The sequence below is a fragment of the Salvelinus alpinus genome, chromosome 2 (genome assembly GCF_045679555.1).
Source record: "Salvelinus alpinus chromosome 2, SLU_Salpinus.1, whole genome shotgun sequence".
Classification (NCBI taxonomy): Eukaryota; Metazoa; Chordata; class Actinopteri; order Salmoniformes; family Salmonidae; genus Salvelinus; species Salvelinus alpinus.
Window position 1 is genome coordinate 84,940,969 of NC_092087.1, and position 144,179 is coordinate 85,085,147.

Below are 144,179 nucleotides of genomic sequence, written 5' to 3' on the forward strand. Positions count from 1 at the left end.
TCGCCACAGAGCTAAAGCTAGTCTGGGTGTTGTTCTCAACAGCTGTAGCGCTGTTGATGTTAACACCTTCAGTGGGTGAACAACACCCAGATAACAACACACCTACTCAACTAATCTCTACTCCCCCTGATCCCAGACCCTCCGAAAAGCCTCCTCAAGCACACCCACCCTCTCTTGGAAAGAGCAATGCCCCTTTAAAACAACTCAAATGACTCTCCATCTCTACCCCAGTTCCCCATCACACAAACCCTGCCCCAGAAAAACACCTCAAACCCCCCTCTTATGAGGAGCATAAACAAACCAACTAACCCCTCTGGCCTCACTGAGCAGCTCCCCTTTATAACAATCAAGTTTCCCCTCTACCAAACCATCTAACCCTTCACTGTTTAGGGCTGGAGCTGGGGCTGGCCCGGGGTGGCTGGTTGCAGGGGTCCACAGCCTCCTTGGTAGCCCCTCCATAGACCTCCACGTCCTGGTCTGTCCAGGGGGCCACGTTGCCCAGTGTGCCCAAGGAACAGGCAGCCAGAGCGGATACCTCAGCAGGTTTCAGGACCCTGTCCCACAGGTTGAACTGGGAGAGCTCCCCAACCAGGGCCTGGGAGGCGTCGAAACGACCGCCCAACGTGTCCTAGAGAGGAAATATAATATGATCGAGATGATAGAGAGTGAAAGAGAAAGAGAGAGATCAGGGATTACAATACAACTCATTGGCTGGAGTTTTACTGTTCTCTATTGCCAGGGGAGGAGAGTTGTGACAGGTCGAGTGGGACTCTGGCAAATAGTATATATACCCCCCCACCCCCCCACCCCCCCCCCACCCAGCCAGCCAGCCAGCCAGCCAGCCAGCCAGAAAAATCTGGTTCCTCTCAAGGTTTCTTATTACCCTTCTATCCCTCTATCACTCCACCTCATCCATCTCTCCATTCCTCCACCCTCCACCTCACCCTTCTCACCTGCTTTTGCCACAGGATAAGCCACCCCCCCCCAATCTCTCATCTCTCCACCCCTCCATCCTTCCACCACCCATCACTCCATCCCTCTAACGCTCCACCCCTACAGACCTCCATCCCTCTAACGCTCCACCCCTACAGACCTCCATCCCTCTAACTCTCCACCCCTACAGACATCCATCCCTCTAACTCTCCACCCCTCCAGACCTCCATCCCTCTAACTCTCCACCCCTACAGACCTCCATCCCTCTAACTCTCCACCCCTACAGACATCCATCCCTCTAACTCTCCACCCCTACAGACCTCCATCCCTCTAACTCTCCACCCCTACAGACCTCCATCCCTCTAACTCTCCACCCCTACAGACCTCCGTCCCTCTAACTCTCCACCCCTACAGAGCTCCATCCCTCTAACTCTCCACCCCTACAGACCTCCATCCCTCTAACTCTCCACCCCTCCAGACCTCCATCCCTCTAACTCTCCACCCCTCCAGACCTCCATCCCTCTAACTCTCCACCCCTACAGACCTCCATCCCTCTAACTCGCCACCCCTCCAGACCTCCATCCCTCTCACCCACCTGCTCCTGCCCCAGAATGAGCACTCCTCCTGGCTTGATGGGGTGCCATGCGGCCAGCCCCTCTCCGCGCCCCTTCAGCTTCCCCCCCTGGTAGGCCTTCCATACCCCGTCTCTGAGGGTCCAGCTCAAACATATGTGCTCCCACACACCCTGGGCAAGGGACAGGGGCAGCTGAGCCACCTAGAAGTGAGGGAAGGGACATTTAGCTCAATCACCAATCAGTCGATCAATCAATCATTAGACCAATCAATGTTATTCATAAAACTATACAAGTATGAACAATAGGAGGAGATAACTGACATGTTTCAGTAATGAATATGATAATGACACACACACACTACTACCTTGTCGTTGATAAGAAGCTCTACAGGGTTGTGTATCCCCTGCAGCAGCACCAGCTCGTTGGGTTGTCCCGGGACGGAGTAGGAGAAGGGGGTGCCGATACCCCCCTCTTTCACCTTGAGCCAGACACAGGCGGTGAAGGCATACATCTCAGGCATTTCTCTCCGCACCAGGCCGTACATGTACCTGGTCCTCACGGGGAAGGACAGGACATAGCCGTCAGGGTAGTTGTACTCTGTCAGACCTGAAGGAGAGAGGGAGGGAGAGACGGAGAAGGAGGGGAGAGAGATGGTTGTTACATGTACTTGGTCCTCATGGGGAAGGAGAGGGCATAGCCGTCAGGGTAGTTGTACTCTGTCAGACTGAAGGAGAGGACATAGCCGTCAGGTTAGTTGTACTCTGTCAGACTGAAGGAGAGGACGTAGCCGTCAGGTTAGTTGTACTCTGTCAGACTGAAGGAGAGGACATAGCCGTCAGGGTAGTTGTACTCTGTCAGACTGAAGGAGAGATGGTTTACATTTGGCGCTGGGAAACAGATAGTAGTTGTAGTAAAAGAAGAAGTTACTGTTTTGTCCTTCTTATCTACTTTGCTTTCTAGCAAATCTGGGCTCAACTTATTTGACCTTCTTTTAGTTCCCTATTGTACCCCTCCTCCCTCTTCCCTCCTCCCTCTTCCCTCCTCCCTCCTCCTTCCTCCCTCTTCCCTCCTCCCTCCTCCCTCCTCCCCCTTTCTGTTCCACTCACTCTGTTCCAGCTCTGCAATGCGGTGGTGTAGAGTATCAATCCCTTGGTCTATCTGTTTGTGATGTGTCTGTGTCTCTTTCCTCAGCGCCTTCCGCTCTTTCTCCAGCATCTCAATCTTTCTCTCCAGCTCTCCTTCCAGGTTCTTCCAGGGGCCTCCACCTCCTCTGCCAGGGCCCCCAGGGGCCTTTCGGCCCCCCGAGGAGACACGACCGCCTCCTGTCGTTGATGCTGATGACGATGACCCTTGAACTTTAGTACCGATGCCACTGCTGACGCCCACGCCGGCGCTGGGGGATGGAGTCTCAACGGAGAGGTTGAGGGCAGCAGGGCCGATCTCCAACTGTGAGAGGAGAGAAAAAGAGAAGAGGAAGGGGTTAGTATGGAGGGAGAGAAAGAAAATAGGAGGTTGTGGAGGAGTGAGTGATAGTGCAAGGAGGGAGAGACAGAGAGAGAGAGAGAGAGAGAGAGAGAGACACAGAGAGAGACAGAGAGACAGAGAGAGAGAGAGAGAGAGAGAGAGAGGTGCATCAACAAAGTACTGAGTAAAGAGTCTGAATACTTAATGTATGTAAATGTAATATTTCAGTTTTTGTATTGTGTTTAGATTGATGAAGGGGAAAAACTATTTAACACATTTTAGAATAAAGCTGTAACATAACAACATGTGGAAAAAGTGAAGGGGTCTGAATATTTCCCGAATGCGCTGTATCTAGTTATTTTGTGAGATACAGATTTACAAATCATGGGAATTTGTCATGCAATGCAGGCTTTGACTCTCTCAGAGGTTTGTGTTGCTAGGCAACCTCCTTGCAATTAGCGGGGCAGGATGGCTCCCTCCATAGTTAAAGCCAGGTTGAGAAATGTGCTAACAAACGTTTGTGCTCTGAAACTAAATAAATATCGCACTCTGACCCACTAAAGTTAATTTCTAGATTGTAGATATTGTTGTTAGACAACTGCGTGGTGTGGTTTTATTGGAATGTTCAGCTGTTGTTCGTAAGTAATGAATCTGCTGGCTTCTGACATGACTTACTGCATCTTTAAGAAAACAACGAAAAGAGAGACAAGCAGGCAGATAGAGATAGGGTAAAAGTGGAGAGAGAGAGAGAGAGGAGGTGAATAGAGAGGAAGGGAGAGAGAAATGAGTAGGTGTAGGTGAAAGAGGAAGGAAGGAGAAAGCGAGAGAGAGAAAGAGAGAGAGAGAGAAAGAGTATGAGAGAGAGAGCGAGAGAGAGCAACTAAGTACGAGTAAAGTGAGAGGGTTGCGACAAGAGAGAGCAACAGGAGACAGACAAACACACAGAGATATGCACACAGACATACACACAGACAGACAGACTGAAAGAGAAGATGGGAGGCAGAGAGAGCAAGAGGGAAAGAGAGACAGAGACAGAGAGAGAGAGAGAGAGAGAGAGAGAGAGAGAGAGAGAGAGAGAGAGAGAGAGAGAGAGAGAGAGAGAGAGAGAGAGAGAGAGAGAGAGAGAGAGAGAGAGAGAGAGAGAGAGAGAGAGAGAGAAAGAGAAAGAGAAAGAGAAAGAGAAAGAGAAAGAGAAAGAGAAAGAGAAAGAAAGAGAAAGAGTTGGCGTGAGGAGAGATTGAATGCTTGGACAGCTATAGACTACATTCACACTCACTGTTCGTGGACTGTGCAGTATGTTAGAATGCACTGGGAAATGTTAGGTGTCTCAAGCAATAACCTTCTCATGCCTTTTGCACACAATGTATATAGACTCATTTTTTCACCCTACTGTGTTATTGACTTGTTTATTGTTTACTCCATGTGTAACTCTGTGTTGTTGTCTGTTCACACTGCTATGCTTTATCTTGGCCAGGTCGCAGTTGTAAATGAGAACTTGTTCTCAACTAGCCTACCTGGTTAACTAAAGGTGAAATAAAAAATTTAAATAAATAAAATAGCCTCTCTTACATCAGACTGACTCTCCCTCTTTCCATCTCTCTTCCCCTCTCTCTCTCTCTCTCTCTCTCTCTCTCTTCCCCTCTCTCTCTGACACATACACAGTCAATACCTTAAAGACAGCAAGCTACAGTAAAAATACAGGTGCACACACACACACACACACACACACACACACACACACACACACACACACACACACACACACACACACACACACACACACACACACACACACACACACACACACACACACACACACACACACACACACACACACACACACACACAGTATGGCTTAAGTCTCAAGGTCTCTCCTCTCTTCATCCAGCATCCCTTCATATTTTATTGATGTGGACGGATGCGGATGTAAGAGCTGCATGGTGAGCGGGGAGAGACAGCAAATGAAAGAAACTATATCCCCTTGCGCTGAGGGAGCGGGTGCGTGTAATGATGCTGATGAGAGAGGCTGTGAGTTGGATGGATGTGGAGGAGAGGTGAGGGAGGGAGGGAGGGAGGGAGTCAGGGGTCCTGATGTCGATAAAGTCAGGAGGGAGGGAGGAGGGAGGGTAGGGGTGAGTTAGAGGTCCTGAAGTCAATCAAATAATTGATGTCATTAGGATATTCTAGCCGTTAGGAATACTAGACCCATGGGCATTTACCTCGTTATCACGTGATACAGCCTATGCCTCGCCCCGTGCATCACGGGCGCGCCAAGTGAGGGTTCTAGAATTGGGACGCCTCTGTTTCCGCGCTGATATTGTAGCCTATCTGTTGCATAAGGTTGAGACGTTGGGTTGTGCAACATGTCTGTCTGTCTTTCTGTCGGTGTTGGATATTGCTAACAATTGGTGGCGACATGTTTTTTCATTTTTCTGGATTATCTCCTGAAAGATTCACTCTGTTTGGGGGCAAGCAATCAGTAGCCACATAGTCATATTGCATACATTCTCTTGATCATATAAATAATACATAGGCTAACCGTAGTAGGCTATAGCCTATAGGCCTAGCTCAGTGACTGACTGGAGATGATCAAGGGATTATAAAACACACTGGGACATAAAGGCTAAGCCTATCAAAAGCGCACCTCGAGGCGCTAACGTGTGTTATATACGCTCTCCAAGGCGCATTATCTCTACTATTGAAACGTTTTACAAAAGTAGCCTATTCATATGCTCGCCTATAGCTAGCTTATATCGAGACTGTATACGACTACAGTCTGTGGCTTTGGGCTATAGGGTAAGCTATACTCATTATTCACCCAACCCACCTCCAGTTTCTCGATGCGGTCTTTCAGGTTGAGAATGGCCCTCTCTAGCTCCTCCACGGCTCTAGCGGTCTGCAGCTGCACAGCGGCCGACGAGCTCACATCATCCCCGGCCATGAGTCGGCGGTTTCCCGCCCAGGCCCCCAGGCTCCGCTCGGAGTGCCCGGGACTCCCGTCCTCCAGGCCGCTCTCGCACTCCGACAGTTTCCCCGTCAGCTCACGGATGGTCCGCTGATCCATGAGTATTTGGCCGTTCTGCTGCACCACCGTCTGCCGGAGGTCGTCCGCGGTGGTCCGGAGGAAGCTCCAGTCTTCATCCACATAGAGTGAAGGGTCGTCCGCTGGCTGCTCCAAGATATTGGGCTTGCATTCTCCGGCGGGAATCGGAGTGCAGATGAGCCGGCTGAAACTGAACTGTTTCGGCGCCCCTCCACCACCACCGGTCACCTCCCCGGGGCTGAGCTCATTGAGAGTGGAGGGACCCTCCAGCCCGAGCCCCATGCCGCCTCCTCCGCCGCCCGCGTAGGATTCAGCACCATGGAGAGCGCCCAATGTACCAGCGTGAGCCACGGAGCCCAGGGAAAACAAGGGCTCAGCAGACAGAGTCGCGTTGTCGGACAGGTCCTGGGGCGCGGCAGCTTTCCGCGGGTAAACACTGGCGATGATGCAGATGGCCGCGCCGAGGAAGACCACGGATCCAGCACCGACCAAGACTACAACGAACTTCATAGCGGCAGAGTGGCGAGATAGGCTAAAGCGATCGATAGATTAGCCTACAAATCAGAGATCAAATTCCGTTGGAAAGATATATTCTACTGAAAAATAAGGTCAGTTTTCCCCCCTCACAATCTAGATTACATTAGGCTATGAGAATGCTATAGCCAACATCACTCGTGCGATTTCATAATCCGCTCCTCGATAGCCTATCAGTTGATTAATCTACCTGCTTTTTTATATGATTAAATAAAACGAATAACCTAGGCCTATATTATAATACGCCCCCTCGCCCCCAAAACACCTCCAAACGCGCAGAAAACAAACGACAGTGGTTGACAGACGCGTTTGTTGCCTTTTTATCTAAATGTAGAAATACCGATTGTTCTGTCAGCAGGCCTAAATCGAAAGACCGTCTCCCTCTCTCGGTGTTGCTAAGCTCTGCTCCTATCCTCCGTCCGTAGTTACTATGGGAACCGTGACAGAGTAGGCGGGGAGACAGACGAGGGAGTGGAGGGTGTGTGTGTGGGATGCGTCATTGGAGGTGAAGAAGCAAATAACATTATAAACAGCATCTAATACGATAGAGATGTGTGTGTGTGTGTGTGTGTGTGTGTGTGTGTGTGTGTGTGTGTGTGTGTGTGTGTGTGTGTGTGTGTGTGTGTGTGTGTGTGTGTGTGTGTGTGTGTGTGTGTGTGTGTGTGTGTGTGTGTGTGTGTGTGTGTGTGTGTGTGTGTGTGTGTGTGTGTGTGAGAGAGAGAGAGAGAGAGAGGCCAAAATACTACACCCGTTTATGGTTTGTGTGTGTGTATGTGCGCGCTCACAGCAGATGCGTGTATGAGGCATACATCCTCTATTACCAGACCGGAACATAAACCCACACTTACGATATCCCCCACGCACAGCACGAGTCTAGTCTGCCTGGACAATATGCTCTAGTAAATCAAATCAAATGAAACGTTATTGGTCGCGTACATATTCTGCAGATTTTATCGCAGGTGCAGCGAAATTGTAATGTTTTTAGCTCCAGCTGTGTAGTAATATCTAACAACACAAAACAATACAGACAAATCCCCGCACTCAGAACAGCCTCACTCTGTCGGGGCGTTCCACAGGGATGCTGGCCCAAGTTGGCACCAATGCTTCCTATAGTTGTGTCAAGTTGGCTGGATGTCCTTTGGGTGATTTACCATTCTTGATACACACAGGACACTGTTGAGCGTGAAAAACCCGGCAGTGTTGCAGTTCTTGGCACAAGCCAGTGTGCCTGGCATAGCTGTTCAAAGGCACTTAAATATTTTGTCTTGCCCATTCACCCTCTGAATGTCACACATACACAATCCATGTCTCAATTGTCTCAAGGTTTAAAAATCCTTCTTTAACCTGTCTCCTCCCCTTCATCTACACTGATTGAAGTGGATTTAATAAGGGACATCAATGAGGGATCATAGCTTTCATTTGGATTCACCTGGTCAGTCTGTCATGGAAAGAGCAGGTGTTCATAATGTTTTGTATACTCAGTGTATATATATGATGGTGTGCATAGACAGTGTGGACAGTTTATGAATAGAAAAGGTGTGTACAGCAATAGTTAGGATAAGCCTTGACTAGAATACATTATATACATATGAAGTGGGTAAAACACTATGTAAACATGATTAAAGGGACCAGTGTTCCATGACTATGTACATAGGGCAGCAGTCTCTAAGGTGCAGGGTTGAGTACCGGGTGGTAGCCGGTTAGTAACAGTGACTAAGTTCAGGACAGAGCACTGAGGCCGGCTAGTGGTGACTATTTAACAGTCTGAAGGCCTGGAGATAGAAGCTGTTTTTCAGTCTCTCAGTCCCAGCTTTGATGCACCTGTACTGTCTCCGGGTTCTAGATGGTAGCAGGGGGGGAACAGGCCATGACGTGGGTGGCTGATGTCCTTGATGATCTTCTTCTTCCTGTGACACCAGGTGCTGTAGATGTCCTGGAGTGGCAGCCATCCCACTAGGAAGTCCCATCTGTCCAGTCCCTAAACCGCAATGGGAGGCCAGCCAGAGATGGGGAGAGGAGAGAGTGTGAGGAGAAGGGAGGATGGGCTGGTTCTTGGAGAGAATGGAGGAGGAATGGGGAGACCAAACTAGAGAGGAATGAGGCCATCCAGAGCAGGGCTGGCTGGGGTCGGGAGAGGAGAGGGGACCATGGGTGGCCTGCCAGAGTATGGGCTGGGCTGGATGGAAGAAGGTGGTAGAAGAGTTGAGGACATGGATGCTAAAGGGAGATGAAGGTTTGAAGGTGAGGAGTGTGGTAGAATAGGACGATAGTAGACAAGGCATACGAATCGAATCACATTTTATTGGTCACATACACATGGTTAGCAGATGTTAATGCGAGTGTAGCGAAATGCTTGTGCTTCTAGTTCTGACAGTGCAGTACATGTATCTAACAATTCCACAACTACCTAATACACACAAATCTAAAGGGGTGAATGAGAATATGTACATAGAAATATATGGATAAGCATGACAGAGCGGCATAGGCAAGATGCAATAGATGGTATAAAATACAGTATATACATGTGATATGAGTAATGTAAGATATGTAAACATTAGTAAAGTGGCATTATTTTGAGTGGTATTGAATAAAGTGACTAGGGATCCATTTGTTAAAGTGGCCCTTGATTGGGTCTCAATGTAGGCAGCAGCCTCTGAGTTAGTGGTGACTGTTTAACAGTCTGATGGCCTTGAGATAGAAGCTGTTTTTCAGTCTCTCGGTCCCAGCTTTGATGCACCTGTACCGACCTCGCTTTCTGGCTGGTAGCTGGGTGAACAGGCAGTGGCTCGGGTGGTTGATGTCCTTGATGATCTTTTTGGCCTTCCTGTGACATCGGGTGCTGTAGGTATCATGGAGGGCAGGTAGTTTGCCCCAGGTGATGCGTTGTGCAGACTGCACCACCCTCTGGAGAGCCTTGTGGTTGAGGGCCATGCAGTTGCCATACCAGGCTGTGATACAGCCTGACAGGATCCTCTCAATTGTGCAATCTGTAAAAGTTTGTCAGGGTTTTGGGTGACTGTTGCATCTTCCTCACCAGACTGTCTGATGTTTGTCTGTGATGTGTATACCTAGGAACTTAAAACAGGTCGTGGGAAGGACAATGGAAAGAGAAGGGGCTATCTTTGCTCACAGTAGTGTGTCCACAGATATTCTCTCAACTGTGTTCCGTGGCTGACCCCTGAAGGCCACCAAAGCACAACCATCGCCCCAACCATCTCTTCAAACCTTTTCTGAGAGTGCAGGCTAAGAGCAAAAATCCTGCCCATGTGACCTGTGTTAACAGTGCCACCATGTGGATCATCAGGGAACTACCAACACAGTGGTCTGAGCTCAGGCCAGTTTCCCCAGACATACTGCTTTAAGTCTAGGACTAGGCTTGATCTGGGCCCTGGAAACCAGCCACAGAGAATCATAGACAACCTTCTCCTTCAGTTGAAAGCCAAGATACCAGATTGAATCTCCAAATGGACTCTTAAAGCGATACACTCACAAGAATCACCATATAACAGAGGTCAGAGAACTCCTCTGTAAAGAACTGAAGAGATGAACGACAAAAGGAACTGTCTTGGAGGTGTTTTTTATTAAAAGCCTCGCACAACAGAACATATACAGGAAGCAACAACGAACGAACGTCAACATGACCACGCTCACCTTACCTGTACAATAAGGGTTCGCAAAACATGCTTCAGCTACATTATCACAACGTTACCATCGACATTATCCTCGTCATTATCATCATTATTACCATTAACACAATTCAATGTACATCATTCATATTACCAATATTACGAGACACAAACTGCAGTCTTGACACACATTTATAATTCATTAAAAATCTGGGGTTTTCCATTTTTTATCAAACCCATATTGGACATGAATCAAAAACAACAATAACAATCAAAGGTAATTACTAAAAAGGTAAAGCATACACATTACTCTTCATTCAAAAATATATAATGAGGTACATAAGCAAAAGCCCTCGAAATGAACCCCCCCCCCCATAAAACAGTTTACATGGACAAACATTTCATATTTGATTCTTCAGGTCGGCTTCTTGTCATTACATTAAAGTGCCAATGACATGGCTCTTGAAATTACATCCAAAAATTGACAAATTAAAAAAGAAAGATAAAAAAAACAAAAGAAATCTAGAGCCCTGCTTGGTATAAATGTAGGCCACTATGTCAAGTTGTGCTACCTATTTATATCAACTGTTAAAACGTCACCAAGAAGTACATGAACACTCCTTCTACTGGCGTAACCAATGAGTCAACAGAATCTACTGGTTTAGCCAATGACAGTCAAGAGAATCTACTGGTTTAGCCAATGACAGTCAAGAGAATCTACTGGTTTAGCCAATGACAGTCAAGAGAATCTGTTTTTATCCATTAACAGCTGAATGATGATGCGTTTGTGGTAGGATGTGTATTATTATTATCACAGTATCAAAGACTAGACGACAATCAACCATCTATCTAATACAGTATACGGACGAGATGCAGTGGAGTTGGAACTGAGCAGCTATAAGGCAACACATGCTTTTAAATATCGTAATAATATTGTACAAATACACCAGAGAGAGAGAGAGGGGGGGGCCCTATAGAAACAGGGGCAGCACCAGAAGATGGTCAGATCTGGGACCAGGATATCAGAACGTCAACACAACCTGGTTTAGAAGGCATTGAGAGGTTTGGACTACAGGTTATTCCACAGAGAATATCTGGTAGGTACAAACACAAGTGTTCACGGTGGATAGGTTACATACTACATCATCATTAATCCCACTCCATGCAGTCCACAGCTTAAATAATTAGAGAGTCAGTTTAGAGTCTTGACTGAGGTTCCAGAACACTGAACATTCCGGAATCTTGAAGGCGACAGCGAGTTAAAGGCAGGCGTTGGAACATGGCAATAAGAAAAGCAATAACTTAACTTTCTATGCTTTCACCGCTTATCTGTATTCTTTTTGCAGCTGAATTAACGTTGTGCGTGCATATAAATATATACTTATACAGGCCTGTGCATTCGAGAGAGGGAAAAAAGAAGGGCTTGTAATTCACATGTGGATATTGGATACGGAAATGATACAGAATACGGTTGTTGTCCATAATGGAGTCAAGCGCGTTGCTGAATATCTCAGTGTAGAAAAGCAGTATTGCCGAAGCCCAACAAAGCAAGTGCAACGTCATTTCATCACCTCATTTAAACCTTAACGAGTCGGACTTCCAATGGAAATAATGGGTATAAATATGCACAAATAACAAACACTGTTATTGGTTGTATGAATTTCCCTACAATAAAGATTGAATTGATTTGAACGTTATTATGACTGAAGGTATCTATTGCCAGCCTCCAAACAGTCAAGGTTGTGAGAGTGGACATGGATTGAATAAACTTTATTGATCCTCAGAAGAGAAATCATGCTGCATAAAGATAGACAATCAGCCTTATTATAGATGTATATTGCACGCCCTGCTCTTAGCTTTTCATAGTTCTGTTCAAAAAAATAACGCTCTTCTTCAATATTCAATGGCCTGAATTTCATTATTATTGGAAGTTTTTTTTACCTTCTGTGTTAAAATAGCATTACTCCCTAGCCTGGTCCCAGACAATGACCACAGGAGTTGGCCAAGACAGCACAAACAGATCAGGGAGCCAGGCTAATTCATTCATCTCCACTTCTGTAATCTCTTCCTATGGCTTGGATTGTGGGAGGTTCTTCAGTGGGGGTGGTGGTGGGGGGGGTGAGGAGGGTGAGGAGGAGGTGGTATTTTCTTGGTGTATTGGTTGGGGGGAGGAGGGGCGGGATGAGGGGGAGGGGAACTCTTTGATAGTGACGGTGAGGAGGTTGGTGGTGACGTCGGTCACGACCACGTTGGCGCTGCTCGCCACCATCTCTGGGTGCCAGTCAGGGTCGCCCTCGGCGGGGACCCTCTGAGAGTTGGAGGTCAAGGGACAGGCGCCAGGGGGGTGAGGAGGGGAGGCGGTACTGACGGAGGGCGGCTGGCGTTTCTGCCGGCGCCGACGGCGAAGCTTCCTCTTCCCCTCCTGAGGCGCGGAAAGGTCCAGAGCATCAGCATCATCCTCCTCTTCATCAAAGGAGGAAGAGGAGGACCCGGAAGCAAAGGAGAGGGAGGCAAGGAGGGGGTTTGGTCCTTGTTCAGCGTTCTGGTTCTTCTGGAGCTCTGGGGGGTGGCTAGGGGTAGACTGGGCAGAGGAGGCCGAAGCCTGGGCGCCCAAGTTGGGAGCCGACCCAGAGGCCCCAGTGGCGGGTCCAGGAGGGGTAGGATGGTTCTGGGCGGGTGTGGTGGATCCACTGGAGCTGGAGGGAGAGGGGGGTGGCTGGGTGTCCCTAGCCCCTGAGGTCCCTGTGCTGGAGCCTGTGGCTGAGTGTGGAAGGTGTAGAGGTCCTGGGCCGCCACACTGGAGACCAAACGGCTTCCCGTACATGGGGAACCCCAGCATGGGCTGGAAGGGCCGGTACGGAGCCTCTCCACTCCTCTTCCCTATGATCCTATTTCGGGAGGGGATGTTCTGACGACCCCCTTGGAGGGACATGGAGCCGGATGGCGCCCTCCGGTTACCCCCGCCGCCCCTTCCTCCGCCTCCACTTCCTGGTTTGTCGATGACCTTGAGGTTTAGGATGATGCGACCCCGTTTGACCTCGCGTGGTTTGACGCGACGATTGAGGATGCGGACGGTCTCTGAGAAGGGGGAGACGGGGGGCCGCGAGGGGAACCCACTGGGGCCGGAGAAGGATCCGGGAGTGGCCAGGGGGTCGGTGCGAGGTAAGGGGCGGCGGGACATACTAGTGCAGCGTCGAATGTCTTTCTTCAGCTTGTGTGTCGCTGCCATGGAGTTGAGTTTAGGGGAGGGCGCTGGAGAGGCGGAGGGGAAGGAGGATGGAGGGGCTCGAGGAGAGGAGGAAGAAGTGGAGCGAGGTGCTCGAGTGGTGGGGGTCTCTTTCTTCTGGGCTCCACGTGCCTGAGAAGAGAGGAGAGAGATGGAAGTGAGTTGTAAACTCAAAAGGAGAAAATCAGCATCATAACTTCCAGCAGGAAAGGTTTTGTCCTGCTCTTACATTCTCATTGGGACCGGTAATATATCAGCTAATCCCAATTCTGGTGTGGTTGTGATAGTGGTAGACAAGAACATCCAAAACAATACCTTGGCAGGAAGATTTTTGGGTTTGGGTCCCCGCTTCTTTGGTCCGTGGAGTTCTCTCTCACGCTCTCTGAGAAAAAAACCCAAAGGGATTACAATTAATCACCCGATAAAGTCAACGTCACAACAGTGAAATACGTTACATGTTTTCTTACCCTGACCCTCGCCTGCCTGGATACAATAGGCTGGGATGGGTTGAATTGGGATTGTTTCTTACCCTGATCCTCGCCTGCCTGGATACAATAAGCTGGGATGGGTTGAATTGGGATTGTTTCTTACCCTGACCCTCGCCTGCCTGGATACAATAGGCTGGGATGGGTTGAATTGGGATTGAGCCAATTATTGAAGTAATAACATCTAGGCCTCCACTGATACAGTTCAAAGCCAACTGAGGGAGACGTTTATTAATGTAACATCCTGTTTCTCATACATCCCAACTTCCAGTTAGACAGGGATGATCAAAAGACCGGGGGTGGCGCCCCAAAATCGCACCCTATTCCCTACGTAGGGCACTACCGTTAACCAAATCCCTATGAGCTCAGGTCAAAAGTAGTGCACTATATCGGCAAAAGGGTGCAATATGAGACAGACTGGGTGTGTGAAAGCAGAACAGCGGACCCCAGGACGACTAGCTAGCGGTTGGTTGCTATGGCGTCAGCTCATAGGGATCTGAATGAAGAAAAAACTAAAAGAATAACAGTTTGACGTTTGTTTGACTAAGACTGGACACACACACACTCACACACTGGATCATTTTAGTTCCATGTAAACACGATCCCTCTAAGCAGCAGAGTGCTTTGAAGTGGGTTTGGCAGGAAGAGACAAAGAGAGGACTTGCACAGATATAAGACGTTTAAATATAGACGGAGTGAAAGAGAGGGATAGAGAGCGCAACAGAGGGAACAAGGAGAGAAAGATAGAGGGGAGGTGGATAAATTAGGGAGAACAGGAAAACTGATGTTGGGATGAGAGCGAACAGGAGAGAGAATTGTGTTAGACTTTTTGATGATTTCTCAAATGTCCTTACCGTGTCATAAACATCACTTGTCTTAAAGGAATTGAATAATGTGTAAGAATTGAAATTCTGTTAACTGTTCCACTCACTTCTGTTCAAATCCTGCAATCAGTCTGCCATCCAGGATATTCTCTTCTGGTTCCCAGGTACTGTGTCTAAAGCAAAGAGGTGCCACAATTGTTTTATTTCTACATTTACATAACCTGGGTAACAGTATGTTTGTGCTAACATTCCACTCCACGTTTGGCACATGACACGGAGTACAAGGAGTGGAATGTTAGCACAAAACAGGTCTGGATTTCAGGCTAACATTTTCATGTTATGGTATAACTTGGAGACGTATAAGTTTATTAAAGATGTAGCTACTAGGATATATGTACTATAAAACACAAAATGTCTCTTCAGACAAGGTGATTGTTGGTATGCAAAGATTTACAATTCTGAATGAATTTTTTCATTAGGAACGCAATCACTTACTTCAGGGCCCATCCTTTCCATTTCACTAGGTACTCTAGGCGAGACTGAAGAGAGAAAGGTACAGCGGAATGAGAAAATTCCCAAAAGTGTTCAATACTGTATTCAGCCATTTTATAGCTAGTGTATGAGCAGAAATTGCTTCTTATTATCTAGCTATTCATGATCACTAAGATAAATATTAAGACTAACGTATTACTCTAAATAATACGTAACTCAATACATTGACTAATATAAACTGGCTCAGTTCTGACTAATAAGTTGGCTGGTATGCCTGTCTTGTTTTGTCATTTTAGAGGGAAAAGCTGCTACAAAACACCACCATCAAGCAGACACAGACAGGCTGACTAGCAAATTAGTTCCACTGGCATCTGGACAAAACATTTACTCAAGCTAGAGAGGGAAAACAGATTTAGCTGCTATGTAGCTAAAGTTAATAATGACACACAGTCGACTTTAATGTATGGTTTGGCGAGCTAGCTTATGGTATGCAATCATATATTTCTAGTCTAGCTGTCTGGGTAAAAAGTCAAAGACAAAGCATAGATTTGCATTGAACGCAAACCCGGCCTTTATTTTAAACTGGCATTGCTAATTAGCTAAAGTTTACGTTGGCTTTACACGCCGAGTCATTTGTGTAACGTTAGCTAGCTATTTTTTACGACATTTCACTGCAAACCATCAGCACTGCACACTTGCTAGCTTCTCGGCTAGCTAAAACGGCTTGCTAGAGAAGCATCTGCTTGCTACTAGCTACAACAAGGCCTCCCCGTTGTCATTAAAAAACAGATCCTCGGTTCTCGCCCTCGAAGCACGCCGCGGAGACCCTCGCCCACGTCTGCTCTTCTGCAACGACAAAAAAACGGCGGCATGCTCACCTTGCGAACGCGGCGTTTCAGAATGGCTTCCGCGGCGAAAACGCGTTCCCCGACCGCAGAGAGCTCCATCTTTCAGTGCCCGACTGCTCTCTCGGTCCAGACGACCAACTCCACTGTCTGGTGGCAAAACCAGAACAGACCACTTTCTCTTTCCCCCAAATCTGTCACAGTGGCAGCAGACAGCACAACAGAGCACACACTACACCCCGAAGCAGGAGAAAGAGGAGCTCTGTCACGTGGACGGGGTCAGCCCCTTCTGGTCGTCCTGGCAACGCAGAAGGCGCTCGACAAGACGCAGAAAGGGCAGGTTAGCGTTTTCCGTCATGAATCTTGTTCTGGAAGCAGCTCTGAAGAGTGGTCACTAGCTGACACAGCCACCAAGTCATACAACCTGCTAACCTTAATATATTAAGTGCACTTTTGTACTGTTATTGTGCTGCCTTGCCAACTTCTATGGTCATTGTTTAGCGTGACAGTGACCATAGGAGTTGGCAAGACAGCACAAACCGGCAGGGACAAGGAGGAGTCTTGGACACAAATAATCTCTTTGTGTTTTAAAGACCTTTTGTTACAGAAGAAAAAGGAAATGGCGGGCTGCTACCAGTAATTTAGGAGCAGTGGAGCACTCTTGTTATAGTTGGTTATTTTGCTAATGACAGAGAGAGAGGGAGTATAAACTATACTGAACAAAAATATGAAACGCAACATGTAAAGTGTCCCATATTTCACGAGCTGAAATAAAAGATCCCAGAAATGTTCCATAAGCTCAAAAAGCGTATTTCTCTCAAATGTTGTGCACAAATTTGTTAACATCCCTGTTAGTGAGCATTTGATAATTTGTCAAGATTATCCATCCACCTGACAGGTGTGGCATATCAAGAAGATGATTAAACAGCACGATCATTACACAGATGTACCTTGTGCTGGGGACAAGGTGTAACCACACCAGCCCAGTTCCTCCCCATCAGGCTTCTTCACCTGTGGTATCATCTGAGGGGGGAGGGGTGCTGAGGAGTATTTATGTCTGTAATAAAGCCCTTTTGTGGGAAAGACTCATTCTGATTGGCTGGGCCTGGCTCCCCAGTAGGTGGGCCTAGCTCCCAAGTAGGTGGGCCTATACCCTCCCAGGCCTACCAAGGCTGTGCCCCTAACCAGTCATGTGAAATCCATAGATTAGGGCCTAATTCATTCATTTCAATTGATTGATTTCCTCATATGAACTGTTACTCAGCAAAATCTTTGAAATCGTTGCATGCTACGTTTATATTTTAGATCAGTATGTATACATTTAGAAACAGTGTGTCTGGAAGGATCAGCATAGCAGCAAGGTCATGCAGAAGACCTATTCTATTCTATTTTGTTTTATTCTATATTATTGTATTGTATTCAATGATATTTTATGATATTTTATTTTATTGTATTCTATTGTATTCTATTAAATTCAATTATTGTATTTATTCTATTGTATTATATTCTATTGTATTCTATTACATTTCTGTCTCTCTGGAAAGTGGATCATGTGCAGATGAGTTGCGTTTGGAGGAAATAGTTGTTGTTTAAAAAAAGACGTGTAATCTGATCAAGTCAACTTTTCTCACAGGAGAGCCTTCCCTACTATTTGAACTGTCAAAATAGATCAAGTTGGCCATTACTCTCTCATCCTCAGCTCAACCCTGGCAGTGTGTCCTAGCCTTAGATGGAGTGAGAGTTAGAATACCTCATGATAAGCTGTAGATACTATTTACCAAGAGTTTTCACTAGCACAGACTGGACTATGTTGCGGGATTCATCTGATGGCATTGAGGAGTTTACCACATCAGTCACCGGCTTCATTAATAAGTGCATCAACGACATCATCCCCACAGTGACTGTACGCACATATCCAAACCAGAAGCCTTGCATTACAGGCAACATTTTCTCTGAGCTAAAGGCTAGAGCTGCCACTTTCAAGGAGCGGGACACTAATTTGGACGCTTATAAGAAATCCCACTACGTCCTTCGACGAACCATCAAACAGGAAAAGCGTCAATACAAGACCAAGACCAAATCCTACTACATTGGCTCTGATGCTTGTCGGATGCGTCAGGAATTGCAAACTATCATGGATTACAAAGGGAAACCGAGCCACGAGCTGTCCAGTGACGCAAGTCTACCAGATGAGCTAAATACCTTCTATGCTCACTTCGAGACAAGCAACACTAAACCATGCATGAGAGAACCAGCTGTTCCGGATTAATATGTGATCACACTCTCCGTAGCCGATGTGCGTAAGATCTTTAAACAGGTTAACATTCACAAGGCTGCAGGGCAAGATGGATTACCAGGACACGTTCTCAGAGCATGCACTGACCAGTTGGCAAGTGTCTTCACTGACAGTTTCAACTTCTCCCTGACCCAGTCTGTAATACCTACTTGTTTCAAGCTGACCACCATAGTACTTGTAACCTGTCTAAAGTACTATCGTCCGGTAGCACTCACATCTGTAGCCATGAAATGCTTTGAAAGGCTGGTCATGGCTCACATCAACACTATCATCCCAGACACCCTGGATCCACTCCAAATCGCATACCATCTCAACATTTCCAGAGATGATGCGATCTCTAGTGCACTCCACACTGCACTTTCACATCTGGACAAAAGGAACACCTCTGTGAGAATGAGGTTCATTGACTACAGCTCAGCATTCAACACCATAGTGCCATCCAAGCTCATCACTAAGCTAAGGATGCTGGGCGTAAACACCTCCCACTGCAACTGGATCCTGGACCCTCTGATCCTCAAAAAGTTCTACCACTGCAACATTGAAAGCGTCTGGACTGGCTGCATCACCACGTTGTAAGGCTACTGCATGGCATCTGACCACAAGGCGCTACAGAGGCTACTGCATAGCATCTGACCACAAGGCGCTACAGAGGCTACTGCATGGCATCTGACCACAAGGCGCTACAGAGGCTACTGCATGGCATCTGATCACAAGGCGCTACAGAGGGTAGTGCATGGCATTTGACCACAAGGCGCTACAGAGGGTACTGCATGGCATCTGATCACAAGGCGCTACAGAGGGTAGTGCATGGCATCTGACCACAAGGCGCTACAGAGGGTACTGCATGGCATTTGACCACAAGGCGCTACAGAGGCTACTGCATGGCATTTGACCACAAGGCGCTACAGAGGCTACTGCATGGCATTTGACCACAAGGCGCTACAGAGGCTACTGCATGGCATCTGACCACAAGGCGCTACAGAGGGTACTGCTTGGCATTTGACCACAAGGCGCTACAGAGGGTACTGCATGGCATTTGACCACAAGGCGCTACAGAGGGTAGTGCATGGCATTTGACCACAAGGCGCTACAGAGGGTAGTGCATGGCATTTGACCACAAGGCGCTACAGAGGGTACTGCTTGGCATTTGACCACAAGGCGCTACAGAGGGTACTGCATGGCATTTGACCACAAGGCGCTACAGAGGGTAGTGCGTACGGCCCTGTCCATCACTGGGGCGGAGCTCCCTGCCATCCAGGACCTCTATACCAGCCGGTTTCAGAGGAAGGCCCTACAAACTGTCAAAGACTCCAGCTACCCAAGTCATAGACTGTTCTCTCTGCTACTGCATGGCAAGCGGTACCGATGCACCAAGTCTGGAACCAACAGGACCCTGAACAGCTTCTACCCCCCAAGCCATAAGACCGCTAAATAGTTAGTTAAATAATTAAGCAATAGCAACCCGACTATCGGCATTGACCCTTTTTGCACTCTTTTGACTGATCACATACGCTGCTGTTACTGCTTATTATCTATCCTGTTGCCTAGTCAATTTATCCCTACCTAAATGTACATATCTACCTCAATTACCTTGTACCCCAGCACATTGACTCGGTATTGGTACACCGTGTATATAGCCAAGATATAGTTACTCATTGTGTATTTATTCCTCATGTTATTCTTTTTCTAATGTTCTATTATGTCTCTTTATGTTTTTTGCATTGTTGGAAAGGTTCCATAAGTAACCATTTCACTGTTAGTCTACATCTGTTGTTTTTTAAACATGTGACTAATAAAACTCGATTTGAGAAGTGCAAAAAATGTACCCGGAGAACAATAAACTAGAATATTCTATTCTATTATGTCTACGAAAAATACTGCTTCAATCTGTGACGCCACTGTACACAGATCCAGGGTCATATTTTCTCTCTAAATCCTCTAATTAACCATTTTTTAGAGTGTGAAAGAACAAGGCTGTGGTAGACCGCTTCGTCCGTATACGCAGTCAGTCTGGGTCCCCTCCTCTAATTTATTGGTTTTCCACAATTGCGTATTTTCAGACAACGCCTTCCAATGCGTGTTCACTGATTGGTGCAGCTCACATCAATCAAGATTTGCAGCAAGGTTGGTTGAACGCCTGCGGGTTGTTGATGATCCATCAAAAGTCGTCAGTCACTGGTGGAGTGGAGTCGCAGTAATCAGGTAAGGTTTATGATGAGCTCCTTCCTAAACTAAACCGATTATCGTAGATAAGAGTACAATGAAAGCATACCACGTACAAGATTTTGCATAAATGCGTTTGTTTCCAATTGAAAGAATATACATTCAGTGTCAGTTATATATCGCTATTCTGCCCATGACTGTATCGGTAGCTAAGCGAAGCTAGCTATGTTATGTGTGCCAAATTGATTCAAAGACTGGACTGAGAGAGTCATACGAGTCATATGGCAGGACTCATGAATTGCATGAATGGCACCGCTTGTTCACGTTGAATAAGGAGCCAGACAATGCCTTAGCATTCAAGAGGTTTGCAATGGAAATAGACTAAAGGCAAAGCAATCCACATTGACTCCACAAGCTGTGGCAGTTCAGAAATAAACTTTTGCTTTCAGTTTTTGATTGTCACCACCCCCCCTCCCCCCCTTTGTTGTTTTTAGTCAAGCAAAGCACATAATGCTGCTTAGCTATGCAGTTGGGACATGGTTGAGTCTCACAAGGGAGTGGGTGGGACCAAATGCTGGGCTGGGTTCAAATACTATTTTAGACATATTTTGTTTAATTTACCGGTGTTCAATTGAGCTTGTCTTGTGAAATGGAACCAACAGAATAGTCCCAGATGTGTAAAACCCACCCATTTGGGGTTGGCACTACAGACACGCTGAAGCGAATGCTCAAAGTATTTGAAAGATTTCAAATAGTATTTGAACCCAAGTCTGATTGCATCAGTGTTGTTGTTGATAGACCAGAGTGAACTACTCAAGATACCAGATCAGGTTAACATAATTATGACCTTTGTACACACATTCAAATATTGACTGTTTGCAGTAGAGTGATTCCTCTCTGAACTAGAACCAAGACAGACCATGATTTTGGGGATTTTCACAAAATGTAATCCATAGAAGAATTTGGCTGTATTTTCATGTGGAATCACACGATTACCATTACCAATCTTGCTGATTACCATCCCTGTCTGCACTCTTATCAACCCTTATCTGTCCTTGCTTGATTCCTTGCATCCTTTCTCCTCGCCTAGGCCTAACTCTCAACCATATTGGAGGAGGAGGTCCAAGGACCCTCCCCTCAAACCTTCTATTCTGATGGGTTTTGAGAAGGAAGCAAGCAGAGAGAATGTGAGGTATTGTTGAAGAATGAAACGAGACAGAGCCTCTTCCTAACTTCCTTTCTCTCTCCTCTCTGTACACAGGCCACCACCATGCAGTTTCTAAGGGGAGTCATGGAGACTGTGTCCGCTGTCTCCAACCTCTTCTCCAACCCCTACCGCGTCAGGGAAGTACCACTGTCGGAGTACAGCGGAGGGGGGAAAGTCAAGCTGAAGGAGGAGGGACGCATGGTGCTGTACAAGAACACCCCTTGTCAGAGTTGGGACTGCCTGCTCAAGTGCCCTGATACGCCCACCGTCGCCTTGAGGTGGGTTGGGGGGCAGAGAGAGTGGGATGGGAGAGGACAGGAGGAGACAGGAGGAGAGTGTGATGGAGGAGGATGGAGGTGGAGAGACCTAAAAAAAAAGAAGATTTTTCTGCGATTTTCATACTTGCTGGCTAGAGCCCATCTTTGTTTACGCCCATTCGACTTCGTTCAATACCTTTTTTAAGCCTTAGCCCCAAACATCTCTTTAAGAATTCACGTGAGTCAGCATGGCATTGTCCTCCAGAAAGTAGTCTCTAAGTAAACCTTCTCCCACGGAGCTTTGTCCATAGCACCTGCTAAATTCAGGGCAGCGATGTCGAGACCTGTAGCAACACCGTTGCAGTTGTCCATAACTGTATATCTTTCCAGAAATCTGCGGTAGCGAAGATCATCAATATCCTGACCAGGGTCTGGTTTCCCAAGAGCATCTCAAGACAAAGGTCATTGTTAGAACCTTTGTAGGAGCGTCTCCGTAGCCTTGTAGGAGCGTCTCCGTAGCCTTGTAGGAGCGTCTCCGTAGCCTTGTAGGAGCGTCTCCGTAGCCTTGTAGGAGCGTCTCCGTAGCCTTGTAGGAGCGTCTCCGCAGCCTTGTAGGAGCGTCTCCGCAGCCTTGTAGGAGCGTCTCCGCAGCCTTGTAGGAGCGTCTCCGCAGCCTTGTAGGAGCGTCTCCGCAGCCTTGTAGGAGCGTCTCCGCAGCCTTGTAGGAGCGTCTCCGCAGCCTTGTAGGAGCGTCTCCGTAGCCTTGTAGGAGCGTCTCCGCAGCCTTGTAGGAGCGTCTCCGCAGCCTTGTAGGAGCGTCTCCGCAGCCTTGTAGGAGCGTCTCCGCAGCCTTGTAGGAGCGTCTCCGCAGCCTTGTAGGAGCGTCTCCGTAGCCTTGTAGGAGCGTGTCTCCGCAGCCTTGTAGGAGCGTCTCCGCAGCCTTGTAGGAGCGTCTCCGCAGCCTTGTAGGAGCGTCTCCGCAGCCTTGTAGGAGCGTCTCCGCAGCCTTGTAGGAGCGTCTCCGCAGCCTTGTAGGAGCGTCTCTGAGCTGTTTCCCCAAACGATCGTTATTAACGTTGCACTTGAAAACGCTGGTAATCTAACGCCTGCCCCAGGCCAATCGTAGAACAGTTAAGTGTGTCGTAGATGTTTTTTCCCCGCCTCCCGCATCACTTAATACACAGAAGATCTCAGCTAAACATACAATCACATGGTTTATCCGTCTCTCCGATAACAAAAGTTGACTACAAATATGAAGTTGCCAATGTCTTTGCAATTGATATAAGCGACGTGTGTATGTATGTATATATATATATATATATATATATATATATATATATATAAAAAACGAGATGACTGCATTAAAATATAAACAGTGGACTATAGGCCTATTTCAATCATGTTGAAATACATTTCATGTTTATTTTGCTACTTGTAGTCTACTGTCTGTAATTTGTCTCAATTTAATTCATAATGTGTAGCCAATAATGTGCCAAATCTTGATTTAGTGCCTTATCATAGGGTAAGCATTAGAATAACCCGCCTCAATATTTGCAGCCGTAGGTGGTAATATCTCTCTAGGAGCTGATCCGTTGTCAGTATTGTGAAATAATTCTAATGTTGAGGAAATATTTGAGTGGAGAAAGCTGATCCGAGAGCAGCACTCCCTTTCTTTCGATCCTGTCAGTATGGACACATGCTCCAACAATGCACTTAGTGACCATTCTCTCTGTGTGGTGTTCTGGGAAACGTATGTTACATCTTTGGCCGTTGTAGGAAAGATTCATGGTTAAAACACTAGTAAGCCTAAGTTCCAGCGCTATCGGTCCCTGGCCTGTGACATGAGACTAATCAGGACTCGTCTCTCGGCATATCCAGCCCCACCCATTAGCTCAGCCAATCATGGCAAGCCAGGAAGGATACTGTCTTTCTCCCTATATAGGTCAGTGTTTTCTCCTTGGCTAAACTAGGCTTGTAATTGAACGTATTTGTTCATATTTACAGATCACATGCACGTTTTTCACAGATAGAATTGAGTTCCGATTTCCTACTTCTCCTTCCCAGCAAAGGGTGCACTCACTCACTGTATTTTATTTCCCCGTCCGTAGGCTTTCCGAGGGGGAGTGAGTCATGAAACTTTGGGAAGAAGAGTAGAACATCTGAATGCAGAGAGGAAGAGGTGAAACGAGAGTTTTCACTCCGCCCAAAATCTGTCCATGAAAAATAAGCCCACGAAGTGAGGAATGTTTGAATGGAGCTCAATGAGTGTCGAATATGCTAAATTGCTACGCGAGGCTTATTTGATCGACTAGAACTTTCCTAATGGTTAGGATTGTGCTAATATAAGTGGACGCACGTGGCATTTCAGCAACGTTGAAAAAACAAGAAAAAAACAACAGTTGTGCCTATTGTCATAGAGGACTCATCATGGATATAACCTGTTTTAACATGGACATTGCGATTGAGGGCTTCCACCATTTTTTAAAAGTAGTCAACTGTGTGGGGATTCCTAATCAGTTCGGAGCAATCAGCCAATGAAGAAGAAAATTGTCTACTTTAAAATGGAGATAGCCTGGGCAACACCATTGAGGTTGTCACAGATGCTATAATGGCACTGATACAAAGATGAGTCCTCTATATCGCAATGGCCTTTTGTTTACATGCATATCTGCCCTCTCATTGTCTAGAATGGTCCCACCTAATCTCGCCTCCTCACGCCTGCATTCCATCTTTGAGGACATATATTTCCATTGTTAATCGACTATCTTGCCTGTATAATGGACCGCCTTTGGTCAGGGGTCAGCTGACCTGCGGTTGACATCTCCACTTCCTGTCTCCTAGGTTGTTTCAGGTCAACTCCGAGGAGGACGCCATGAACTGGTTCCCCCAGTACGCCCTCAAGCTTCGTCCCTTCTACGAGACCCTCCCCCTCCCCAAGCCAGAGGCAGTCCAGCCAATAGTAGACTGCCTCCGTAATCACGCTGACTGGAGCTCCGCCCACATCGCCGTGGATACGGGCCTGAGGGAATGCCTGAAGCACAACCACGTCCAGAGGTGAGGTTGTAAAGTGTGGCTATAAGCATGTAATGAGTGGTTATAAGCATGTTATTACCAAAGAGTTGCTGTAAAGCAATAGGGCGTGAGTAATCCCTCGGACAGATCTGCGTCAACAGAACTGCTACTGTAGAATCTGTCAGGAAGGAATGTGATGGGTGAGATAACAAGCAGCACTACTTCTGGTGTTTGGGGTTTTCGTCACTGGTTATTTGGACAAATCACCATTTAACAGGTGTTTAGCATTTCAGAAGGGGACGGGACATTCAGCCCGTAACCAGCAGAGAGAGAGAGCAGGTGGAGCTCCTCGTTCTGGCATCTCTTCATCTCTTAACACATATGGACCCAGAACTTAATCGAGCAGCTGACCAATTTACATGAGACTTTAGTTCTGGGTTAACCAATATTGTGGCTTAAGCAATAGGGAATATGTTGATTTTAAAATGAGCGATGGTCTTCCTCCCTTCCCCTCCTCTCTCCCTCATCATATTGATACTTCACACTCCTCACCCTCTCCAGCCAGATAAACGCCAGGGACGGTGCTGGTCAGACCCCATTACACCTGGCGTGTGAGCGGGGGGAAGTGGCATGTGTCAGAGAGCTGCTGGAGGAGTGCCAGGCTCGCACCGACATCAAAGACAAGAACGGGGAGACGCCAATGCATTGTGCCGCCAAGCAGGACTCGGCTACTATTATACAGGTGTGACACACACACACGCACACAGAGTAGTGTACAGCTAACCTTGTGGGGACACACAATTCAGTCCCATTCAAAATCCAATCTAACCTTAAACCTAACCCGTACTCTTACCTTAACCCTAACCCTTAACGCAATTATAACACGTATTCTAACCTTAACCCTAAACACCCTAGATTAGCATTTGACCTCATGGGGACTAACAAAATGTCCCCAGTTGGTGAAATTGTTGTTTGTTTACTAGTTAAACACGTCCACAGTGAGTATCCAAAACATTAGGAACACCTGCTCTTTCCATGACAAGGGGAAAGCTATGATCCCTTATTGATGTCACTTGTTAAATCCACTTCAAGCAGTGAGATGACGGGGAGGAGACAGGTTAAAGAAGGATTTTTAAGCCTTTAGACAATTGAGACATGGATTGTGTGTGTGTGTCATTCAGAGGGTGAATGGGCAAGACAAAATATTTAACTTCGTATGTTAGTTGCCAAGAACCCGACAACAACCCAACAACCCGATTTTCCGGTTTCCAGGGATACAGCTATTTTCAACCTAGCTTCCTTTTTCTACTGAAAATGTGTGAACTCCGCTCAGGCGTTTCTCTCATGCCTGTTACGTCAGGTTAATGGCAGGCTAACATAAACCAGGCAGCGGGTGGGGGACCCGGGTTGTTGTGCCAGTCACAGGTAGCCAGTCTCAGAAAGGGGACTTTGACACTACTGCGAAGGCAGGGCTGTGCTAGTTCTTTTAGTGCAGTGCTGGGTGGTCTCATTAGTCCGCACTGTAGCAAAAGAGAGTTTCTCGTTGGACAAATTCAGCTGGGTCCCTGCTTGTTTTGGCCTGTTTCCTTCTTCCGTTTGATTGCTATTGAATGCACCCCTGCTTTGCAGTGTACATGTTGAAGTACTAGAGCTCAGTGTCTCCGATCCGTGTATCCCAGATGTTACTCTGCTGCGGCCGGGGCCCAGAACGGTCAGGACCGGGACAGGACCCGGCTGCTGTTATACAGGTCAGACTGAGGACTCTGGGTCACCTCTCTATAGCTGTTAGTACACAACGCTGTCTGTTCTCTGCATTCAGTTCAGCTACAAGACTGCTGCAGTCCTTCTGCTATTCCTTCCTTCTGTTCTTTTGAAGGGATTCTCAGCCTGGGGTTTCAGATCACATTTGGAGGGAATAGTCACGATCTCACTCGCAGATTGAAATTCTCTTCAATCATAATCACAGCCGTATATATTCCCCCCCAAGCAGACACATCGATGGCCCTGAACGAACTTTATCTGACTCTTTGTAAACTGGAAACCACACACCCTGAGGCTGCATTCATCGTAGCTGGGAATTTTAACAAGGCTAATCTAAAAACAAAACTCCCTAAATTCTATCAGCATATCGATTGTGCTACCAGGGCTGGAAAAACCCTAGACCATTGTTACACTAATTTCCGCGACGCATATAAGGCCCTCCCCCGCCCCCCTTTCGGAAAAGCTGACCACGACTCCATTTTGTTGATTCCAGCCTACAAACAGAAACTCAAACAGGCTCCCGCGCTCAGGTCTGTTCAACGCTGGTCCGACCAATCTGAATCCACGCTTCAAGACTGCTTCGATCACGCGGATTGGAATATGTTCCGCATCGCGTCCAACAACAATATTGACGAATATGCTGATTCGGTGAGCGAGTTCATTAGGAAGTGCATTGACGATGTCGTACCCACAGCAACGATTAAAACATTCCCAAACCAGAAACCGTGGATTGACGGCAGCATTCGCGTGAAACTGAAAGCGCGAACCACTGCTTTTAACCAGGGCAAGGTGACCGGAAGCATGACCGAATACAAACAGTGTAGCTATTCTCTCCGCAAGGCAATCAAACAGGCTAAGTCCCAGTACAGAGACAAAATCGAGTCGCAATTCAACAGCTCAGACACAAGAGGTATGTGGCAGGGTCTACAGTCAATCACGGATTACAAAAAGAAAACCAGCCCCGTCGCGGACCAGGATGTCTTGCTCCCAGACAGGCTAAACAACTTTTTTGCCCGCTTTGAGGACAATACAGTGCCACTGACACGGCCCCCTACCAAAACCTGCGGGCTCTCCTTCACTGCAGCCGAGGTGAGTAAAACATTTAAACGTGTTAACCCTCGCAAGGCTGCAGGCCCAGACGGCATTCCCAGCCGCGTCCTCAGAGCATGCGCAGACCAGCTGGCTGGTGTGTTTACGGACATATTCAATCAATCCTTATCCCAGTCTGCTGTACCCACATGCTTCAAGAGGGCCACCATTGTTCCTGTTCCCAAGAAAGCTAAGGTAACTGAGCTAAACGACTACCGCCCCGTAGCACTCACTTCCGTCATCATGAAGTGCTTTGAGAGACTAGTCAAGGACCATATCACCTCCACCCTACCGGACACCCTAGACCCACTCCAATTTGCTTACCGACCCAATAGGTCCACAGACGACGCAATCGCAACCACACTGCACACTGCCCTAACCCATCTGGACAAGAGGAATACCCATGTGAGAATGCTGTTCATCGATTACAGCTCAGCATTTAACACCATAGTACCCTCCAAACTCGTCATCAAGCTCGAGACCCTGGGTCTCGACCCCGCCCTGTGCAACTGGGTCCTGGACTTCCTGACGGGCCGCCCCCAGGTGGTGAGGGTAGGTAACAACATCTCCACCCCGCTGATCCTCAACACTGGGGCCCCACAAGGGTGCGTTCTGAGCCCTCTCCTGTACTCCCTGTTCACCCACGACTGCGTGGCCATGCACGCCTCCAACTCAATCATCAAGTTTGCGGATGACACTACAGTGGTAGGCTTGATTACCAACAACGACGAGACGGCCTACAGGGAGGAGGTGAGGGCCCTCGGAGTGTGGTGTCAGGAAAATAACCTCACACTCAACGTCAACAAAACAAAGGAGATGATTGTGGACTTCAGGAAACAGCAGAGGGAGCACCCCCCTATCCACATCGACGGGTCAGTAGTGGAGAAGGTGGAAAGTTTTAAGTTCCTCGGTGTACACATCACGGACAAACTGAATTGGTCCACCCACACAGACAGCGTTGTGAAGAAGGCGCAGCAGCGCCTCTTCAACCTCAGGAGGCTGAAGAAATTCGGCTTGTCACCAAAAGCACTCACAAACTTCTACAGATGCACAATCGAGAGCATCCTGTCGGGCTGTATCACCGCCTGGTACGGCAACTGCTCCGCCCACAACCGTAAGGCTCTCCAGAGGGTAGTGAGGTCTGCAGAACGCATCACCGGGGGCAAACTACCTGCCCTCCAGGACACCTACACCACCCGATGTCACAGGAAGGCCATAAAGATCATCAAGGACAACAACCACCCAAGCCACTGCCTGTTCACCCCGCTATCATCCAGAAGGCGAGGTCAGTACAGGTGCATCAAAGCAGGGACCGAGAGACTGAAAAACAGCTTCTATCTCAAGGCCATCAGACTGTTAAACAGCCACCACTAACATTTAGCGGCCGCTGCCAACATACCGACTCAACTCCAGCCACTTTAAAAATGGGAATTGATGGAAATTATGTAAAAATGTACCACTAGCCACTTTAAACAATGCCACTTAATATAATGTTTACATACCCTACATTACCCATCTCATATGTATATACTGTACTCTATATCATCTACTGCATCTTGCCATCTTTATGTAATACATGTACCACTAGCCACTTTAAACTATGCCACTTTATGTTTACATACCCTACAGTACTCATCTCATATGTATATACCGTACTCTATACCATCTACTGCATCTGCCATGCCGTTCTGTACCACCACTCATTCATATATCTTTATGTACATATTCTTTATCCCTTTACACTTGTGTGTGTGTGTGTAAGGTAGTAGTTGTGGAATTGTTAGGTTAGATTACTTGTTGGTTATTACTGCATTGTCGGAACTAGAAGCACAAGCATTTCGCTACACTCGCATTAACATCTGCTAACCATGTGTATGTGACTAATGAAATTTGATTTGATTTGAGTTAAACATGCAATGTTTTATTCGCTTTTTCAAGTTTAAAATGTATATTGATGGCCTTCATCAGAAACGTATACATTGCAATTAAAATGTCTAAATTACAGCAAGGTCCCTATTAAAATGTGTCTGCTTTTGTTCTCTCCCTCTAGGCACTGTGCAGTAGGATGTGTGCGGGGGTGAATGAGCTGAACGGGGCGGGGGAGACGCCCCTCCATGTTTCTTGTCGCCTTGGGAGGGTAGAGGCCGTGAACGCTCTCCTGGGGGGAGGAGCTCGTTGTGACATCATCGGGGGCAGTGGCTACCCAATCCACGCCGCCATGAAGTACAGTGAGAAGGGGTGAGAGCACTGATTGGCGAAGAGGGAATGGTGATGAATGTTGATTGGGTCTTTCATTAGCTAAGGGAGAATGGAGAACACTGATTGGTGGTAGAGTGGTGAGAGGAGATTGCCCCGTCCCAAATCTACCCCCCCTAGCTCCTGTCTTCACCACAGTGTTTGCAGATGTGAAGGCGCTGGAAAGGTCAAACAAGATTCCACGACATTGTTTACAATTCTCTCACTCTTCTTTCTACCCCTCTCCCTCCTCTCTCGCTCCCTCACCCTCCTCTCTCGCTCCCTCACCCTCCTCTCTCGCTCCCTCACCCTCCCTCTCTCCCTCCCTCTCTCCCTCTCTAGTTGTGCTGAGGCAGTCCTGGATGCAGACCCAGGTCAGCTACAGGTAGAAGATGCCGTCTATGGAGGAACCCCCCTACACTGGTGCAAGACTGCGGAGGTAGAGGGGAACACTTACACTTTTTCACCCAAAATGAATTGTGATAAAGTATTTTAATTGATCCTCCATGATAAAATTTGAGGAACTTTGGATCTGTTTCCGTCCGTTCGTACCTACTAACATGCTTACCAGGGTTTCCATTTACCGGCTTTTGGCCGATGTAAAAACGATAAATGTTTTGCTTGCCAAATTGTCCGTCTATAGTTTAATTAGCCTAATTTTGTGAAAAGAATTGCTATTATTTTTTAATTTGTCAACTGGTAATTGAAATACGCCTCCCAATCAAGTGCATAAGCAACGGTAGGGAAGCTATCAGCGTGTCACCCACCACTTTACAGTGTGAGCTGGAGGCAGTATGCATTTTGAAAACATATACTTCATTGTTTTAAACCTGAAAGTTTTACTTCATATTATGAGGCATGTCTTACCTTGCTTTGAAGTAGCCTCGTCAAAATCCCACCATACACACATGGAAGCAATTATTTTATGAAGTCTTCCCCATTGAAACTAGCATTTCTCTCCTGTTCTATTAGTTTTTGACGTTCTTTCGTTGTCCAGAAGCCAAAGACACAATCCTAGTCATATTAGAAACTTCCTAGTGTTTTCCCACAAATTGCATTTTGGCAAATGACGCTGTATTGGCTGCTTCATTACAGGAGTTGCACGTAATGTTACTATGAATTACCATGAGCATTGTGGGTGGACGCCCTACTGGGTTACGCACCCAATGCAAATGGGTCCGGTAAATCTCTCAAATGTCCGGTAAATTAAAATCTTGCCGGTCATGTTGTCCGGCGTCTTTTTCCTAACGGAAACCCTGGTACGTACGTTAGTCACACGCGATATCTCAGACACCACTAGCCTGATTTATTTTTATTTTTTAAACGAAACTCGGGTGAATGATGTGTCTTGCCATAGAGATCCGGCATATGCGAAACTACACTGATTGGCCCAAAGGGGGCGATATAGTAATCAGCTGAACTGAGAAACTTTAAACAAGCATTTCTCCTGTCCTGTTGAGATCCAGTCATGACACTTTGTACTGTATATGCTTCTCCTCATGAGAAACAGGAAACTTGGGTGAATGCATCTCGCTGTGGAGATCCAACGTTTGACAAAACTACACTGAGTGGGCCAAGGGGGCGCTGCATCATTCTGTGGGAGACAACATGTTTACTACTGTTGCTAGTTAAACGTACTGAAACCTGAAGTACCTACTTGTTTCTATGTATCAAGTTATGGTCAAACAGATATTATTTACAAGTCTGTGTTAAACATGGCTAAGTGCTATCATGCTTTCCCTCCCCTCTACTTCTCCCCCCCTCCCCTCTACCCCTCCCCCCTCCCTCTCACCCCTCCCTCCCCCCTCCCTCTACCCCCCCCCCCTCTACTTCTCCCCCCCTAGATGTGTCGTACGCTGCTGGAGCGAGGTTGCTTGGTGAACTACCTCAGTAAGACAGGGGAGAGTGCACTGCACGTCCTGACCAAGAGGGGGCGCTTCGATGCTTCCATGGTGCTGCTCACACACGGGGGGGAACCCAACCTCAAGGGTCAGGATGGGAACACAGCCCTGCATCTGGCTATGAAGGTGGGGAGGGTGTGTGTGTGTGTGTGTGTGTGTGTGTGTGTGTGTGTGTGTGTGTGTGTGTGTGTGTGTCACAGAGGGGAAACACGTCCCTGCCTCTGGCTATGAAGGTAGGGAGGGTGTGTGTGTGTGTGTGTGTGTGTGTCACAGAGGGGAAACACGTCACTGCCTCTGGCTATGAAGGTAGGGAGGGTGTGTGTGATTTATGTGTGTGTGTGTGTGTGTGTCACAGAGGGGAAACACAACCCTGCCTCTGGCTATGAAGGGAGGGAGGGTGTGTGTGTGTGTGTGTGTGTGTGTGGTGTGTGTGTGTTACACACAGAGGGGAAACACAGCCCTGCCTCTGGCTATGAAGGGAGGGTGTGTGTGCGTGTCACACACAGAGGGGAAACACAGCCCTGGCTATGAAGGTAGGGCGGGTGTGTGTGTGTGTGTTAAACACAGAGAGGAAACACGGCCCTGCCTCTGGCTACGAAGGGAGGGAGGGTGTGTTTGTTGCACTCAGTGGGAGTTTAATGCTTCGGTAACCTTCCTCTTTATCTCAAACATATGAATCCCCTCAACAATATGACAAATGATTAGTACGGTCTAGGGTTAGATGGAAATGATTAGGGGTACAGTCTTATTTTTTTTTTTTTTATATATATACACCTTTATTTAACCAGGTAGGCTAGTTGAGAACAAGTTCTCATTTACAACTGCGACCTGGCCAAGATAAAGCAAAGCAGTTCGACATATACAACAACAGTTACACATGGAATAAACAAACATACAGTCAATAATACAGTAGAAAAAGTCTATATACAGTGTGTGCAAATGAGGTAGGATAAGGGAGGTAAGGCAATTAAATAAGCCATGGTGGTGAAGTAATTACAATATATCAATTAAACACTGGAGTGATAGATGTGCAGAAGATGATTGTGCAAGTAGAGCTACTGGGGTGCAAAGGAGCAAGATAAATAAATAAATACAGTATAGGGATGAGGCAGTTGGATGGGCTATTTACAGATGAGCTGTGCAGTGATCTGTGAGCTGCTCTTGTTAAGTTCATGTTTTAAGTATCCCTATATTTCTGTTATTACGGGGCTATCACTCAGTCAAGAGTGCGCCTGCGCAGGGCGTCTTGTAGTTGATCGACCTAGCCTGGAGTGGAATGGCTACCTTGTAATGTGTTCGTATAGTAAACTTTGTTAAACTGGAACCTTGTCGTTGTGTCATTTCGAGTTAACAGCTCTGACAGCTGGTGCTTAAAGCTAGTGAGGGAGATATGAGTCTCCAGCTTCAGTGATTTTTGCAGTTCGTTCCAGTCATTGGCAGCAGAGAACTGGAAGGAAAGACGGCCAAAGGAAGAATTGGCTTTGGGGGTGACCAGTGAGATATACCTGCTGGAGCGCGTGCTATGGGTGGGTGCTGCTATGGTGACCAGTGAGCTGAGATCAGGCGGGGCTTTACCTAGCAGAGACTTGTAGATGACCTGGAGCCAGTGGGTTTGGCGACGAGTATGAAGCGAGGGCCAGCCAACGAGAGCGTACAGGTCGCAGTGGTGGGTAGTATATGGGGCTTTGGTGACAAAACGGATGGCACTGTGATAGACTGCATCCAATTTGTTGAGTAGGATCGGTAGGATGCTCAGTTTTACGAGGGTATGTTTGGCAGCATGAGTGAAGGACGCTTTGTTGCGAAATAGGAAGCCGATTCTAGATTTCATTTTGGATTGGAGATGCTTAATGTGAGTCTGGAAGGAGAGTTTACAGTCTAACCAGACACCTAGGTATTTGTAGTTGTCCGCATATTCTAAGTCAAAACCATCCAGAGTAGTGATGCTGGACGGGTGGGCGGCGATCGGTTGAAGAGCATTAATTTAGTTTTGCTTGCATTTAAGAGCAGTTGGAGACCACGGAAGGAGTGTTGAATGGCATTGAAGCTCGTTTGGAGGTTAGTTAACACCGTTTCCAAGGAAGGGCCAGATATATACAGAATGGTGTCGTCTGCGTAGAGGTGGATCAGGGAATCACCCGCAGCAAGAGCGACATCGTTGATATATACAGAGAAAAGACTTGGCCCGAGAATTGAACCATGTGGTACCCCCATAGAGACTGCCAGAGGTCCGGACAACAGGCCCTCCGATTTGACACACTGAACTATGTCTGAGAAGTAGTTGGTGAACCAGGCGAGGCAGTCATTTGAGAAACCAAGGCTATTGAGTCTGCCGATAAGAATACGGTGATTGACAGAGTCGAAAGCCTTGGCCAGGTCGATGAAGACAGCTGCACAGTACTGTCTTTTATCGATGGCGGTTATGATATCGTTTAGTACCTTGAGGGTGGCCGAGGTGCACCCATGACCAGCTCGGAAACCGGATTGCACAGCGGAGAAGGTATGGTGGGATTCGAAACGGTCAGTGATCTGTTTATAGACTTGGCTTTCGAAAATGGCAGGGCAGGATGGATATCGGAATGATTAGGGGTACGGTCTAGGGTTAGACGGGAATGATTATGGGTACGGTCTAGGGTTAGACGGGAATGATTAGGGGTACGGCCTAGGGTTAGACGGGAATGATTAGGGGTACGGTCTAGGGTTAGACGGGAATGATTAGGGGTACGGTCTAGGGTTAGACGGGAATGATTAGGGGTACGGTCTAGGGTTAGACGGGAATGATTAGGGGTACGGTCTAGGGTTAGACGGGAATGATTAGGGTACGGCCTAGGGTTAGACGGGAATGATTAGGGGTACGGTCTAGGGTTAGACGGGAATGATTAGGGTACGGCCTAGGGTTAGACGGGAATGATTAGGGGTACGGTCTAGGGTTAGACGGGAATGATTAGGGGTACGGTCTAGGGTTAGACGGGAATGATTAGGGGTACGGCCTAGGGTTAGACGGGAATGATTAGGGGTACGGCCTAGGGTTAGACGGGAATGATTAGGGGTACGGCCTAGGGTTAGACGGGAATGATTAGGGGTACGGCCTAGGGTTAGACGGGAATGATTAGGGGTACGGCCTAGGGTTAGACGGGAATGATTAGGGTACGGCCTAGGGTTAGACGGGAATGATTAGGGGTACGGTCTAGGGTTAGACGGGAATGATTAGGGGTACGGTCTAGGGTTAGACGGGAATGATTAGGGGTACGGTCTAGGGTTAGACGGGAATGATTAGGGGTACGGTCTAGGGTTAGACGGGAATGATTAGGGGTACGGCCTAGGGTTAGACGGGAATGATTAGGGGTACGGTCTAGGGTTAGACGGGAATGATTAGGGGTACGGTCTAGGGTTAGACGGGAATGATTAGGGTACGGCCTAGGGTTAGACGGGAATGATTAGGGGTACGGTCTCGGGTTAGAATTTGGACACTACATGGTCCCTTCATGACCCCTTGTTTTTCTCTCTGACCCTGCTGTTTCGCTACTTACAGATGGACCACATGGAACTGATCAAGGCTCTGATCGTGTTTGGAGCCGACGTGGAGATGCACAATGACCTGGGAGAGACTCCCGGATTGATAGCAGCACGCACTAGTAAAGGTGAGAGGGAAGAAAGAGAGGAAGGAGGGAAAAAGGAGGATGGGGGAAAGGGTGAGACACCTGGACTCAAAGCATCACGCACTAGTAAAGGTGAGAGGGATTGGAGGGGGGGTCGAGAGGGAAGGGAATAGAGTAGGTGGATGGAGGGATAGAGTGAGCAAAGGGAATGAATGGATGGATGAATTAATGAGAAAAGTAGAGGAGTGTTAGTTCCTTGGTGCCTTTATAAAACGCTGACGTCACAAGCCAGCAGATGAATGAATCCTAACACAACAACAATCTAATGTTGATGTGGATATTAATGAATTCAAAAGCATGTGTTATTGTGGATGATATAGCATGCATATGTTATGTTAGGGCTGTGTGAACATTAATATAACATTAACTACAGTATATTGTATTCATTGATCATGTGAACCCTGCTCATTGCTCGATTACATTGATTAATCAGCTGTTTGAAATGTGCTGAAATGATCATAGGCCTTTCGCTCGAGGGTGGGTCAAATTGCGGGGGACTTTCTGGGAATTACAGTTTCCTGGGTTTTTTCACCAACACTTGGTTTGTCAGCCACTGTCACTTAGGAAGCCAGCAGCCTGAGACAGGTTGTCAGCTAAGCTAACGTTTGTAAAGCTAGCGAGGTAGCTGAATATTATAGCTAAAAAAAGCTTAGCTTGCTGCCAAAGAGCTTGCTAAGACTATGTATATACAATCAAAGAAATATATGTTATTTCAAAACATTATCAGTGGTTTATAGCATTAATATAGCTAATGTAAGCTAGCTAATGAAAGCTAATCAGTGCTGGATGCTTTCACGTTTAGCTTGTGTGGGTTTGTTGCTCTTAGCTAGCACACGGACAATCAGTAGCATACTGCAGTAGTGAGACGTGAGACAAATTACCAACATAGTTGGATCCTTCATTTATTTTTACATTACACAATAAACGTTCATGAGAACCGTCAGACTTCGAATGCTAGCTAGCTAACGTTAGCTTGCAAGTCAGAGTTGAAACAAGCTAACGTGAGCAAGCGGGGATTTTAGCTAGCAGGTCGTATTGAAAGCTATCTACATCCTATCAAACCTGCCGCCTGGTGTTCATTTCTGTATTTTTGAAGTTATTGTCCATGTCAATCAACCCCTCTGTTGTGGTTGCCATGGTTATACATTTATATCGTTTTTATTGATTGATAATATCTCAATACAAAATACTACATGTTATCTATGTCTTTCTATGGAAACGATGCGTGGTGTTCAAATCTGCATGTGATTGTTTGTGTGTCATGTGTGAATGCCTGTATGATCTGTTTTAGCACTCTGTCTCTCTCTTTCTCTCTCTGTAACTGACTGTTTGTGAAATTGAATAATGCTTTGCTAAAGTTCATCAGTTCATTTTGCTCTCTCTTCCCACTCTCTCCCGACCTATTCTTTCACTCTCTCATTCTCTCTCTCTCAACCTCCACCTATCTACCTCTTTCTCTCACTCTCCATCCCTTCACCCCCCCTCTCCTCCTCCCCTCTCCTCTCTCTCTCTCTCTCTTATCATTGTGTGTGCATGTCTCTAACCCCGTGGCTTGGTGTGTTGATTGACTGAAGGCTCCAACAGAAAGGTGCTACTGAACATGCTGTGTAGTGTAGGGGTAGAGCGGTGCGCCCCACCCTCCTCCCCCCTCAACCCCCATCCTCCCCCCAAGAAGGCTGCTTCCTCACCAGGCATAGGTAAAGCCCCCCCCCCCCCCCCCATCCTCAATCCCCAAATGTCTCTCTGACCCTTCTCCTTCTGGGGCCATATGTATCAAGCATCTCAGAGTAGGAGTGCTAGGATCAGTTCTGCCGTTCTGATCATAATGAGTTTGATAGAGGGGATCTGATCTTAGATCAGCACTCCTACTCTGAGATGCTTTATGAATACAGGCCCTGATACCATTTAATCTTTCACCCGCTGACCCCCAACCCACCAGAACCACCCTCCTTCTCTCTTCTCTGACCCCCAACCCCAGAACCTCCCTCCCTCTCTCTTCTCTGACCCCCAACCCCAATACCCCAGAACCTCCCTCCCTCTCTCTTCTCTGACCCCCAACCCCAGAACCTCCCTCTCTCTTCTCTGACCCCCAACCCCAATACCCCAGAACCTCCCTCCCTCTCTCTTCTCTGACCCCCAACCCCAATACCCCAGAACCTCCCTTCCTCTCTTCTCTGACCCCCAACCCCAGAACCTCCCTCTCTCTTCTCTGACCCCCAACCCCAATACACCAGAACCTCCCTCCCTCTCTCTTCTCTTCTCTTCTCTGACCCCCAACCCCAGAACCTCCCTCTCTCTTCTCTGACCCCCAACCCCAATACCCCAGAACCTCCCTCCCTCTCTCTTCTCTGACCCCCAACCCCAGAACCTCCCTCCCTCTCTCTTCTCTGACCCCCAACCCCAGAACCTCCCTCTCTCTTCTCTGACCCCCAACCCCAATACCCCAGAACCTCCCTCCCTCTCTCTTCTCTGACCCCCAACCCCAATACCCCCAGAACCTCCCTCCCTCTCTCTTCTCTGACCTCCAACCCCAATACCCCAGAACCTCCCTCCCTCTCTCTTCTCTGACCCCCAACCCCAATACCCCAGAACCTCCCTCCCTCTCTCTTCTCTTCTCTGACCCCCAACCCCAGAACCTCCCTCTCTCTTCTCTGACCCCCAACCCCCAACCCCAATACCCCAGAACCTCCCTCCCTCTGTCTTCTCTGACCCCAATACCCCAGAACCTCCCTCCCTCCCTCTTCTCTGACCCCCAATACCCCAGAACCTCCCTCTCTCTTCTCTGACCCCCAACCCCAATACTCCAGAACCTACCTCCCTCTCTCTTCTCTGACCCCCAACCCCAGAACCTCCCTCTCTCTTCTCTGACCCCCAACCCCAGAACCTCCCTCCCTCTCTCTTCTCTGACCCCCAACCCCAGAACCTCCCTCCCTCTCTCTTCTCTGACCCCCAACCCCAATACCCCAGAACCTCTCTCCCTCTCTCTTCTCTGACCCCCAACCCCAATACCCCAGAACCTCCCTCCCTCTCTCTTCTCTGACCCCCAACCCCAGAACCTCCCTCTCTGTTCTCTGACCCCTCCTTTATTTGATGGTGTTTTATCCTTTCTTTCATCCCCTCTTTTTGTTTTCTCTCTTTTCGTTACTGAAGTCTCCCACTATCCCTCTCTCCGGCATCGTGATCCTCCTTACCTTATGGTCTTCCCCTTTTGAAGACTTTCTCCTTTTCTCTCTTTTTTCTTTCTTTTCCCTCCCTTTTTTATTTTTGTCAGCCCCTTTGAACATTCATCTGCTTTGTTTTTAATTCATCCTTCCCTCTGTTATCGCTCCATGTTTATATTCATCCCTCTCTTCTCTCCCTGCATTTTGAATTATGCTGTTACTTCTCCCCTCTCTTCTGTCTCTTCCCACTTCTCTCACTCCCTTTTCCCCCAGGCTCATCCCTTTCTCTCTGTCCCTCCTCTTCCATTCCACTCTGCGCTCCTATTGGTTGATTAGACCTGGGTCCTTGTCTGTGATTGGCCGATAGGGTTCGAGGACATCATGCACGTTGCGGCGGCGGTGGGAGCAATGAGTCGTGGCCGGGAGGAAGTCGACGGGTTCAAAACAGGAAGAAGGAAGTACGTTTCTGTGTATTTTATTTTGGTTATTTAGATATTTATCAGTTTTGTCTTATTTCAAAGTACTGCTGATCTGTGATTCCTTGGTTGGTTGATTAATTATTACACCAGTTTGAATGAATAGTCAAGTGTACAATATAGACAAATTACTTTTATATATTGTCTGAATGGCTTGTTCCTCTTTCTCCTGCTGTGTAAGAGTCACTCTAATGGCCTCCTCTCCTCTCTAGGATAGACAGACTGCTGTGTCTGGATGGAGGGGGCATTAAAGGCTTGGTTCTGATCCAGTTGTTAATCGCCCTGGAGAAAGAGGCAGGCAGGCCCATCAAGGAACTCTTTGACTGGGTTTCTGGGACCAGCACAGGGGGCATACTGGCCCTGGCTATCACCCATGGTGAGCTGACACTGCGTGTGTGCAGAGAAACTCAAATGGTGTTATGTATGTGTTTTATATAGTTGATGTGGTCCTTAATATTTTTAATGGATTGTTTTTTTTCATACAAAGTTGTCCCTAACTTCTTAAAGAGCAGCCTTGAACCGTAACCCTTTCAACATTGAACGTGTTTGTTTGTGAGATGCTGTCGTACCTTTCCAGGTAAGGATATGGAGTAAATCTCCTTTCTCTCTCTCTCTTCTCTCTCTCTCTCTCTCTCTCTCTCTCTCTCCAGGTAAGGATATGGAGTAAATCTCTCTCCCTCTCTCCCTCTCTCTCTCCCTCTCTCTCTCCCTCTCTCTCTCCCTCTCTCTCTCCCTCTCTCTCTCCCCTCTCTCTCTCTTTCTCTCTCTCTCTCTCTCTCTCTCTCTTTCTCTTTCTCCTTCTCTCCTTCTCTCCTTCTCTTCTTCTCTTCTTCTCTTCTTCTCTTCTTCTCTTCTTCTGTCTCTCTGTCTCTCTGTCTCTCTGTCTCTCTGTCTCTCTGTCTGTCTCTCTCTCTCTCTCGTCTCTCTCTCTCTCTCTCTAGGTAAGGATATGAGGTAAATCTCTCTCTCTCTCTCTCTCTCTAGGTAAGGATATGAGGTAAATCTCTCTCTCTCTCTCTGTCTCTAGGTAAGGATATGGAGTATCTGCGATGCCTCTACTTCCGTATGAAGGAGCAGGTGTTCAAGGGGTCGCGACCCTACGAGTCGGCCCCTCTGGAGGACTTCCTGAAAAAAGAGTTCGGAGAGAACACCATGATGACAGACGTACGGCACCCCAGGTAACCATGGAAACACTCTGGCTTTGTCTGATTGGTCAACTCAGGGTGCTGCTGTAATACTAACACTATTTCATTAGTTTAAATTGTATATTCATGAGCTATGAATGTTCTCTCATCCTGAAGGATCCTTTCTCTAATATTGTTTGTCTGTATGTGTTTCTCTGTGTCACTGTGTCTCTGTGTGTGTGTTTCTGTCTCTCTCCACAGGGTGATGGTAACCAGTGTGCTGGCAGACAGACATCCAGGAGAGCTCCATCTCTTTAGGAACTACGACCCCCCCTCCCTGCCCAGAGAACGCCCCTACGCTGCCACAGCCAACTTCCTTCCCCTCACCATACCACAAGGTAACAGAGTGTGGGGGGGCAGGCTGTGTTTGTGTTCTACCTCAGTGTGTGTGACGTGATAATGGCCGTGTACTCTTCTAATCTCCACCCGGCACAGCCAGAAGAGGACTGACCCCTCAGAGCCTGGTTCCTCTCTAGGTTTCCTCCTAGGTTCCTGCCTTTCTAGGGAGTTTTTCCTAGCCACCGTGCTTCTACATCTGCATTGCTTGCTGTTTGGGGTTTTAGGCTGCGTTTCTGTACAGCACTTTGATATATCAGCTGATGTAAAAAGGGCTTTTTAAATACATTTGATTGATAATGTTCGCCCTGTGGTCTGAGTGTCGGTGTTGTTTGGAGTGTGTGTGTCAGGGCCAGCTGTGTTTCCATCTGGTGGTGGTATGAGTGTGTGTGTTGTTGTTTCAGGATGGGAGGATGAGGATGTGTTGATAGTTGGATACACTCAGGAACCTGCTAAAAAACGTAGGAAGGTGACAGATCAAGGTGTGTGTTATGTCTCTGTGTGTGTGTTATGTCAGTGTGTGTGGTCTGTGTGTTTGGTCTCTGTCTCTCTGTGTGTGTGTGTGTGTGTGATGCCTGTTCTCTCTGAGTGTGTGGAGGTGAAAGGGTCACAGTGAAGATGCTTGGTGAATCTGCTCTCACGCCTCACCAATTTCACTTGAACTTTTTTCATCATCAATCATGATTTTGTCTGATTGATTGGTTGATTTGATGCTTAGCCCCAACCCTCTCATCCTATCAGAGCAGGTCGTGTGGAGAGCCGCCCGTTCCAGTGGCGCCGCCCCCACCTACTTCCGACCAATGGGGCGGTTTCTGGACGGAGGGCTGCTGGCCAATAACCCGACACTGGATGCCATGACTGAGATCCACCAATACAACAAATCCCTGAAAGCAGAGGTGTGACTCTAAGAAGTTTCATCTGAAATGTTCCTTTTGTACTGACTCGTCTGTTTAACATCTCTGTCTCTCTCTCTCTCTTTATTTTGAATGTAGGGGCGTGGATCAGAGGTGCAGCGTCTAGGTGTGGTAGTTTCTTTAGGGACAGGTAAGAGCTTTATATTGGTATATTATAATATGTAGAAATCATATGGATGTGTATATTATGATATTTATTGGGACAGGTAAGAGCTTTATATTGGTATATTATAATATGTAGAAATCATATGGATGTGTATATTATGATATTTATTGGGACAGGTAAGAGCTTTATATTGGTATATTATAATATGTAGAAATCATATGGATGTGTATATTATGATATTTATTGGGACAGGTAAGAGCTTTATATTGGTATATTATAATATGTAGAAATCATATGGAGGTGTAATATTATGTCATGTTTATTGGGACAGGTAAGCCTCCCCAGGTAGTGGTGAACTCTGTCGACGTGTTCAGACCCTCCAACCCTCTGGAACTGGCTAAGAGCTTTGTAGGCGCCAAGGAACTGGGCAAGATGCTGGTGGACTGCGTGAGTTGGTTTAACGATTGGTTGATTTTGATTTATTGTGAGTGACCTTTTATCCAGGAATACTGTTTAGTTCACTGTTTGAATTGGTGAAACAAATTTTTTATAGTAATTCATATAAAAAAAATCTTCACATTTTCATTCAACATTTCCGCTCTGAAACCAATGTCCTAGTAGTTAGTCCCTGTATGAAGAGGTCCCTGTTATATTACTCATCTGCAACATACACTGATTTCCTCTGTCTCTCTCCCTCCTCCTGTCTGTCAGTGTACAGACTCTGATGGTTGTGCTGTGGACAGGGCCAGGTCCTGGTGTGAGATGACTGATACTGTCTACCACAGGTCAGTCTGACACTGGCCTCATCATACTGTCTGACACTAACCTCATCATACTGTCTACCACAGGTCAGTCTGACACTAACCTCGTCATACTGTCTACCACAGGTCAGTCTGACACTAACCTCGTCATACTGATACTGTCTACCACAGGTCAGTCTGACACTAATCTCATCATACTGATACTGTCTACCACAGGTCAGTCTGACACTAACCTCGTCATACTGATACTGTCTACCACAGGTCAGCCTGACACTAACCTCGTCATACTGATACTGTCTACCACAGGTCAGTCTGACACTAACCTCGTCATACTGATACTGTCTACCACAGGTCAGTCTGACACTAACCTCGTCATACTGATACTGTCTACCACAGGTCAGTCTGACACTAACCTCATCATACTGATACTGTCTACCACAGGTCAGTCTGACACTAACCTCGTCATACTGATACTGTCTACCACAGGTCAGTCTGACACTAATCTCATCATACTGATACTGTCTACCACAGGTCAGTCTGACACTAACCTCGTCATACTGATACTGTCTACCACAGGTCAGCCTGACACTAACCTCGTCATACTGATACTGTCTACCACAGGTCAGTCTGACACTAACCTCGTCATACTGATACTGTCTACCACAGGTCAGTCTGACACTAACCTCGTCATACTGATACTGTCTACCACAGGGCAGTCTGACACTAACCTCGTCATACTGATACTGTCTACCACAGGTCAGCCTGACACTAACCTCGTCATACTGATACTAGTGGTCATATGGCACGTTGAATCCCACTCATATACATGGAGTGGACAAAACATTAAGAACAACTGCTCTTTCCATGACGTAGACTGACCAGGAGAATTCAGGTGAAAGCTATGATCCCTTATTGATGTCACTTGTTAAATCCACTTCAATCAGTGTAGATGAAGGGGAGGAGACAGGTTAAATAAGGATTTTTAAGCATTGAGACATGGGTTGTTGTGTATGTGTGCCATACAGATGGTGAACGGGCAAGACAAACGATTTAAGTGCCTTTGAACGGGGTACAGTATTAGGTGCCAGGCGCACTGCTTTGAGTGTATCAAGAACTACAACACTGCTGGGTTTTTCCACGCTCAACAGTTTCCCGTGTGTATCAAGAATGGTCCACCACCAAAAGGACATCCAGCCAACTTGAAACAACTGTGGGAAGAATTGGAGTCAACATGGGCCTGTGCATCCCTGTGGAACGCTTTCGACACCTTGTAGAGTCCATGCTCCGACGAATTGAGGCTTTTCTGAGGGCAAAAGGGGGTGCAACTCAATATTAGGAAGGTGTTCCTAATGTTTTGTCCACTCAATGTATGTATAGTGTCTGTCTCTGTTGTACATTGGAAATGGAAAGTTTTAACCCTTTGCACTCGTACCCAGAAACGGGTTGAAAATGGTAGATTTGGGCTCTAATAAGCACCTAAACTGGAACTTAGTGGCAGTACAGTGATATACATGAGGTCAGAGGTCAGGGTCTGCTTCACAGCTCTGTGTGGGGTTTGACTGACAGGTGTTCTGCACTTCAGCACCACGCGCAGCAACAAGCTGCCCCCGTCCCTCCCGCTAGTTAGGCAACCTTTGCAAACGTTTTGTCTTGGTGAGGGGAAACGCTGTAAATGAAGATGACTGGACGTATTTTGAAAGATGGAGCCCTTGAGGATTCTAATATATGATGTCATACGAGCAGGCAGACACCTGTGGGTGTAAATGTGCACTTGGTCTGCAAATCAGTGAAACTCATGTCGTATACAGTGTCAGCGTTTTTATGATCACGGTTTGTTGTTCAGTTACAAGACGACATGGCGTCATACCCTGGGATGTCCTGAACACAATCAGCCTGTGTTTGTTTATTGTGAAGGGAATGTGGCGCGACACCTGAATGCACTCCGGACTCCTTTCTATGGCACCTAAATTACAATCTGTTTGCCTTGTGAAAGCCTGACACTGTAAGATCCTATTTTATAACTTAACTAGTCATGTTGGCAAGGGAACAAGCTTTCACATGATGCCCACCTGACCCAAATTAATATTTATAATGGACTGTTTTTGGATTGTGTGAACATCAACAGTAATTGCAGGTTTGTGTTCCAAACAAATCAACTACAGGTGTGCTTGATCAAGTTCCTCAACGGCACAGCTAGGAGAGCTCCAAACAACACCTTATAGTTGAAACTGTTCACACTCTGGAGACGTGTGTCCACTTGGAGACTCCAGTTAGTCCTCACTGAAACCCTTGTAAAAAAAAAAAAAAAAAAAAAGTCTTATGTTGCTCCTACCCCATGTTTTCCAGGAATATTCTAATCATGTTACTGAATGTATCCAGAGTGTTTTCAGTTTTCGTTGTCAACAAATGCAGCGAAAAGAACAGTAAATGTAAAATGCACATAGTGAAGTGTTTAGATTCAGTCTTGTCAGGTGAACTGTTGTCCTCACCTTCAGTCTAATCATTTCCCCATTATCTCCAAACTGTTCCCTTTCAATTGCTACAGGGGTTATGCATTTCATACTTATTCTTTATTCCATAAAGGCCGATTCCCACAGGTGTAACGGGTTAAAAACATTCTGTGTGACACTATGGTGTATGTGCTCTTGTTGAACTAGCCTGCTCTCTCCTACCCATCCCCCCCAGACTGAGCCCCCAGCTCTCCCAGGAGGTGATGCTGGATGAGGTGAGTGACGCCGTGCTGGTGGACATGCTGTGGGAGACCCAGATGTACCTCTACGAACAGAGGGAGAACATCCAACTCCTGGCACAGCAACTACTCAACGGCTACTGAGAGGAGAGGCAGAGGCAGGGATGGGAGCATGCTATGGGAATCCCAGATGTACCTCTATGAACAGAGGGACATCGTACTACTACTGGCACAACAGGGGTTTGTTCATTACGCCGATTCTGTGGCAAAACGTTTCGTCAACAGAAGCAAATGGAACGAAACAGGGAGTGACCTACCAATTTGTTCAGTAGAAACTAATTTTCTATTGGGGTGTAATCATTGTGTAGATGAAACATGTACTTGAAAAAGCTCAGAGCAAATGTCCATCACCTGATAGTTTGTCAGAGGTAGAGAGAGACACACAGAGAGGAGAAGAGGTAGAGAGACACACAGAGAGGGGAAGAGGTAGATAGACACACAGAGAGAGGGAGATAAAAGAAGAGAGAGCGACGTTTCTTCTCTTTCAATCTGTACTGGAGACTGAATGTCTGTCTGAGAGTTTCATTCTTCCTCACAGACGAATGAAGTCAAAGTCTAAAACCTGGGGAAAGGAAGAATCAGCTTTGCACAACAGTACTGAGACTGACAAATTATATAGAAAATACATTCAGAAACATTAAGTCTGGAAAAAGATAAGAAACAGAGGATTGCAGTTTGTACAATTGACCTCTTCTTGACATATCCTGACGTATTTATTTATTGAGCTAATCCAAATCCTTCAAATAATCAGATTTACATCCAATAAAACAAATGCAGCCACGTAAATGATGTGAATCACTGTTTTGCGTCATTATTACACCATACTACACCCATAATCCCTCGAACCGACATCCCCATTCAAGTTGATGATGCCTTAACGGGAGGGCTGGCGGCCATTCTGAACCTGTTCAATAAGAAACTCTTGTTTTCGTTGCAACATGTTCTGCTATGATTTGCTACGGTGTGCACTAATGAATACGACCCGGATCTATCTCTTGTAACTACCTTTGTCCTATCATATCTGCCTTCTTGCTGTCTTAACCTCTCGAATCATAATTATTTCAACTGGACGGACTGAATAAATACCACATTACTTGAATAAACGATCTCAATGGGTTGTGATGCTATCTATCTGCACTATTTGTCTGTGTCTGATATGGCACCCTGGCCAAAAGTATGTCTACCTAGTGAATAGGATGGTATTCAGACTGACTTTCAGTTTTTAACTGAACTCCACCACTTGTTTGTATTAATATCCTATGTACGGTTGTGTATTGGCTTTATTATTGATGATGAAGTGGATATATGAATAAAATAGTAACCTACGGAACTGAATAATTGATTTTTATTGTGTAATTACTCTGCAATTAGTTAGGTAAGGACCATTTTAACACGTCATTTCTAAGTAATAACTTGGTAAACACAGGATACCTTTTATTTTACAGCCCTATCTCGGTTGCTAAACCTACAGGTCGTGTGATGTTTTTCTACATTTTGATGTATAGTTTTTAGTTTCGTCTTTACCTTATGTACAGGAAATGTGTCCTACAAGTGTATTTTTATTATTACCTTAATCTAATACTACATGTAGTGCTCCTAATACTACATGTAGTGCCCCTAATACTACATGTAGTGCTCCTAATACTACATGTAGTGCTCCTAATACTACATGTAGTGCTCCTAATACTACATGTAGTGCCCCTAATACTACATGTAGTGCTCCTAATACTACATGTAGTGCTCCTAATACTACATGTAGTGCCCCTAATACTACATGTAGTGCTCCTAATACTACATGTAGTGCTCCTAATACTACATGTAGTGCTCCTAATACTACATGTAGTGCTCCTAATACTACATGTAGTGCCCCTAATACTACATGTAGTGCTCCTAATACTACATGTAGTGCTCCTAATACTACATGTAGTGCTCCTAATACTACATGTAGTGCTCCTAATACTACATGTAGTGCTCCTAATACTACATGTAGTCCCCCTAATACTACATGTAGTGCTCCTAATACTACATGTAGTGCTCCTAATACTACATGTAGTGCTCCTAATACTACATGTAGTGCTCCTAATACTACATGTAGTGCTCCTAATACTACATGTAGTGCTCCTAATACTACATGTAGTGCTCCTAATACTACATGTAGTGCCCCTAATACTACATGTAGTGCTCCTAATACAACATGTAGTGCCCCGAGTGTGAGCCTAGCTACCTACGTCCCACCCAGTTGGAACAGGTGATGTTTCCACCCTGATCCATCTATAATTCAGCTGACCCGGCCGTATCGGTGTCTCTTTCTCTTCTTCCCTCTGTAAAATTGGCATATGATGCAGGGATGAAGAGGCTGATTAACGAATGAGAGAAAGAGGGAGCGAGAGAAAGGAGCTATCACGATCACAGCAGGTTGTTATTGGTGGCAGAAAGAACAAGGGAACAACAAGGCAGAACGAGGAGTGGGTTAATAGCCAAGGGGACTTTCACTATCAAAAGAAAAGAAGCCTGTAACGGAATACGCTGATTAGTTCCTAGCTAGCCTACTACCAACTGTATTTTTCTTTATTTCTTGAAACTTTCAACTAGTACTCTGGAGTTTAAAGATAGTTTATTCATTTATTTTTCCTAATTGTTATTATACAGTTTTTGTCTTGTGGAAATCGAAGCGGTTACTATGTCGGGGGCGAACAGTGATCAGTTACATAAGTCTACATTGTCTGTTTACACGGTAAGTATATATTTTATGGTAGGCTAATACTATGGGGTTAGATTATTGAAATGTTGTTGTAAATAGAGTATTGGCAGTAATCTACCCCCATCTTTCACACTCCAATAATACTCTAAATGAGGGTGTGTTGGGGGGGGGGGTGTACAAAAACTTTCTGAAAAACATTTAACTGGGTGGTTCGAGCACTGAATTCTGATTGGCTGACAGCCGTTGTATATCAGTCCATATACCACGGATATGACAACTTTTATTTGTACTGCTCTAATTACGTTGGTAACCAGTTTATAATAGCAGTAAGGCACCTCAGGGGGTTTGTAATATGTGCCCAATATACCACGGCTAAGGGCTGTATCCAGGCACTCCACATTGCGTTGAGCTAAGAACAGCCCTTAGCCGTGGTATATTGGCCATATACCACGCCCCTTCGGACCTTATTGCTTAAATATACAACCACTTGTAGGCCCTACCTAACACAAGGCATAGCATTTAGTTTTGGCCAATAGTCCATGTTTGATTGTTCTGTGTTCTCTTCCATAGAACCTGATGGAACAGTTCAACCCAGGTCTACAGACGCTAGTTACATTAGGAAACAGCTATGTCAAGGCTTTCCAAGGTGTGTGTGTGTGTGTGTGTGTGTGTGTGTGTGTGTGTGTGTGTGTGTGTGTGTGTGTGTGTGTGTGAGTGAGTGTGTGTGAAAGTTAATACATAAGTATGCATTTGTGTCATTGTGTGTGGGGGTCATCCCTCTGACAAGTTCCCCAGACCTAGTTGGGCTAACATCATTGATGTCAGCATCCTTCCTCTGACTGATATAAACAGTACAAGGCATCTATCACAGGTCAGCTAGTTAGCAGGTAGATGTAACATGGTAAAGACAGGCCTGTTGCCCATAGAGGTAGAAGATAGCAGGTAGATGTAACATGGTACATAAAGGCCTGTTGCCCATAGAGGTAGAAGTTAGCAGGTAGATATAATATGGTAAAATAAAGGCCTGTTTCCCATAGAGGTAGAAGATAGCAGGTAGATGCAACATGGTAAGTAAAGGCCTGTTGACCATAAAGGTAGAAGATAGCAGGTAGATGTAACATGGTAAAGACAGGCCTGTTGACCCTAAAGGTAGAAGATAGCAGATAGATGTAACATGGTAAATAAAGGCCTGTTTCCCATAGATGTAGAAGATAGCAGGTAGATGGAACATGGTAAAGACAGGCCTGTTGCCCATAGAGGTAGAAGATAGCAGGTAGATGTAACATGGTAAATACAGGCCTGTTTCCCATAGAGATAGATGTAACATGGTAAAGACAGGCCTGTTGCCCATAGAGGTAGAAGATAGCAGGTAGATGTAACATGGTAAATAAAGGCCTGTTGCCCATAAAGGTAGAATATAGCAGGTAGATGTAACATGGTAAAGACAGGCCTGTTGCACATAGAGGTAAAATATAGCAGGTAGATGTAACATGGTAAATAAAGGCCTGTTGCCCATAGAGGTAGAAGATAGCAGGTAGATGTAACATGGAAAAGTGATGCCTGTTGCCCATAGAGGTAGAAAGACGGCTCATCTTTGTATCTGTGCCATGATGGCTTCTGTGACTTTAATATGGTGGAAGCCTTCATTGGCCATGTCCATGCTAAAACGGTTTCTATCCATCCAGAGTCCTCGTTCCACCCCTATGGATGTTACCTAACCATTGGGCTATTTATGGACCCAGTCTTACCTGTATCAGGAGTCCATCACCACAGGTGTTTTACTTATTGGGTCAATTGGTTGGGACAGTTAAGATATGATTACAAGGTTTGGTTTGTGTCATTATTGGGCTTGTGAGTTAATAGCTATAATGCTAACAGGTGTGTGTGTGTGTGTGTGTGTGTGTGTGTGTGTGTGTGTGTGTGTGTGTGTGTGTGTGTGTGTGTGTGTGTGTGTGTGTGTGTGTGTGTGTGTGCGCACTGCAGCCTTGGCTGTTACCAGTGAGGCCTACTTTAGTGCTGTAGCGAAGATGGGAGAACAGGCCCTTCACACACTCTCCTCTCGCTCACTTGGTAAGTGTGTGTGTATATCTGTCTACTGTACCATAGAACCAGCTATAATGGGCCAAACACAAACTGGGGCTATTTTAAAGGTAGACTCAGCGATATGACGTAGATGCAGAAAGTCAATAGCACAGTGGGTCAATTTATGTAACAACTAAGAGCGTTGATGCACGAGGATCAACTTCTCCGCTGTTTTGGTGCCCTGGCTACCACGCTGTGAACAGTGTGATGCGAACCTGTGCACATGCGCAGATACTGTGTGCGACTTTGAGAGCGAAGTCTTGCGTATCGCTCATCTCAATATCTGGGGTGTTACTCGTGACAACGTCATTTTGCTGAGTACCTTTAATGCAACCGCTGTGTCAGATTTCAAAAAAGCTTTACGGAAAAAGCACACCATGCAATAATCTGAGTACAGCGCTCAGACAACAAAACAAGCCATACAGATATCCACCATGTTGTGGAGTCAATAAAGTCAGAAATAGCATTATATATATTCACTTACCTTTGATGATCTTCATCAGAATGCACTCCCAGGAATCCCAGTTCCAAAATAAATGTTTGATTTGTTCGATAAAGTCCATCATTTATGTCCAAATACCTCCTTTTTGTTCGAGCGTTTAGTACACAATCCAAACTCACGATGCGTGGGCAGGTCCAGGCGAAAGTTCAGAAGAAAAGTCATATTACAGTTTGTAGAAACATGTCAAACTAAGTATAGAATCAATCTTTAGGATGTTTTTATCATAAATCTTCAATAATGTTCCAACCGGAGAATTCCTTTGTCTGTAGAAATGCAATGGAACACAGGTCGCTCTCATGCCACTCTGGCAGACCTCTGACTCATTCAGCTCCCATTCCCCCCTCCTTCACAGTAGAAGCATCAAACAAGGTTCAAAAAAGACTGTTGACATCTAGTGGAAGCATTAGGAAGTGCAATATGACCCCATAGACACTGTATATTCGATAGGCAAATAATATGCATATATTAGCAACTGGGACTGAGTAGCAGGCAGTTTACTCTGGGCACCTTATTCATCCAAGCTACTCAATACTGCCCCCCAGTCCCAAAGAAGTTAACTTCCTTAGCGTCTTTGAGTAACTTTGAGGTTGTTGTGGCAGGCGGTGTGTTTTACGATACTGGGTGAGATGAGAGCGGTCTAGAGGTTGATTTAAACTGAGCTTGGCACGCTGTTTTTTTGGAAGGACAGTCTAGCTCCTATGGTGCCAATAAATAGCAATAAGAACAGAGTTTACTGAGAGGTAAGGATGGAATGATCACACACACACACACACACACACACACACACACACACACACACACACACACACACACACACACACACACACACACACACACACACACACACACACACACAGTAGGCCAGTTGGGCTAATGAATTGAGTGCGGCTGAAAGACTGTCATCTATAATTCAAAGCAGCTACCTGATCCTCTCTTCATGGTCACACTGCTGCGCTGACCTTCTCACTTGGCTGACCGGCTGTAGCTACACTGTCATGCTCGCCTAGCTCTGACGCACGGCCCCATTCATTCCCTTTGAGATGCTATCATCATTTCTAATTGGTGATACTAATGTGTGTATGTGTGATCTACAGGAGATGTCCTGGTACAGATATCTGATACGCAGAGAAGACTCACAGCTGAGATGGAGGGAGTGGTCAGTATCTGTTTTATCTATGTCTATATGTTCCTGATACCATTTAGTGTCTTTATACCACCTATTTATCTATGTTTATTTACAATATGTCCATGCCACTGATTCCATCCATAGCCTGTGTGTGGACACTGCCATAGAGTGTAACATTTGTTTTTCTTCCCCCTCAGGGTGTAACGTTGTAATTCTTCCTCTTCAGTTTCGATGGTTCCAGGTAGAAGTTTTACAGGCCATGGAGAAGAATGTCAAGTTGGATGAAGAGTACATTGACGTGAGTATCTGGCAAGAGTGTGTGTGTGTTTCTTGCTGTATGTACGTGTGTGTGTGTGTGTGTGTGTGTGTGTGCATGTGTGCGTTTACTAACACACACTCCTGTATCTCTTCCACAGGGCAGTCGCAGGGTGTATGAGCTGGAGGTGAGGAACCAGGCAGAAGCTCTGGAGAGACAGCTGAGAAGAGGTGCCTTCAGAGACTCACTGGTACGCACACACACACAACATCATGGACACTCTTACTGACACTTGTGGCTGCTTCGCCTGATGTATCGTCCTATTTTTTATTTTTAATCCCAGCCCCCGCTCCCACAGGAGGTATTTTGTCTTTTGGCAGGCCATCATTGTAAATAAGAATTTGTTCTTAACTGACTTGCCTAGTTAAAACATAAAATAATAAAGACACACACCACACACACACACACACACACACACTCCTTACAGTTAAATCAGACACTGTCCAACACTACCACATTCCACACAGTAATGGTCTGTGTGTGTGTGTGTGTGTGTGTGTGTGTGTGTGTGTGTGTGTGTGTGTGTGTGTGTGTGTTCTCTAGGAGAACAGTGAGTACATGCAGTACCTGAGACAGAGTCAACATGACATTATGAAGGAGGAGGAAAGGAGGTCAGTCTTTAATATTAGTAATACATTACCAACACAATTACTATTAGGACCATTAGTAATACATTACCAACACAATTACTATTAGGACCATTAGTAATACATTACCAACACAATTACTATTAGGACCATTAGTAATACATTACCAACACAATTACTATTAGGACCATTAGTAATACATTACCAACACAATTACTATTAGGACCATTAGTAATACATTACCAACACAATTACTATTAGGACCATTAGTAATACATTACCAACACAATTACTATTAGGACCATTAGTAATACATTACCAACACAATTACTATTAGGACCATTAGTAATACATTACCAACACAATTACTATTAGGACCATTAGTAATACATTACCAACACAATTACTATTAGGACCATTAGTAATACATTACCAACACAATTACTATTAGGACCATTAGTAATACATTACCAACACAATTACTATTAGGACCATTAGTAATACATTACCAACACAATTACTATTAGGACCATTAGTAATACATTACCAACACAATTACTATTAGGACCATTAGTAATACATTACCAACACAATTACTATTAGGACCATTAGTAATACATTACCAACACAATTACTATTAGAACCATTAGTAATACATTACCAACACAATTACTATTAGGACCATTAGTAATACATTACCAACACAATTACTATTAGGACCATTAGTAATACATTACCAACACAATTACTATTAGGACCATTAGTAATACATTACCAACACAATTACTATTAGGACCATTAGTAATACATTACCAACACAATTACTATTAGGACCATTAGTAATACATTACCAACACAATTACTATTAGGACCATTAGTAATACATTACCAACACAATTACTATTAGGACCATTAGTAATACATTACCAACACAATTACTATTAGGACCATTAGTAATACATTACCAACACAATTACTATTAGGACCATTAGTAATACATTACCAACACAATTACTATTAGGACCATTAGTAATACATTACCAACACAATTACTATTAGGACCATTAGTAATACATTACCAACACAATTACTATTAGGACCATTAGTAATACATTACCAACACAATTACTATTAGGACCATTAGTAATACATTACCAACACAATTACTATTAGGACCATTAGTAATACATTACCAACACAATTACTATTAGGACCATTAGTAATACATTACCAACACAATTACTATTAGGACCATTAGTAATACATTACCAACACAATTACTATTAGGACCATTAGTAATACATTACCAACACAATTACTATTAGGACCATTAGTAATACATTACCAACACAATTACTATTAGGACCATTAGTAATACATTACCAACACAATTACTATTAGGACCATTAGTAATACATTACCAACACAATTACTATTAGGACCATTAGTAATACATTACCAACACAATTACTATTAGGACCATTAGTAATACATTACCAACACAATTACTATTAGGACCATTAGTAATACATTACCAACACAATTACTATTAGGACCATTAGTAATACATTACCAACACAATTACTATTAGGACCATTAGTAATACATTACCAACACAATTACTATTAGGACCATTAATAATACATTACCAACACAATTACTATTAGGACCATTAGTAATACATTACCAACACAATTACTATTAGGACCATTAGTAATACATTACCAACACAATTACTATTAGGACCATTAGTAATACATTACCAACACAATTACTATTAGGACCATTAGTAATACATTACCAACACAATTACTATTAGGACCATTAGTAATACATTACCAACACAATTACTATTAGGACCATTAGTAATACATTACCAACACAATTACTATTAGGACCATTAGTAATACATTACCAACACAATTACTATTAGGACCATTAGTAATACATTACCAACACAATTACTATTAGGACCATTAGTAATACATTACCAACACAATTACTATTAGGACCATTAGTAATACATTACCAACACAATTACTATTAGGACCATTAGTAATACATTACCAACACAATTACTATTAGGACCATTAGTAATACATTACCAACACAATTACTATTAGGACCATTATCATGATGATGAATATGATGCCGGTTGTTATTATTAGGTATCGCTTCCTGGCAGAGAAACACTGCGGACTGACACAGTCACTGCTCTTCCTCATCAACAAGGTACACACACACACATGTTTATGTCAAAAACGGGGACGTCAGAAACCTTTACAAACCCACACACACAGGTAGTGTTCTGAAATGTCCCCATCTCTCCCCCAGACAGGGGCTTCCCTACAGCAGAAGGCTGATGGATGGAAGGAGAAAGTGAACGAGACACGAGGCTCCAGACCCCGTAGCCCCACCCACCCTGACCAGGAAGAACAGGTTAGAGACCCCGTAGCCCCACCCACCCTGACCAGGAAGAACAGGTTAGAGACCCCGTAGCCCCGCCCACCCTGACCAGGAGGAACAAGTTAGAGACAAGTATTCCACCCAACCAATCAACCTTCCCCCGTCTTCCTCTCTCCTCAGCTGTGTGGCTCAGTGAGCTCTCTGCTGCAGACAGTAGATGAGGACATAGACATGTCTTGGGCCAGGAGAGAACAGCAGGCCCTGGGGAGAGTGCCCTCTAGAGGTGGGATGACTACACTGCACCCCCAAAGAACAGGGTTATATTTAGTCAATCAGCTACACTACTCACATGTGTGGTGTTATTGTATTCATTTAGTGCATAGCAGGGAAATGTTTTGGTTGATACCGTGGGGATTTTTCATTGGATAAACTTTTCTCCATCCATCTCTCTTCTCCTTCTCCGTCCATATTCCTTCCCCATCATCCTCTCTACCCCCTTCCTACCCCAGCCCCGTCCCCCCTCCACAGCCGATCCCGCTCCTCCTCAGTGGGTGAGTCTCTGGGTCTGGGTGGGGGTAGGACCATGAGAGCCCTGGTGTCCCACCCGCCCTCCTCCAACCCCAAACTCCTACCCTTCACTCGGGGAGAGATGGTTACCGTGTTGGTCCAGGAGCCGAGGAATGGGTGGCTGTATGGAAGAACGGATAGCAGCCTACGGTAGGGGATAGTGGATAACAGACTACGGTCGGGGATAGTGGATAACAGACTATGGTAAGGGATAGTGGATAACAGACTACGGTCGGGGATAGTGGATAACAGACTATGGTAAGGGATAGTGGATAACAGACTACGGTCGGGGATAGTGGATAACAGACTATGGTAGGGGACAGTGGATAACAGACTATGGTAGGGGACAGTGGATAGCAGGCTATTGTAGGGGACAGTGGATAGCAGGCTATGGTAGGGGACAGTGGATAACAGACTATGGTAGGGGACAGTGGATAACAGACTATGGTAGGGGACAGTGGATAACAGACTATGGTAGGGGACAGTGGATAGCAGGCTATGGTAGGGGACAGTGGATAGCAGGCTATGGTAGGGGACAGTGGATAACAGACTATGGTAGGGGACAGTGGATAACAGACTATGGTAGGGGACAGTGGATAACAGACTATGGTAGGGGACAGTGGATAGCAGGCTATGGTAGGGGACAGTGAATAGCAGGCTATGGTAGGGGACAGTGGATAACAGACTATGGTAGGGGACAGTGGATAACAGACTATGGCAGGGGACAGTGGATAACAGACTATGGTAGGGGACAGTGGATAGCAGGCTATGGTAGGGGACAGTGGATAGCAGGCTATGGTAGGGGACAGTGGATAACAGACTATGGTAGGGGACAGTGGATGACAGACTATGGTAGGGGACAGTGGATAACAGACTATGGTAGGGGACAGTGGATAACAGACTATGGTAGGGGACAGTGGATAACAGACTATGGTAGGGGACAGTGGATAACAGGCTATGGTAGGGGACAGTGGATAACAGGCTATGGTAGGGGACAGTGGATAGCAGGCTATGGTAGGGGACAGTGGATAACAGACTATGGTAGGGGACAGTGGATAACAGACTATGGTAGGGGACAGTGGATAACAGACTATGGTAGGGGACAGTGGATAACAGACTATGGTAGGGGACAGTGGATAACAGACTATGGTAGGGGACAGTGGATAACAGGCTATGGTAGGGGACAGTGGATAGCAGACTATGGTAGGGGATAGTGGATAGCAGACTATGGTAGGGGACAGTGGATAACAGACTATGGTAGGGGACAGTAGATAGCAGGCTATGGTAGGGGACAGTGGATAGCAGGCTATGGCAGGGGACAGTGGATAACAGACTATGGTAGGGGACAGTGGATAATAGACTATGGTAGGGGACAGTGGATAACAGACTATGGTAGGGGACAGTGGATAGCAGGCTATGGTAGGGGACAGTGGATAGCAGGCTATGGTAGGGGACAGTGGATAACAGCAAGGCCCATTATGATTAATTCCTTTGTTTGTCTGTTTGCTTGTTCCTTTATCCATCCATCATTCATTCATTCCTATGTGGGTAGATGGCTGGCTGGGAAAACAGTGGACTTTATCTAGGAACTTGCCTGTTCCAGTATTTAGGCCATTGTTGTGTTTGCTAATATTCCTCTGGTCTCTCTCTCTGTTGTTCCAATAGCCAGGGCTGGTTCCCAGCAGCTTATGTTGCTTCTATTGAGGACTTCTCTAACCTCTTGGGGTCCAGGTATGTCAATCAATCAATGAATCAATCAATCAATCAATCAATCAATCAATCAATATGATCATATCTGACATTTGACCCTCCAGTGGCACTTCCTTGAGGAGCCACAGCATGAACAACCTATTGGATCCCTCTGACACCTCCATGGACCAATCAGAAAAGGCCTACGGTGATGTCGCGCCCCCTGCCACACCCACTCGCAGGGCCTCCGTCGACTTCCGACCAATCTCTCCCCTCCCTGAGAGGATGGCAGAACCAGAGATTGTGACGAGAACAAATAGCCTGAAGGGCTATAGCGAGCTCCCGCCCCCTCCTCCTCCGCCCCCGCCACCCCCTCAGCCAACAACAATGCTCCGGAGGGGGTCAGCTGACTTTCGACCAATCCAGCCTACTTTCCCGGAGAGGACAGCAGAGTCATTATCACCCCTTGGAGCTTCTGGAGAAAACCTACTCTTTCCCAGGTAGGAGGTGTGTGTGAGTGTGTGTCAGTGTGTGTCAGTGTGTGTCAGTGTTTGTGTGTGTGTGCCTGCTGTGATGTTTGTCATTAGTGTTGAGTGCTAGTTGTTTACATGTCACCTGATCTGTTGCAGGGGAACCAATCCCTTTGCGACAGTGAAGCTTAAACCAACAACCACCAATGACAGATCAGCACCCAGGACCCACTGACCAATCAGCAGAGATGTAGACGTCAAGAAAAGCTAACGTCCTTGAGTTTGACATTGCGTCTATTTTTAGAGAAATTATGTAGATCATCTAATCGTGTAAAAAAAAATATATTTATTTGTACTATTATGCGATTTAAGAATAGCACTTTGTCACATTGTTTGTGTGTTTCGATAGATTTTCCAATGGTTTACTAATTGTTCGATCTAGGATGCTTTTATTGTGAAATAGATACTTTTATTTTGAAAATATCTAAATGAATCGTCTCATTTGTGCATTCCTTGTTCTACAGTATATTAGTGTCCAGTCTAGTTTATATTAAATCATTAAATAAGAATAAATGAAATAGTCATTTTACTCAAGGTGTTTTATTTCTTATTATTTCTTAATTTGAATCATTTCTCTCTCTTCACCACTCTACCTCTTTATTTATACATCTCATCACCAGACGAGAGAGGAAGGAATGGAGGGAGGGAGGAAAGGAGGGAGGGTACAAGTATGTGTGAGGTGGAAAAAATAAAGAATGAGAGACACAGGTTGTATAGGGTTCAGTCCCCCAAAAATGGCACACTATTAAAAATAGCACCCTATTCCCTTTTGTCAGTAGTGCACTATAAAGGGAATAGGGTGCCATTTGGGCAAGGAGACATAGGGTCCATAGACGGCTAGGGAGGAAAGGGAAGGTTTCTGGTACATTATATCTACAGTAAAGGTTTTCTTTTAAAATGAGACAGTCATGACATTTTCAAATCAAAACAGAACATATATACAGTATGTTGGTACAGTAGAAAAACATACAGATAAATACAGAAGTGCTTGTTGGGTAGTCCCCACTCTACCTCCCCCTGGTGGACGTCTCTGGTACTGTTTCGGTTAGAGAGACTGGGCCTGTGCGGTGTAGGGTGAAGTAGCCTTGACGCTGATCTTGGGTCAGTTGGCATTTTACCCCCACTAATGGTTAAGGTTAGGATTGGGGTAGGTGATCCTAGATCTGTGTCGAGGAGAAACTTCACCCTGGACTGGATTGTGCTTTTTGGGTGATGATGGGGGGGAGGGGAGGGGGGGGCTTAGAGGGGGGAGATTGCATTTAAAACATGAATTCGCAGGGGAGGAGAAAGGGGGAGACTAGAGGTGCTCTTTACACCTCATGGACCAAGACTTCAAACTCTGGAAAAGAGAAGAGGAGGACAACATTAAGATCCTCTGGGAATGACTCAGCATTTCATTCCGTTATCATCCTATCACCTCTCTCACCGTCGATGCCGATCTTTCCGTCTCCGTCCTTGTCGGCGGCATTAAGGAAGGCTTTGGTCTCGGCGTCGGTCAGGTCTCTGCCGTCCTCAGCGAAACTCTTCAGCACAAACCTGAGGTAGAAGAGAGTTCAAAGGTTAGGGGTCAAGATTAAGGAGCTGCGTGTGTGTGTGTCTGCTGTTCTCAGCAAAACCTTTCAGTACGAACCTGAGGTCAGAGATTTAGCGTGAAGAAAAAATGTATTAAGCTAGGACTGCAAAATCCTGTTTCCTTTCCCCACAATTTCTAGGTTTTCCAGATATCACGTTTGGACGATTCCTGGATTTACTGCTTATTCCATCCTGACGCCAGGGATCTTCCAATCAGGATTTCTGGAACACCTCGGCATTTTGGAAAAGTTACCGGAATTTTGCAACCCTATATTGGGCATGCATTCTAAACGGTATGCCAGCTTGTAAATTGGAAAATAGCCACACATTCACATCTGATGGATGTGTGTGTGTGCACCTGTCCATGTGTGTCTTTGGTATGAGTCTATGTGCGTGTGTGTGTGCCTGTAGTGTAGGTGTGTGTGTGTGTGTCCGTCTACGTGTATCTCTCTTCCTCTTACTTGAGCTCCTCCTCCTCAATGAATCCACTCTGGTCAGCATCAATAGCCTGGAACACCTTCTTGACATTGTCAGGAGTCATGGCCTTCAGGCCCACCAGAGCAAAGAACTTCTTATGGTCGAAGGAACCCTCCGCTGGACACACAGGTACGCACATGCACACACACACACACACACGGACAGGTCATTACACAGATACACACGCACACACGGACAGGTCAGCACACAGATACACACGCACAGACAGGTACGCACACATGGACAGGTAAGCACACACACACATACATATACGCGTGCAGGTATGCACACACACACACACACACACACACACACACACACACACACACACACACGGACAGGTAAGCACAGACACATACACACACGGACAGGTACGCACACACACATACATACATACACAAACGCACAGGTACGCACACACACATACACACACACACGGACAGGTAAGCACACACAGGCACATGGACAGGGAGGGAGGAGACAGGAAGAGAGAACGGAGAGAGATATGTTATATTATTTTCAAAAGATTTGGTTTGGTTTTCAACAGTGAACTTGTGCTCACCTTTGACTGCATCAAGGGCCTTCTGAATATCATCAGCTTTCAAAAAATCTTTCAAAGCGGCCATCTTGGTAACTGAGGGGAGAGAGAGAGGTTTATGAATATATAATAGGAATAGCATAAATGAGGCGCTAGGACAAAGTGTTTAGTGTCAATTCCAAGGTTATCTTGAGCCCTGAGACCTTGGCTGAGGAACAGGACAGACAGAGATACACAGACCACTGTCTCTGGACTGTGGTGATGTAAAGCACCATGAATAGTGTCTGGCAGACACAAAGTAAGGACAGTGGATGTAAGGACACACTGGAGAGGAGGGGGAGAGAAGAGGACAGGAGGAGAGAGGGAAGAAAAAGAGAGGAGAGGAACAGCATCAGAGTTTGGCCAGTGACCATGAGCTGGGCTCTATATCGTTCTGGCACTCAACGGACACACAACTGAACTTGGCAGAGGAAGGGAGGATGGGAGAAAGGAGAGGGGAGGATGGGAGAAAGGAGAGGGGAGGAGGGGAGAAAAGAGACGGGAGGATGGTAGAAAGGAGAGGGGAGGAGGGTAGAAAGGAGGGGAGGAGGGTAGAAAGGAGGGTAGAAAGGAGGGGAGGGTAGAGAGGGGAGAAAGGAGAGATGAGGGGAGGAGGGGAGGAGGGTAGAAAGGAGGGGAGGGTAGAGGAGGGGAGGAGGGTAGAAAGGAGGGGAGGAGGGTAGAAAGGAGGGGAGGGTAGAGGAGGGGAGGAGGGTAGAAAGGAGGGGAGGGTAGAGGAGGGGAGGAGGGTAGAAAGGAAGGGAGGAGGGTAGAAAGGAGGGGAGGAGGGTAGAAAGGAGGGGAGGGTAGAGGAGGGGAGGAGGGTAGAAAGGAGGGGAGGAGGGTAGAAAGGAGGGGAGGGTAGAGGAGGGGAGGAGGGTAGAAAGGAGGGGAGGAGGGTAGAAAGGAGGGGAGGGTAGAGAGGAGGGGAGGAGGGGAGGATGGTAGAAAGGAAGGGAGGGTAGAGGAGGGGAGGAGGGTAGAGGAGGGGAGGAGGGTAGAAAGGAGGGGAGGGTAGAGGAGGGGAGGAGGGTAGAAAGGAGGGGAGGGGAGAGGAGGAGAGATGAGGGGAGGAGGGGAGAAAGGAGGGGAGGGTAGAGGAGGGGAGGGGAGAAAGGGGAGAGGAGGGGAGAAAGGAGAGATGAGGGGAGGAGGGGAGAAAGGGGAGAGGAGGGGAGAAAGGAGAGATGAGGGGAGAAAGGGGAGAGGAGGGGAGAAAGGAGAGATGAGGGGAGAAAGGGGAGAAAGGGGAGAGGAGGGGAGAAAGCTGACCAAAGGCCATATTTGGTAATATAAGACGCAGCATAAATAATGATTGTGAACAGAGGTGCAATGATAATCAACAAGATACTTCCCAAGACAAATCTTAGAAGAAAGCATATGACTACCGCTCTCTCAAAATGGAGCCAGAGTCCTATTGCCTCACATTTACAAGTTCACCCAGCTCTATTTGATCATGGCAGTTGTAGTGTCCTGGGTGTGTCCTGTGTCCCAGTGTCCTGGGTGCACAGTTTTGAAGCGTTTGTGAAATCATTCCTGCATTGCCTTAAATTGCTCAACAGATGTCAGTAAAGAGCCAGACAGATATCCCTTAATAACTACTCAGTACAACAGAGAGTCTCCCAATAGTCTCCAGCAGCATCCTTTCCCTCGCCTGCAATAATGCAACAAGACATTGAAAGATACATTGGTGGAAGCCGTCAGAGGGACATTCTGTCTGACTCTGTCTAATCATTCTACATAAGGACGAGGCCATGGGGTGAGGAAGCCTCTATATTACTGAGATACAGCCTGATTAGGCTAGTGACATGGTGGATAGAGTCTAGTGACACGGAGGTGGATAGAGTCTAGTGACACGGAGGTGGATAGAGTCTAGTGACACGGAGGTGGATAGAGTCTAGTGACACGGAGGTGGATAGAGTCTATTGACATGGAGGTGGATAGAGTCTATTGACATGGAGGTGGATAGAGTCTATTGACATGGAGGTGGATAGAGTCTATTGACATGGAGGTGGATAGAGTCTATTGACATGGAGGTGGATAGAGTCTATTGACATGGAGGTGGATAGAGTCTATTGACATGGAGGTGGATAGAGTCTATTGACATGGAGGTGGATAGAGTCTATTGACATGGAGGTGGATAGAGTCTATTGACATGGAGGTGGATAGAGTCTATTGACGGAGGTGGATAGAGTCTAGTGACATGGAGGTGATAAGAGTCTAGTGACATGGAGGTGGATAGTCTAGTGACATGGAGGTGGATAGAGTCTATTGACATGGAGGTGGATAGAGTCTATTGACATGGAGGTGGATAGAGTCTATTGACATGGAGGTGGATAGAGTCTATTGACATGGAGGTGGATAGAGTCTAGTGACATGGAGGTGGATAGAGTCTATTGACATGGAGGTGGATAGAGTCTAGTGACATGGAGGTGGATAGAGTCTAGTGACATGGAGGTGGATAGTCTATTGACGGAGGTGGATAGAGTCTAGTGACATGGAGGTGGATAGTCTAGTGACATGGAGGTGGATAGAGTCTAGTGACATGGAGGTGGATAGAGTCTATTGACACGGAGGTGGATAGAGTCTATTGACACGGAGGTGGATAGAGTCTAGTGACGTGGAGGTGGATAGAGTCTAGTGACATGGAGGTGGATAGAGTCTAGTGACGTGGAGGTGGATAGAGTCTAGTGACGTGGAGGTGGATAGAGTCTATTGACATGGAGGTGGATAGAGTCTATTGACACGGAGGTGGATAGAGTCTAGTGACGTGGAGGTGGATAGAGTCTAGTGACATGGAGGTGGATAGAGTCTATTGACACGGAGGTGGATAGAGTCTAGTGACGTGGAGGTGGATAGAGTCTAGTGACGTGGAGGTGGATAGAGTCTAGTGACGTGGAGGTGGATAGAGTCTAGTGACGTGGAGGTGGATAGAGTCTAGTGACGTGGAGGTGGATAGAGTCTAGTGACATGGAGGTGGATAGAGTCTAGTGACATGGCGGTGGATAGAGTCTAGTGACATGGCGGTGGATAGAGTCTAGTGACATGGCGGTGGATAGAGTCTAGTGACATGGAGGTGGATAGAGTCTAGTGACGTGGAGGTGGATAGAGTCTAGTGACGGAGTTGGATAGAGTCTAGTGACACGGAGGTGGATAGAGTCTAGTGACGCGGAGATGGATAGAGTCTATTGACATGGAGGTGGATAGAGTCTAGTGACATGGCGGTGGATAGAGTCTAGTGACACGGAGGTGGATAGAGTCTAGTGACACGGTGGTGGATAGAGTCTAGTGACATGGAGGTGGATAGAGTCTAGTGACACGGAGGTGGATAGAGTCTAGTGACACGGTGGTGGATAGAGTCTAGTGACGTGGAGGTGGATAGAGTCTAGTGACGGAGGTGGATAGAGTCCAGTGACACGGAGGTGGATAGAGTCTAGTGACATGGAGGTGGATAGAGTCTAGTGTGTGTTAGATATTACTTCTTAGATATTACTGCTCTGTTTGAGCTGTGTGTTTGTGTGTGCGCATGTATGTGTGTTCCTGTGTTTGTGTGTGTATGCTTGTGTGTCTCTGTGTGTGTGTGTGTGGTTGTGTGTATGGTTTTGCGTGTGTGTGGTTGTGTGTATGGTTTTGTGTGTGTATGGTTGTGTGTCTCTGTGTGTGTGTGTGTGGTTGTGTGTATGGTTTTGCGTGTGTATGGTTGTGTGGTTGTGTGTATGGTTTTGTGTGTGTATGGTTGTGTGTGTGTGTACGTGTGGGTAAGTCAGTGCCAGAGCTTCTGTAAATTTGCATAAGTATTTGATGCTTTTGCTGGTGTGTGTGTGTGTGTGGTTTTGTGTGTGTGTGTATGGTTGTATGTATGGTTTTGTGTGTGAATGGTTGTGTGTGTGTTCAGAAGTGTCTCAGAGGCATGGTTTTGATACCCTGGCAGAAAAGTCTATGAGGAGACTGTGACTAATTAAATGTGAAAATAGCTCTCTCTCTCTCTCTCTCTCTCTCCGCTCTCACTCTCGCTCTCTCTCTCTCTTGCTTTCTCTCTCTCTCTTGCTCCCCCCCCCCCCCCTCTATCTCGCCCCCTCCTCTCTCTTCCTTGGTAACAAATATATTTTGAAATCTAACTGTGTCCATCTGTCTGTGTGTTGGACTTTGGTAGCAGTTCTATAAATAGTACAGTATGGACCAAGACATCCGCCAAGGACGCAGCCAAGTTCCATATCTCTCATATCTCCCATGTCTCATATCTTCTATATTTAGGAGGCGATAAGCAGGAAATCTTGAAATCCACCAAGCAAGATTTCTGGAGAAGCTAAGAGTTTGGGGAAAGTTCCCGAATATTGTAACCCTGCCGATAGTATCTCTTTATGTGTCCTGTATCTTCTATATATTCCAGGTCTCTTGTGGCTTCTGTGTCCTCCAGGTATGTTGATGGTCATCATGATGTTAGCATGTTAGCATGTTGTCATGCTTGTGGCTAAGGGGTGTGGCACATGAACCTCAGTCATCTTTGGCATCTACATACGTGTGTGTGTGTGTGTGTGTGTGTGTGTGTGTGTGTGTGTGTGTGTGTGTGTGTGTGTGTGTGTGTGTGTGTGTGTGTGTGTGGTGTGTCAGGAGTAAAATAACTTGTGTTTCACAGCAAGTCACTAACCCAACCCTTATAGTATGTATATTGAATCAACAGCTACACTTATGAGGTAAAACAAGCTGTTTGACAGCAACCTAACCCTTCTAGCAGTACGGGGTTACCAGTGGCATCTACATAGGTTTCAACACTACCTAACCCTTCTAGCAGTATGGGGTTACCAGTGGCATCTACATAGGTTTCAACACTACCTAACCCTTCTAGCAGTACGGGGTTACCAGTGGCATCTACATAGGTTTCAACACTACCTAACCCTTCTAGCAGTACGGGGTTACCAGTGGCATCTACATAGGTTTCAACACTACCTAACCCTTCTAGCAGTATGGGGTTACCAGTGGCATCTACATAGGTTTCAACACAACCTAACCCTTCTAGCAGTACGGGGTTATCAGTGGCATCTACATAGGTTTCAACACTACCTAACCCATCTAGCAGTACGGGGTTACCAGTGGCATCTACATAGGTTTCAACACTACCTAACCCTTCTAGCAGTACGGGGTTACCAGTGGCATCTACATAGGTTTCAACACTACCTAACCCTTCTAGCAGTATGGGGTTACCAGTGGCATCTACATAGGTTTCAACACTACCTAACCCTTCTAGCAGTATGGGGTTACCAGTGGCATCTACATAGGTTTCAACACTACCTAACCCTTCTAGCAGTATGGGGTTACCAGTGGCATCTACATAGGTTTCAACACTACCTAACCCTTCTAGCAGTATGGGGTTACCAGTGGCATCTACATAGGTTTCAACACTACCTAACCCTTCTAGCAGTATGGGGTTACCAGTGGCATCTACATAGGTTTCAACACTACCTAACCCTTCTAGCAGTATGGGGTTACCAGTGGCATCTACATAGGTTTCAACACTACCTAACCCTTCTAGCAGTATGGGGTTACCAGTGGCATCTACATAGGTTTCAACACTACCTAACCCTTCTAGCAGTTCGGGGTTACCAGTGGCATCTACATAGGTTTCAACACCACCTAACCCTTCTAGCAGTATGGGGTTACCAGTGACATCTACATAGGTTTCAACACTACCTAACCCTTCTAGCAGTACGGGGTTACCAGTGGCATCTACATAGGTTTCAACACTACCTAACCCTTCTAGCAGTATGGGGTTACCATTTACATTTACATTTAAGTCATTTAGCAGACGCTCTTATCCAGAGCGACTTACCAGTGACATCTACATAGGTTTCAACACTACCTAACCCTTCTAGCAGTACGGGGTTACCAGTGGCATCTACATAGGTTTCAACACTACCTAACCCTTCTAGCAGTATGGGGTTACCAGTGGCATCTACATAGGTTTCAACACTACCTAACCCTTCTAGCAGTACGGGGTTACCAGTGGCATCTACATAGGTTTCAACACTACCTAACCCTTCTAGCAGTACGGGGTTACCAGTGGCATCTACATAGGTTTCAACACCACCTAACCCTTCTAGCAGTACGGGGTTACCAGTGGCATCTACATAGGTTTCAACACTACCCTAGAATCTTTAACAGTTCATCTTACACTTCATCACAGGTAAAACAAGTTAACGTTGATCTTTGACATGTACTCATGTTTCAAACCCTTCTAGAGTGTTAACAGTTCCACTTCATCACAGGTAAAACAAGTTAACGTTGATCTTTGACATCTACATACATGCAGTATATGATTGACAGCGACCAAAGCCTTCTGGCACGTACATAGGGGTCGAAGGTTAGTGTAGCCCACTCGAGGTAAAACAACTTCACGATTAGTCTTGACAACATGACCCTTACACTGCAGGGTAACATGTCACGTCAAGTGATGTATAACTCTACGACATAGAACTGTATTTATGCCTTTGTAAGTCATGGAGAACACATTAGCTTTTACAATAACGACCTGACCAAGAAGGAGCAATTTAACTAACAACAACTCATTTGTTAGCTAAAGTGACATATACCTTTAACTACAATGGTTAAATGTCTTATTTTTTAAACATTATTTTAACAGGACCATGGCCCAATCCCAAATCCATCCCTGTGCCCTATTTCCTGCATTTGTGGAGATCTGAGAGGATTCGATTCGTATAAGCAATATGGTAATAGCTTCATCTTGCCCTCTGATAGGCTAGGTTGAAGTGTCACCATATTGCTTATACCAATTAAATCCTCTCGGGTCTCCACAAGGTGATGAAGGGCTGAGAGATGGATTGGGATTGGGCCTGTGTTGTGTGGGTTGTCTTTCGGGGACACCCAGATGTCCTCTCTCTCTATCAGATGGTGCAAAGCCTATTTTTAATGGGGTATTTATCCCAATAGCAGCTATTTATCACCGTGTTGGGTGACGGGCGTTGAAATGAGGAAGTGCTGCTATAGTCCTACATTTGACTGGCTTCAGGTTTGTGTCATGCAACGCTCAAATAGACTATGATGTATGTGACTATGATGTATGTGACTATGATGTATGTGACTATGATGTATGTGACTATGATGTATGTGACTATGATGTATGTGACTATGATGTATGTGACTATGATGTATGTGACTATGATGTATGTGACTATGATGTATGTGACTATGATGTATGTGACTATGATGTATGTGACTATGATGTATGTGACTATGATGTATGTGACTATGATGTATGTGACTATGATGTATGTGACTATGATGTATGTGACTATGATGTATGTGACTATGATGTATGTGACTATGATGTCTGATATATTGCACTGAGTAATATTTCAACCTTGACATCATATAACAGTTGTATGAGTCATGGAGTCGTACATGTCTTGGTTTAAAGTACATAAACACACACACACACACTCGTCTTGGTCTACAGTCGCACGTGCAGTCATATGTTGGCTGAGTGGACAGGAGACTGACATCTCCAAGCAGACCATAGAATACTAGAACCATTGTTTTAGGAATATTCTAAGAATGACAAATATCCTGAGCATTCCGTCTGGGTCAGAACTGGGACTTAGAACAGCTGCAGGTTTTATAATGGAATTCTACCAACATCCAGCCATTCAAGAACACAGAATCACTACACAGAATTGTCTATACATGCTGTATGAATTCACAGCACACTACATATCAACCTGTCCAACACTTCTCAAAACAACAATCCTTTTCTAACACAAGATGACCAAAAACAAACCAATGGAAACTGAATAAAGAATATTATTGTTCTGCGAGTTTGAACGTCAGGCATTAACTGCAGACCCCAACCAGACAGTATTTGCTTGCAATAATTAATAATAATTATGCATCCAGTCTCGTGAACCAATGAAAACCAATCCCACAACCCAGACCTTTCAATGATCAACCTTACCTGGCTAGTGAGGGACTAGACACTGGAGAGAGAGAGAGATGGAGAGAGTGAAGGAGAGAGTGAAGGAGAGAAAGAGACCGGGGCTGGAGTTGAGATAGGGTAAGAGAGGGGGGTGTCCACTATCAGTCTTATATATCACACACACACACACACACACACACACACACACACACACACACACACACACACACACACACACACACACACACACACACACACACACACGTAGGCACACACGCAAACACACAGAGGCACACACACATGCATACATACATACACAGCATTTATTTTGGGAGAGTATGGGAGAGGGACAGTGGGGTTCAAGACATGACGTACTAACACTGCCCTAGTGTCAGATCACTTTCTCAACATTACTAACCAATCAAACACTACTATTAATAAAACATTTCTTTGCTGTCCTCACTATCTACCTCTACCTCTCTCTACGTCACTATCTACCTCTCTCCCTCACTATCTACCTCTCTCTCTACCTCTCTCCCTCACTATCTACCTCTCTCCCTCACTATCTTCCTCGCTCCCTCACTATCTACCTCTCTACCTCTTTCCCTCACTATCTATCTCTCTCTTTAAAACTGAGCTGCTTTCACTTCTTCACTCGATGTTGAAACTCCGTTACCTTGGTAACATGGAGACCAGAGGGGATGAAGGGAAGAAGAAAGGAGAGAGAGAGATCTTGAAGTACAGTATGAGATTGATGTAGCCTACACTGACACACACACACACACACACACACACACACACACACACACACACACACACACACACACACACACACACACACACACACACACACACACACACACACACACACACACACACACACACACACACTAGCTTTTATGGTGTTGCATACTATGTTTAGTATGGGCCCTAAAATCCATACTTCATAATCACAGAACACCATCTACAAAGGAGTTAGAAAAAGTCTAGTTAGAACTGTACATTCTTATAAAAAAAGGGTTCCAAGAGAGTTCTTTGGCAGTACCCATAGGATAACCCTTTTTGGTTCCAAAAAAAAGGGTCCTACATGGGGGTTCTACATGGAGGGTTCTACATGGAACCCAAAAGAGTTCTACCTGGAACCAAAATGGTTCTACCTGGAACCAAAACGGGTTGATTAATAGGGTTCTCCTATGGGGACAGGCGAAGAACCCTTTAAGGTTGTACATAGCACCTTTTTTTCTAAGACTGTTCCATTTAAAACATCCTGGGACATAACCTATTGAACACCTCTTAGGTTTTACATTATAACATGTTCTTCTGTAGTAGAATATATTTAGGAATGATTCCATGTTGCCTCCCTTCTCTCCTCTTCTGGGTGTGAAATAATAGTGAACCCCGGCAAAATGTTCTCACTTCTCGGAATTTTTGTTGGTTTACTATTCTAGTGAGGACATCTGGTACTAAAAAGTATAGTAAAACGTACACACACACACACACACACACACACACACACACACACACACACACACACACACACACACACACACACACACACACACACACAAACACACAACACACAACACACAACACACACAGAGCAACTGATGTGACCTTGGTGTTAAATACACACTTGGATGTCTGAAGCTTGGAACAGCCAAGTTATGGGCCTAGTGTGTGTATCTATTATGGGCTTCACCACTTGTGTCCAAATACATATCTACCTTTCATCACGGGAGATTTAACACACACACACACACACTTGGTTTCAAAGTGTCTGTGTAGTCAGTCGGCCACACAGTATGAGAATAGAGAGGGAATCGATATGTCCTCTGTCATCTCTTTAAATGCCCAGATATTGGCAAGGATATAAGCACACACATGCATGCACACGCATACACACACACACACGCATACACACACACACACACACACACACACACACACACACACACACACACACACACACACACACACACACACACACACACACACACACACACACACACACACACACACACACACACACACACACACACGTACATGCACGCGCATACACACACGCACGCACACACACATACATAAACTGAGTGTACAAAACAATAAGGACACCTTCCTAATATTGAAGTGTTCCACAGGGATGCTGGCCCATGTTGACTCCAGTGTTCCACAGGGATGCTGGCCCATGTTGACTCCAATGCTCCCCACAGTTGTGTCAAGTTTCTCTGGATGTCCTTTTGGTGGTGGACCATTCTTGATACACACGGGAAACTGTTGAGCGTGAAAAACCCAGCAGCGTTGCAGTTCTTGACACAAACCGGTGCGTCTGGCACCTACTACCATACTCTGTTCAAAGGCACTTAAATATTTGGTCTTGCCCATAATCGCTCTGAATGGCACACATGCACAATCCATGTCTCAATTGACTCAAGGCTTAAAAATGATTATTTAACATGTCTCTTCTCCTTCATCTACACTGATTGAAGTGGATTTAATAAGTGACAGGGATCATAACTTTCACCTGGTGTCCTTAATGTTTTGTACATTGAGTGTACACTGCTGAGTGTTCCCTCTACAAGATACCTGAATAACTGATGTAGATATGCAGTTCGGAGATGGACATTCTGACTATGTACTTTGGTAAAGTGACTTTCTCTCTCGCTTTCTCTCCCCCTCTCTTTCTCTACCCCCTTTCTCTTTCTCCCCCTCTCACTTTCTCCATCCTCTCTCTTTCTCTTCCCCCTCTTTCTCTCCCCCTCTCTCTCCCCCCTCTCTCTTTCTCCCCCTCTCTCTCCCACCTCTCTCTTTCTCTCCCCCTCTCTCTTTCTCCCCTCTCTCTCTCCCCCTCTCTCTTTCTGCCCCCCCTCTCTTTCCCCCCTATATTTTTCTCAAAGAAAGGGGAATATTATGGCTGCGTCCCTCATGGCACCGTAATCTCTATTTAGTGTACTACTTTTGACCAGAACCCATATAGCCAATGGGAAAATTTCAATTGCATACTCCTCACTTCCTCTCTCTTCGTCTCCTACTCAAAACCCATTGGATAGGAAATCCAGAGGTCTCTACCCTCTGACCTTCTCCTCCAATGGGGTTTGAGAAGGAGACGAGGAGAGAGGATGTGAGGAGTATGCAACTGAGATCTTCCTTATGTAATAAGCCTAATGCTTATTAGTAGTAGAGCCTCTTCTACTCTCGTACACCCTCCTCTACCCTGTTCTACCCTTTACTGCTCTCTTCTACTCTCTTACACCCTCCTCTACCCTGTTCTACCCTTTACTACTCTCTTCTAACCTCTACTACTCTCTTACACCCTCCTCTACCCTGTTCTACCCTTTACTGCTCTCTTCTACTCTCTTACACCCTCCTCTACCCTGTTCTACCCTTTACTGCTCTCTTCTACTCTCTTACACCCTCCTCTACCCTGTTCTACCCTTTACTACTCTCTTCTAACCTCTACTACTCTCTTACACCCTCCTCTACCCTGTTCTACCCTTTACTGCTCTCTTCTACTCTCTTACACCCTCCTCTACCCTGTTCTACCCTTTACTGCTCTCTTCTACTCTCTTACACCCTCCTCTACCCTGTTCTACCCTTTACTGCTCTCTTCTACTCTCTTACACCCTCCCCTACCCTGTTCTACCCTTTACTACCCCCCTCTACCCTCTACTACTCTCTTACACCCTCCTCTACCCTGTTCTACCCTTTACTACTCTCTTCTAACCTCTACTACTCTCTTACACCCTCCTCTACCCTGTTCTACCCTTTACTACTCTCTTCTAACCTCTACTACTCTCTCACACCCTCCTCTACCCTTTACTACTCTCTTCTAACCTCTACTACTCTCTCACACCCTACTCTACCCTGTTCTACCCTTTACTACTCTCTTCTAACCTCTACTACTCTCTTACACCCTCCACTACCCTGTTCTACCCTTTACTACTCTCTTCTAACCTCTACTACTCTCTCACACCCTCCTCTACCCTGTTCTACCCTTTACTACTCTCTTCTAACCTCTACTACTCTCTTACACCCCCCTCTACCCTGTTCTATCCTTTACTACTCTCTTCTAACCTCTTACACCCTCCTCTACCCTGTTCTACTCTCTTACACCCTCCTCTACCCTGTTCTACCCTTTACTACTCTCTTCTAACCTATACTACTCTCTTACACCCTCCTCTACCCTGTTCTACTCTCTTACACCCTCCTCTACCCTGTTCTACCCTTTACTACTCTCTTCTAACCTCTACTACTCTCTTACACCCTCCTCTACCGTGTTCTACCCTTTACTGCTCTCTTCTACTCTCTTACACCCTCCTCTACCCTTTACTACTCTCTTACACCCTCCTCTACCCTGTTCTACTCTCTTACACCCTCCTCTACCCTGTTCTACCCTTTACTGCTCTCTTCTAACCTCTACTACTCTCTTACACCCTCCTCTACCCTGTTCTACTCTCTTACACCCTCCTCTACCCTGTTCTACTCTCTTACACCCTCCTCTACCCTGTTCTACCCTTTACTGCTCTCATCTAACCTCTACTACTCTCTTACACCCTCCTCTACCCTGTTCCACTCTCTTACACCCTCCTCTACCCTGTTCTACTCTCTTACACCCTCCCCTAACCTCTTCTACTCTCTTACACCCTCCTCTACCCTGTTCTACTCTCTTACACCCTCCTCTACCCTGTTCTACTCTCTTACACCCTTCTCTACCGTGTTCTACCCTTTACTGCTCTCTTCTAACCTCTACTACTCTCTTACACCCTCCTCTACCCTGTTCTACCCTTTACTACTCTCTTCTAACCTCTACTACTCTTTCACACCCTCATCTATCCTTTACTACTCTCTTCTAACCTCTACTACTCTCTCACACCCTCCTCTACCCTGTTCTACCCTTTACTACTCTCTTCTAACCTCTACTACTCTCTTACACCCTCCACTACCCTGTTCTACCCTTTACTACTCTCTTCTAACCTCTACTACTCTCTCACACCCTCCTCTACCCTGTTCTACCCTTTACTGCTCTCTTCTAACCTCTACTACTCTCTTACACCCTCCTCTACCCTGTTCTACCCTTTACTACTCTCTTCTAACCTCTTACACCCTCCTCTACCCTGTTCTACTCTCTTACACCCTCCTCTACCCTGTTCTACCCTTTACTACTCTCTTCTAACCTCTACTACTCTCTTACACCCTCCTCTACCCTGTTCTACTCTCTTACACCCTCCTCTACCCTGTTCTACCCTTTACTACTCTCTTCTAACCTCTACTACTCTCTTACACCCTCCTCTACCGTGTTCTACCCTTTACTGCTCTCTTCTACTCTCTTACACCCTCCTCTACCCTTTACTACTCTCTTACACCCTCCTCTACCCTGTTCTACTCTCTTACACCCTCCTCTACCCTGTTCTACCCTTTACTGCTCTCTTCTAACCTCTACTACTCTCTTACACCCTCCTCTACCCTGTTCTACTCTCTTACACCCTCCTCTACCCTGTTCTACTCTCTTACACCCTCCTCTACCCTGTTCTACCCTTTACTGCTCTCTTCTAACCTCTACTACTCTCTTACACCCATCTCTACCCTGTTCCACTCTCTTACACCCTCCTCTACCCTGTTCTACTCTCTTACACCCTCCCCTAACCTCTTCTACTCTCTTACACCCTCCTCTACCCTGTTCTACTCTCTTACACCCTCCTCTACCCTGTTCTACTCTCTTACACCCTTCTCTACCGTGTTCTACCCTTTACTGCTCTCTTCTAACCTCTACTACTCTCTTACACCCTCCTCTACCCTGTTCTACTCTCTTACACCCTCCTCTACCCTGTTCTACCCTTTACTGCTCTCTTCTACTCTCTTACACCCTCCTCTACCCTTTACTACTCTCTTACACCCTCCTCTACCCTGTTCTACTCTCTTACACCCTCCTCTACCCTGTTCTACCCTTTACTACTCTCTTCTAACCTCTACTACTCTCTTACACCCTCCTCTACCCTGTTCTACTCTCTTACACCCTCCTCTACCCTGTTCTACCCTTTACTACTCTCTTCTAACCTCTACTACTCTCTTACACCCTCCTCTACCCTGTTCTACCCTTTACTACTCTCTTCTAACCTCTACTACTCTCTCACACCCTCCTCTACCCTTTACTACTCTCTTCTAACCTCTACTACTCTCTCACACCCTACTCTACCCTGTTCTACCCTTTACTACTCTCTTCTAACCTCTACTACTCTCTTACACCCTCCACTACCCTGTTCTACCCTTTACTACTCTCTTCTAACCTCTACTACTCTCTCACACCCTCCTCTACCCTGTTCTACCCTTTACTACTCTCTTCTAACCTCTACTACTCTCTTACACCCCCCTCTACCCTGTTCTATCCTTTACTACTCTCTTCTAACCTCTTACACCCTCCTCTACCCTGTTCTACTCTCTTACACCCTCCTCTACCCTGTTCTACCCTTTACTACTCTCTTCTAACCTATACTACTCTCTTACACCCTCCTCTACCCTGTTCTACTCTCTTACACCCTCCTCTACCCTGTTCTACCCTTTACTACTCTCTTCTAACCTCTACTACTCTCTTACACCCTCCTCTACCGTGTTCTACCCTTTACTGCTCTCTTCTACTCTCTTACACCCTCCTCTACCCTTTACTACTCTCTTACACCCTCCTCTACCCTGTTCTACTCTCTTACACCCTCCTCTACCCTGTTCTACCCTTTACTGCTCTCTTCTAACCTCTACTACTCTCTTACACCCTCCTCTACCCTGTTCTACTCTCTTACACCCTCCTCTACCCTGTTCTACTCTCTTACACCCTCCTCTACCCTGTTCTACCCTTTACTGCTCTCTTCTAACCTCTACTACTCTCTTACACCCTCCTCTACCCTGTTCCACTCTCTTACACCCTCCTCTACCCTGTTCTACTCTCTTACACCCTCCCCTAACCTCTTCTACTCTCTTACACCCTCCTCTACCCTGTTCTACTCTCTTACACCCTCCTCTACCCTGTTCTACTCTCTTACACCCTTCTCTACCGTGTTCTACCCTTTACTGCTCTCTTCTAACCTCTACTACTCTCTTACACCCTCCTCTACCCTGTTCTACCCTTTACTACTCTCTTCTAACCTCTACTACTCTTTCACACCCTCATCTATCCTTTACTACTCTCTTCTAACCTCTACTACTCTCTCACACCCTCCTCTACCCTGTTCTACCCTTTACTACTCTCTTCTAACCTCTACTACTCTCTTACACCCTCCACTACCCTGTTCTACCCTTTACTACTCTCTTCTAACCTCTACTACTCTCTCACACCCTCCTCTACCCTGTTCTACCCTTTACTACTCTCTTCTAACCTCTACTACTCTCTTACACCCTCCTCTACCCTGTTCTACCCTTTACTACTCTCTTCTAACCTCTTACACCCTCCTCTACCCTTTACTACTCTCTTACACCCTCCTCTACCCTGTTCTACTCTCTTACACCCTCCTCTACCCTGTTCTACCCTTTACTGCTCTCTTCTAACCTCTACTACTCTCTTACACCCTCCTCTACCCTGTTCTACTCTCTTACACCCTCCTCTACCCTGTTCTACTCTCTTACACCCTCCTCTACCCTGTTCTACCCTTTACTGCTCTCTTCTAACCTCTACTACTCTCTTACACCCTCCTCTACCCTGTTCCACTCTCTTACACCCTCCTCTACCCTGTTCTACTCTCTTACACCCTCCCCTAACCTCTTCTACTCTCTTACACCCTCCTCTACCCTGTTCTACTCTCTTACACCCTCCTCTACCCTGTTCTACTCTCTTACACCCTTCTCTACCGTGTTCTACCCTTTACTGCTCTCTTCTAACCTCTACTACTCTCTTACACCCTCCTCTACCCTGTTCTACTCTCTTACACCCTCCTCTACCCTGTTCTACCCTTTACTACTCTCTTCTACTCTCTTACACCCTCCTCTACCCTTTACTACTCTCTTACACCCTCCTCTACCCTGTTCTACTCTCGTACACCCTCCTCTACCCTGTTCTACCCTTTACTACTCTCCTCTAACCTCTACTACTCTCTTACACCCTCCTCTACCCTGTTCTACTCTCTTACACCCTCCTCTACCCTGTTCTACCCTTTACTACTCTCTTCTAACCTCTACTACTCTCTTACACCCTCCTCTACCCTGTTCTACCCTTTACTGCTCTCTTCTACTCTCTTACACCCTCCTCTACCCTTTACTACTCTCTTACACCCTCCTCTACCCTGTTCTACTCTCTTACACCCTCCTCTACCCTGTTCTACCCTTTACTACTCTCTTCTAACCTCTACTACTCTCTTACACCCTCCTCTACCCTGTTCTACTCTCTTACACCCTCCTCTACCCTGTTCTACCCTTTACTACTCTCTTCTAACCTCTACTACTCTCTTACACCCTCCTCTACCCTGTTCTACCCTTTACTACTCTCTTCTAACCTCTACTACTCTCTCACACCCTCCTCTACCCTTTACTACTCTCTTCTAACCTCTACTACTCTCTCACACCCTACTCTACCCTGTTCTACCCTTTACTACTCTCTTCTAACCTCTACTACTCTCTTACACCCTCCACTACCCTGTTCTACCCTTTACTACTCTCTTCTAACCTCTACTACTCTCTCACACCCTCCTCTACCCTGTTCTACCCTTTACTACTCTCTTCTAACCTCTACTACTCTCTTACACCCCCCTCTACCCTGTTCTATCCTTTACTACTCTCTTCTAACCTCTTACACCCTCCTCTACCCTGTTCTACTCTCTTACACCCTCCTCTACCCTGTTCTACCCTTTACTACTCTCTTCTAACCTCTACTACTCTCTTACACCCTCCTCTACCCTGTTCTACTCTCTTACACCCTCCTCTACCCTGTTCTACCCTTTACTACTCTCTTCTAACCTCTACTACTCTCTTACACCCTCCTCTACCGTGTTCTACCCTTTACTGCTCTCTTCTACTCTCTTACACCCTCCTCTACCCTTTACTACTCTCTTACACCCTCCTCTACCCTGTTCTACTCTCTTACACCCTCCTCTACCCTGTTCTACCCTTTACTGCTCTCTTCTAACCTCTACTACTCTCTTACACCCTCCTCTACCCTGTTCTACTCTCTTACACCCTCCTCTACCCTTTACTACTCTCTTAGACCCTCCTCTACCCTGTTCTACTCTCTTACACCCTCCTCTACCCTGTTCTACCCTTTACTGCTCTCTTCTAACCTCTACTACTCTCTTACACCCTCCTCTACCCTGTTCCACTCTCTTACACCCTCCTCTACCCTGTTCTACTCTCTTACACCCTCCCCTAACCTCTTCTACTCTCTTACACCCTCCTCTACCCTGTTCTACTCTCTTACACCCTCCTCTACCCTGTTCTACTCTCTTACACCCTTCTCTACCGTGTTCTACCCTTTACTGCTCTCTTCTAACCTCTACTACTCTCTTACACCCTCCTCTACCCTGTTCTACTCTCTTACACCCTCCTCTACCCTGTTCTACCCCCTCTCTTCTACTCTCTTACACCATCCTCTACCCTTTACTACTCTCTTACACCCTCCTCTACCCTGTTCTACTCTCTTACACCCTCCTCTACCCTGTTCTACCCTTTACTACTCTCTTCTAACCTCTACTACTCTCTTACACCCTCCTCTACCCTGTTCTACTCTCTTACACCCTCCTCTACCCTGTTCTACCCTTTACTACTCTCTTCTAACCTCTACTACTCTCTTACACCCTCCTCTACCGTGTTCTACCCTTTACTGCTCTCTTCTACTCTCTTACACCCTCCTCTACCTTTTACTACTCTCTTACACCCTCCTCTACCCTGTTCTACTCTCTTACACCCTCCTCTACCCTGTTCTACCCTTTACTGCTCTCTTCTACTCTCTTACACCCTCCTCTACCCTGTACTACTCTCTTACACCCTCCTCTACCCTGTTCTACTCTCTTACACCCTCCTCTACCCTCCTCTACCCTTTACTGCTCTCTTCTAACCTCTACTACTCTCTTACACCCTCCTCTACCCTTTTCTACTCTCTTACACCCTTCTCTACCCTGTTCTACTCTCTTACACCCTCCTCTACCCTGTTCTACCCTTTTCTGGTCTCTTCTAACCTTTACTACTCTCTTACACCCTCCTCTACCCTGTTCTACTCTCTTACACCCTCATCTACCCTGTTCTACTCTCTTACACCCTCCTCTACCCTCTTCTACTCTCTTACACCCTCCTCTAACCTCTTCTACTCTCTTACACCCCCCTCTACCCTGTTCTACTCTCTTACACCCTCCCCTACCCTGTTCTACTCTCTTACACCCTCCTCTACCCTGTTCTACTCTCTTACACCCTCCTCTACCCTGTTCTACCCTTTACTGCTCTCCTCTACCCTGTTCTACTCTCTTACACCCTCCTCTACCCTGTTCTACTCTCTTACACCCTCCTCTACCCTGTTCTACCCTTTACTGCTCTCTTCTAACCTCTACTACTCTCTTATACCCTCCTCTACCCTGTTATACCCTTTACTACTCTCTTCTAACCTCTACTGCTCTCTTCGCTGACATTTAGTGAAAAGGATTCGACTTTACATGTTGCAACTGGGCCAAAGGCCTCCGATTAGATGGTGCTGCAAGGGGCTGCGTAAAAATGATCTTCAACGGATCCCTTTCCTCCTCACCCTTCCTTTATTATGACGGCGGATTTAAGAACAGGTGCGAGGCTAAGCATTCTATCTGCAGAAAACAGAAGACATTTACAACATACATGGTCCATTTATCAATTAGTGGCTATTTTACTCTGCCAGTCGCATGATTGTACAATGCCTGATTTTGCCAGTTGCATTGTGATTGACATACTTTTCAAGCTTGAACGAACCCACACAATAGTCGAGAGAGCAATAGTGAGAGGGATATATATATATGTATATGTTTTAACCTATTTTAACCTAGCAAGTTTACATCTGCATCATGACCATTTAGTCTATTTGATTTGATTCTCTGTTAAGAGGCTCGAGAACAACAGGACAACTGCTTCCCTCCCCATCCACCGCAGCAAACTTCAGAAACGGGCGCTGCGTGTAGCCTAATCATTTTGGGGAACTTGATTTTGGCTTCCTGATTGCACACGTTCCGCTCTGTCGCCTGTTTGCGCCTACTGATCGCGTTCGTTCCGCTCCATGAAACCGCTGTGCGAGTCTGTAGCAGATTTTCAGTTCAGGTTTCTGTTAATCGAAGGAGGGTTGAGGTGAGGTGCGACTGTGTTGTGATAAATCTATCAGAAAGTTCTTCAATCGTCCCGGTCTCCATCAACATGGCGTCGCTGCCCAAGCATCTACGAGACGAGAGGTGAGTTATGAGGCCAGTGGTGACAGCAGTTGTTGAAAGCAGCATAGGACTATTATGAAATGTGAACTTCTGCATCCAGCTCGGTTGTTAATGTATTTTACCCCTTATTTTACCTGTTAAATTGACTGAGAAGTGAGAAGAGGGGGGATGAATGAGACAATTGGAAACTGGGGAAGATTGGGTGGCCTTGATGGTATGAGGGCCAAATTGGGTATTTAGCCAGTAACTAGGCAATAGAATAGTAACAGCGAAGCTGTTTCCCCTTTTATCTGTGGTAGTAGCCTATTCTTCTATAGTGTATGCTGCGCGTTTCCAATCTTTCTAGAATAGTCATCTGTCACGATTGTGAATTTGAAACTAAATTCCACAATAGTCAACAGAGTGGCTCGTTTTGCAACATTCCCCCTACATAAATGCGTGTGTGTACGCTATGACGCGTGTTTCCTCGCATCACAGGTGCTGTGTGTGTGTGTGTGAGTGAGAGTTCTCGGTGCCATGAAGCCCTGCAATTGAACCTACATCAGCCTGCGGTTGGACGGCTCTAACCTGTCTGATATGTTGCTGAACTTATATAACCCCCAGGGTTCTGTCCCAGCCCAGGGTTGAATATATTAGTGACGTCATACAGCACGCCTTGAAGCTGCACGTCACCCCAGCATTTGTTTACTTCTTAGTTCTCCTCTCCTCCTCTCCTTCCTTCTCTCGCTCAGTGATTTTGACCAGCTTCCACACAACATTCCCATCAGTGCCACCATCGCAGACATTGAGGAGAAAAAGGGTTTCATCCACTATTATGTAAGTATGTCTCTGTATGCGTGGTTAACAGTACACTGACCACACAACGCACTGGTGAGAATGGTGAGAACGTTTTAAACGCTAAAAATGGTGTGAAAAGCATCTCAAAAGCTCATGTAAGAATTCTCTCTCCCATCTTCCTCCCTCCCACTCTCCTCCTTTGCCCCTCCCTCTCTCCCTGCTCTCCTCATATCTCTCTTTCCATCTCTCTCTCTCCCCCTCCCGCCTCCCCTCCTCCTCCCCCTCCCTCTCTCCCTGCTCTCCTCCCATCTCTCTCTCCCCCTCCCGCCTCCCCTCCCACCTCCCCTCCCCCTCCCTCTCTCCCGGCAGCGTTTTGTGATGGAGGTAAGGACCAGAGGTGGTAGTAAGTACCTGGTCTACCGGAGGTACAGCCAGTTCTTCAACCTGCACAGTGAGCTGGAGCTGAAGTATTCACCTGGTGACCAGGACATACCTGGACCTAACACCTGCAGACTGCCCACCCTGCCTGGTGAGAGGGGCTGGGGGCTGGAGGGGTGGGGTGCTCAGTGAGAGGGGGCTGGGGGCTGGAGGGGTGGGGTGCTCAGTGAGAGGGACTAGGACTCCTATTCCCTCTCTGTGTTAACACCATACCAGATAGACCAGGACTCCTATTCTCTCTGTATTAACACCATACCAGATAGACCAGGACTCCTATTCCCTCTCTGTGTTAACACCATACCAGATAGACCAGGACTCCTATTCCCTCTCTGTGTTAACACCATACCAGATAGACCAGGACTCCTATTCCCTCTCTGTATTAACACCATACCAGATAGACCAGGACTCCTATTCCCTCTCTGTATTAACACCATACCAGATAGACCAGGACTCCTATTCCCTCTCTGTGTTAACACCATACCAGATAGACCAGGACTCCTATTCCCTCTCTGTATTAACACCATACCAGATAGACCAGGACTCCTATTCCCTCTCTGTGTTAACACCATACCAGATAGACCAGGACTCCTATTCCCTCTCTGTGTTAACACCATACCAGATAGACCAGGACTCCTATTCCCTCTCTGTGTTAACACCATATCAGATAGACCAGGACTCCTATTCCCTCTCTGTGTTAACACCATACCAGATAGACCAGGACTCCTATTCCCTCTCTGTGTTAACACCATATCAGATAGACCAGGACTCCTATTCTATCTGTATTAACACCATACCAGATAGACCAGGACTCCTATTCCCTCTCTGTGTTAACACCATACCAGATAGACCAGGACTCCTATTCTATCTGTATTAACACCATACCAGATAGACCAGGACTCCTATTCCCTCTCTGTGTTAACACCATATCAGATAGACCAGGACTCCTATTCCCTCTCTGTATTAACACCATATCAGATAGACCAGGACTCCTATTCCCTCTCTGTGTTAACACCATGTCAGATAGACCAGGACTCCTATTCCCTCTCTGTGTTAACACCATATCAGATAGACCAGGACTCCTATTCCCTCTCTGTGTTAACACCATATCAGATAGACCAGGACTCCTATTCCCCCTCTGTGTTAACACCATATCAGATAGACCAGGACTCCTATTCCCTCTCTGTGTTAACACCATATCAGATAGACCAGGACTCCTATTCCCTCTCTGTGTTAACACCATATCAGATAGACCAGGACTCCTATTCCCTCTCTGTGTTAACACCATACCAGATAGACCAGGACTCCTATTCCCTCTCTGTGTTAACACCATACCAGATAGACCAGGACTCCTATTCCCTCTCTGTATTAACACCATACCAGATAGACCAGGACTCCTATTCCCTCTCTGTGTTAACACCATATCAGATAGACCAGGACTCCTATTCCCTCTCTGTGTTAACACCATATCAGATAGACCAGGACTCCTATTCCCTCTCTGTATTAACACCATACCAGATAGACCAGGACTCCTATTCTCTCTGTATTAACACCATATCAGATAGACCAGGGACTCCTATTCCCTCTCTGTATTAACACCGTACCAGATAGACCAGGACTCCTATTCCCTCTCTGTATTAACACCATATCAGATAGACCAGGACTCCTATTCTATCTGTATTAACACCATATCAGATAGACCAGGACTCCTATTCCCTCTCTGTTTTAACACCATATCAGATAGACCAGGACTCCTATTCCCTCTCTGTATTAACACCATATCAGATAGACCAGGACTCCTATTCCCTCTCTGTGTTAACACCATATCAGATAGACCAGGACTCCTATTCCCTCTCTGTGTTAACACCATATCAGATAGACCAGGACTCCTATTCCCTCTCTGTATTAACACCATATCAGATAGACCAGGACTCCTATTCCCTCTCTGTGTTAACACCATACCAGATAGACCAGGACTCCTATTCCCTCTCTGTGTTAACACCATACCAGATAGACCAGGACTCCTATTCCCTCTCTGTGTTAACACCATACCAGATAGACCAGGACTCCTATTCCCTCTCTGTGTTAACACCATACCAGATAGACCAGGACTCCTATTCCCTCTCTGTGTTAACACCATATCAGATAGACCAGGACTCCTATTCTCTCTCTGTATTAACACCATATCAGATAGACCAGGACTCCTATTCCCTCTCTGTGTTAACACCATACCAGATAGACCAGGACTCCTATTCCCTCTCTGTGTTAACACCATATCAGATAGACCAGGACTCCTATTCTCTCTCTGTATTAACACCATATCAGATAGACCAGGACTCCTATTCCCTCTTTGTGTTAACACCATACCAGATAGACCAGGACTCCTATTCCCTCTCTGTGTTAACACCATATCAGATAGACCAGGACTCCTATTCCCTCTCTGTGTTAACACCATACCAGATAGACCAGGACTCCTATTCCCTCTCTGTATTAACACCATATCAGATAGACCAGGACTACTATTCTCTCTCTGTATTAACACCATATCAGATAGACCAGGACTCCTATTCCCTCTCTGTATTAACACCATATCAGATAGACCAGGACTACTATTCCCTCTCTGTGTTAACACCATACCAGATAGACCAGGACTCCTATTCCCTCTCTGTGTTAACACCATATCAGATAGACCAGGACTCCTATTCCCTCTCTGTTTTAACACCATACCAGATAGACCAGGACTCCTATTCCCTCTCTGTATTAACACCATATCAGATAGACCAGGACTCCTATTCCCTCTCTGTGTTAACACCATACCAGATAGACCAGGACTCCTATTCCCTCTCTGTGTTAACACCATACCAGATAGACCAGGACTCCTATTCCCTCTCTGTGTTAACACCATATCAGATAGACCAGGACTCCTATTCCCTCTCTGTGTTAACACCATACCAGATAGACCAGGACTACTATTCCCTTCTGTGTTACTGGATATTATGAAGACTCAGTCAGTCCAAACCCTTTTACTTTATTCATCATTTACACACACACACACACACACACACACACACACACACACACACACACACACACACACACACACACACACACACACACACACACACACACACACACACACACACACACACACACACACACACACACACACACACACACACACACACACACACACACACAGAAGTTACACAGTCTGATTAATTCAGAGGGAGAAATAAGACATATTCTGAATGACATTGAAATGAAACAGGAAAGGACAATTTAAAAGGATGGATGATGTGGAGGGAGGAGAGATTAACCCCTTAATCTCTGGAGCGAGCCAGGGTTAACCAATTCAAAGACAGAAAGTGAGAGAGAGTGAGAGAGAGCGAGCGAGCCAGGGATTAGCCAATTCAAAGACTGAGTGAGAGTGAGTGAGTGAGAGTGAGAGTGAGAGTGATCGAACCAGGGATTAGCCAATTCAAAGAGAGAGACAGAGAGAGAGAGAGAGTGAAAGACAGACAGAGAGAGTGAAAGATAGACAGACAGAGAAAGTGAAAGACAGACAGAGAGAGTGAAAGACAGACAGAGAGAGAGAGAGTGAAAGACAGACAGAGAGAGAGAGAGTGAAAGACAGACAGACAGAGCGAGAGAGAGAGAGAGTGAAAGACAGACAGAGAGAGTGAAAGAGAGACAGAGAGAGTGAAAGAGAAAGACATCTCGTTCCTATAAATACATTGTTACAAGGCTGTTACTGATTAGGCTACGATAGCTCTGAGCATTGTTGCCAATAAAGATTTATGACTTTGAATGGGGACGACGACCATCGATTGGACAGAGGCTGACAGTCTCTCTCCTCTATATGTCTGTCTCTCCTTCTCTATATGTCTGTCTCTCCGACTCTATATGTCTGTCTCTCCTTCTCTATATGTCTGTCTCTCCGACTCTATATGTCTGTCTCTCCGACTCTATATGTCTGTCTCTCCTTCTCTATATGTCTGTCTCCCCTTCTCTATATGTCTGTCTCTCCTTCTCTATATGTCTGTCTCTCCGACTCTATATGTCTGTCTCTCCGACTCTATATGTCTGTCTCTCCGACTCTATATGCCTGTCTCTCCGACTCTATATGCCTGTTTCTCCTTCTCTATATGTCTGTCTCTCCTTCTCCATATGTCTGTCTTTCCTTCTCTATATGTCTGTCTCTCCGACTCCATATGTCTGTCTCTCCGACTCTATATGTCTGTCTCTCCTTCTCTATATGTCTGTCTCTCCTTCTCTATATGTCTGTCTCTCCGACTCTATATGTCTGTCTCTCCTTCTCTATATGTCTGTCTCTCTGACTCCATATGTCTGTCTCTCTGACTCCATATGTCTGTCTCTCCGACTCCATATGTCTGTCTCTCCGACTCCATATGTCTGTCTCTCCGACTCCATATGTCTGTCTCTCCGACTCCATATGTCTGTCTCTCCTACTCTATATGTCTGTCTCTCAGACTCATATTTCTGTCTCTCCTTCTCTATATGTCTGTCTCTCCGACTCCATATGTCTGTCTCTCCGACTCCATATGTCTGTCTCTCCGACTCTATATGTCTGTCTCTCCTTCTCTATATGTCTGTCTCTCCTTCTCTATATGTCTGTCTCTCCTTCTCTATATGTCTCTCTCCTTCTCTATATGTCTGTCTCTCCGACTCTATATGTCTGTCTCTCCAACTCTATATGTCTGTCTCTCCTTCTCTATATGTCTGTCTCTCCTTCTCTATATGTCTGTCTCTCCGACTCTATATGTCTCTCTCGCCTTCTCTGTCTGTCTCTCATCTCTTTTCTCTCTATCCAAACAGTTGGATGTCTGCCAAGAGTGAATACCTGTTTTACAGGATAAGTAGTGTCTCTCTGCAGGTGTACACTAGAAAACAAGGATTTTTTTGTTCTCTCTCTCTCTCTCTCTCTCTCTCTCTCTCTCTCTCTCTCTCTCTCTCTCTTCCCTCTCTCTCACTCTCTTCCCTCTCTTGCTCTGTCTCGTTCTCTCTCTCATCCATCTATGTTTTCCTCCCTCCTTCCATCACTCACTAACTTTTTTTCTCTCTCTCTCTCTCTCCTCTCCACCCTTCCCTCTTTCCTTCACCCCCCCACCCCCACTCTCTCTCTCCCAATGTTATGTTCTGTTCTGTACTCTCACAGTAACATAATGGAGATGAAGACTCTAAAGTCCAGAGAGAGAGTTACAGTAGAGGACTGTCAGTGAAGTCTCTCTCTCTCTCTCTCACACACACACACACACACACACACACACACACACACACACACACACACACACACACACACACACACACACACACACACACACACACACACACACACACACACACACACACACACACACACACACACACACACACACACACACACACACACACACACACACTTGGGCACGTGCCGTTTAAGCTCCCAAACGGCCGGCTTTTAAATGTAGACATTGGCTTAATGATGATCATGGAACTAATCATCAGTTCTCTCTATCTCCAATCAAATGAAAAGAAAAGAGAGATGGAGCCAGAGAATGAGGGATGGAGGGAGGGAGAGAGACAGAAAGAGATGGAGCCAGAGGGAGAAAGATGGAGAGAGACAGAGAGAGATGGAGAGAGATGGAGTCGGTGGGAAAGAGATGGAGAGATGGAGGGAGGAGAGAGACAGAGAGAGATGGAGAGAGATGGAGTCAGAGGGAGAAAGATGGCGAGAGACAGAGAGATGGAGAAAGATGGAGCCAGAGGGAGAGAGATGGTGGGAGATAGAGATGATCACAGTCATTAGATGGGGCTAAATTAGTTTTCCCTCCCTCCCTCCCTCCCTCCCTCCCTCCCTCCCTCCCTCTGTCTCTGTCTTCTTTCCATCTCTCCATCTCTCCCTCCGTCTCCCCCCACTTTCTCTTTCTGTCCTCCTCCCCTCTCTCTCTCTCTCTCTCTCTCTCTCTAAATGAGTTTTAGCAGCAGAGGGAAATAGCCGAGGCTGAATCTAATGTAGAACGTTACAATTGGAGCACAGAAGAACTTCAGGGTGGTGTTCTAAATGTTAATAATTCTATTCAGCTACAAGTTCTAGGTGACATTCAGTTGGGCCTAGTTGTACTGTGTGTTCTGAGTATCTCAGATAGCCGTTGGTTGGACAGTCATTCAACTACAGTCTTTGTTTATTTGTATCGTACTGTCAGTCTGAGTCCCAATGGCACCCTATTTAATGGCACCCTATTTCCCTATGTAGTGCACTTCTTTAGACCAGGACCCATAGTGGCTATATGGGAAATAGGGTGTCACATGGAACACACGCTACAGATGTAGACTCTTAATTTGAGCCAGTTTACTACAGCAGGAAAATAATCCTGCAGCAACAAGAAATTATGATTCATGGACATTTTTGTAGGGTTGATACATTTTTCATTAGGGAAAATCAAGTGTGACATATTAAAGTGAAAATTACAAACTTTAGAGGCCTTTTTAAACCTCGAATACACTACCAGTTTTAATTCCCTGCTGTGCATGAAAATTCTCAGCGACAAAAGAGTGATCAAATGAAGATCCTACATCTGTAGCCTGTGGGATGTTTCATTAACATATCATCAACTCTGATGAGAAATGCAATTAAAATGTCATTATGTTGTTGATATTTATGCAACCACCCAAAGGCAATACTGTCAACCTTGAAATGAGTTATTTCAGATTGATCGATTCCCAGAAAGGAAGAGTTTTAGTTATTGATTGGTCTTGTTGGAGGGGAAAAACGTTGAACGACTATCTATGGTGTGTGTCTTTGTGTGTCTCTAGGTAAAGTGTTCATTGGCAATAAGAAGGAGATTGCAGAGAATAGAATTCCAGAACTCAACACTTATATGAAGGTAAGCCCTACGGAAAATATACACAGAGTGAAAACTATGATCTCTTATTGATGTCCCTTGTTAAATCCACTTCAGTCAGTGTAGATGAAGGAGAGGAGACAGGTTAAAGAAGGATTTTAAGCCTTGAGACAATTGAGACATGGATTGTGTATGTTTCTCATTCACAGTATTATGAGCCAGGCACACTGGTTTGTGTCAAGAACTGCAACGCTGCTGTTTTTTTTACGCTCAACAGTTTCCCGTGTGTATAAAGAATGGTCCACCACCCAAAGGACATCGAGCCAACTTGACACAACTGTGGGAAGCATTAGAGTCAACATGGGCCAGCATCCCTGTGGAACGCTGTCAACACCTTGTAGAGTCCATGTCCTGATGAACTGAGGCTGTTCTGAGGGCAAAAGGGGATGCAACTCATTATTAGGAAGGTGCTTCTAATGGTTTGTCCACTCAGTGTGTATTTGCAGATTGAAAGGGCAGTGAGTGATCTCCTAATTTAGCCAGTGCTTTTTCTCATGTCACAATGTTGCTCCACCGCTGTGTTGGGAACTGTAAACACATCCAGAGTTCAACCAAATGGACCCTGGTTAAAAGCAGTGCACTACATAGGGAATAGGGTGCCATTTGTCTTTCTAATAGTCTACTACTCACTTCTCTTTTTTTCTGGACAGTTTTTTTCCCCTTAACCCTCCGTTTTGATCTAACACTCTCTGTCTCTCCTCTCCTCTCCTCTCCTCTCCTCTCCTCTCCTCTCCTCTCCTCTCCTCTCCTCTCCTCTCCTCTCCTCTCCTCTCCTCTCCTCTCCTCTCCTCTCCATCAGAGATTGCTGGGCCTGCCTACCTGGGTTCTATTGGATGATGTCATCAGGATGTTTTTCTACCAGACTGAGTCAGACAGTCAGTACCAACCACGAGCCCTGCGTCGCCTCCGACCCCCTACACGTAGAGTGTAAGCTGTCATTTAGTTGTTCTACACGTAGAGTGTAAGCTGTCATTTAGTTGTTCTACACGTAGAGTGTAAGCTGTCTTTTAGTTGTTCTACACGTAGAGTGTAAGCTGTCATTTAGTTGTTCTACACGTAGAGTGTAAGCTGTCTTTTAGTTGTTCTACACGTAGAGTGTAAGCTGTCTTTTAGTTGTTCTACACGTAGAGTGTAAGCTGTCATTTAGTTGTTCTACACGTAGAGTGTAAGCTGTCATTTAGTTGTTCTACACGTAGAGTGTAAGCTGTCATTTAGTTGTTCTACACGTAGAGTGTAAGCTGTCTTTTAGTTGTTCTACACGTAGAGTGTAAGCTGTCATTTAGTTGTTCTACACGTAGAGTGTAAGCTGTCATTTAGTTGTTCTACACGTAGAGTGTAAGCTGTCATTTAGTTGTTCTACACGTAGAGTGTAAGCTGTCTTTTAGTTGTTCTACACGTAGAGTGTAAGCTGTCATTTAGTTGTTCTACACGTAGAGTGTAAGCTGTCTTTTAGTTGTTCTACACGTAGAGTGTAAGCTGTCTTTTAGTTGTTCTACACGTAGAGTGTAAGCTGTCTTTTAGTTGTTCTACACGTAGAGTGTAAGCTGTCTTTTAGTTGTTCTACACGTAGAGTGTATGCTGTCTTTTAGTTGTTCTACACATAGAGTGTAAGCTGTCTTTTAGTTGTTCTACACGTAGAGTGTAAGCTGTCATTTAGTTGTTCTACACGTAGAGTGTAAGCTGTCATTTAGTTGTTCTACACGTAGAGTGTAAGCTGTCATTTAGTTGTTCTACACGTAGAGTGTAAGCTGTCATTTAGTTGTTCTACACGTAGAGTGTAAGCTGTCTTTTAGTTGTTCTACACGTAGAGTGTAAGCTGTCTTTTAGTTGTTCTACACGTAGAGTGTAAGCTGTCATTTAGTTGTTCTACACGTAGAGTGTAAGCTGTCATTTAGTTGTTCTACACGTAGAGTGTAAGCTGTCTTTTAGTTGTTCTACACGTAGAGTGTAAGCTGTCTTTTAGTTGTTCTACACGTAGAGTGTAAGCTGTCTTTTAGTTGTTCTACACGTAGAGTGTAAGCTGTCATTTAGTTGTTCTACACGTAGAGTGTAAGCTGTCATTTAGTTGTTCTACACGTAGAGTGTAAGCTGTCATTTAGTTGTTCTACACGTAGAGTGTAAGCTGTCTTTTAGTTGTTCTACACGTAGAGTGTAAGCTGTCATTTAGTTGTTCTACACGTAGAGTGTAAGCTGTCATTTAGTTGTTCTACACGTAGAGTGTAAGCTGTCATTTAGTTGTTCTACACGTAGAGTGTAAGCTGTCTTTTAGTTGTTCTACACGTAGAGTGTAAGCTGTCATTTAGTTGTTCTACACGTAGAGTGTAAGCTGTCTTTTAGTTGTTCTACACGTAGAGTGTAAGCTGTCTTTTAGTTGTTCTACACGTAGAGTGTAAGCTGTCATTTAGTTGTTCTACACGTAGAGTGTAAGCTGTCTTTTAGTTGTTCTACACGTAGAGTGTATGCTGTCTTTTAGTTGTTCTACACATAGAGTGTAAGCTGTCTTTTAGTTGTTCTACACGTAGAGTGTAAGCTGTCTTTTAGTTGTTCTACACGTAGAGTGTATGCTGTCTTTTAGTTGTTCTACACATAGAGTGTAAGCTGTCTTTTAGTTGTTCTACACGTAGAGTGTAAGCTGTCATTTAGTTGTTCTACACGTAGAGTGTAAGCTGTCATTTAGTTGTTCTACACCTAGAGTGTAAGCTGTCATTTAGTTGTTCTACACCTAGAGTGTAAGCTGTCATTTAGTTGTTCTACACGTAGAGTGTAAGCTGTCATTTAGTTGTTCTACACGTAGAGTGTAAGCTGTCATTTAGTTGTTCTACACGTAGAGTGTATGCTGTCTTTTAGTTGTTCTACACGTAGAGTGTAAGCTGTCATTTAGTTGTTCTACACGTAGAGTGTAAGCTGTCATTTAGTTGTTCTACACGTAGAGTGTAAGCTGTCATTTAGTTGTTCTACACGTAGAGTGTAAGCTGTCATTTAGTTGTTCTACACGTAGAGTGTAAGCTGTCTTTTAGTTGTTCTACACGTAGAGTGTAAGCTGTCATTTAGTTGTTCTGCTCTAAGTACGTTGGTAACCAGTTTATAACAGCAGTAAGGCACCTCAGGGGGTTTGTGATATATGGCCAATATACCACGGCTAAGGGCTGTATCCAGGCGCTCCGTGTTGCGTCATGCTAAGAACAGCCCTTAGCCGTGGTATTTTGACCATATACCACGCCCCCTTGGTCCTTATTGCTTAAATATATTACCACAGTAATACTGTTTCAACGTATCACTACGGCTGCTACCTCCTGCCTACTTCCTGTAACTCTGGGACTCTTTAGCACTCAGCTACTACTCACCAAAAACAACTTGCTCCCTCCATACTTCTTTTGTACTGTTCACTCATTCAGAGTTCACTGCACCACAGTCTCACATGAATAGAACTCTTACTTCTTCCACTTCCTGGGCACCATCCATCACTGACACTGCTTGACCTCTGGACCTCCTTCACTTAGTCCTGTAACAGAGAGTTGTAGGCCACTGTCGTTTCCTCTAATGTTCACTTCTCTGATGTGTTGCTCTCTCTTGTCATGGTGTGAGTCCCAAATGGTACCCTATTCCCTATATAGTGCACTACTTTTGACCAGGGCCCATAGTGCACTATGTAGGGAATAGGTTGCTGTTTGGGATGCTGTCAGAGTTCCCTGTTGAGAGATGTGGTAACTAAGGACTTGTTATGTGCTAATTAGGGACTCTCTCAACAGGAAGTGATGTAAACTAGTACTCTCTATTTCCTCTCTGGACTCTGACCTCACTCACCGCAGGGTTTTTCACATTTTCTAAATGGTCATCTCTGACAGTACGATGAAATGTTAAAACTCCCTTTCTATTTCTCGCTCTCTCCCTCCCCCTCTCTCGCTCTCTCCCTCCCCCTCTCTCTCTCCAGGAAGACAGTCAAAACCAACCAGACGGATGTCTTCTCCTCCCCCAGAGCTGAGGTAGGCCTACAGTACTTCTCTTTTTTACCCTTAACCCTCCGTTTCGATCTAACACTCTCTCTCTGTCTGTCTCTCTCTCTGTCTCTCTCTCTGTCTCTCTCTCTGTCTCTCTCTGTTTCTCTCTCTCTCTCTCTCTCTCTGAGGTAGGCCAACAGTACTGTAAAACTGTTGCTTTGGTTACGGTCTTCACGCTTACCCACACAGCTAAAACCCTGTCAGGATAACGCAACATCTTACCATAACAACCACATAAACAAGCAACCATGTAACATTGTGAACAATGACAGTTAGCATGTTGTTTGAAGTAACCACAGTACAGGGTCATATGAAGGACAGTCCCTCCACACACACAACACACTATCAGGTGTGAATTACACAAAACATTGTAGATATACATGAACATACACTACTGGTCAAAAGTTTTACAACACCTACTCATTTACGTGTTTTTCTTTATTTTTACTATTTTCTACATTGTAGAATAATTGTGAAGACTTTAAAACTATGAAATAACACATGGAATCATGTACTAACCAAAAAAGTTTTAAACAAATCAAAAATATATTTTATATTTGAGATTCTTCAATAGCCACCCTTTGTTTTGATGACAGCTTTGCACACTTGCCATTCTCTCAACCAGCTTCACCTGGAATGCTTTTCCAGCAGTCTTGAAGGAGTTCCCACTTACGCTGAGCACTTGTTGGCTGCTTTTCTGACTCATTCCAAACCATCTCAATTTGTTTGAGGTCGGGGGATTATGGAGGCCAGGTTATCTGATGCAGAACTCCATCACTGTCCTTCTTGGTAAAATAGCCCTTACATAGCCTGGAAGTGTACTGGGTCATTGTCCTGTTGAAAAACAAATGATAGTCCCACTAAACCCAAACCAGATGGGATGGCGTATCGCTGCAGAATGCTGTGGAAGCCATGCTGGTTAAGTGTGCCTTGAATTCTAAATAAATCACAGACAGTGTCACCAGCAAAGCACCCCCACACAATAACACCTCCTCCTCCATGCTTTACGGTGGGAAATACACATGCAGAGATCATCCGTTCACCCACACCGCGTCTCACAAAGACACTGCGGTTGGAACCAAAAATCTCCAATTTGGACTCCAGACCAAAGGACAGATTTCCACTGGTCTAATGTCCATTGCTTGTGTTTCTTGGCCCAAGCAAGTCTCTTCTTATTATTGGTGTCCTTTAGTAGTGGTTTCTTTGCAGCAATTCGATAATGAAGGCCTTATTCACACAGTCTCCTCTGAACAGTTGATATTGAGATGTCTGTTACTCATTTATTTGGGCTACCTTGTCACAACACAACTGATTGGCTCAAACGCATTAAGAAGCAAAGAAATTCCACAAATTAACTTTTAAGAATGCACACCTGTTAATTGAAATGGATTCCAGGTGACTACCTCATGAAGCTGGTTGAGAGAATGCCAAGAGTGTGCAAAGCTCTCATCAAGGCAAAGGGTGGCTATTTCAAGAATCTCAAAAATAAAATATATTTTGATTTGTTTAACACTTTTTTTTGGTTACAACATGATTCAATATGTGTTATTTCGTAGTTTTGATGTCTTCACTATTATTCTACAATGTAGAAAATAGTAAAAATAGAGAAAAACCCTTGAATGAGTAGGTGTTCTAAAACGTTTGACCGGTAGTGTAGATCTTTTTGGTTTCTAACTGAAGAATTGACTAGTCTCTTTATAGATCTATGTCTGCCTGGAACCTAATGGAGTCATTAACAGGGGTAAACAGAGGTTGTTTCTCCATCCCCCTGAGTCTGTGACTCCGTTGCCCTCTGAGAGTAGTTTCTCATTCTGTTTTGCTCCTTTAATCGTCTCCCATTACTCTCTCTCTCCACTCTTTCCATCCATCCTCTGACACGCTCTTTCCTTCATTTTTCTCCCTCACTTTATCATATTTTAGCATTTAAAAAAAAAACTTTCTCCCCCCTATTTTTCTCCATCCTTTCATGTCTCTTTCCAAGGCTACCTCCATCCCTCATCCCTCACTCCCGTCATCTTTCTTTGGGAGAGGTTTTCCTTTCTTTCTTTTAGCTCCCCCTGTTCTCATTCTGGTCATGCCAGAGAGAGATAGATAGAGAGGAAAAAGGAAAGAAAACCACCATTTAAATTCTACTGCCGTCTTAACTGGACTGGGGAGGGAGATATGGGGTGTGTGCGCGTGTGTGTGTGAGGGTGGTGGGTGTGTTTGGGTGACCTTGTTTAGAGTGTGTGTGTGTGTGTGTGTGTGTGTGTCTACTCTCGGGGACCTGGTCAAAAGTGGCCGTCAGTGGTCGTTTAAAATCCTTGCAGAGAAAATGTCTTTTAGTCTTTACACATTGCACAATCTCTGTTAGAAGAGTTAACCTACACACACGCACGCACGCACGCACGCACGCACGCACGCACGCACGCACGCACGCACGCACGCACGCACGCACGCACGCACGCACACACACACACACACACACACACACACACACACACACACACACACACACACACACACACACACACACACACACACACACACACACACACACACACACACACACACACAGATTCCATAACTTCAGTAAAGACCGTTATGACAGTGGGATGATGACTCTCTTCTGGACTGTAGGAGTGGTTATATACAGCCAGGTCACACAAGATCCACTGCCAAATTAGACAGTAAGCAGGACGTAAAAAAAAAATGACTTCAAAACCGTCCACTAGGGGCAATGGTGAGCACTATTACCATCAAGTTGTCTTGTGTTTTGCTATGGCGTTGTGGGCGGGGATGGCGGACGGGCGGCTCCGAGGGTCGCGTGTTCAATCCCAGTGATAGGACCTTGTTTATTTATTTTAGTTTTAACCCCTTAACTCTTAACCCTATCCTTCAACCATTGGGAATTATTTCCTAAACTTAATTTTCGAATTTTGACATTTATGGACAAGGGTTTGGATGTCTACAGTACGACTGTGAGAGTTTGTTATTTAAAAGGGTGTGTGTGTGTGTGAACGCGTACGTACATGTTATAACAGTGTTGTAAATGTACTAAAAGTAACTGAAAGTTCCGTCCTCACGCACACACACACACACACACACACACACACACACACACACACACACACACACACACACACACACACACACACACACACACACACACACACACACACACACACACACACACACACACACACACACACACACTCATTCTCTCCTCCCCTCTCCGTCACACACACACTCATTCTCTCCTCCTCTCTCTGTCACACACACACTCATCCTCCCCTCCTCTCTCTGTCACACATACACACACACACTCATTCTCCCCTCCCCTTTCTGTCACACACAGTACAGAGAACCGTAAACTCAGTCCTCTCTGCCCACACCATAGTTATTATAGTTTATCCATCCCTCTCAGCAGTGTGTGTGTGTGTGTGTGGGGTTGAGTACTTCAGGCTGTTATCTGCATTTGGTCATGTGAACTGAAGTGTCCATTAGATGTAATCTAAACTATGATCAATGACCCGACGTGGAGATGGATGGCACTAATCACACGTTTGACTTGTGTTGTCCAGTGTAGCGTTTAGCGTAAGCGCTACAGGCAATGAGCCATAGGGATGCGCTAGCTAATGTTAGCGTTGTTACCCAGTCGAGGCGATGGGCCATAGGGATGCGCTAGCTAATGTTAGCGTTGTTACCCAGTCGAGGCGATGGGCCATAGGGATGCGCTAGCTAATGTTAGCGTTGTTACCCAGTCGAGGCGATGGGCCATAGGGATGCGCTAGCTAATGTTAGCGTTGTTACCCAGTCGAGGCGATGGGCCATAGGGATGCGCTAGCTAATGTTAGCGTTGTTACCCAGTCGAGGCGATGGGCCATAGGGATGCGCTAGCTAATGTTAGCGTTGTTACCCAGTCGAGGTGATGGGCCATAGGGATGCACTAGTAGCTAGCGTTAGCTAAGCCAGTCGTAGTCAGAGTAAGAGGGTGAGAGAGTGGTGAGGTTTGTCTTTTGTCTTTGACAGTGCAAAAGATGATATAGAGGGAGAGAGTTGTGTTCTAGTGTAGTCATGTCTTGATGTCTTGAATGATGTTTCGTTTTTGGCAGAATGCCTCTAGATTTGGTTGCTGTGTCAATGGCACAGTTTGGTTATTAACTATTTAAGTGGGGACAGGACGCACACACACACCACACAACACACACACACCACACAACACACAACACACAACACACACAACACACAACACACACCACACAACACACAACACACACCACACAACACACAACACACAACACACACCACACAACACACAACACACACCACACAACACACACCACACACCACACACCACACACCACACAACACAAAACACAAAACACAAAACACACACCACACACCACACACCACACAACACACAACACACACCACACAACACACAACACACAACACACACACACACACACAGCATACCACCCTGCATACCACTGCTGGCTTGCTTCTGGAGCTAAGCAGGGTTGGTCCTGGTCAGTCCCTGGATGGGAGACCAGGTGCTGCTGGAAGTGGTGTTGGAGGGCCAGTAGGAGGCACTCGTTCCTCTGGTCTAAAACAAAGATCCCAATGCCCCAGGGCAGTGATTGGGGACACTGCTCTGTGTAGGGTGCCGTCTTTCGGATGGGACGTTAAACGGGTGTCCTGACTCTCTGAGGTCATTAAAGATCCCATGGCACTTATCGTAAGAGTAGGGGTGTTAACCCCGGTGTCCTGGCTAAATTCCCAATCTGGCCCTCAACCATCACGGTCACCTAATAATCCCCAGTTTACAATTGGCTCATTCATCCCCCTCCTCTCCCCTGTAACTATTCCCCAGGTCGTTGCTGCAAATGAGAATGTGTTCTCAGTCAACTTACCTGGTAAAATAACGGTAAAATAAAAAATAAATAAAATAAAAACACCACACACCACACAACACACACCACACCACACCACACACACCACACCACACCACACACACCACACAACACACAACACACACACACCACACAACACACAACACACACACACCACACACCACACAACACACACCACAACACACACCACACAACACACACCACACACCACACACCACACAACACACAACACACAACACACAACACACACCACACCACACACCACACACCACACACCACACAACACACACCATACAACACACAACACACAACACACACACACACCACACAACACACCAACCAGCCGCTCAGGTGCCCTCCTCCTCAAGGGCACCATTTATATCCTCCCATGATCCTTCACTTCACCCAAGCCAACCATGAAGTGGGTCATCCAATTAAGACAAAACAGAAAAACTCCCTCCCTATTGGCTAGCTGTGTTAAACGAGCTGAACACATTCATTAAGGTATGGGTCGTTAAGAGTGTAATTGGAACGTGTGACTCCCTCCCATTGGTGAGGTGACCCTAGAGCCATAGCTATATTGTTAGATCAGGTTTTAATCAGTCCCTCCTGTTCTCCATGTGTCTATATCTAGACTAGGTGCACTACTTTAGACCAGGGCCCACCAGGGCCCATAGACCAGGGCCCATAAGGCACCCTAGATCTCCAAGTGTCTATAGTTAGACCACTAGGTCTACTCTGACACTATCCCCCTGGCTCCTTAACACTAGAGCCATGACTCTATATTTAGACCACTAGGTCTACTCTGACACTGTCCCCCTGGCTCCTTAACCCTAGAGCCATGACTCTATATTTAGACCAGGTGTTAATCAGTCCTCTGGGAAACCTGAATCTAGATCACAGGTCTACGTGACCCTTGGGCCACATTTCTTTAGTTCGATTCGGCACCCTAGACTGGCACCCTATTCCCTTGTGCACTACTTTAGACCAGGGCCCATACGGCAGGTCTATATGTGTCTATATTTGGATTAGGTGCACTACTTTAGACCAGGGCCCATAAGGCAGGTCTATATGTGTCAATATTTGGATTAGGTGCACTACTTTAGACCAGGGCCCATAAGGCAGGTCTATATGTGTCAATATTTGGATTAGGTGCACTACTTTAGACCAGGGCCCATAAGGCAGGTCTATATGTGTCTATAGTTGGATTAGGTGCACTACTTTAGACCAGGGCCCATAAGGCAGGTCTATATGTGTCTATAGTTGTATTAGGTGCACTACTTTAGACCAGGGCTCATAAGGCAGGTCTATATGTGTCTATAGTTGTATTAGGTGCACTACTTTAGACCAGGGCCCATAAGGCAGGTTTATATGTGTCTATAGTTGGATTAGGTGCACTACTTTAGACCAGGGCCCATAAGGCAGGTCTATATGTGTCTATAGTTGTATTAGGTGCACTACTTTAGACCAGGGCCCATAAGGCAGGTCTATATGTGTCTATAGTTGGATTAGGTGCACTACTTTAGACCAGGGCCCATAAGGCAGGTCTATATGTGTCTATAGTTGTATTAGGTGCACTACTTTAGACCAGGGCCCATAAGGCAGGTCTATATGTGTCTATAGTTGTATTAGGTGCACTACTTTAGACCAGGGCCCATAAGGCAGGTCTATATGTGTCTATAGTTGTATTAGGTGCACTACTTTAGACCAGGGCCCATAAGGCAGGTCTATATGTGTCTATAGTTGGATTAGGTGCACTACTTTAGACCAGGGCCCATAAGGCAGGTCTATATGTGTCTATAGTTGTATTAGGTGCACTACTTTAGACCAGGGCCCATAAGGCAGGTCTATATGTGTCTATAGTTGGATTAGGTGCACTACTTTAGACCAGGGCCCATAAGGCAGGTCTATATGTGTCTATAGTTGTATTAGGTGCACTACTTTAGACCAGGGCCCATAAGGCAGGTCTATATGTGTCTATAGTTGGATTCGGTGCACTACTTTAGACCAGGGCCCATAAGGCATGTCTATATGTGATACTCTGACAGAGCTTTTGTCAACCCCCTAAAAACACTTAACAAGTTCAGGTCTCTGTCGTCCTCGACTCCTTCTGACCAGAAATACCAGGCCTGGATAGTAACTCCACAGGAGATGGAGGGAGATTAGACCTGAAGAAGGGAGAGGTTGAGTTGAGGGATTGTGGGGAAGGGGTTGGTTGCGGGACGGTGTGTGTGGGGGGTGGGGGTTGGTTGAGGTATGGTGTGTGTGTGTGTCTTTTTGGGGGGGCTTTTTGAAGTGTGATAGGTATGGACTTGGATGAACCAGGTGTGTGTGTGTGCCGTGCCCATATGCCTTATCATCATTCTCATCAAAGTAAAACCACACACACTCATTCGAAATCTCACTGTGTGTGTGTGTGTGTGTGTGTGTGAGTTTCACAGTCTATTACACACTCACCTTTTCTGATCTTCTCTGCTAAATATAGATCCCCAATCACACACACTGTACAGTCAGCTCCTGTGTTAATGTTAATACCAGATAATATCATCTCTGTAATTCATCTGTGTGGGGTACACTGTTCCACACTGATTTACACAGAGATTGATGAGGAGATAATGGAGAGAGAGAGGGGGGAAGGGGTGAGAGAGATGGAGAGAGAGGGGGGAAGGGGTGAGAGAGATGGAGAGAGAGGGGAAGGGGTGAGAGAGATGGAGAGAGAGGGAGAAAGGGGTGAGAGAGATGGAGAGAGAGGGAGATGGAGAGGGAGGGGGGAGGGGTGAGAGAGATGGAGAGAGAGGGGGGGAAGGGGTGAGAGAGATGGAGAGAGAGGGGAAGGGGTGAGAGATGGAGAGAGAGAGGGGAAGGGGTGAGAGAGATGGAGAGAGAGGGGGGAAGGGGTGAGAGATGGAGAGAGAGGGAGGAAGGGCTGAGAGAGGAGGGGAAGGGCTGAGAGAGAGGGGGAAGGGGTGAGAGAGGTATAGAGAGAGAGGGGGAAGGGGTGAGACAGAAAAAGGGAGTGGAAAAGGTTGAATGTGTGATTTAGAAAGAGTGAGAGAGGGGAAAGATGGAGAAAGAGTAGGGATATCAAATCAAATGTTATTTGTCACATACACATGGTTATCAGATGTTAATGCGAGTGTAGCGAAATGCTTGTGCTTCTAGTTCCGACCATGCAGTAATATCTAACAAGTAATCTAACCTAACAATTTCACAACAACTACCTTCTACACACAAGTGTAAAGGAATGAATAAGAATATGTACATAAAAATATATGAATGAGTGATGGTATTGAACGGCATAGGCAAGATGCAGTGGATGGTATAGAGTACAGTATATACATATGAGATGAGTAATGTAGGGTATGTAAACATTATATAAAGTGGCATTGTTTAAAGTGGCTAGTGATACATTTATTACATCAATTTTTCCATTATTAAAATGGCTAGAGATGAGTCAGTATGTTGGCAGCAGCCACTCAATGTTAGTGATGGCTGTTTAACAGTTTGATGGCCTTGAGATAGAAGCTGTTTTTCAGTCTCTTGGTCCCCGCTTTGATGCACCTGTACTGACCTCGCCTTCTGGATGATAGCGGGGTGAACAGGCAGTGGCTCGGGTGGTTGTTGTCCTTGATGATCTTTTTGGCCTTCCTGTGACATCGGGTGGTGTAGGTGTCCTGGAGGGCAGGTAGTTTGCCCCCGGTGATGCGTTGTGCAGACCTCACTACCCTCTGGAGAGCCTTACGGTTGTGGGCGGAGCAGTTGCCGTACCAGGCGGTGATACAGCCCGACAGGATGCTCTCGATTGTACTTCTGTAAAAGTTTGTGAGTGTTTTTGGTGACAAGCCGTGCCTTCTTTACCTCGCTGTCTGTGTGGGTGGACCATTTCAGTTTGTCCGTGATGTGTACGCCGAGGAAGTTAAAACTTTCCACCCTCTCCACTACTGTCCCGTCTTTATGGATAGGGGGCTGCTTCCTCTGCTGTTTCCTGAAGTCCACGACCATCTCCTTTGTTTTGTTGACATTGAGTGTGAGGTTATTTTCCTGACACCACACTCCGAGGGTCCTCACCTCCTCCCTGTAGGCCGTCTCGTCGTTGTTGGTAATCAAGCCTACCACTGTAGTGTCTGCTAACTTGATGATTGAGTTGGAGGCGAACAGGGAGTACAGGAGAGGGCTGAGAACGCACCCTTGTGGGGCCCCAGTGTTGAGGATCAGCGGGGTGGAGATGTTGTTACCTACCCTCACCATCTGGAGGCGGCCCGTCAGGAAGTCCAGGACCCAGTTGCACAGGGCGGGGTCGAGACCCAGGGTCTCGAGCTTAATGACGAGTTTGGAGGGTACTATGGTGTTAAATGCTGAGCTGTAGTCGATGAACAGCATTCTCACATAGTATGCACACACGAGCCGTGTCAGTGGCACTGTATTGTCCTCAAAGCGAGCAAAGAAGTTGTTTAGTCTGTCTGGGAGCAAGACATCCTGGTCCGCGACGGGGCTGGTTTTCCTTTTGTAGTCCTTGATTGACTGTAGACTGTAGGATAGAGTGATAGAGAGGTGGAGAGAGAGAAAGGGAAACAACTAAAGAGAGGGTGTGTGTGAGTGTGTGTGAGAGAGCGCTAAGGAAATTCCTGTCACAACTTTTTCCATACCCTGTGTTTATTGGGAGAGAATGTTGCTTATCCAGCCAGGTCGTTCAAGATTGACTTTGAAGTTGGGCTTCTATCCACGTCCTGAGGACGTTGGGAAATGCCTTCAAAACGGGTCACTCGGGGAAACGAGCACTTTACCATCAAGTAATCTCATGACTCTGGATCAGATGGGGAAAGGGGGATACCTAGTCAGTTGTACAACTGAATGCCTTCAACTGAAATGTGTCTTCCACATTTAACCCAACCCCTCTGAATCAGAGAGGTGCGGGGGCTGCCTTAATCGACATCCACGTCTTCGGCGCCCGGGGAACAGTGGGTTTACTGCCTTGTTCAGGGGCAGAACGACAGATCTTTACCTTGTCAGCTCAGGGATTCGATCCAGCAACCTTTTGGTTCCTGGCCCAACGCTCCAACCACTGGATGGTTGCGTGTTCGATCCCAGTGGGGGGGTTCTAACCCCATCCCAAACCTGAACCCTTAACCATTTAGAATGAGTGACTGAATTTAACCCTTCACTTCTAAATGTGACTTTTGGAGAAATAGAACGATACAGAGCAGCATGGGAAAAACACCTTGAAATTACATTTGGAGAAGGTGGATGAACGTCTAATTCTGCAGTCAGACTGGGTGAGCGTGTTGGCTTATCAACCCATCACACACACGCACGCACGCACGCACGCACGCACGCACGCACGCACGCACGCACGCACGCACGCACGCACGCACGCACACACACACACACACACACACACACACACACACACACACACACACACACACACACACACACACACACACACACACACACACACACACACACACACACACACACACACACACACACACACACACACACACACACACACACACACACACACACACTGAGCCCTGCAGTGATTTGACTTTGTAGTCAAACAAGACATTTTTGGTGTACTGCATTCTAAACAGCAGGACCTGGGTAATGTGTGTGTTGGCATGCTGTTGTCTGCACAATCGTGTCAGTGTGTGTTCTCAGGGTCTGGGTAATCTGCTGCTGTAACATACTGCCTCATTAAAACTGGCCCCCACACACACACACACACACTAGAGATTTGACATGTCTCTAGGATCACTCAGATTGTAATGAATTGGTGCACCAATTGTCAGGTTATCAGGCATCGTATACACTAATGTCCAAAAGTAAGTGGACACCTGCTCGTTGAACATCTCATTCCAAAATCATGGGCATTAATATGGAGTTGGTCCCCCCTTTGCTGCTATAACAGCCTCCACTCTTCTGGGAAGGCTTTCCACTAGATGTTGGAACATTGCTGCTATAACAGCCTCCACTCTTCTGGGAAGGCTTTCCACTAGATGTTGGAACATTGCTGCTATAACAGCCTCCACTCTTCTGGGAAGGCTTTCCTCTAGATGTTGGAACATTGCCGCTATAACAGCCTCCATTCTTCTGGGAAGGCTTTCCACTAGATGTTGGAACATTGCTGCTATAACAGCCTCCACTCTTCTGGGAAGGCTTTCCACTAGATGTTGGAACATTGCTGCTATAACAGCCTCCATTCTTCTGGGAAGGCTTTCCACTAGATGTTGGAACATTGCTGCTATAACAGCCTCCACTCTTCTGGGAAGGCTTTCCACTAGATGTTGGAACATTGCTGCTAGAACAGCCTCCATTCTTCTGGGAAGGCTTTCCACTAGATGTTGGAACATTGCTGCTATAACAGCCTCCATTCTTCTGGGAAGGCTTTCCGCTAGATGTTGGAACATTGCTGCTATAATAGCCTCCACTCTTCTGGGAAGGCTTTCCACTACATGTTGGAACATTGCTGCTATAACAGCCTCCACTCTTCTGGGAAGGCTTTCCACTAGATGTTGGAACATTGCTGCTAGAACAGCCTCCATTCTTCTGGGAAGGCTTTCCACTAGATGTTGGAACATTGCTGCTATAATAGCCTCCACTCTTCTGGGAAGGCTTTCCACTAGATGTTGGAACATTGCTGCTATAACAGCCTCCATTCTTCTGGGAAGGCTTTCCACTAGATGTTGGAACATTGCTGCTATAACAGCCTCCACTCTTCTGGGAAGGCTTTCCACTAGATGTTGGAACATTGCTGCTAGAACAGCCTCCATTCTTCTGGGAAGGCTTTCCACTAGATGTTGGAACATTGCTGCTATAACAGCCTCCAATCTTCTGGGAAGGCTTTCCACTAGATGTTGGAACATTGCTGCTAGAACAGCCTCCATTCTTCTGGGAAGGCTTTCCACTAGATGTTGGAACATTGCTGCTATAATAGCCTCCACTCTTCTGGGAAGGCTTTCCACTAGATGTTGGAACATTGCTGCTATAACAGCCTCCACTCTTCTGGGAAGGCTTTCCACTAGATGACGGAACATTGCTGCTATAACAGCCTCCACTCTTCTGGGAAGGCTTTCCACTAGATGTTGGAACATTGCTGCTATAACAGCCTCCACTCTTCTGGGAAGGCTTTCCACTAGATGTTGGAACATTGCTGATATAACAGCCTCCACTCTTCTGGGAAGGCTTTCCACTAGATGTTGGAACATTGCTGCTAGAACAGCCTCCATTCTTCTGGGAAGGCTTTCCACTAGATGTTGGAACATTGCTGATATAACAGCCTCCACTCTTCTGGGAAGGCGTTCCACTAGATGACGGAACATTGCTGCGGGGACTTGCTTCCATTCAGCCACAAGAGAATTAGTGCGGTCGGCACTGCTGTTGGGTGATTTAAGCCTTTTTGTATATGAAGTGTATGTACAGTACTCCAGGGTGCAAAACTGACCCAAGATCAGCATCTCAGGGAATGTTACCCTACACCAGGGGTAGACAACCCTGTTCCTGGAGGGCCACAGGTACTGCAGGATTGTGTTCCAACTAGGCACCACATCCTACCAACTGAGCTAAATGTAAAAACATGAAGGGCCTGTAGCACAACAAGGTGGCCCTGGGCTGCACCAGATACCACTCACTGTACAACAGTAGCTATTATACTATACTACAGGGTTTGTCTCTGCCCCCCCACACACACACACATACACATTGCTTCAACGTCTCTTAACGCCCTCGCTCTTTCTCTCTCTCTCTCGCTCTCTCTCGATCTCTCTCGCTCTCGCTCTCTCGCTCTCTCTCTCTCTCGCTCTCTCACCTTTTCTCTCACTCACTCTTTCTCTTTCTCTCTTTCTCTCTCTCTCTCACTCTCGCTCACTCTCTCACCTTTTCTCTCACTCACTCTTTCTCTCTCTCTCTTTCTCTCTTTCACTCTCTCTCTCTTTCGCTCTCTCACCTTTTCACTCACTCACTCTTTCTCTTTCTCTCTCTCTCTCTCTTTCTCGCTCTCTCTCTCGGTCTCTCTCTCTCACTTTTTCTCTCACTCTTTCTCTTTCTCTTTCTCTCTCTCTCTCTCTCTCTCACTCTCTCTCTCTCACTCTCTCTCTCTCACACTTTCTCTCTCTCTCTCTCTCTCTTTCTCTCTCTCTCTCTTTCTCACTCACTTTTTCTCTCTCTTTCTCTCTCTCTCGCTCTTTCTCTCACTTTTTCTCTCACTCTTTCTCTTTCTCTTTCTCTCTCCTCTTTCTCTCACTCACTTTTTCTCTCACTCACTCTTTCTTTCTCTTAATCTTTCTCTCTCTTTCTTTCTCTCTTTCTCTCCTCTTTCTCTTACTCTCTTTCTCTCTCTCTCTCGCTTCTCTTTCTCTCTCTCACTTTCTCTAAACCATCTCCATTTGTAGTTCTCCTCTTTGTCTTGATATCATCTCTCTCTGTGTCCTTCACTCTCCTCCTCTTCACCTTTACTCCACCCGTCCCTCCATCTCCTGCTTGACGGAGCTTCAACAATGTGTGTGTGTGCGCATGTCCACATGCAGGCGTGTGTGTGTCCTTCTTATCTGTAATAGGTTCGTTTATCACCTGTCTCCAGATGCCCCGTTAGCGCAGTACAGCAGTAATACTAATGTAGGAAAACACACACACACACACACACACACACACACACACACACACACACACACACACACACACACACACACACACACACACACACACACACACACACACACACACACACACACACACACAGTACATTAGTATTGTTAATGTAGGATGAAAGAGCTGAAGGTGTGGTCAGGAATTTTAAAGGCAATATACTGTTAACGTTCATTTAACTCTCCACTACTTCTCTCATCACATGACCATTATTAACTATTCTTTATGTTACTAACATCATTAAACAGATGTTAACTACTCTTTATGTTACTAACATCATTAAACAGATGAACTACTCTTTAATATGCAGGCAGTTGTGTGGAGGAAAAGATATCATGCTTCTTACTAAATTGTTTCTCATTAGTGCCAGTCAAATACCAAGGAGGGGTGTAAAGTGACTGTACAGTGTTATCCATTTTAACACTGTCCTACACTATCATGACTCAGCTCAAAGCTACACTATAAAATACACTATCATGACTCAGCTCAAAGCCACACTATAAAATACACTATCATGACTCAGCTCAAAGCTACACTATAAAATACACTATCATGACTCAGCTCAAAGCCACACTATAAAATACACTATCATGACTCAGCTCAAAGCCACACTATAAAATACACTATCATGACTCAGCTCAAAGCTACACTATAAAATACACTATCATGACTCAGCTCAAAGCCACACTATAAAATACACTATCATGACTCAGCTCAAAGCCACACTATAAAATACACTATCATGACTCAGTTCACAGCCACACTATAAAATACACTATCATGACTCAGCTCAAAGCCACACTATAAAATACACTATCATGACTCAGTTCAAAGCCACACTATAAAATACACTATCATGACTCAGTTCAAAGCCACACTATAAAATACACTATCATGACTCAGCTCAAAGCAACACTATAAAATACACTATCATGACTCAGTTCAAAGCCACACTATAAAATACACTATCATGACTCAGCTCAAAGCCACACTATAAAATACACTATCATGACTCAGTTCAAAGCCACACTATAAAATACACTATCGTGACTCAGTTCAAAGCCACACTATAAAATACACTATCGTGACTCAGTTCAAAGCCACACTATAAAATACACTATTGTGACTCAGTTCAAAGCCACACTATAAAATACAGTATCGTGACTCAGTTCAAAGCCACACTATAAAATACACTATCGTGACTCAGTTCAAAGCCACACTATAAAATACACTATCGTGACTCAGTTCAAAGCCACACTATAAAATACATTATCATGACTCAGTTCAAAGCCACACTATAAAATACACTATCGTGACTCAGTTCAAAGCCACACTATAAAATACACTATCATGACTCAGCTCAAAGCTACACTATAAAATACACTATCATGACTCAGCTCAAAGCTACACTATAAAATACACTATCATGACTCAGTTCAAAGCCACACTATAAAATACACTATCATGACTTGCTTTTAAGCCTTTTAAGCGTGTTATCTTTTTACCTATTTTTTTCACATTCTCTCATCACAGTTTTCTAGTACTGCGTACTTGTCCGCTTTTACGCACCCCCTGCATCTCGCCTCTCCCACCCACCCACACACACACACACGCACTCACACATGCACACACACATGCACTCACACTTGCACTCACACATGCCCACTCGCTAAGCGCTCAGCTCTCTCTCGCCTCTCCTCTCGTCTTTCTCAGCTGTGTGCCTGTCTGATCCCACACGTTGTGCAGCATTAGGAGTAGGAGTGTTGTATAGTGATTTTCTGCACTGTGAAGACCCGCTCTAGTCACAAACAAAAACACTTCTCTCCCGTTTCATCCCTTCAAAGCCCGTCTACCTGACTCACACCAGTGTCCTGTTCTCTCTTTCTCTGTACTCGTTTAGGGATCCCTCTTTCTTTCTCTCATCCCTCGCTCCTTGCACTTGTTCCCTCCTGTCTTCTGCTGATTGCTGTCCCGTTCTCTCTTTCTCACACACTCACTTCATCATCAGACAAGTAAAATAAGTCTCTCTTACCTGTTCGGTTTCACAGTCTTCTCTCTCTGTCCGTCTCTCTCTTTCTCTCCCTTTCTCTCGGTTGATCCTGGTCCGCTGCCTGCTGCCGGGGTGTTTGTGTTCTCCTCCGTGTGTGCGTGTGGTTCCCAGGTGGTCTTCGACTTCAGTGGGAGCGGACGACTGGAGCTGAGTATGAAAGCTGGAGAGGTGATCTTCCTTCTGAGGAGAGTTAACACAGACTGGCTGGAGGTGAGCTGCAGGGGAGAGATGGAGGGGTGGGAGGGTGGTTCGGGGGGAGAGGGAGGGAGGGAGGGAGAGAGAGGGAGGGATGGAGGAGGAGGAGAGGGAGGAGGAGAGGGATGGAGGAGAGGGAGGGAGGGATGGAGGAGAGAGAGAGAGAGGGAAGAGCAGAGAGAGAGAGGGAAGAGGAGAGAGAGAGAGAGGGAAGAGGAGAGAGAGAGAGAGAGAGAGAGGGAAGAGGAGAGAGAGAGAGAGAGAGAGAGGGAAGAGGAGAGAGAGAGAGAGAGAGAGAGAGAGAGAGAGAGAGAGAGAGAGAGAGAGAGAGAGAGAGAGGAGAGAGAGATCTACTCTCTCTCTCTCTCTCTCTCTCTCTCTCTCTCTCTCTCTCTCTCTCTCTCTCTCTCTCTCTCTCTGTGTGTTAATCTACCTCTCTCTCTCTCTCTCTCTGTTAATCTACCTCTCTCTCTGTTAATCTACCTCTCTCTCTCTCTCTGTTAATCTACCTCTCTCTCTCTCTCTCTGTTAATCTACCTCTCTCTCTCTCTCTCTGTTAATCTACCTCTTTCTCTCTCTGTTAATCTATCTCTCTCTCTCTGTTAATCTACCTCTCCCTCTCTCTCTGTTAATCTACCTCTCTCTCTCTCTCTCTCTCTCTCTCTCTCTCTCTCTCTCTCTCTCTCTCTCTCTCTCTCTCTCTCTCTGTGTTAATCTACCTCTCTCTCTCTCTCTCTCTGTTAATCTACCTCTCTCTCTCTGTTAATCTACCTCTCTCTCTCTCTCTGTTAATCTACCTCTCTCTCTCTCTCTCTCTGTTAATCTACCTCTCTCTCTCTCTCTCTCTCTGTTAATCTACCTCTTTCTCTCTCTGTTAATCTACCTCTCTCTCTCTGTTAATCTACCTCTCCCTCTCTCTCTGTTAATCTACCTCTCTCTCTCTCTCTGTTAATCTACCTCTCTCTCTCTCTCTCTGTTAATCTACCCCTTTCTCTCTCTGTTAATCTACCTCTTTCTCTCTCTCTTTCTCTCTCTCTCTCTCTCTCTGTTAATCTACCTCTCTCTCTCTCTCTCTTCCTCTCTCTGTCCCTCACTTCCTCTCTCTCTCTGTTAATCTACCTCTCTCTCTCTCTCTCTCTCTCTGTTAATCTACCTCTCTCTCTCTCTCTCTCTCTCTCTCTCTCTCTCTCTCTCTCTCTCTCTCTCTCTCTCTCTCTCTCTCTCTCTCTCTCTCTCTCTGTTAATCTACCTCTCTCTCTCTCTCTTCCTCTCTCTGTCCCTCACTTCCTCTCTCTCTCTGTTAATCTACCTCTCTCTCTCTCTCTGTTAATCTACCTCTCTCTCTCTCTCTCTCTCTCTCTCTCTCTCTCTCTCTCTCTCTCCCTCTCCCTCACTTCCTCTCTCTCTCTCTCTCTCTCTCTCTCTCTCTCTCTGTCCCTCACTTCCTCTCTCTCTCTCAGGGCAAGGTGAGCAATCGGACAGGTATCTTCCCAGAATCCTTTGTGAAGATCATTAAGCCCCTCCCAGAGAGTGACTCTGATGGCGAGAGCGGAGGCGCTTCAGGTAAAGGGGCGGGGTCTTACAGCTGCCTGCGCTGCTACCTGCTCACACCCCAGGGCGTCGACACCAGGTGTGTGTACTGTGTGTGTGCTCGTGTGTGTGTGTGCTCGTGTGTGAACGTATACGTACATGTTATAACAGTGTTGTAAATGTACTAAAAGTAACTGAAAGTTCCGTTGTAATCCCGTAAAAGTCCCATAATAACGAATGTATGTATCACAGTTAATAATGTATTGGTGTGACTGTGTGTATCCCAGTTAATAATGTATTGGTCTGAATGTATGTATCCCAGTTAATAATGTATTGGTGTGACTGTATGTATCCCAGTTAATAATGTATTGGTGTGACTGTATGTATCCCAGTTAATAATGTATTGGTGTGACTGTATGTATCCCAGTTAATAATGTATTGGTGTGACTGTATTTTTTAATTTTATTTTATTTCACCTTTATTTAACCAGGTAGGCTAGTTGAGAACAAGTTCTCATTTGCAACTGCGACCTGGCCAAGATAAAGCATAGCAGTGTGAACAGACAACAACACAGAGTTACACATGGAGTAAACAATAAACAAGTCAATAACATGGTAGAAAAAAAAGAGAATCTATATACAATGTGTGCAAAAGGCATGAGGTAGGCAATAAATCGAATAATTACAATTTAGCAGATTAACACTGGAGTGATAAATCATCAGATGATCATGTGCAAGAAGAGATACTGGTGTGCAAAAGAGCAGAAAAGTAAATAAATAAAAGCAGTATGGGGGGTGAGGTAGGTAAATTGGGTGGGTAGTTTACAGATGGACTATGTACAGCTGCAGCGATCGGTTAGCTGCTCGGATAGCAGATTTTTAAAGTTGTTGAGGGAGATAAAAGTCTCCAACTTCAGAGACTTTTGCAATTCGTTCCAGTCGCAGGCAGCAGAGAACTGGAAGGAAAGGCGTCCAAATGAGGTTTTGGCTTTAGGGATGATCAGTGAGATACACCTGCTGGAGCGCGTGCTACGGGTGGGTGTAGCCATCGTGACCAGTGAACTGAGATAAGGCGGCACTTTACCTAGCATAGCCTTGTAGATGACCTGGAGCCAGTGGGTCTGACGACGAACATGTAGCGAGGGCCAGCCGACTAGGGCATACAGGTCGCAGTGGTGGGTCGTATAAGGTGCTTTAGTAACAAAACGGATGGCACTGTGATAAACTGCATCCAGTTTGCTGAGTAGAGTATTGGAAGCTATTTTGTAGATGACATCGCCGAAGTCGAGGATCGGTAGGATAGTCAGTTTTACTAGGGTAAGTTTGGCGGCGTGAGTGAAGGAGGCTTTGTTGCGGAATAGAAAGCCGACTCTAGATTTGATTTTGGATTGGAGATGTTTGATATGAGTCTGGAAGGAGAGTTTGCAGTCTAGCCAGACACCTAGGTACTTATAGATGTCCACATATTCTAGGTCGGAACCGTCCAGGGTGGTGATGCTAGTCGGGCGTGCGGGTGCAGGCAGCGAACGGTTGAAAAGCATGCATTTGGTTTTACTAGCGTTTAAGAGCAGTTGGAGGCCACGGAAGGAGTGTTGTATGGCATTGAAGCTCGTTTGGAGGTTAGATAGCACAGTGTCCAAGGAAGGGCCGGAAGTATACAGAATGGTGTCGTCTGCGTAGAGGTGGATCAGGGAATCGCCCGCAGCAAGAGCAACATCATTGATGTATACAGAGAAAAGAGTCGGCCCGAGAATTGAACCCTGTGGTACCCCCATAGAGACTGCCAGAGGACCGGACAACATGCCCTCCGATTTGACACACTGAACTCTGTCTGCAAAGTAGTTGGTGAACCAGGCAAGGCAGTCATTAGAAAAACCGAGGCTACTGAGTCTGCCGATAAGAATATGGTGATTGACAGAGTCGAAAGCCTTGGCCAGGTCGATGAAGACGGCTGCACAGTAATGTCTTTTATCGATGGCGGTTATGATATCGTTTAGTACCTTGAGCGTGGCTGAGGTGCACCCGTGACCGGCTCGGAAACCGGATTGCACAGCGGAGAAGGTACGGTGGGATTCGAGATGGTCAGTGATCTGTTTGTTGACTTGGCTTTCGAAGACCTTAGATAGGCAGGGCAGGATGGATATAGGTCTGTAACAGTTTGGGTCCAGGGTGTCTCCCCCTTTGAAGAGGGGGATGACCGCGGCAGCTTTCCAATCCTTGGGGATCTCAGATGATACGAAGGAGAGGTTGAACAGGCTGGTAATAGGGGGTGCGACAATGGCGGCGGACAGTTTCAGAAATAGGGGGTCCAGATTGTCAAGCCCAGCTGATTTGTATGGGTCCAGGTTTTCCAGCTCTTTCAGAACATCTGCTATCTGGATATGGGTAAAGGAGAAGCTGGGGAGGCTTGGGCGAGTAGCAGCGGGGGGGGCGGGGCTGTTGGCCAAGGTTGGAGTCGCCAGGAGGAAGGCATGGCCAGCCATTGAGAAATGTTTGTTGAAGTTTTCGATTATCACGGACTTATCAGTGGTGACCGTGTTACCTAGCCTCAGTGCAGTGGGCAGCTGGGAGGAGGTGCTCTTGTTTTCCATGGACTTTACAGTATCCCAGAACTTTTTGGAGTTAGAGCTACAGGATGCAAATTTCTGCTTGAAAAAGCTGGCCTTTGCTTTCCTGACTGACTGCGTGTATTGGTTCCTGACTTCCCTGAACAGTTGCATATCGCGGGGGCTCTTCGATGCTATTGCAGTTCGCCACAGGATGTTTTTGTGCTGGTCGAGGGCAGTCAGGTCTGGAGTGAACCAAGGGCTATATCTGTTCTTGGTTCTGCATTTTTTGAACGGAGCATGCTTGTCTAATATGGTGAGGAAGTAACTTTTAAAGAATGACCAGGCATCCTCAACTGACGGGATGAGGTCAATATCCTTCCAGGGTACCCGGGCCAGGTCGATTAGAAAGGCCTGCTCGCAGAAGTGTTTTAGGGAGCGTTTGACAGTGATGAGGGGTGGTCGTTTGACCGCGGACCCGTGGCGGATACAGGCAATGAGGCAGTGATCGCTGAGATCTTGATTGAAGACAGCAGAGGTGTATTTGGAGGGCAGGTTGGTCAGGATAATGTCTATTAGGGTGCCCATGTTTACGGATTTAGGGTTGTACCTGGTGGGTTCCTTGATGATTTGTGTGAGATTGAGGGCATCAAGCTTGGATTGTAGGACTGCCGGGGTGTTAAGCATATCCCAGTTTAGGTCACCTAACAGAACAAACTCTGAAGCTAGATGGGGAGCGATCAATTCACAGATGGTGTCCAGGGCACAGCTGGGAGCTGAGGGGGGTCGGTAGCAGGCGGCAACAGTGAGAGACTTATTTCTGGAGAGATTAATTTTTAAAATTAGAAGTCGAACTGTTTGGGCATAGACCTGGAAAGTATGACAGAACTTTGCAGGCTATCTCTGCAGTAGATTGCAACTCCTCCCCCTTTGGCAGTTCTATCTTGACGGAAAGTGTTATAGTTGGGTATGGAAATCCCAGAATTTTTGGTGGCCTTCCTAAGCCAGGATTCGGACACGGCAAGGACATCAGGGTTGGCAGAGTGTGCTAAAGCGGTGAGTAAGGCAAACTTAGGGAGGAGGCTTCTGATGTTGACATGCATGAGGCCAAGGCTTTTTCGATCACAGAAGTCAACAAATGAGGGTGACTGGGGACATGCAGGGCCTGGGTTTACCTCCACATCACCCGAGGAACAGAGGAGTAGTAGGATGAGGGTGCGGCTAAAGGCTATCAAAACTGGTCGCCTAGAGCGTTGGGGACAAGGAATAAAAGGAGCAGATTTATGGGCGTGGTAGAATAGATTCTGGGCATAATGTGCAGACAGGGGTATGGTGGGGAACGGGTACAGCGGAGGCAAGCCCAGGCACTGGGTGATGATAAGAGAGGTTGTATCTCTGGACATGCTGGTCTCAATGGGTGAGGTCACCGCATGTGTGGGGGGTGGGACAAAGGAGGTATCAGAGGTACGGAGAGTGGAACTACGGGGTCCATTGCAAACCAAAACAATGATAACTAGCCTGAACAACAGTATGCAAGGCATATTGATATTTGAGAGAGACATACAATAAGGCATAAAGTGATTGCAGGTCTTGATTGGGAGAGCTAGCTAAAACAACAGGTAAGATAACAGCAGCTAGTCCACTAACACAGCAACAACAGGTAAAAATGGCGACGACTAGGCAGAGAGGGTCGGATTAACTACACACAGATCCTGAGTTAAAGCACAGAGCCGACAGATAAAACACAAATAAACAGAATGGAGTACCGTGAATTAATGGACAGTCAAGCAGGCATCAGCTATGTAGCCAAGTGATCATAGTGTCCAGGGGGCAGCCGTAGATGGAGCAGGGAGGCCTCCACTAAGCTAGCACGCGGCGTTTAAAGTTAGTAGCCCGGGGGGTGGTCTGCTCAGACGGAGGGGGTCTGCTCAGACGGAGGCCGGTTGAGGGCACAGCGGATGGGGTATTCGTCTGCAGACCAGACGTGGTCGTGTCGACAGAGAATCCAAGCCGGGTGGCGATGGCGAAAGAGAGGTTGTGAATTGTAGAATTGTGTTTGCTAACTGGTGCTAGCTTCGTGGCAGTGGCGCTAGCTGCGCTAGCTGCAAGCTAGCTGTGAGGATCAGAAGTAGTGGCTCAGGGATTACGGCAGGAATCCGGCGTTGTTGTCGAGAGACAGTCCGATGCTGGTAAATTGGTGAGTAATATCCAGGCTAATAACAGGGCTGGTGTCTGTGCAGAAGGTAAAAGCTGCTAGCAGCGGCAAAAAATGGCTAAATTAGCTTGTAGCTGATTAGCTGGTTAGCTACTGGGGGTTCTTGAAAGTGTTCCAAAGTTAAAAAATAATAGCGATTCCGTATCACATTGGGTGAGGTAGGTTACCGGAAGGTATAATCGAATTAAAAATCGAAAAGAGATAGAAAAAAAAATGTTAAAATATATACAAGAAATACGAAAAAATACAAACGTACACGAGAGGACTAAAGAAACACGTCTACACTGCTACGCCATCTTGGATTCATTGTATGTATCCCAGTTAATAATGTATTGGTGTGACTGTATGTATCCCAGTTAATAATGTATTGGTGTGACTGTATGTATCCCAGTTAATAATGTATTGGTCTGACTGTATGTATCCCAGTTAATAATGTATTGGTGTGACTGTATGTATCCCAATTATTAATGTATTGGTGTGACTGTATGTATCCCAGTTAATAATGTATTGGTGTGACTGTATGTATCCCAGTTAATAATGTATTGGTGTGACTGTATGTATCCCAGTTAATAATGTATTGGTGTGACTGTATGTATCCCAGTTAATAATGTATTGATGTGACTGTATGTATCGCAGTTAATCATGTATTGGTGTGACTGTATGTATCCCAGTTATTAATGTATTGGTGTGACTGTATGTATCCCAGTTAATCATGTATTGGTGTGACTGTATGTATCCCAGTTAATAATGTATTGGTGTGACTGTATGTATCACAGTTAATAATGTATTGGTGTGACTGTATGTATCCCAGTTAATCATGTATTGGTGTGACTGTATGTATCCCAGTTAATAATGTATTGGTGTGACTGTATGTATCCCAGTTAATCATGTATTGGTGTGACTGTATGTGACAGGGATGTGTGTGTTGAAGAAGATATCTCCACCCAGCCATCATACAAAGAACTACTGGCACGCATGAGGTAAGATACCAGACACATCCCACTGCTGAATCAACAGACTCTTCACTACATATCTATTACTCAGCTGATATTCTACTCTTCACTACATACCTGTTACTCAGCTGATATTCTACTCTTCACTACATATCTGTTACTCAGCTGATATTCTACTCTTCACTACATATCTGTTACTCAGCTGATATTCTACTCTTCACTACATACCTGTTACTCAGCTGATATTCTACTCTTCACTACATACCTGTTACTCAGCTGATATTCTACTCTTCACTACATATCTGTTACTCAGCTGATATTCTACTCTTCACTACATATCTGTTACTCAGCTGATATTCTACTCTTCACTACATATCTGTTACTCAGCTGATATTCTACTCTTCACTACATATCTGTTACTCAGCTGATATTCTACTCTTCACTACATATCTGTTACTCAGCTGATATTCTACTCTTCACTACATATCTGTTACTCAGCTGATATTCTACTCTTCACTACATATCTGTTACTCAGCTGATATTCTACTCTTCACTACATATCTGTTACTCAGCTGATATTCTACTCTTCACTACATATCTGTTACCCAGCTGATATTCTACTCTTCACTACATACAGTTGAAGTCGGAAGTTTACATAGGTCGGAGTCATTAAAACTAGTTTTTCAACCACTCCACAAATTTCTTATTAACAAACTTTAGTTTTGGCAAGTCGGTTAGGACATCTACTTTGTGCATAACACAAGTAATTTTTCCAACAATTGTTTACAGACAGATGAATTCACTGTATCACAATTCCAGTGGGTCAGACGTTTACATACACTAAGTTGACTGTGCCATTAAACAGCTTGGAAAATTCCAGAAAATTATGTCATGGCTTTAGAAGCTTCTGATCGGCTAATTGACATCATTTGAGTCAGTTGGAGGTGTACCTGTGGATGTGTTTCAAGGCCAATCCTTCAAACTCAGTGCCTCTTTGCTTGACATCATGGGAAAATCAAAAGAAATCAGCCAAGACCTCAGAAAAAAAATTGTAGAGCTCCACAAGTCTAGTTCATCCTTGGGAGCAATTTCCAAACGCCTGAAGGTATCACGTTCATCTGTACAAACAATAGTACGCAAGTATAAACACCATGGGACCACACAGCCGTCATACCGCTCAGGAAGGAGACACGTTCTGTCTCCTAGAGATGAACGTACTTTGGTGCAAAAAGTGCAAATCAATCCTAGAACAACAGCAAAAGGACCTTGTGAAGATGCTGGAGGAAACAGGTACAAAAGTATCTATATCCACAGGAAAACGAGTCCTATATCGACATAACCTGAAAGGCCGCTAATCAAGGAAGATGCCACTGCTCCAAAACCGCCATAAAAAAGCCAGACTCCAGTTTGCAACTGCACATTGGGACAAAGATCGTACATTTTGGAGAAATGTCCTCTGGTCTGATGAAACAAAAATAGAACTGTTTGGCCTTAATAACCATCGTTATGTTTGGAGGAAAAAGGGGAGGCCATGGGGGTGGCAGCATCATGTTGTGGGGGTGCTTTGCTGCAGGAGGGACTGGTGTACTTCACAAAATAGATGGCATCATGTCGAAGGAAAATTATGTGGATATATTGAAGCAATATCTCAAGACATCAGTAAGGAAGTTAAAGCTTGGTCGCAAATGGGTCTTCCAAATGAACAATGACCCCAAGCATACTTCCAAAGTTGTGGCAAAATGGCTTAAGGACAACAATGTCAAGGTGTTGGAGAGGCCATCACAAAGCCCTGATCTCAATCTTATAGAATATTTGTGGGCAGAACTGCAAAAGCGTGTGCGAGCAAGGAGGCCTACAAACCTGACTCAGTTACACCAGCTCTGTCAGGAGAAATGGGCCAACATTCACCCAAATTATTGTGGGAAGCTTGTGGAAGGCTACCCGAAACGTTTGACCCAAGTTAAACAATTTAAAGGCAATTCTGCCAAATACTAATTGAGTGTATGTAAACTTCTGACCCACTGGGAATGTGAAATAAGAAATAATTTCCTATTATTCTGACATTTCACGTTCTTAAAATAAAGTGGTGATCCTAAGTGACCTAAGACAGGGATTTTTTACTAGGATTAACTGTCAGGAATTGTGAAAAACTGAGATGAAATGTATTTGGCTAAGGTGTATGTAAACTACATGGTGCATGTAAACTACATGGTGTATGTAAACTACATGGTGTATGTAAACTACATGGTGTATGTAAACTACATGGTGCATGTAAACTACATGGTGCATGTAAACTACATGGTGCATGTAAACTACATGGTGTATGTAAACTTCCGACTTCAACTGTACATATTATTCAGCTGATATTCTCCTCTCCATTGAAACTTCCCAAGGTCAGTAAAGATGTGCTTTATTGACCACAGTACACACTATAACGCTACAACAGTACACACTATAACGCTACAACAGTACACACTATAATACTACCACCACTCTGCACACTATAACCAGACTCATATAGTCAGTGCCACACTACCACTGGCCCAGTTTATCATCTCTCATTATTATTGTCAACGAGATAAAACTCACCTCAACTCTAAAAGCAAAACAAGAATACATCGAATTTCATTAAAGACACACACACACACACTCTCTCGCTCTCTCACTCTCTCGCTCTCTCTCTCTCTCACCCTCTTTCTCTCTCTCTCTCGCTCTCTCTCTCTCAGTGGGTGAAGGAAACATCCTTCACCCACTCTGCCAAGCACACCCTTATAAAAATGACCATCCTAACAATCCTGGACTATGGTGATTTAGTTACAGGCCTGCCTCAAAAACCTCCCTTGATAAACTAGACATCATTTGCCACACTGCGATCCGCTTTGTTACCAGTTCCCCCTTCAACACTCATCACTGTGACCTTTACTCCCTGGTCAACTGGCCGTGTTACAAATACAACGGCAGACCCACTGGTACCAAGTCCCTCGTAGGCAAGTCCCCCCTCTACCTCGGCTCACTCCTCAACATCTCCACTACCAGTAGCAACCCCTGGTAGATGTACCACACTGGTCATTCCCAAAGCCCACACTTCCTTTGGTTGTCGTTCGTTCCGGTTTTCCGCCGCCAACGACTGAACTGAGCTGCAGAAGACCCTCAGACTTGAGTTATTCATCCCACCACGATCCTTCAGCAACATGAACTGAGCTGCAGAAGACCCTCAGACTTGAGTTATTCATCCCACCACGATCCTTCAGCAACATGAACTGAGCTGCAGAAGACCCTCAGACTTGAGTTATTCATCCCACCACGATCCTTCAGCAACATGAACTGAGCTGCAGAAGACCCTCAGACTTGAGTTATTCATCCCACCACGATCCTTCAGCAACATGAACTGAGCTGCAGAAGACCCTCAGACTTGAGTTATTCATCCCACCACGATCCTTCAGCAACATGAACTGAGCTGCAGAAGACCCTCAGACTTGAGTTATTCATCCCACCACGATCCTTCAGCAACATGAACTGAGCTGCAGAAGACCCTCAGACTTGAGTTATTCATCCCACCACGATCCTTCAGCAACATGAACTGAGCTGCAGAAGACCCTCAGACTTGAGTTATGCATCCCACCACGATCCTTCAGCAACATGAACTGAGCTGCAGAAGACCCTCAGACTTGAGTTATGTATCCCACCACGATCCTTCAGCAACATGAACTGAGCTGCAGAAGACCCTCAGACTTGAGTTATGCATCCCACCACGATCCTTCAGCAACATGAACTGAGCTGCAGAAGACCCTCAGACTTGAGTTATGTATCCCACCACGATCCTTCAGCAACATGAACTGAGCTGCTATCTGATCAGTGTAGCTGCTGATCATTAAGTCTGCTGTGTTTCCTTGGACCTTTCTGTTCTAAACCCACTGGAAATATTTCTTCTTGTATATTTGATGAATTTGGACCTTTCCTCTGTATTGTGTGTTTCATGTGATTTTAGTGGGATTTTGTGTTGTCCTGTTTACTGTTGCAATGTTATGCCTCTTGTCTAGGTCAGTACTGTAAGTTAAAATGGCTTCTCAATTGACTTGTATGGTTAAATAAAGATAAACAATCATAATAATTGTCTCTCTCTCTGCCATTTCTCTCTGCCTCTTCTATTTCCCCCTTTCTCTCTCTCCCCCTACAACGCCATCTCTCCCTCTTTCCCACACCTCTCTCTCCACCCCTCCCTTTCCTTCACCTCTCTCTCCACCCCTCCCTTTCCCCCTCTCCTCTCCCCCTACTCCACCCTCCATCTTTCTCTCTCCATCCTTCCCTGTCCATCTCCCTACTCCACCCTCCATCTTTCTCTCTCCATCCTTCCCTGTCCACCCCCCCCTCTCTCTCTCTCTCTCACAGAGATGTGTTCAAGGTGGATGGCAACATCGCTCTGAACTACCGTGACCCCGAGGGTGACCTGGTGCGTCTCCTTGACGACGGGGACGTGGCGCTGATGGTGGCCGATGGGCGGGGTCAAAGGTCAAAGGTCAAGAGGCCTGTCAATCAGTTTCCGTGGGAACTGCATGTTACCGCGGCCTCTGACATGTCTGTGTATAATACTGAGATATAAAGACAGGGAGATGGAGGAGGTTTTCACATGTTTCTATACTCGCTGAAGAGAGGTCATTTTGTGTTTGCTTGTGTGTGTGCGTATGCACGCTTGCGGGTGCACTTGGCCGTCCGTGCCCTTGTGCGTGCGTGAGTGTGTTTCTCGCCAGCTTGCGTCTGTAATCCACTGCAGAGCTGCATGTAGTAGTTCGGACTGAGATCCAGTGACAGGGTGACAGACTTGAATTAAGGGGACAGACGCTGGATTGTAACACATTACAGAAGTTAGTCTGATTGAGAAATGTGCTGCAACCTAAAAGGCACACTATGCTCTATATAGTACACTACTTTTCACCAGACTCCTATGAGCCCTGGTCAAAAGTAGTGCACTATATAGGGAATAGGGTGCCATTAGGGACGATACCTTAGTCACATTTATTAGTATGTCTGTGTTTGGTGGCTTTAAACGTGTAACATTTCACCTGTACTGTTGAGTAAATGTTAATATAAGGACATTTAATAAAGGTTTAGAAACACATGTTTTTATTCTCCATATATTCTGTTGTGGTCGTAGTAATGCTTAGCTGTGCTCCCATTGTTTTTCTTCTGAGTAAAAAATACACTATTGAAATATATAAGTGTGTGTGTGTGTGTGAGAACACGCGCTCCTGTGTGTGGGGTTTGCTGAATGTGTTCTGATGAGAGAGAGAGGAACGGTAATCATCACTGTGTGGTCTGGGTGACATCTAGAGGCTGCGTCCCAAATCGCACCCTTTCCCCTATTTAAAGCACTACTTTAAAATGGCACAGAGTAAGGTAGGCCGGACCTAGCTCTCTGGCCGGCCGACTGGTCCTATCCGGACGGATAGGTAGGTCTGGCCTATGTACATGACCAGGGAAATGTAGGAGAGCATGTCGCCACGGTGACATGTTTCCAGGGCATCTCCTTCCCCTCTCGCTGCTTCTTGTCAACATACGTGTTGCTATAGGAAACTTCTGTCCCGAGCACGGAGGTGGTGAAGTAGAGCTGGAACAGCTGCTATGTTTGAGTCCTGTCCAACTGTGGGCCTACAGGTGGTTTGGGTCTGAATATGGGTAGAACTGGCTCCACATAATGACACAGTGCCTTCGGGAAGTATTCAGACCCTTTGACTTTTTACCACATTTTGTTACGTTAAAATGGATTAACAAAATAAAAATACATCCCCAGCAATCTACACACAATACACCATAATGACAAAGCGAAAACAGGTTTTTAGAAAATACCTTAATTACATAAGTATTCAGACCCTTTGCTATGAGACTTGAAATTGAGCTCAAGAGGCATGTTGTTTCCATTAATCACTTTCCGAATGCACTTAAATTCTCTTCATTAGTTCTGTTCCTCTAAGAAAGTGAAATAGAGCCCTAAACACCACTTCTCACTTTCCTCCCCCACTACACCACCCCAACCCCATCCAGCCACTCTAACCCTCTAGTCCTAGACATTACTTCCTCCCCCACTACACCACCCCAACCACATCCATCCTCTCTAACCCTCTAGAGTCCTAGACATCACTTCCTCCCCCACTACACCACCCCAACCACATCCATCCTCTCTAACCCTCTAGAGTCCTAGACATCACTTCCTCCCCCACTACACCACCCCAACCCCATCCAGCCTCTCTAACCCTCTAGTCCTAGACATCACTTCCTCCCCCACTACACCACCCCAACCCCATCCAGCCTCTCTAACCCTCTAGTCCTAGACATTACTTCCTCCCCCACTACACCACCCCAACCACATCCATCCTCTCTAACCCTCTAGAGTCCTAGACATCACTTCCTCCCCCCACGACACCACCCCAACCCCATCCAGCCTCTCTAACCCTTTAGTCCTAGACATCACTTCCTCCCCCACTACACCACCCCAACCCTATCCAGCCTCTCTAACCCTCTAGAGTCCTAGACATCACTTCCTCCCCCACTACACCACCCCAACCCCATCCAGCCTCTCTAACCCTTTAGTCCTAGACATCACTTCCTCCCCCACTACACCACCCCAACCCTATCCAGCCTCTCTAACCCTCTAGAGTCCTAGACATCACTTCCTCCCCCACTACACCACCCCAACCCCATCCAGCCTCTCTAACCCTTTAGTCCTAGACATCACTTCCTCCCCCACTACACCACCCCAACCCTATCCAGCCTCTCTAACCCTCTAGAGTCCTAGACATCACTTCCTCCCCCACTACACCACCCCAACCCCATCCAGCCTCTAACACTCACACAATCTCTCCCTATCTACATCATAGGAAGAGTAGCTGTTGCCTTGGCAGCAGCTACTGGGGATCCATAATAAATACAAATACAGTTCACAAATATCGACACATACGTCAACGTCTCCTCCACTAAACACTCATCACACAGACCTGCTTCATGTCTCCCTATCACTAAACACTCATCACACAGACCTGCTTCATGTCTCCCTATCACTAAACACTCATCACACAGACCTGCTTCATGTCTCCCTATCACTAAACACTCATCACACAGACCTGCTTCATGTCTCCCTATCACTAAACACTCATCACACAGACCTGCTTCATGTCTCCCTATCACTAAACACTCATCACACAGACCTGCTTCATGTCTCCCTATCACTAAACACTCAGCACACAGACCTGCTTCATGTCTCCCTATCACTAAACACTCATCACACAGACCTGCTTCATGTCTCCCTATCACTAAACACTCATCACACAGACCTGCTTCATGTCTCCCTATCACTAAACACTCATCACACAGACCTGCTTCATGTCTCCCTATCACTAAACACTCATCACACAGACCTGCTTCATGTCTCCCTATCACTAAACACTCATCACACAGACCTGCTTCATGTCTCCCTATCACTAAACACTCATCACACAGACCTGCTTCATGTCTCCCTATCACTAAACACTCATCACACAGACCTGCTTCATGTCTCCCTATCACTAAACACTCATCACACAGACCTGCTTCATGTCTCCCTATCACTAAACACTCATCACACAGACCTGCTTCATGTCTCCCTATCACTAAACACTCATCACACAGACCTGCTTCATGTCTCCCTATCACTAAACACTCATCACACAGACCTGCTTCATGTCTCCCTATCATCCACAACCTGGTAAAAGTTGGATATACTCTGTGTGTCCAAACCGTAGTCTACTCCACACAACTTCACCTGTCCTACATCCCATACTCCCCAGCCCTTCCTTAACTGACCGGTACACGTGATAAAATGGCCTCCCCTTACTACTAGCATCCCACTGCCTTTGCCAAAGATCGAGCCCTTTTGCCCGGATTGCCCGGATAGATGACTTGACTTCCTTGCGGCCCAGCGGGACCTGAATATCTACCCCCTCTCTCCTCACAGCACTCTTAGCCACCACATTGGCCTTCTCACTTGAAATGGGCTTGTGGGTGTGGCCTAACATTTTATGGCCGTATGTCCATTTATGGTACTAAGTCGCGCCAAAGATTGTATAGTACAAAGATGTCCTTGAAAAGTGATATCCCAAGTATAAATACAGTAAAGTACACACACTAAAGGATATTTTATTTCTTTATTTTTAGCAAAATAGTGTTTTTTAGACAACTGCAAAAGGAGTAGGGCATGTTAAATAGAAATATTGTCATGAGCTGAATCATGCTAATTTGTTTCTAAACCAAATACATTTCAAATAAATGTTAATGTACACATGCCTTCTAAACAGGCATAGACTAACAGTGAAATGCTTACTTACAGGCCCTTCCCAACAATTCAGAATACTATAAAATATATATTTTTGTCATTTGAATAATTTTGTGTAGTTATTTTCAAAATGATGAAAACAGTGGGCCATTTTCGTCAACTAAATGTCCTTTTATTTTAGTTACATCACATTTGTATTTTCTCATGAACCTACTATATAGTCAACATAAATCACTGACTTCCATGTGCACCAACATATTGTACATTGCCCTGTGTCATCGCTTGCCAGATAGCTAGGTCCGGCACTTTAGGTCCGGCACTCTGCACACTGCACTTTGCACAAGGTCCTGTGCATGTACCACCAGTATGTGAAATTTCACACTAGGACAAAGAAGACTAGATTTGTGCTATGGGACAATACCAAATGCTTTCAGACTAATCCTTCTAACCCCCCCCTCCCCCTTAAAAGAGTTAGATGCACTATTGTAAAGTGGCTGTTCCACTGGATATCATAAGGTGAATGCACCAATTTGTAAGTCGCTCTGGATAAGAGCGTCTGCTAAATGACTTAAATGTAATGTAAATGTATGTAAACTTCTGTGTTGTCAGTTGTGCCTACTAAAACCTGTAAAATCTTTCCTAACAATAAGCCTTGGGTATCACAACATCTAAAACCACTACTTGATAAGAAGGCAGTTCATGCTGAGGGTGATAGACAGGCTTTAAGAGATGTACAACGTGAGATCCAAACACAGATACTGGTGGACAAGGAGGCATACGAGCAAAGGGTGGAGAGGACTCTCTCCTCAGGAAACTCAAGGGTGGCCTGGCAAGGGATTAAATCCATGGCTAGTGCCCCCCACATAGGCAGGGGGAAAACTAGTGCTGACCTTGGGAGACATGAGGGCCAGACCATGGCTAATGAACTGGATGTCATTACAAATGTTTGAGAGAGTTGTTGTTAAACAGGCTGATGTTCTAAAGTTGTTCAGGGGATGTAATGCACACAAAAGCCCAGGCCCAGACAAAATGAGTGGACATGTGTTGAAGCACTGTGCTGAACAATTAGCTGGTGTTTTTACAGACATTTTCCAATCGTCGCTCAACCACAAAACGTGCCAGAATTGTGGAAAAACTCAATAATTGTACCCATTTCTAAAGCATCTAATCCCTCTCTGTTGAATGAGTCCTCGACCTGTTTCAGTTTGCCTATCAGCCCAGCAGAGGAGTTGAGGATGACATTCTTACTCTCCTCAACATGGTCTATAGACCTCTAGAGGGCGTCAAATCCTGTTTATTGACTTTTCTTCTGCCTAAACCACAATCCAGACATACATTCTGGCACAGAGACTCGTAAGATACTTTTTAGATGGGGTGCTGGTTTTGTGGCTGTTGGACTTCCTGAGCCAGAGGTCAAAGTAGTTCCCCACGTGTGGGACATACTCACCACCAACACAGGCTCCCCACAGGGGTGTGTTTTGTCCCCACTCCTGTACATTTTGTACACTAATAGTTGTACTAGTTCCCATCCTGACAGACACCTCGTTAAGTTCGCTGATGACACTGCCTTGATCAGCCTGTTGCATGATGACGAGGAACATCATGGCCCGGTCCTAAATGACGTTGTAGAGTGGTGTGACCAATCACACTTGGTCCTCAATACCAACAAGACCAAAGAGATGTGCATAGACTTCAGGAAGCGAACAACACCAACCTATCAGATGTCAGAACGTAGAGATTGCAGAGCAAAACAAATATCTGTGTGTCCTCGTGGACAAATCAAATCAAATCAAATGTTGTCACATACAAATCAAATCAAATCAAATTTTATTAGTCACATACACATGGTTAGCAGATGTTAATGCGAGTGTAGCGAAATGCTTGTGCTTCTAGTTCCGACAATGCAGTAATAACCAACAAGTAATCTAACCTAACAATTCCACAACTACTACCTTATACACACACACAAGTGTAAAGGGATAAAGAATATGTACATAAAGATATATGAATGAGTGGTGGTACAGAACGGCATGGCAAGATGCAGTAGATGGTATAGAGTACGGTATATACATATGAGATGAGTACTGTAGGGTATGTAAACATAAAGTGGCATAGTTTAAAGTGGCTAGTGGTACATGTATTACATAAAGATGGCAAGATGCAGTAGATGATATAGAGTACAGTATATACATATGAGATGGGTAATGTAGGGTATGTAAACATTATATTAAGTGGCATTGTTTAAAGTGGCTAGTGGTACATTTTTACATAATTTCCATCAATTCCCATTTTTAAAGTGGCTGGAGTTGAGTCAGTATGTTGGCAGCGGCCGCTAAATGTTAGTGGTGGCTGTTTAACAGTCTGATGGCCTTGAGATAGAAGCTGTTTTTCAGTCTCTCGGTCCCTGCTTTGATGCACCTGTACTGACCTCGCCTTCTGGATGATAGCGGGGTGAACAGGCAGTGGCTTGGGTGGTTGTTGTCCTTGATGATCTTTATGGCCTTCCTGTGACATCGGGTGGTGTAGGTGTCCTGGAGGGCAGGTAGTTTGCCCCCGGTGGTGCGTTCTGCAGACCTCACTACCCTCTGGAGAGCCTTACGGTTGTGGGCGGAGCAGTTGCCGTACCAGGCGGTGATACAGCCCGACAGGATGCTCTCGATTGTGCATCTGTAGAAGTTTGTGAGTGCTTTTGGTGACAAGCCGAATTTCTTCAGCCTCCTGAGGTTGAAGAGGCGCTGCTGCGCCTTCTTCACGACGCTGTCTGTGTGGGTGGACCAATTCAGTTTGTCCGTGATGTGTACACCGAGGAACTTAAAACTTTCCACCTTCTCCACTACTGACCCGTCGATGTGGATAGGGGGGTGCTCCCTCTGCTGTTTCCTGAAGTCCACAATCATCTCCTTTGTTTTGTTGACGTTGAGTGTGAGGTTATTTTCCTGACACCACACTCCGAGTGCCCTCACCTCCTCCCTGTAGGCCGTCTCGTCGTTGTTGGTAATCAAGCCTACCACTGTAGTGTCATCCGCAAACTTGATGATTGAGTTGGAGGCGTGCATGGCCACGCAGTCGTGGGTGAACAGGGAGTACAGGAGAGGGCTCAGAACGCACCCTTGTGGGGCCCCAGTGTTGAGGATCAGCGGGGTGGAGATGTTGTTACCTACCCTCACCACCTGGGGGCGGCCCGTCAGGAAGTCCAGGACCCAGTTGCACAGGGCGGGGTCGAGACCCAGGGTCTCGAGCTTGATGACGAGTTTGGAGGGTACTATGGTGTTAAATGCTGAGCTGTAATCGATGAACAGCATTCTCACATGGGTATTCCTCTTGTCCAGATGGGTTAGGGCAGTGTGCAGTGTGGTTGCGATTGCGTCGTCTGTGGACCTATTGGGTCGGTAAGCAAATTGGAGTGGGTCTAGGGTGTCCGGTAGGGTGGAGGTGATATGGTCCTTGACTAGTCTCTCAAAGCACTTCATGATGACGGAAGTGAGTGCTACGGGGCGGTAGTCGTTTAGCTCAGTTACCTTAGCTTTCTTGGGAACAGGAACAATGGTGGCCCTCTTGAAGCATGTGGGAACAGCAGACTGGGATAAGGATTGATTGAATATGTCCGTAAACACACCAGCCAGCTGGTCTGCGCATGCTCTGAGGACGCGGCTGGGAATGCCGTCTGGGCCTGCAGCCTTGCGAGGGTTAACACGTTTAAATGTTTTACTCACCTCGGCTGCAGTGAAGGAGAGCCCGCAGGTTTTGGTAGGGGGCCGTGTCAGTGGCACTGTATTGTCCTCAAAGCGGGCAAAAAAGTTGTTTAGCCTGTCTGGGAGCAAGACATCCTGGTCCGCGACGAGGCTGGTTTTCTTTTTGTAATCCGTGATTGACTGTAGACCCTGCCACATACCTCTTGTGTCTGAGCTGTTGAATTGCGACTCGATTTTGTCTCTGTACTGGGACTTAGCCTGTTTGATTGCCTTGCGGAGAGAATAGCTACACTGTTTGTATTCGGTCATGCTTCCGGTCACCTTGCCCTGGTTAAAAGCAGTGGTTCGCGCTTTCAGTTTCACGCGAATGCTGCCGTCAATCCACGGTTTCTGGTTTGGGAATGTTTTAATCGTTGCTGTGGGTACGACATCGTCAATGCACTTCCTAATGAACTCGCTCACCGAATCAGCATATTCGTCAATATTGTTGTTGGACGCAATGCGGAACATATTCCAATCCGCGTGATCGAAGCAGTCTTGAAGCGTGGATTCAGATTGGTCGGACCAGCGTTGAACAGACCTGAGCGCGGGAGCTTGTTGTTTTAGTTTCTGTTTGTAGGCTGGAATCAACAAAATGGAGTCGTGGTCAGCTTTTCCGAAAGGGGGGCGGGGGAGGGCCTTATATGCGTCGCGGAAATTAGTATAACAATGATCTAGGGTTTTTCCAGCCCTGGTAGCACAATCGATATGCTGATAGAATTTAGGGAGTTTTGTTTTTAGATTAGCCTTGTTAAAATCCCCAGCTACGATGAATGCAGCCTCAGGGTGTGTGGTTTCCAGTTTACAAAGAGTCAGATAAAGTTCGTTCAGGGCCATCGATGTGTCTGCTTGGGGGGGAATATATACGGCTGTGATTATGATTGAAGAGAATTCCCTTGGTAGATAATGCGGTCGACATTTGATTGTGAGGAGTTCTAGATCAGGTGAACAGAATGACTTGAGTTCCTGTGTGTTGTTATGATGATCACACCACGTCTCGTTAATCATAAGGCATACCCCCCCGCCCCTCTTCTTACCAGAAAGATGTTTGTTTCTGTCGGCACGATGCATGAAGAAACCAGCTGGCTGCACCGACTCCGTTAGCGTCTCTTGAGTTAGCCATGTTTCCGTGAAGCAGAGCACGTTGCAATCCCTGATGTCTCTCTGGAATGCTACCCGTGCTCGGATTTCATCAACCTTATTGTCAAGAGACTGGACATTGGCGAGTAGTATGCTAGGGAGTGGAGCGCGATGTGCCCGTCTCCGAAGCCTGACCACGAGACCGCCTCGTTTGCCCCTTTTACGGCGTCGCACAGGGTCGCCGGCTGGGATCAGATCCATTGTATTGGGTGGAAGGCAAAACACTGGATCCGTTTCGGGAAAGTCATATTCCTGGTAGGAACGATGATGAGTTGACGTTAATCGTATATTCAGTAGTTCCTCCCGACTGTATGTAATGAAACCTAAGATTACCTGGGGTACCGATGTAAGAAATAACACATAAAAAAACAAAATACTGCATATTTTCCAAGGAACGCGAAGCGAGGCGGCCATCTCTTTTCGGCGCCGGAAGTTCCATGTTTATCAGATGTTATTGCGGGTGTAGCGAAATGCTTGTGTTTCTAGCTCCAACAGTGCAGTAATATCTAACAAGTAATATCTAATAATTTCACAATAATACACACAAATCGAAAGTAAAGGAATGGACTTTAGAATATATAAATATTTGGGCGAGCAATGGAGTAAATATACAGACCTGATCTACAAAAAGAGTCAACAGAGACTATACTTTCTCAAAAAGCTGGAACCTTTTAATGTTGACTGTACTATGCTGACTCTGTTTTACAAATCTTCCATTGAGAGTATTTAAACTTTTTGTATTCTTTGTTGGTTTGGCAATGCCACTGTCAGACAGAAAAATATGCTGAGAAGGATTATCAACACTGCAAGCAAGGTACTTGGAGTCAAACAGACAGACTTGGATGAGATCATTAAGGTCAGGGCCCTCAGTCAGGCTCCAAGCCACCCCCTGTACCCAGACTTTGAACTACTCGCCTCTGAGTGCAGGTATAGGGCACCTCCTGGCATGAAAAACAGAACTAGACAATCAATTGTGCCAGGTGTGATATCCCTCCTAAACAGCTCAGGCTAATGTTCCTATAGACCCAGTATGGCCAGCGGGCTAGTCTCCTTTTATTGGTATATAATTGTTATGAATGTTGTGTTGTCAATTTGTTTTCTACTGTATTTAATTGCCACTTTAAACGCGTACATGATACTGCAACAACATGTCCTCATGGGGACAATAAAGTAAGATGGGTCCAGCCAGATAGCTGGGTCCATAGCTAGGTCCGGCAGGCCAGATAGCTGGTCTGGTCCCATCTGGCCGGCCGATTGGTCCCATTTGACCGGCCGACTGGTACTATCTGGCTGGCCGAGGGGGAGATGACTCTTGGTGCTGGGTCTCCCTAGACCAGCAGAAGGCAGTAGAGTGAGTCAGGTTAAGGTCTGACTCTTGGTGCTGTTTCTCCCTAGACCAGCAGAAGGCAGTAGAGTGAGTCAGGTTAAGGTCTGACTCTTGGTGCTGGTTCTCCCTAGACCAGCAGAAGGCAGTAGAGTGAGTCAGGTTAAGGTCTGACGCTTGGTGCTGTGTCTCCCTAGACCACCAGAAGGCAGTAGAGTGAGTCAGGTTAAGGTCTGACGCTTGGTGCTGTGTCTCCCTAGACCACCAGAAGGCAGTAGAGTGAGTCAGGTTAAGGTCTGACTCTTGGTGCTGTGTCTCCCTAGACCACCAGAAGGCAGTAGAGTGAGTCAGGTTAAGGTCTGACTCTTGGTGCTGTGTCTCCCTAGACCACCAGAAGGCAGTAGAGTGAGCCAGGTTAAGGTCTGACTCTTGGTGCTGGGTCTCCCTAGACCACCAGAAGGCAGTAGAGTGAGTCAGGTTAAGGTCTGACTCTTGGTGCTGTGTCTCCCTAGACCACCAGAAGGCAGTAGAGTGAGTCAGGTTAAGGTCTGACTCTTGGTGCTGTGTCTCCCTAGACCACCAGAAGGCAGTAGAGTGAGTCAGGTTAAGATCTGACTCTTGGTGCTGTGTCTCCCTAGACGACCAGAAGGCAGTAGAGTGAGTCAGGTTAAGGTCTGACTCTTGGTGCTGTGTCTCCCTAGACCACCAGAAGGCAGTAGAGTGAGTCAGGCTAAGGTCTGACTCTTGGTGCTGTGTCTCCCTAGACCACCAGAAGGCAGTAGAGTGAGTCAGGTTAAGGTCTGACTCTTGGTGCTGTGTCTCCCTAGACCACCAGAAGGCAGTAGAGTGAGTCAGGTTAAGGTCTGACTCTTGGTGCTGTGTCTCCCTAGACCACCAGAAGGCAGTAGAGTGAGTCAGGTTAAGGTCTGATGCTTGGTGCTGTGTCTCCCTAGACGACCAGAAGGCAGTAGAGTGAGTCAGGTTAAGGTCTGACTCTTGGTGCTGTGTCTCCCTAGACCACCAGAAGGCAGTAGAGTGAGTCAGGTTAAGGTCTGACTGCTTGGTGCTGTGTCTCCCTAGACCACCAGAAGGCAGTAGAGTGAGTCAGGTTAAGGTCTGACTCTTGGTGCTGTGTCTCCCTAGACCACCAGAAGGCAGTAGAGTGAGTCAGGTTAAGGTCTGACTCTTGGTGCTGTGTCTCCCTAGACCACCAGAAGGCAGTAGAGTGAGTCAGGTTAAGGTCTGACTCTTGGTGCTGTGTCTCCCTAGACCACCAGAAGGCAGTAGAGTGAGTCAGGCTAAGGTCTGACTCTTGGTGCTGTGTCTCCCTAGACCACCAGAAGGCAGTAGAGTGAGTCAGGCTAAGGTCTGACTCTTGGTGCTGTGTCTCCCTAGACCACCAGAAGGCAGTAGAGTGAGTCAGGTTAAGGTCTGACTCTTGGTGCTGTGTCTCCCTAGACCACCAGAAGGCAGTAGAGTGAGTCAGGTTAAGGTCTGACGCTTGGTGCTGTGTCTCCCTAGACCACCAGAAGGCAGTAGAGTGAGTCAGGTTAAGGTCTGACTCTTGGTGCTGTGTCTCCCTAGACCACCAGAAGGCAGTAGAGTGAGTCAGGTTAAGGTCTGACTCTTGGTGCTGTGTCTCCCTAGACCACCAGAAGGCAGTAGAGTGAGTCAGGTTAAGGTCTGACTCTTGGTGCTGTGTCTCCCTAGACCACCAGAAGGCAGTAGAGTGAGTCAGGCTAAGGTCTGACTCTTGGTGCTGTGTCTCCCTAGACCACCAGAAGGCAGTAGAGTGAGTCAGGCTAAGGTCTGACTCTTGGTGCTGTGTCTCCCTAGACCACCAGAAGGCAGTAGAGTGAGTCAGGTTAAGGTCTGACTCTTGGTGCTGTGTCTCCCTAGACCAGCAGAAGGCAGTAGAGTGAGTCAGGTTAAGGTCTGACTCTTGGTGCTGTGTCTCCCTAGACCACCAGAAGGCAGTAGAGTGAGTCAGGTTAAGGTCTGACTCTTGGTGCTGTGTCTCCCTAGACCAGCAGAAGGCAGTAGAGTGAGTCAGGTTAAGGTCTGACTCTTGGTGCTGTGTCTCCCTAGACCACCAGAAGGCAGTAGAGTGAGTCAGGTTAAGGTCTGACTCTTGGTGCTGTGTCTCCCTAGACCAGCAGAAGGCAGTAGAGTGAGTCAGGTTAAGGTCTGACCAACATAGGAGAAAGAACCAGAACACACAGATACCAAAAAGTAATATATTCATCTGACCTTTTAAGGAGTTCTTCTGATTGGCTGAGACAGAGCCCGAGCAAAGAGAAAGCATGAAGTATTGACCAATTCCATATCGGGATGAGTTACAATTTGGTGCTTACGCCCGAATGGTTGTGGGAGTTGGAGATGGAGTCAGGGGAACCAATAGAGGGTGAGAAGAAGGCTTGCAGGAAAAAAAGAAGAAAGTGGAACATCTTAAGAGTAAATATGGAGTAAATATGGAGTAAATATGGAGTAAATATGGAGTAAATATGGAGTAAATATGGAGTGCTGCAGAAGGGGATTGAACATGATGAGGATGAGGATGAATTAACTGCGGTAGCAGGTGCGGTGAAGAACACCTAGTTTGAGCCTCGTCCCGATGGTGAGGAAGTCCTTTATTCCCCAGTCGCAGTGAGGTTTTTGGAGAGAATGGGTCCTTGCCTTCTGGCTGATCCATAAGTGATTTCAGGTTGGGTGGAGAAGTGGTTGGGGAATGCTGGGTCGGGGAAAGTGGAATCGTGTAGATTTGTTGCGATTCTGCCATCCAGAGGGAGCGTACGCACCACGTGACTGGGGAACTGTGACTTGCTTTCCTCTCTGGAGCAGGGCACCATTGAAAGGATTGATAACTGGAGTGGCGCTCAGTGGCGTGTGTGTGAAGGTTTACCTCAGGCTAGCTTTCCTCCACACTGTGGAAAGCAAGCAGCTGCATTAAGGCGTGTGTTCAGTACCAGTCAAAAATTTGGACACTTACTCATTCAAGGGTTTTTCTTTATTTTTACTATTTTCTACATCACTACTATGAAATAACACATATGGAATCATGTAGTAACCAAAAAAGTGTTAAAAAAATCTAAATATATTTTATTTTTGAGATTCTTCAAGCAGCCACCCTCTTGGCATTCTCTCAACCAAGCGTGTGTAGTGAGGAGAGCATAGAGGTGAATGCTGGTACTGTTTTCTAGATCTAGAACCCCTATCAACACTATCACACTCAAAGAGGGCTCCCTTTCACTCTCCAAACATCCTGGAAAAGATATGCACACTCACACACATCTAGAACAAGTTCACACTGTTTGGAGTTAACGCTGAGACAGAGTTTCATTTCCAAATGGCCCTGTGGGCCCTGTTCAAAAGTAGTGCACTATGTCAGGGATAGAGTGTCATTTGGGATGCAGACAGGATCCTTAAACCCCTATCAACATTGTTGCAATACTGTAAGAAAGGTTCACCTTCCTCTTTCAAACATCCTCATCACTAAATCCTTTGGGGAGGAAAGAGTTGTCTCTCTTTCTCTTAACAGTCACTATTACCACCCCATGAGTGAGAAGAGATCTTTGTGTTTCAAAAACGTCCATTATCTTAGTAGGGTGTAGAGTGAAGTTGCCCCTAGACGCTGATCTTGGGTCAGTTCTGCATTATTTCTCACTAATGGTTAATAATATTGTGATTGGTGAAGTGGAAGCTGATCCTAGATCTGTGTCTAATGAAAGATGTTGTTCACTTGCTTTGTGGTACTGGGAACAGCCGTTCAGCTGTTCATTGTGTGTTTCTCTTTCTATGAAAAATATGTAGGCCTATGAATGTTTCCTTGAATTTCTCTCTCCCCACACACCATGCCTCTCTCTCTCTTTCGCTCTCTCTCTCTCTGTCTTTCTCTCTCTCCCTCACTCACTCGCTCTCTCTCCCTCACTCTCTCTCTCTCCCTCTCTTTCGCTCTCTCTCTCTCTCTGTCTTTCACTCTCTCGCTCCCTCACTCTCTCGCTCCCCCACTCTCTCTCCCCCACTCTCTCTCTCTCTCTCCCCCACTCTCTCTCTCTTTCTCTCTCACCCTCACTCTCTCTCTCTCTCTCTCTCTCCCTCACTCTCTCTCTCCCTCTCTTTCGCTCGCTCTCACTCTTTCTCTCCCTCTCTTTCGCTCGCTCTCTCTCTCTCTCCCTCACTCACTCTCTCTCTCTCCCTCTTTCGCTCTCTCACATCTGGACAGGCGTGAAACAGCTGGGTCCGTTACAGTCCTCCTAGGCAGACACACAGACACATACACAGCACGCTGTTTCATTTCCTTACTACAGCAACCTCTCATCCCTACATCTCTCCAAGCCACCCCACCATCTCCCCCTTCTACGTTGCACCCTCTCTGGGGACATTTGAGGTCTTCTGTGTCCTATGGAGATGCCCCTTTCTTCTCCTCCTGCCCCCATGGCAACACATTCCTGTTCTCTGCTCACTGGCTCTGATCTTTCTCTCTTCTACTCCTTTCATCCCTCTCTCATCTCTTCGTCCTCCCTCCATCTTCCCCAGGGCTACGATTCACAATCAAGATCTGGAAGAGAGGAGGCACTTGGAGGGAGGAAGAAAGAGACTGTTCTTTCTTCAGTTTTTCTCTTTTCGCAATATTTCTGGAGTGAAATGTGCTTCTGTACAGTAATGTGTTAGAAGAAAGGAGATTAATGGATGTGTTTCTGTGGTGTGTGTGTGTGTGTGTGTGTGTGTGTGATGGACTGTGTCCTAATATGGCCCAGTGATTAGGCTTGTCTTACTTCTGATTAATATTCACATGGAAAGAAAGAAAGAAGTTAGATAAATGAGTGTGGGATGTAGGGATAATGGAGAGATAATACCCGCTGTAGATCAGTCTGTCAGGACAGAACAAGGGAAGAACGGAGGGAGGGGAAGAGAGGAGGAGGAGGACCGAGGAACACGCCGGCCTGGCACTAAGCTATCTAAGCCAACTAAATAACGTCATCCTCAAGCCAAGCTGGGGAAAATGAGAGAGAGAGACAGAGGGAGGAAGAGAGAGAGAGATAGAGGGAGGGAGAAATAGAGGGAGGGAGGGAAGGAGAGAGAAAAAAAGAGAGAAATATAGAGAGAGGGAGGGAGTAAACGAGGTCATGCCAGGCGAAGTGGAGGGAGGGAGGAAGGGAGGGAGGGATGGTGGAACATAGCCAACCAGTGAAAAGGGAGGTTTAGGGATGAGTTAAATCTAAAATGGTGGAAGGATTTAGTTGAGGTCATCTTGATATCACGGTATAGTGGTGGCTGGATATGCATTATGCAGACATAAAACATTCTACTAAGACTGTAATTACACTATGTGACAAGTTGATTTGTTGTGGGAGCAACCAGCACTTTTTAAAAGGTACGATTAAGACGTCGCCGTAGGGATGGCTGCCGTCTTAGCGGCTCTTAACCAACCGTGCTATTTTGCGTTGTTCCTCACTTGTTTTGTACATAATGTTGCTGCTACCGTCTCTTATGACCGAAAAGAGCTTCTGGACATCAGAATTGTGATTACTCACCTTGAACTAGATGAAGAGTTCTTCTCCAATGAGTCGGGCGGGAGGTATATACTACTACAGACACCCGACCAGGCCCAGATCCCCGTGATTCACTGGAAAAGGAAACGTAGGTTTCGCAGAAAGAGATCAGGATGCCTTGGGAGCATCAGGCGACGAGCGGCTAATCTGCCCTTGCCTTCTGTCCTGCTAGCTAACGTTCAATCGCTGGAAAATAAATGGGACGAACTGAAAGCATGTTTATTCTACCAACGGGACATTAAAAACTGTAATATCTTATGTTTCACGGAGTTGTGGCTGAATGACGACATTAAGAACACACAGCATATCTCTTACTTTTTAGGGAATTTCTTAAATCTGCATTGTAGGTTAAGGGCTTGTAAGTAAGCATTTCACTGTAAGGTCTACACCTGTATTCGGCGCATGTGATAAATAACCTTTGATTTGATTTGATTCACCCTAACCTCAGGGGTTCCAAGATTATTTCCAGCAACTGACGGACAGGGTCTGGTAGTACCCTAGTCCTCCCTGTCAGACTGACGGACAGGGTCTGGTAGTACCCTAGTCCTCCCTGTCAGACTGACGGGGAGGCTTTAGTTGAGGTCAGACTAACGGACAGGGTCTGGTAGTACCCTAGTCCTCCCTGTCAGACTGACGGACAGGGTCTGGTAGTGCTCTAGTCCTCCCTGTCAGACTGACGGACAGGGTCTGGTAGTGCTCTAGTCCTCCCTGTCAGACTGACGGACAGGGTCTGGTAGTACCCTAGTCCTCCCTGTCAGACTGACGGACAGGGTCTGGTAGTGCTCTAGTCCTCCCTGTCAGACTAACGGACAGGGTCTGGTAGTACCCTAGTCCTCCCTGTCAGACTGACGGACAGGGTCTGGTAGTGCTCTAGTCCTCCCTGTCAGACTGACGGACAGGGTCTGGTAGTGCTCTAGTCCTCCCTGTCAGACTGACGGACAGGGTCTGGTAGTGCTCTAGTCCTCCCTGTCAGACTGACGGACAGGGTCTGGTAGTACCCTAGTCCTCCCTGTCAGACTGACGGACAGGGTCTGGTAGTACCCTAGTCCTCCCTGTCAGACTGACGGACAGGGTCTGTAGCGCCCTAGTCCTCCCTGTCAGACTGACGGACAGGGTCTGGTAGTACCCTAGTCCTCCCTGTCAGACTGACGGACAGGGTCTGGCAGTGCCCTAGTCCTCCCTGTCAGAATAATCAACAGAGGACTTGGAAAGCATTTCACCTCCCGTAGAAGTGGCACTATGGTTATAGTGAGTAACCTAATTTATGTTCCTCCAACTCTGCCTTCTAGTGAGTTTATACAAACTGTCATCTCCTACAATTCTGATAGATTGGAGACTGTCAGAAAACATGGCTGGAACGTTAATAATTTGGTTGTTATTCCATCACCGAGGCTGATGCCCCAGGGGCAGAGTGGCCCACACTTATTGAATATGGTGTTTTTAAATGTTAGAGGAATCACTAGGAAAAACCTTTCTCGTGAATGACCTCATTATTGAGCACAAAGTTGATTGTATGTTTCTCACTGAAACATGCCTATCTTCAGATTGTAGTGCCACTCCCATTGAAGTCTCCCCCAGACTACAGCTTTTCAAGGCATGGGGGAACAGCCTCTATTTTTAGTAATGCTCTTAGCTGTAAGGACATTTCGTTTGGCGATTTTTGATCTTTTGAGTGTCATGCTATACTGTTTAAATGTCAGCCACCAGTGCTGGCTATAACCCTGTATAGGCCACCAAAGCAATGCACCACTTGCTTTGCTGATTTCTGTTGTCTATTGTCCTCGAGAACTATGATGAAGTAATTGTGTTAGGCGATTTTAATATTCATGTTGACAAAGAGACTGACTCCAAGGCCATTGAGTTTAGGAATATTTTGAGCTCTATGGACTTTATCTAACATGTTACTGGGCCCCCCCATAACCACGGCCATACTCTGGACCTGGTTATTACCAAGGGGCTTTCTATTGACATATTCCCTATTATTGATGTTGTTTAATCTGATCACCCCTGTGTATTTTCTACAACATTATTTCCCTTAGCACAGGGCAATACTGAACGCATTATTAAGAAATGCTATCTTACCTGAACTTGCTACAGATTTAATTGTGTATGAACACAACATCACCTATTCTGCCTTCCTCTTCTGATGATTTAGGTGATAACTTTAATAGCAAATTAAGGGCAACCATTGATGCCATAGCTCCAGTAAAGTTGAAAAAGGCCACATCCAAACAGAAAACCCCATGGATTAGTGAGGAAACTAAAGTTTCAGGTCCATTATGATATTCTGAGAGAGCAACTTAGCATATATAACAAGGCAATTAGAAAAGCCAGAATAAATCAACAGTCCTCTTCTTTTTTTTAATTTTTTATTATTTTTTTTTTAAAATAAATTTTATCCCCTTTTCTCCCCAATTTTCGTGGTATCCAATCGCTAGTAATTACTATCTTGTCTCATCGCTACAACTCCCGTACGGGCTCGGGAGAGACGAAGGTCGAAAGTCATGCGTCCTCCGAAGCACAACCCAACCTAGCCGCACTGCTTCTTAACACAGCGCGCCTCCAACCCGGAAGCCAGTCGCACCAATGTGTCGGAGGAAACACCGTGCACCCGCCCCCTCGGTTAGCGCACACTGCGCCCGGCCCGCCACAGGAGTCGCTGGAGCGCGATGAGACAAGGATATCCCTACCGGCCAAACCCTCCCTAACCCGGACAACGCTAAGCCAATTGTGCGTCGCCCCACGGACCTCCCGGTCGCGGCCGGCTGCGACAGAGCCTGGGCGCGAACCCAGACTCTGGTGGCGCAGCATAGCACTGCGATGCAGTGCTCTAGACCACTGCGCCACCCGGGAGAACAGTCCTCTTCTTGACCATTGACGGCCTGCTAAATCCTAACCCCGCAAACCTATGTAAACTTTCCTCTACATCTAATTGTGATGAGTTTGCGGCATATTTCAGAGATAAGATAACACACATTATAAACTGGGTGGGTCGAGCACTGATTGCTGATTGGCTGACAGCCGTGGTATATCAGACCGTATACCACGGGTATGACAAAACGCTTATTTTTACTGCTCGAATTACATTGGTTACCAGTTTCTAATAGTAATAAGGCAGCTCAGGGGGTTTGTGATATATGGCCAATATACCATGGCTAAGGGCTGTTCTTATACCACACCTCCTCGGGCCTTGCTTAATTAGGCTGGGTATCAGTCAAGCAAGACCAATGAGAAGTGTGATGATATGTTCCCTAGCCTACCACGCAAAGGCACTACGGAGTTATTTTACCTGGTTGACACAGACATGCTCAGGAAAGTGATATCCCAACTTAAGCCTTCTACCTGCCTATCCCTACCACCTTCTTCAAAATACTTTTTAATTACAAGCTGTTGTTAATCACTCCCTGTTGACAGGCACTTTCCCCGCTACGCTAAAAACTGCTATGGTGAAACCCCTTCTGAAGAAAAGGAATCTAGATTCTTCAGTTAATGGCAATTTTCAGCCAATCTCCAACCTTCCATTCTTAAGTACAATTCTGGATTTAAATAAATTCAACAGAATTTTTTTTTTTTTAAAGTGCAATCTGGTTTTCATGCCCACCACAGCACAGCGACAGCCTTAGTAAAAGTGATAAATGATCTTAAAGCCAAGGCAGATGCCAAACAGCTCTCAGTCCTTGTACTCTTGGATTTAAGTGCTGTATTCGACACTGTTGACCATGATGTCCTTCTGGGCAGATTAGAAAGGTGGGTTGGCCTCTCCGGTCCAATTCTATGTTGGTTTAGGACCTATTTAACTGGTCAAAAGTTTGTCACCCTTGGTGAACATAACAGAGAAAATACTGTAGATATTACATGTGGCATTCCGCACGGTTCGATTTTGGGTCAGGTACTGATCAGTTCATATATGTTACCCCTTGGCAGCGTTATCAGAAAGCACATCATTGATTTTCACTGCTACGCAGACAACACACAACTTTGCATTTCTGTGTCACCAGAGGATTTTAGCTCCACTGATAAATTATTAGTGATTTAAATACTTGGATGGCTCACAACTTCCTAAATAAATGTCACGACTTCCGCCGAAGTCGGTCCCTCTCCTTGTTCGGGCGGCGTTCGGCGGTCGACGTCACCGGCCTTCTAGCCATCGCCGATCCACTTTTCATTTGTGTCAGGATGGTGTATTGGAGGCGAAGTCAAGTGCAGGAGAGCAGATTATAATGAACAGGCCCACTTTATTATAGTTCCAAAAAACGAGAGCACTACATGAAACAAACACGCTCAAAAAACGGAACATAAAAGTAGAGCGCGTAAACTAACACCACCTAACATGAAAACAATTACACACAACACATGATGGGAAACAGAGGGTTAAATACAAGTAGCTTAATTGGGGAAATAAAAACCGGGTGTGTATGGAAACAAGACAAGACAAATGGATATATGAAAAATGGAGCGGCGATGGCTAGAAAGCCGGTGATGTCGATCGCCGAATGCCGCTCGAACAAGGAGAGGGGCTGACTTCGGTAGAAGTCGTGACAATTTGTTTTGTCTTTGTCTTACACCTGGTTTCACACCTGGTTTCAATTCCCCAATTACTTGTTCATTATTTAACCCTCTGTTCTCCCATGTTTGTTTGTGAGTAATTGTTTGTATGTAATACGGTCCGTTATGTGGGCTCGCTTTATTGTATTGTATTTGTCTATTTTGAGTAAATTACGTTTATTTACTCACATCTGCTGTCCTGCGCCTGACTCCTCTACACAAGCTACACACAGACCTGTCACGACTCCCACCAAAGGTGGCTCCCCTGCCTGTTCGGGCGGTGCTCGGTGGTCGTCTTTGCCGGTCTACTAGCCGCCACCGATCCCTTTTTCCTTTTCTGTTAGTTTAGTCTTATTAGTTGCACCTGTTCCTTTTTGTTTCTTGATTTTTGGTGTATTTAAGCCTGTTAGGCCCGCCTAGGTTTGTGGGATTATTTGTGTTATCTGTCGGTTGTGGATGCGTTTTCGTTTGTTCTCCGGCTCGTTTGCCCTGTGTTTGGGCTGGTCAGTGTTTATGCGCCCTGTGTTTGGGCTGGTCAGTGTTTATGCGCCCTGTGTTTGGGCCGGTCAGTGTTTATGCGCCCTGTGTTTGGGCCGGTCAGTGTTTATGCGCCCTGTGTTTGGGCTGGTCAGTGTTTATGCGCCCTGTGTTTGGGCTGGTCAGTGTTTATGCGCCCTGTGTTTGGGCCGGTCAGTGTTTATGCGCCCTGTGTTTGGGCAGGTCAGTGTTTATGCGCCCTGTGTTTGGGCTGGTCAGTGTTTATGCGCCCTGTGTTTGGGCTGGTCAGTGTTTATGCGCCCTGTTTTTGGCGTGACCGTTTTGTGCCCGGAGAAAATAAACTAATAATCACTGAACCCTCTGCGCCTGACTCCTACCCACCACTCCTAGTAAACCGTGACAGAATCCCGCACCTTTTGTGTATGGAGTCAGCAGGAGCAGCCGCACCTCCTCTCCCATCGATGGAGGAGAGGGTCCTACATCACACAACCATTCTCCACCGGATTGGGTCGGCTATGGACCAGATGATGGAGAGGATGGACCGATGGGAGAGGAGTGGCCTCCCTACCTCACCTCCAGCGCCTCTTCCACCAGCACCACCTACCCCTCCTCCAGCGTCCGGATCCAGTGCCCTGCGTCTGGCGCTCCCCAGGGAGTACGATGGAACGGCGGCTGGGTGCCAGGGGTTCCTACTACAGCTGGAGTTGTACCTGGCTACCGTTCGTCCGACTCTCTCGGGGGAGGAGAGCGTGAGCATCCTCGTTTCCTGTCTGACGGGTCGAGCCCTGGAGTGGGCCAACGCAGTGTGGAATGGCCCAGACTCGGCGAGGGATCACTACCCCGAGTTCAGTCGCCGGTTCCGGGTCGTGTTCGACCACCCACCAGAGGGTCGATCGGCGGGTGAACGGCTGTTCCACCTGCGACAGGAGACGAGGAGCGCGCAGGACTTTGCACTGGAGTTCCGGACCTTGGCCGCAGGGGCGGGGTGGAACGACAGGGCATTGATGGACCACTATCGTTGTAGCCTCCGGGAGGACGTCCGCAGGGAGCTAGCGTGTCGGGACACCACCCTCTCCCTCGACGGACTGATCGACATGTCCATTCGACTGGACAACCTGCTGGCTGTCCGTGGGCGTCCAGAACGGGCCCTGTCGATTCCACATCCAGGCCCTCCTGCTCCAATCCCCATGGAGTTAGGGGGGGCCGCATCGAGGGGGACCGGAGGAGGAGGCTCCTCCTGCACCGGGTGTGGTCGGAGAAGACACACTGCCGATCGGTGCTAGAGGAGCTCGTCTGGGAGTCGGGATGGCAGGCAGAGCACTCCTCGTTCACCCCAGGTGAGTCAGAGCCAGACTCACCCAGAGCCTCCTGTCGGCCATATGTTTTTGCTAATTTCTTTTTCAGTTTTGTCTCCCTCTCTACAGCATAAGGCGCTAGTCGATTCAGGCGCAGCTGGGAACTTTATGGATTGTGGGCTTGCGTTAAGGCTAGGGATTCCCCTGGTGTCGTTAGACCAACCTATCCCCATGCACGCCTTAGATAGCCGACCATTAGGGTCAGGGCTGGTCAAGGAGGCCACGGTTCCACTGGACATGGTAACGCAGGGGAATCATAAGGAGCGGATTAGTCTCTTCCTTTTTGATTCACCTGCTTTTCCAGTGGTGCTGGGAATTCCCTGACTGGCTCATCACAATCTGGTGATTTCGTGGAGACAGGGGGCTCTCCGAGGCTGGTCAGAGGAGTGTTCAGGTAGGTGCAGAGGAGTTTCCATCGGTGCGACGACGGTGGAGAGTCCTGACCAGGTTTCCACTGTGCGCATTCCCTCTGAATATGCCGATTTGGCTATCGCCTTCTGTAAGAAGAAGGTGACCCAATTACCACCCCATCGACGAGGGTACTGAGCGATAAACCTCCTGGAGAACGCTGCACTTCCAAGGAGTCACGTGTACCCGTTGTCCCAGGAGGAGACAGTGGCTATGGAGACATACGTCACTGAATCTCTGGGATAGGGGTACATTCGGCCCTCCACGTCACCCGTCTCCTCAAGCTTCTTTTTTGTGAAGAAGAAGGAGGGAGGTCTGCATCCGTGCATTGATTATAGAGGTCTAAATTCCATCACAATGGGGTTTAGTTCCCGCTACCTCTCATCGCCACGGCGGTGGAATCATTTCACGGGGCGCGTTTCTTCACAAAACAGGACCTTAGGAGTGCGTATAATCTGGTGCGTATCCGGGGGGGGAGATGAGTGGAAGACCGCATTTAGTACCACATCGGGCCATTATGAGTACCTCATCATGCCGTATGGGTTGAAGAATGCTCCAGCCGTTTTCCAATCTTTCGTAGACGAGATTCTCAGAAACCTGCACATGCAGGGGGTGGTAGTGTACATCGATGACACACTGATCTATTCTGCCACACGCGCCGCGCACGTGTCTCTGGTCCTCGGGCGGTCGTCTTTGCCGTCTACTAGCCGCCACCGATCCCTTTTTCCTTTTCTGTTAGTTTAGTCTTATTAGTTGCACCTGTTCCTTTTTGTTTCTTGATTTTTGGTGTATTTAAGCCTGTTAGGCACGCCTAGGTTTGTGGGGGATTATTTGTGTTCTCTGTCGGTTGTGGATGCGTTTTCGTTTGTTCTCCGGCTCGTTTGCCCTGTGTTTGGGCTGGTCAGTGTTTATGCGCCCTGTGTTTGGGCCGGTCAGTGTTTATGCGCCCTGTGTTTGGGCTGGTCAGTGTTTATGCGCCCTGTGTTTGGGCTGGTCAGTGTTTATGCGCCCTGTATTTGGCGTGACCGTTTTGTGCCGGAGAAAATAAACTAATAATCACTGAACCCTCTGCTCTCTGCGCCTGACTCCTACCCACCACTCCTAGTAAACCGTGACAAGACCACATTAAAATTAAGGCAAGACTGAGGTATTTATTGTTAGAGCCAAAACACAGAGAGAGAATCTGGCCTTGCATTTTTATTAACCAGCAATAAAAATAAAACACCAGTTAAAAAACTGAAGTGTCAGTTTAGATTATGAACTTAATTTTGAATCACACATTAGGAATGTGACCAAAATAGCTTTTTACCACCTGAGGAACATTGCCAAGGTGTGGCCGTTCCTCTCTCAGGCTGATACAGAGAGACTCTTCCATGCTTTTATTACAAGCATGCTTGACTACTGTAATGCTCTCCTGTCTGGTCTACTCAAGAAAGCCATTGGTCAACTGCAAAACATACAGAATGTTGCAGCACGGGTACTGACCAAGACCAGACAGAGAGCACACATTACACCGGTTTTAAAGCCTCTGCACTGGCTGCCTGTGAGTTTTAGAATTCATTTTAAGATTCTTCTATTGGTTTTTAAATCAACCCACGATTGTGCAACCCAATAAATGTCAGACATGCTTTTAAGTTATGTACCCAGTAGGTTCCTCAGGTCCTCTGGCCTTTTAACTATCCCAAAGCCTAGGACCAAGAGGCAGCCTTTAGTTGCCTGCCAGAGAACCTGAAGGGGGCCGAACCTGGGGACATATTTAAAACACACCTTTTCAGCTCTGCTTTTCCTCAGGGGGGTTTTATTCTTTCAGTTTTTACTGTTATTCTTTCGTTTTTATCCTCTGGTGTTTGTTGTGTAGTAAATATCTATGTTTTATTCATTGTTTTTTTATTTACATGTTTTCTCCCTGTGAAGCGCATTGTGTTGCATCCATGTCTGAAATGTGCTGTGTAAATAAAGTTTGAATTGATTTGATTTGTGCATTTTGTTGTATGGTAGGATCACCTAATATTTGTGTGGTGACAGAAATCTGGCATTTCAGGCTCACACACACACACACACACACACACACACACACACACACACTGTTTGTAAAGCTTTGTAATTGACATGTGTGTGTTCAGCCATTTGAGAGACTCGTTTCTTTTGAGAACATTTTGTGTCTTGATGTGAAACTGTGTGTGTGTCGGCCATTGTCCTGCTTCGGTGTTTGTGTGTGTGTATGTGTGTGTGTGTGAGACAATGCAGGAATGTCAGGCATGCTGTTTGCACTTCCTGTGTTTTCATCCCGTCGCTAAGGTACCACTTCCTGTCTGTGGAGGTCGAAAACACTGGACACACACACACTTTCCACATACACTTCCCTCCTACTGACACAGCCGGCCGGGCCGACCCTCTTTAACCACCTCATTAGTGGTTATATGAGTTGGTTGATGACACGTGCTGGACAGAAGACAGTATAAGTT

General features: G+C 46.1%; 6 protein-coding genes across 9 annotated transcripts in view; 3 read left to right on the forward strand and 3 right to left on the reverse strand.

The window, feature by feature from the left end:
• The window catches only part of LOC139545142 (neuronal pentraxin receptor-like), a 7,529-nt gene extending 306 nt beyond the window's left edge, over window positions 1–7,223 (reverse strand). Inside the window, exons 1-5 of the mRNA XM_071352576.1 lie at window positions 5,800–7,223; window positions 2,615–2,954; window positions 1,873–2,114; window positions 1,529–1,708; window positions 1–628 (exon numbers count right to left, since the gene is read on the reverse strand). The exon at window positions 1–628 is cut by the window's left edge and continues 306 nt beyond it. Of these exons, the coding sequence (XP_071208677.1) occupies window positions 380–628; window positions 1,529–1,708; window positions 1,873–2,114; window positions 2,615–2,954; window positions 5,800–6,525 (1,737 nt within the window). The 5' untranslated portion in view covers window positions 6,526–7,223 and the 3' untranslated portion in view covers window positions 1–379. The remainder of the gene's footprint in view (window positions 629–1,528; window positions 1,709–1,872; window positions 2,115–2,614; window positions 2,955–5,799) is intronic.
• Window positions 7,224–10,110: 2,887 nt separating this feature from the next.
• LOC139545187 (chromobox protein homolog 6-like) lies at window positions 10,111–16,432 on the reverse strand. The gene is made up of 5 exons (XM_071352676.1): window positions 16,081–16,432; window positions 15,206–15,249; window positions 14,818–14,883; window positions 13,717–13,783; window positions 10,111–13,533 (listed from the first exon to the last, which is right to left on the reverse strand). Exons 1-5 carry the CDS (start codon window positions 16,147–16,149, stop codon window positions 12,244–12,246), a joined length of 1,536 nt encoding a protein of 511 aa, XP_071208777.1. The 5' UTR covers window positions 16,150–16,432; the 3' UTR covers window positions 10,111–12,243.
• A 3,863-nt stretch (window positions 16,433–20,295) lies between these two features.
• On the forward strand, window positions 20,296–46,649 carry LOC139544937 (85/88 kDa calcium-independent phospholipase A2-like). Of its 3 annotated transcripts, XM_071352163.1 has the most exons (18): window positions 20,296–20,545; window positions 21,768–21,991; window positions 24,812–25,024; window positions 25,544–25,724; window positions 29,883–30,070; window positions 30,410–30,506; window positions 31,912–32,094; window positions 35,501–35,609; window positions 37,202–37,324; window positions 39,156–39,246; window positions 39,477–39,640; window positions 40,292–40,442; window positions 40,650–40,786; window positions 41,526–41,680; window positions 41,777–41,828; window positions 42,136–42,251; window positions 42,516–42,589; window positions 45,251–46,649. In XM_071352163.1, the coding sequence occupies exons 2-18, from the start codon at window positions 21,777–21,779 to the stop codon at window positions 45,396–45,398; spliced, it is 2,397 nt and encodes a 798-aa protein (XP_071208264.1). In that variant the 5' UTR covers window positions 20,296–20,545; window positions 21,768–21,776; the 3' UTR covers window positions 45,399–46,649. The 3 variants fall into 3 exon arrangements, with proteins under 3 accessions (XP_071208264.1, XP_071208284.1, XP_071208273.1); XM_071352172.1 differs by lacking the exon at window positions 37,202–37,324 and having other exon boundaries at window positions 20,391–20,545; XM_071352183.1 differs by lacking the exons at window positions 41,526–41,680; window positions 41,777–41,828; window positions 42,136–42,251; window positions 42,516–42,589; window positions 45,251–46,649 and adding an exon at window positions 41,189–41,415 and having other exon boundaries at window positions 20,390–20,545.
• Window positions 46,650–47,608: 959 nt separating this feature from the next.
• Window positions 47,609–58,231, forward strand: LOC139545349 (BAR/IMD domain-containing adapter protein 2-like 2). Its single transcript, XM_071353028.1, has 14 exons — window positions 47,609–48,048; window positions 48,586–48,661; window positions 49,999–50,085; window positions 51,694–51,755; window positions 51,952–52,023; window positions 52,142–52,231; window positions 52,585–52,652; window positions 54,797–54,860; window positions 54,963–55,067; window positions 55,215–55,317; window positions 55,544–55,751; window positions 57,267–57,332; window positions 57,416–57,790; window positions 57,920–58,231. The coding sequence occupies exons 1-14, from the start codon at window positions 47,995–47,997 to the stop codon at window positions 57,993–57,995; spliced, it is 1,506 nt and encodes a 501-aa protein (XP_071209129.1). The 5' UTR covers window positions 47,609–47,994; the 3' UTR covers window positions 57,996–58,231.
• A 109-nt stretch (window positions 58,232–58,340) lies between these two features.
• Window positions 58,341–107,618, reverse strand: LOC139545320 (parvalbumin alpha). 2 transcript variants are annotated; one of them, XM_071352966.1, is made up of 6 exons: window positions 107,404–107,537; window positions 105,297–105,336; window positions 60,432–60,503; window positions 59,854–59,986; window positions 59,247–59,356; window positions 58,341–59,159 (listed from the first exon to the last, which is right to left on the reverse strand). In XM_071352966.1, the coding sequence occupies exons 3-6, from the start codon at window positions 60,493–60,495 to the stop codon at window positions 59,131–59,133; spliced, it is 336 nt and encodes a 111-aa protein (XP_071209067.1). In that variant the 5' UTR covers window positions 60,496–60,503; window positions 105,297–105,336; window positions 107,404–107,537; the 3' UTR covers window positions 58,341–59,130. The 2 variants fall into 2 exon arrangements, with proteins under 2 accessions (XP_071209067.1, XP_071209059.1); XM_071352958.1 differs by lacking the exon at window positions 105,297–105,336 and having other exon boundaries at window positions 107,404–107,618.
• LOC139545228 (neutrophil cytosol factor 4-like) lies at window positions 79,511–119,975 on the forward strand. Its single transcript, XM_071352763.1, has 10 exons — window positions 79,511–79,742; window positions 80,453–80,537; window positions 80,868–81,027; window positions 87,747–87,817; window positions 88,635–88,762; window positions 91,767–91,818; window positions 107,533–107,631; window positions 109,077–109,246; window positions 114,821–114,886; window positions 119,249–119,975. The coding sequence occupies exons 1-10, from the start codon at window positions 79,708–79,710 to the stop codon at window positions 119,457–119,459; spliced, it is 1,077 nt and encodes a 358-aa protein (XP_071208864.1). The 5' UTR covers window positions 79,511–79,707; the 3' UTR covers window positions 119,460–119,975.
• Window positions 119,976–144,179: the final 24,204 nt, after the last annotated feature.

Excerpts from the sequence above, each read along its gene's own strand:
- LOC139544937 (XM_071352163.1), top strand. The coding sequence starts at position 21,777 with ATGCAGTTTCTAAGGGGAGTCATGGAGACTGTGTCCGCTGTCTCCAAC. Across the intron at positions 37,325-39,155 it reads TGCTTCCTCACCAGGCATAG|GGTTCGAGGACATCATGCAC; the intron begins GTAAAGCCCCCC and ends ATTGGCCGATAG. Across the intron at positions 41,829-42,135 it reads GGTAGTTTCTTTAGGGACAG|GTAAGCCTCCCCAGGTAGTG; the intron begins GTAAGAGCTTTA and ends TTATTGGGACAG.
- LOC139545187 (XM_071352676.1), bottom strand. The coding sequence starts at position 16,149 with ATGGAGCTCTCTGCGGTCGGGGAACGCGTTTTCGCCGCGGAAGCCATT. Across the intron at positions 15,250-16,080 it reads TGAAACGCCGCGTTCGCAAG|TCTCGCCTAGAGTACCTAGT; the intron begins GTGAGCATGCCG and ends TTCTCTCTTCAG. Across the intron at positions 14,884-15,205 it reads TGGAAAGGATGGGCCCTGAA|ACACAGTACCTGGGAACCAG; the intron begins GTAAGTGATTGC and ends TCTTTGCTTTAG.
- LOC139545320 (XM_071352958.1), bottom strand. The coding sequence starts at position 60,495 with ATGGCCGCTTTGAAAGATTTTTTGAAAGCTGATGATATTCAGAAGGCC. Across the intron at positions 59,987-60,431 it reads GGCCCTTGATGCAGTCAAAG|CGGAGGGTTCCTTCGACCAT; the intron begins GTGAGCACAAGT and ends CTGTGTGTCCAG. Across the intron at positions 59,160-59,246 it reads CGGAAAGATCGGCATCGACG|AGTTTGAAGTCTTGGTCCAT; the intron begins GTGAGAGAGGTG and ends TCTCTTTTCCAG.
- LOC139545228 (XM_071352763.1), top strand. The coding sequence starts at position 79,708 with ATGGCGTCGCTGCCCAAGCATCTACGAGACGAGAG. Across the intron at positions 88,763-91,766 it reads CGACCCCCTACACGTAGAGT|GAAGACAGTCAAAACCAACC; the intron begins GTAAGCTGTCAT and ends CTCTCTCTCCAG. Across the intron at positions 114,887-119,248 it reads GAACTACTGGCACGCATGAG|AGATGTGTTCAAGGTGGATG; the intron begins GTAAGATACCAG and ends TCTCTCTCACAG.
- LOC139545349 (XM_071353028.1), top strand. The coding sequence starts at position 47,995 with ATGTCGGGGGCGAACAGTGATCAGTTACATAAGTCTACATTGTCTGTT. Across the intron at positions 52,024-52,141 it reads TGGATGAAGAGTACATTGAC|GGCAGTCGCAGGGTGTATGA; the intron begins GTGAGTATCTGG and ends TCTCTTCCACAG. Across the intron at positions 52,653-54,796 it reads ATGAAGGAGGAGGAAAGGAG|GTATCGCTTCCTGGCAGAGA; the intron begins GTCAGTCTTTAA and ends TGTTATTATTAG.